This window comes from Lactuca serriola, chromosome 1, assembly GCF_051521515.1.
Source record: "Lactuca serriola cultivar US96UC23 chromosome 1, Lser_US96UC23_V15, whole genome shotgun sequence".
In the NCBI taxonomy this organism is placed as follows: Eukaryota; Viridiplantae; Streptophyta; class Magnoliopsida; order Asterales; family Asteraceae; genus Lactuca; species Lactuca serriola.
The window spans coordinates 110,406,239-110,550,417 of NC_136408.1; the positions used below are offsets into that span (position 1 = coordinate 110,406,239).

Consider the following 144,179-nt stretch of genomic DNA (forward strand, 5'->3'; position numbering starts at 1 on the left):
ACCTTAAAGTCCCTAGAAGTCCTCTATAAAGTTTAAGCAAAAGAGGTTTATCAAATTTAAGATCTTAATAAAATAAGTTGTTTCGGTTAGAAACCACATTATGGCATAATGCCCGCCACGACGTGGTGAAGAGGGATTTCGCGACGGTTTTGTGTAGATGTTGCCATGCTACAGTGACATGTTTGCCACAATGTGGAGTTAGAATTGGTGGCGATTGGGTTAAATAGTTATGACGTGGCCAAGGGTAGGCCACGACGTGGTGGCATTTTGAAGTTGACTGTGGCCATTGACCATTGACTTTTTGACATGCTTGACTTTTGGTTAAGTTGCTAGTTTTAGAAGGTAGACTAAGAGTTTACCTTGTATGATTCATTAGGATGTGTGTATCACCCGATTTTCGACTGTGTTATGAGGTGATTTTTCTGACCATACTATGTAAGATGCTAGATTGTCTTTGTGACTATTACATGTATGTTGGGTGGGGCCCGTAATGTGGGTGGGGCCTGTTCGTTGTGTGGGAGGGCCTGATGTTATGTATGGTATGTGGTTTTTGGGAAACTTACTAAGCTTTGTGCTTACATTTTTATGTTTAAAATGTTTCAGGTACTTTTAGTTCGAAATGGAAGGGCACGACTTGATCACGGTGCATCCCCCAAAGTTTTATGTCACTTTATATTTATGATTTATGTTGATGTTAAGAATATGCTACATTGTGATTATCTTTTAAACAGTTAAATGAATGTTTTGGGTTCTTCAAAAATGAAATTTTTACTTGGTATTTTTGGGACTTTACATAATGTATTTTTAAGAATTTAATACCATAAGGTGTTTTCAAGCCTTTAATTTTTTGAAAAATGTAACCTCTCAATAAGAATGCCATTTGCATAATGTTTTTTTTTCCTTTTGGGTTTCCACTTTATATCATTATCTTAAAGATCTTGTCCGCTTGTGTTTCTTTTGCATCATTTACTTTATAACACTTTTGACGCTTTACATGAATATTTAATTTTGTAACATACGTTTTCTGATTTGTTCAGCTAAAGAATAATGGACTTTGGGAATGAGGTTTTGAGGAAAATGTAACATCATGTTTCGGATCGTCTGTGATTTAGGGTTTGTGGGCTGCAACCCGGGCATGGGGATACCTTGAGGCTGTGACGACTTACTAGAAGCGTAGGGCTTCTCGCCACCTTTCTGTAGATATGAGGTTCGTTGGAAACAGACTTATAACGAAGAAGCTATGATAGTTTGAAGTTTTGGCAAGTTTAGTCCTTATTGAGTAATAGGTGGCAAATGAGTACGCAGGGCGTAAGTATGTGTACGCTCAATGTACTTATGTGCGTAGCATGGATGCGGATACCACCTAGTACGTTAGGCGTACTAGGCAGAATGTAAACCCTAATATTTTGAGGTGACCCTATTTAAGGAACATGATGGCCTCATTTTCAGCCACCATTTCCAGCCTCCAACTCCTCTCAAAACGCTAATCTCGTTTCCATGGCTTGTGTGAGTGTGGTGGCTCATTTGAGTGTTTTTGGTGAAGGTATTGGTGAAGAAGGAGTCTTGAAAGAGTATGGTTTGTGCTTCTAGCTTGTGGATCTGAGTTTTACCCTTGTTGGTGCATCGTCCAGAGGTATAAAGTTCGAAACTTGCTCATTGTTGTGCTAGTTCTTGTTTTCGGTCAATTTTAGGGTTTTATGTCCAAAGATTGGAACTTTGTTAGTTTGGTGAACTCTAGAGCAAATCTCTTGTCCTTTTAAGTGTATTGGGTTGCCTTGATTCATAAAAATGAGAACTTGGTCGTCTAGACTTCTTCATGCATGTGATAAGAGGATTTAAGAGAGTCTTAATGGTTATTTGGAAGTTGGGTCCCATTAAGACATGCAAACTGATAGTCGCCAACTTTATCAGTTAGGAACTTGTAACAAAGCTTCCCTGAGGTTTGGATGATTTGGGCTGAAGTGGTTAGGTCGAAATTGGAGTTTCTGGACCTGAGCATTACACCCCGCGTAAGTCCTAGTACGCCCCGCGTACTGGTCTAGTTTCCCCGATCAGGATTTGTGTGGACGCTGAGCATACCAAGGGAGGTATGCCCCGCATAATCTCGTTGTGGGCTTTTTGGGCCAAATCTCATATTGGGCCTTAAGTATTGGGCATGGATTTTGGGATTTTTGTATTGGAGATTTTGGATCAGAGGAATATATATATATATATATATATATATATATGTGTGTGTGTGTGTGTGTGTGTGTGTGTGTGTCTTGGGCCCTTGTGTTGGGATTGAGTTTAAGGGTCGGGCATTGGGAGGGCCCATTTAGTATTGGGCCTTGGTGGGCCCAATGGGATTGGGTTATTTATGGGCCGGTTAGTGCACTATCGTTAGACCTAATGAGTGAGGGTTTGGTTTTATATCCTAATTGGGTTAATTATGGGTTTAGCTCAATGTCAGAGGCTGGTGTGCAGCAGCGACATTTATAGGAGTTGTTCATCATATGAGGTGAGTCTTCTCACTATACTTACCTGAGTGGTAATACTATGTGAGTGGAGGGTCCTATTTGAGTTATCGACGGAGGGTACTATGTGCTTATACTGAGTTATGTGATATTATGCATTGTCTCTTTGTGATATATGCTATATTATTCTGTGCCTTACTGAGTTAGGACCGGAGGGTCCAAACCGAGTTGTGAGACCAGAGGGTCTTCACTGAGATACAGGACCGTAGGGTCCAACTCGAGTTGTAAGACCGAAGGGTCTTCACTAAGTCACATGACCGGAGGGTCCACACCAAGTCGTGAGACCGGAGGGTCCTCACCGAGACGCATGACCGGAGGGTCCATGCTGAGCTATAGCCATGAGAGGCTTATTATTTGTGTATGAGGTATTTTGGGGAACTCACTAAGCTTCGTGCTTACCGTGTTGTGTGATATGTGTTTCAGGTACTTTTCAGGATCGCGGGAAGGCGCCGACTTGATTGTACACACCAGTTAAAGATCATGATTTTGAGGATTCTGGAATTTTATTAAACATTGTTGACTTGTGTTTTGACAACTCATATATTTTGTGGTTTTGGGAAATGAGATATTGAGTTTATGTGATTTTAAAAATGAAAAAATTTATTTGAAAATTTATAGTGTTACAAAAAAAAATTTAGTCGTGGCATGGGTATTAGGGTACCGCGACGCGACAACATCATTAAGTGGTGGCGCGGTGGTGACTAGATTCAAAAACCTAGACCTCGAGCCTTATTTAAGAGATATGACGCTTAGGGTTCTCCCTTAATTGTCAGCCGCCATCTCTAGAAATGATCCGTCTTCCAAACCCTAACCTCCATAGAGAGTTTTGACCCTTATTCTTGTTCTAGTGAAGAGTAGTAGTGGAAGGAAATCATTTTAGTGCAAGGAAGCTTAACAACAACTTAGATCCAACATTCTCACCTCTCTTCTGAACCACTGTAAGTGTAAACTTCCAAGGCTGATCCTTTATCTTCTAAACATAGATTTTTGTGTGACCTTTGGTGTGTTTTAGTCCCTTTTTGGTGTTCTAGGAGTTTGGAGATCTCCAAAACCTTATGGATACCTTGTTTGGACTTCTAGACTTGCTAGTTGTTCGGAAAATGGGTTTTCATGCATCTCCTTTTAGTCATGCAAGTGCATTGGTTCACTTTGTGAGTTAGGGTTTAAGTTTTCATCTTGGATTGATTGTGTAATGTATAAACTTAGAAATTGTGTCCATTACGCCCCTTAAAAGCTTCAGATCTAAGATTTTGAGCTCTAGATGTTAGGGGTTAAGAACTTAATGGATTAAGCTGTTGGAACGTCAACCGTGGTATGGTGGAGTGTTGGTCTTAGCGGTCGCGATCGCCAGTCGCGACTGTTTTTTCATTTAGTGACCATGACACAGGTGAAGGAGTTGGCCGTGACGCAGTGGTCAGTAATTGTTTGACCGTTGAATTTGACCGTTAACCATTGACTTTTAGACCAGTTGAATTTTGGTTAAACTTGGAGGCTTTAAGCTATAGACTGAGGTTTAGCTTGTGTTTGGTTTAGGCAGATCGTGTAGCTAATTCTTGGATCTTTACGTAATCGATTTCAACCATTTGACCAGGTGAGTCTTATCATTATACTTTGTAGGACACAAGGTGTCATTGTATACATGTTGTCTATATGACTCTTACTAGCATGTTTGTATATTTGATGGGCGGGGCCTAATTATTCAGGGTGGGGCACATTATTCAAGAGGAGGTCCATTATTTAGGGTGGGGCTCATTATTCAGGATGAAGTCCATTATTCATCGGGGGGGGGGGGGTAAGATTTGTGTTGTATGTGGTATTTTTGGGAAATCACTAGGCTTTGTGCTTACAGTTTTAATTTTAAATGTTTAGGTGCTTCTGGTAGCAAAGGGAAGGGCATCGCCTGATGGAATCAGATCCATTGGAAAACTTCTACACTTAATAACTTATATGTCTATACTCTGATTAATGCTTTGAAACAAATGGTTGTGTTCAAAATTTTGAAGTTAGAATTGGAACAAATTCTTTTAATATTAAATGAATTTTTTTGTGGAATTTGAGATGTTACAAATTGAACATACGAACTATAAGGTCTTGCATCAAAGATCCTGTTTACCATCCAATGAAAATTAATACGGCTTTCTTGCTATATAATATTCAATATCGAGTCTGAACAACTTCATATTTCCCATTACCAAATCAAAAAAGATGCATCATTTACAAAAAAGACATGTTTACTCATTCAAAAAGTGATTTCTTTAATTTAATTCAAGCATAATATTATATTGTTGTGGAGATACTAGGCATTTTCATAAAAGGAAACATCAATTTAAATTTGAATGCATAAACAATATACAATATTGATTTTACAAAATTTTAAAACTAACACGAGCTAGCTCACAAATAGCTAAAACTTCTACAAGTTATCAACAATTTTAGAAGGAAAAACATAAGTGTATGGTTAGGTTAAGCTTACATTCCAAAAACAAATTTGACAATTGTAACGTCCCACACTATAGAGTAAATTTTTCGTTTTATACATAAAAGAAACCATACTAATTTCGTTCTCAAAAGAGTAAAACAACAATTTGTTCAAACATCATCAAATCAGATTAAAAAAATCAAAAGTATGGAACATATCAAATCATAAAAGTCGATGCATTGCAATCATGTCGGGACCTTCCATTCGCTACTAGAAGTGCATGAAACATTTAAACTTGAAACCGCAAGCACAAAGCTTAGTGAGTTCCCTAAAATACCACATACCATTTAGATAAGATACCTAACCCAATAATTATGTTTCATTTAAGCGGGCACAACCCAAAATACATACAAATAGGCCCAACCCAACAAACATACAACACACATGAAAGAGTCACAAAGACAACTAGCATAATCTGACACCTAGTGTCATTTTATATAGTAAGAAGACTCACCCGAATCAAAAGCTGAAAATCAAAACTCTAAGTCAAGCAGAGACAACATCATGAACCACCGATAACAATGAGAGGTCACACCTCAGTCGACAACCTAAAAGCATCAACTTTAACCAAAAGTCAAACCGATTAAAGTCAACTGTCAATAGTCAACCCTCACTAACCACCGCCCTGCGACCAACTCCTTAGTCGCGCCTCAGTTACTAAAGGAAAAAATAGTTGCAACTGGGTCTTGCGACCTGCGCCGCGACCAGTGACCCACCGTGCCGAGATGGACTTCCTTCACAACCTAACTCATTAAGGACCTAATCCTTACATCCAACACTGCAACTACCCAGATCTGATCCCAAAAGGAGCTTCATGGATAAAGTTTCCAAGTTTACCCATTCTCATGCCTAGATCTATTGAAAATACAAACCCTAACTTAAGAATGGATCTAACACCTTCATGTCTTAAAAAGAAAGCATGCAAGCATGAGCATCTCTTTCTGTCAACCAATAAGTCTAGAAATGATCAAATTTGAGTACCAAGTTCTGGAGTTCTACAAACTCCAAGAACTCTCAAAATAATGGACCAAAAGGGAATAAAATGCAATAAATAATGAATCTAAGAAACCAAAGATCAAGGTAGACTTTAAACTCACAATAGCTTAGAAATTAGCTTAGAAATATGATTACAAAGCTATAACAAGGCTTAAATAAAGCTTCCTAAACAACACAATGACCTTCCTTCCTCTTCAAGCTACACAAAATGCAAAAAGGAACCTCAAGAACACATGATAGAGGGGATAGGGTTGATATGGTAAGTTTCTGCTGATTGAGGCTCGTGAAATGATGGAACCTTATGGTTTTCTGCCATTAAATATGCCTAAATCCTGAGGCATTTAAGGTTTGGACCATCAGGCCCACCACGCCGTGGCCAACCCCTGATCGCACCATGACTTAAATGACGTGGCCGTGTCGTGATGGATTTGCACCACCGCGCCGCGGTCAATCATAAATCTCAAAACCCCAACTTGAATAATTTAAATGCTAAAAGAGTAGTACCTAAAAACAGATGTTACAACAATATTCATTGGTTAGTATAATATTAATCAATTTTAACGGCACAAAAGTTAAAAGAAAAAAAAAAGAAATAGGTAAATGATTTGTAACCTATTGCATCAAGTCAACTTAGCTTAACGTTTTTAGTAATTCGGTCAAAATAAAGTAAAAGATAATCAACCATATATAACTATACAAATTAAGTTCTTTTCCCATTAAACTTGTTAAATTAAAGGAAAACCGCCTTATAGGTACACTATACTTGAAATGCTCGAATGTTTTCAAATGTAGTCTTGTTTTGGGAGGATTTTTGATAAAAAAAAAATAGTGTTTCTAATCTCTAATGTATTATATTGGACACACAAACGCACACACACACACACACACTCTCTCTCTCTCTCTCTCTATATATATATATATATATATATATATATATATATATATATATATATATGGGTGCTACTATATGTACCCCTCATTCATCTAAATCGTCACATTATGGGGGGAGGGGGGGGTACAAAAACACTATTACACTCTCATGAGGGGGGGGGGGGTACATAGTGCAATCGGGGGGTACATATAGAATCCCCCCACCCCCCCCCCCCCACACACACACTTATATATATATATATATATATATATATATATATATATATATATATATATAATGCGACAAAATTATGTAAATGGTTCCTGTAGTTTACAAAAAATTATAACTTTAGTCCCTTTTATGTATCTTTACTTGGAACATTGTTACAACTTTAATTTATTACATGGTTGATCCATTATCTATGTATAATTTTTTTTTTTTATTCTTATTAGTTTAATTTAATTTAATGTTCTTTTTACTTTGAGAACGGCCCTATCACCCCAATCGGGCATTCATAGCCCATTATCGATTTGGAACTCATCAACATCAGACTCTTCACACACCTATCTATCTACCTATATCATACATACTTATAAAGCTAGCATTTTTTCTTGAATCTCATGCATTTGAAACCTCCTTTTTTTAACTTTCTCAAACCACATTCATTTGGAACCCTTTTTTTTTAACTAATGTCACTCAAAAGTTTTATAACTTATTTTATGTTTAATTATCATTTAGTGAAAAGTTTACTATAAAAGGCCAGTCTTTTGTGTTTTTTGTGTTATATAAAATCTTACATGTAAGAAGCATTTGAAGATATTGTGATTCAAAAGTTTTCATATAGTTGAAGCATTCACGATCCAAATATGACGATTTGAAGAAATGGGTTATGTCGCATCGATGGTAATTGTAATATGATTTTTTCTTTCAACCAAAACAAATGAAGCTTTCTATTCTTTCTTTATATTCAGTTTTTCATTTAATCTTTATATGTGATTTGTTTGTATTACTCAATCTTGAATGTGACTCTCCAAAGATCGATATTTAGCTTGGAATATCTTTCTGACTCTTCTTTTTCAAGAAAAATATTTTGATTGTAGGTTAGTGAAGAATTGTCATCAAGTTTCTATGGTTGAATGGTGTTAAATGAATTGAATCTCATGCATTTGAAACCTCATTTTTTAACTTTCTCAAACCACATTCATTTGAAACCCCCTTTTTTAACTAATACAACTCAAAAGTTTTATAACTTATATTATGTTTAATTATCATTTAGTGAAAAGTTTACTATAAAAAGGTCAATCTTTTGTGTCTTTTGTGTTATATAAAATCTTACATGTAAGAAGCATTTGAAGATATTGTGATTCAAAAGTTTTCATATAGTTGAAGCATTCACAATCCAAATATGATGATTTGAAGAAATGGGTTATGTCGCATCGATGGTAATTGTAATATGATTTTTTCTTTCAATCAAAACAAATGAAGCTTTTCTATTCTTTCTTTATATTCAGTTTCTCATTTAATCTTTATATGTGATTTGTGTGTATTACTCAATCTTGAATGTGACTCTCCAAAGATCATTGTTTTGCTTGGAATATCTTTCTGGCCTCCTAATGTCCATTTTACATGTAAAGTGTCAAGCTTGGTGCACATGCATGGGATCTTTGTCTCAAAAAGCCATAAAAGATGGTCTATAAGATGCATGGGGTGTTTATGGCAACAAAGTTGGCATCTTTATGCCATAAAGACCCCCAATGGCCCCAAATCTGAAGTTATAACTTCGTATTACACTTCACAACCCGAAAATGGCTTATAAAGCCCTAAATATACCAAGATCCAAGCCCTAAAGATGATTATTTACATGGAAGATCAAGATAGGAGCTTTCTACCTTAAATGAGCTGGAAATGGAACACAATCTCTGGATCTCCGAGCTCCCACTTGAACTCCCAAGCTCCTTTCCTCTTCTCAAGCTTCACAAACCACCAAAATGCACAAAATGACCTTAGAACACTCAAACAAAGCTAGGGTTTCGAGTTGTGGTTTTCTCTGGACGATGGGGGCTGAGTTGGGGGGTTATAATGTGTTTAAATAGGGTGCAAACCCTCAATTTAGGGTTTCACTCAAACAACGTCTACTCGCCGAGTCGGTCTCCCGACTCGTCAAGTAGACTACTTAAACTTCCCGCGGATCACGACTCTACTCGACGAGTTGGGCCTTCAACTGGTCGAGTCCCGGAGAAAAACATAATAGATACTTGAACTAAGGACATACCAGGAATCGGGTGTTACAGCCATAGAGCCTTGCAATTAGATATATTCATATTCATTACTAACAATCATATTAATTATTGATTGTTAGTATAGTAACTAGTAAGTTATGAACTTTATTTTGCGTAACCAAACAAGCCAATAAAAGCGTAATTGTATTTAAGCCAATAAAAGCATAATTGTATTGTACAATCTATCTAAAAAGTTAAGCTTCTAAGCACCGAATAAAGCCAGCCAAAAACATTGGAAACAATCTAACAATAAAAACTATTGTGAATCATATGCGAATAAAAGTAAATTTTAGTTAATAACCTCCTCTACCAATTAAAGTAAATGATTGATTCATATACCGACATAATTGAAACCTTAAAAAAATTAAACAACAAAACAAGATCCAAAATACTCGGCCATTAAAAATTGAAAACAATAACAATCCAAACTATTAAAGAATAAACATCTGAAACCAAAAAAAAAAGCACAAGACATTAAGAAATTGAAACCTTTATGATTTCCTTGTTTTTTCTCCACTAATCTTAAAGTGCCGACCAAAAATACGAACTGATTTATCCCCCTTTGTTATTTCTGGTTGAGTATCTAATCACACCATTATCCCCATATCTTTGAAGTCCAACAACAGATAACCTAAAAAAACAAAATTTTGAGCCATCTTTTTTTTGTTCTTGGAAAACGTCACGCCTTAAAAAGACTTTTTTACTTAATTGCAGACTATAACAGAAAACCAATATAAACCACAGATTGAGTTCCTCTTCTTCGCCCTTCACAACAGCTCCTTTTAAAGCCAAAAAACTTATGTGTTTCTTCTATATTACCCCTTGTCTCCTCGTCTTCTACGATTATTCAATTACATCGCCTTCAAATTTTTTTACTTTATTATCTACCGCCTCACAAAGCTGATAATCAATTATCCTGGAACCTAAAATTATGCCCCTACTTTTTTTTTCTGCCCTGGGCCATTGCCCAAGCCGCCCAATACTTGGGCCGACCCTGTATATAAAGGTCGACCCTGTATATAAAATACAATGTAAAAAAATCATACATAAAAATGCTATAATACAGAAGTGATTTAGCGGCGACTTAATTTACAATATATTCAACACATCAAATATATTATAGTCTCAAACTAAAATTCCCTATAAAGATAAAGATTGGAAATATATACAAGTCTTTAACATATAATTTTTTGTTCTCTTAATATTTTAAGCCCAAGCCTTTTGAATGCTCTCCCTTGAGCCCACATAAGTGGATTTCACTTGAGCCCACGTAATAGTTTTATTTTTGGGAAAATGACTTATTAAGGTAACTAACTATTTCAGTTGTCCGTATATAGGTAATGTTCTTTTTTTTGTACACATTAAGGTAACTAACTTTTTTTGTTTGTTCACATTTATGTAATATGACCGGCTATCACCTGTTTTTGCTTATGTGGCATCCACCTGGCATATGAGTTGAATACGTTGCACATATGTGGCATGGTGCATATATGGGAAAATGACTTATTAAGGTAACCAACTATTTCAGTTGTCCATATATAGGAAATGTTCTTTTTTTTTTGTACACATTAAGGTAACTAACTTGTTCTGTTTGTTAACATTTAGGTAATATGACAGGTTATCACCTGTTTTTGCTTATGTGGCATCCACCTGGCATATGACTTGAATACGTTGCACCTACGTGGCATCCACCTGACATATGACTTGTTTTGTTTCTTCTTCTTCATCTTATTCTTCAAAACGACAAGATGAATTTCAAGCTGATCATCCATGTGATTGCGGCTTACCATCTCGTGTGAAGATTTCAAGAACTCCTAACAACCCTGGAAGAAAATTTAGAGTTTGTCAAAACTCGATGGTAAATCAATATTGTTGAATATGTTTCAGGAGTTCTTGAAATCTTCACACGAGATGGTAAACCGCAATCACATGGATGATCAGCTTGAAATTCATCTTGTCGTTTTGAAGAATAAGACGAGGAAGAAGAAGCCATCGTCGATCGATCTAGGGTTTAGAATTAGGGGTGGAATCGTATGAAACAGTTATAGTGTAATCGAATGAAGACAATATATGCACCATGCCACGTAGGTGCAACGTATGCAAGTCATATGCCAGGTGGATGCCACATAAGCAAAAACAGGTGATAGCCGGTCATATTACCTAAATGTGAACAAACAAAACAAGTTAGTTACCTTAATGTGTACAAAAAAAGAACATTACCTATATATGGACAACTGAAATAGTTAGTTACCTTAATAAGTCATTTTCCCATATATGCACCATGCCACGTAAGTGCAACGTATTCAAGTCATATGCCAGGTGGATTCCACATAAGCAAAAACAGGTGATAGCCGGTCATATTACCTAAATGTGAACAAATAAAACAAGTTAGTTACCTTAATGTGTACAAAAAAAAGAACATTACCTATACATGGACAACTGAAATAGTTAGTTACCTTAATAAGTCATTTTCCCTTTATTTTTCTCTTTAGCCAATATGTAACAGACATATTTCGGTTTTCACAAAGACACAAACCATACGTACATCTTAAAATTCAAAAGTTAAAATATTGCTTTTCTTAGAGCCATATTCATGTCAAGCAATATATATATATATATATATATATATATATATATATATATATATATATATATATATATATATACTTAGGTTATTTTGTTTTTACTAATTATTGTGTGTCAGAATGTACAGATCTAGACCACCGGATGAATAGAATCAATGATCATGATATGATGCGCTATGATTATTACAATAGGGTAGCATGTACCATATAATTACAAAATTTCAGCAAAAGGGTATTTTGGTCAATTAACCAATTTTAAAAAAGAAAATTTCCGGATTTTAAGGGATCATTAACACTCCTAATTTTAAAAATATGAATTTTTTAAATTAATTCTAATTAATTCTAAACATAATTTGTAAACATAACCGATTTTATTCCGTCAGAATGGATTTTTGTTTGAATGATGTTCTTTCAAAGTTTCGTTCTATTAGAATATTAATGTAGAATAACAGAATTCTTGAACTCCTAGTTGAAGAATAACAACATTTTAGTATTTTCATATACATTCGAACTTAAATACAAATTCATACATATTCTTACATACTAATAGCCTTATACATTTTAATATATTTATACATATTCTAAAAGAATATCATAAAAAACCAGCATTCTTGAATATACAGTTAATGAATAAATAAAAGTGTAATTCTTAAAAAAATAAGAACATTCTTAAACTATGAGTGTCATCAATCTTTGGTTCATTCTTCAAGTCATTCTTATCAGGTCTTCAAGCCATTCTTTGGACCATTCCTATCACAAATGCAACAAAAACTAATAATGGTTAAAATAAACATGTTGCTTGCAATTCCTATTAATTTATATATGCTGATAGAATACATATAATACATTCTAGTAGAATATATAGAACACAATCTTGCATAATACATAGAATACAATCTCGCAAAATACATAGAATAAAATCTGCTAGTTATAACTTTACATGCCACTATAAAGAATTAAAAGTATGTGATTTGCCATTTGCAATCGTATTTCTCTATATATAAACATTCTAAAGCGTAGAATGTATAAATGTATTCTGTCAGAATTACTAGAATGTTACTTGCAATTCCTAGCATTTTATATATTCTGGAAGAATACATAAAATATGATAGAATACATAGAATACATTCTGACAGAATACATAAAATTTGCTATTAAACTAAGAGTATAAAATATTGAACAGTGGAACATGTTAAGTTTAATATTTTTCAAATATTAGATGGTTAGATTTTGATATTTTCCAGATATTGCTTATTTTATCAGGTGATTACAAATGCTTTTGAGAATAGTTTTCTCATTCATACAATGTTTAAGTTCTAAACTGTCTCAAATTTGTGAAAATCTCTTATAAACTTTTAATCAAATCTTCACCCTAAATTGATTAAAAAAATCAAATACCAATAACAAAGATTGATGCTACTCAGGTAATTAACAAATAAGGAGTTAACAACAACAACAAAAAAACATATCAAAAGGTTTAACGAAGATAATAAAAGAAATACTCTTTCAGGCAATTAACAAATAAACATACCACATGTTAGAACCAAGTAACACAAATAACCAAGTTAGAATTATTTTTGTATTCTTCAAGAATTTGAACATCAAATTCTCTTTGAAGCATTTCTACAAACACCTGGCGTGCAACATAGAAATCAAATTTTCTTTCAGGCCATTTCTACAACAAAGCTGCCAAATGTGAAGAAGTAAAGGTTGGAACAGAAAAAGAAAACACCCAATGTAAATGATGAATGTAATTTACCTGTAGAAGAGGAGAATAGAACGAGATGTCTAGGAAAGTTGATTAACATATACTTTCAGCACCATTTTTTCTCTCTGCCCATAACTTGAGCTGTTAATTTGATCAAACTTTGATTTGGATAATTAAATCCTTGTACTTACAAGTAAATATCGTTTGACAGTGGCATGAAGGAAGCAGAAGTCACCAATGGTGGAGAGGGAGGAAGAAGAAATTGGGTCGCTCATGTGCCTGTTGATCGAAAAAGAAAAGAGCAGAGATTAGGGTTAGTGAGATAAACAATGATTTAAAAAGGATTGTGATACTCATTTAATGATTTTCCAAATATACAACATTTATTTTTGGTTTATAAAGGTAAAATGACTAAGTTACACTTTATTATTTAATTAATGATTTCTTTTTTCCTAAATTCTGATTGGAACATTTAGGCACACAATATTTGCTAAAAACATTTGAATATATATATATATATATATATATATATATATATATATATATATATATAGAGTTAGGTTCAAATATTTTCATTATCTATTGTGTGCATATAAGATTTATACTGGACCAATCGTTTTAGTTATTTTAAAAAAGTAATTAATGCATATTAAATGCTGAAGATGTAATTAATATCCATTATATCTTCAACATGTAATATATATTAATTACTTTCTTAAAATAACTAAAATGATTAGTCCAGAATGAATCATGCATGCACACACAATAGATAGTGAAAACAAAATAACCTAACCCTATATATATATATATATATATATATATATATATATATATATATATATATATATTCCAGCCATTTTAATCGATTTTCCACCATTATAAATTGATATTTTTTTTCAAACCCTCGTAAATTCGTTTTCTATCTCTTGTAAATTGATTTTTTCAAACCTTTATAAATCAATTTTCAGATCTTATAAATTGATTTTTTATTTTTTCTGGTTTGTATATATCGAATTTTCTTTAGCCTTCTTTGGAGGTTATTTAAAGTCATTTTTTCCCATGGTAAAATTCAAATATTAACTTTTGCTTCTAGATCGTAGAAAAAAGTTATTATTATTTTTTTTTGGCAAATGAAGATGATAAATCTTATGGCTTAAGTTGGTTATGATGACGTGTTCAATTATTTTGGAAGGGATAAGTTTGGATTTATCCACAATCAATGATTCTTTTATTGTAAACTAGTTTATAACCCGTGGGAACCACAGTTATACAATTAACTAAAATTTTAAAATAAAAATTAAAAATTATTAAATAAATATGTGAAATTATATCACTTTATAATTTGTATTAAGTTTATTTTAATATTATTAATTTAATGTAATTAGAGTGGGAAATTTAAAATTTAAAATTTGAAATGGAAAATCAATAGGTTACCAATGACATGCATTAATTAGGAGATACATATAATATTGTGACACATGACAAAAGGAGAATAAAATATGCATTAATTAAGAGCCCTAATAAGATGACACATGTCAAAAGGAGAATAAAACTATTCATTTATTAGATAGGAAGACTAGGTGAATGCCCGCGCGTTGCGCGAAAAACACCTATATAGTTGAAGTTTTTATAAATATATGTTTTTGCCCGCGCGTTGCGCAGAAACACCTATATAGTTGAAGTCTTTACAAATATATGTTATTTTAAATATAACGATAATGATGTTGTTAAATTTGATATAATAACTTGTATATACTAAATTGATATAATATATTGACTATTTTGAATTATATGATAATATATACATCTATCATACCTTCAGAATCTCAATCGTTTGAATGATTTCTACATGCAAGTTATACATGAATAAAATTAAATATAATATATTGTTTAATATTATTTATAATTGTTGTTATTGTTAATTAATTTTTTAAAATTTATTTGCTTAATGTTTTCATCTATCATTATTATTTAAAATATCAAACATTACTTTTGATTTTAAAGGTAACAATATAATTATTTATATAGAGTTATTTTTAACTATTGTTATTATAATTTAGGAAATATTTTACTTAAATTGATATTATAATTTAGTTTTTGCATTCATCACTAGCATTTATCACTTTTAACTCTTTACAAAATATTTTTTGGTTTTTTTAATTGGAACTGAAATTTATATTTAAATTCACATTGGAATATGCAGAAACACCAATATAGTTGAAGTTTTTACAAATATATATATTTTAAATATAACAGTAACGTCATTGTTAAATTTGATATAATAATTCGTATACTAAATTGATAAAATATATTGATTATTTTCAATTATAATATATATATATATATATATATATATATATATATATATATATATATATTATAACTTCATGATCTCAATCGTTTGAATGACTTCTACCCGTGGGTTACACATGAATAAAATTAAATATAATATATGGTTTAATGTTATTTATAGTTGTTGTTATTGTTAATTAATTTTTTAAAATTTATTTGCTTAATGTTTTAATTTCTAATTATAACTATTTAAAACATCAAACATTGTTTTTTGATTTTAAAGGTAACAATATAATCATTTATATAGAGGTATTTATAACTATTGTTATTGTAAGTTATTTTAAGCTACTTATTTGAAAACTTTTAATGATTATAAAAATATCTTTAGGAAATATTTTAGTTAAATTGATATTAGAATTTAGTTTTTGCATTTATCACTACAATTTATCACTTTTAACTATTGACAAAATATTCTTTGGTTTTTGAAGTGGAACTGAAATTTATATTTAAGTTGACACTGTAATGGTATATTTAAATTAACAATTTAAATATTTTGTCAAAACTATTCAAAAGTTGTAGCTTTAAACTGATAATGTTTTGCATACAACAACATTTTAAATCTAATAAATTAAATATATTATGTTAAAAGTTAAAGACATAAGTTTATAAGTAGAAGTACAAATATTATTTTAAAACAGAAATTTAGTTTATTAATGATAACACTTTAGGTTTGATATTTATTTAACCTTATTAATCAACTTATAATCATTATTAGAAAGACACTATAATTTATCACTTTTAAGTATGTACAAAATATTATTTGGGTTGTTTAAGTTAAACTAAAACTGATATTTAAGTTGATTCAGTAATGTTATATTTAAATTAATAATTTATTTTTATACAAATTGTTCCAAAATTGTATCATTAAAATGATAATGGTTTACATTCAACAATATATTAAAACTAATAAATTAAATATAATATGTTAAAAGTTAAAAAACATAACTTTATAAGTAGGAGTAAATATATTATTTTAATATTAAAATTTAGTTTATATATGATTAGACTTTAGGCTTCATATTTATTTAACCTAATTAACCAAATTATAATTATTATTAGAAAGAAATTGAAAAGTCATGAGAGTTTCAAATGAATGTGGTGAAAGAAAAAATGTATGGGGGTTTCAAATGAATGTGGTGCTTGGAAAAATGCTTCTGTTATAAGTATATAATGATTGATTTTTTTTTTGGAGTTTCAGGTTATTATTGGTGTTTTCGACAAAACTAGTTGGTAGTGAGTAGTGGGTAACGAATAACTGGTAGCTGATAGTGTTTTGTTAAACGCTACTTAAGGTAACTTTTAGATTTGAAACATTCTGTTTAAACTAAACGTTAAAAGCTTGTAGTGTTAAACGAGGCTTATATGTTATGCTATCGACTTTTAAAGGCTTTCATGTTTATGAGTGTTGGGATCCTGATATAGTTGAAGAAAATTAATTTCAAGAATGTTTAGCGTTTCAAGAATTTAATATCATAAGGTATTTTCAAAACTTTAATACCCTAATCTGTAACACCCGGTTTCAAGTATAATTTTTATAATTTAAGATTGTGAATGTTAGATGGCCACGACGTGGTGATGAGGGTTACCACGACATAGCAGATATTTTGAAATGTGCAACTCATTTAATGACCACGACGTGGTCATGTATTGACCACGACGTGGAGGCTGTAGGATGGAAAACCCTAAATTTTCGGGCTCAAGGCCATATTTAAAGGAAGCGATGTCTAGGGTTTCCTTCCACCCTCAACCTCCATCACCTCCAAAGTGCCCTAGACAAAACTCTAGCCTCTTTGCAAGTTTTGAGCTCATCTTTGGTGTTTTTATGACCTTGAAAGGAAGAAGGAGTCTCTAGTGATTAAATCTAGCAAGCAAGCGACCTCCATCCTTTTGTGTATCTTCTGGAGTATTTGTGAGTCCTCATGTTCCCATTTTTATAATTCCTTTCTTGTAGATCTAGCTTTCTTAGCATGTTTTGGTCTATATATGAAGTTTCAGTGAAGAGATGAGATAATGTTTATAAGTTTATGGCTCACCAAGGTCCCTTGAGCCAAATATCTTCTAGATCTAGAAGTTGGATGAGATTTGTAAGTTTTGCATGAGTTCTAGGTCATTTTCTTACCATTTGACCTAGTTTGAGTAGGAGACATACATGGGTCATTCATGTCCATAAAGTTCAGATTGTTATGAGACCTTAAAGTCCCTAGAAGTCCTCTATAAAGTTTAAGCAAAAGAGGTTTATCAAATTTAAGATCTTAATAAAATAAGTTGTTTCGGTTAGAAACCACATTATGGCATGATGCCCGCCACGACGTGGTGAAGAGGGATTTCGCGACGGTTTTGTGTAGATGTTGCCATGCTACAGTGACATGTTTGCCACAATGTGGAGTTAGAATTGGTGGCGATTGGGTTAAATAGTTATGACGTGGCCAAGGGTAGGCCACGACGTGGTGGCATTTTGAAGTTGACTGTGGCCATTGACCATTGACTTTTTGACATGCTTGACTTTTGGTTAAGTTGCTAGTTTTATAAGGTAGACTAAGTGTTTACCTTGTATGATTCATTAGGATGTGTGTATCACCCGATTTTCGACTGTGTTATGAGGTGATTTTTCTGACCATACTATGTAAGATGCTAGATTGTCTTTGTGACTATTACATGTATGTTGGGTGGGGCCCGTAATGTGGGTGGGGCCTGTTCGTTGTGTGGGAGGGCCTGATGTTATGTATGGTATGTGGTTTTTGGGAAACTTACTAAGCTTTGTGCTTACATTTTTATGTTTAAAATGTTTCAGGTACTTTTAGTTCGAAATGGAAGGGCACGACTTGATCACGGTGCATCCCCCAAAGTTTTATGTCACTTTATATTTATGATTTATGTTGATGTTAAGAATATGCTACATTGTGATTATCTTTTAAACAGTTAAATGAATGTTTTGGGTTCTTCAAAAATGAAATTTTTACTTGGTATTTTTGGGACTTTACATAATGTATTTTTAAGAATTTAATACCATAAGGTGTTTTCAAGCCTTTAATTTTTTGAAAAATGTAACCTCTCAATAAGAATGCCATTTGCATAATGTTTTTTTTTTCCTTTTGGGTTTCCACTTTATATCATTATCTTAAAGATCTTGTCCGCTTGTGTTTCTTTTGCATCATTTACTTTATAACACTTTTGACGCTTTACATGAATATTTAATTTTGTAACATACGTTTTCTGATTTGTTCAGCTAAAGAATAATGGACTTTGGGAATGAGGTTTTGAGGAAAATGTAACATCATGTTTCGGATCGTCTGTGATTTAGGGTTTGTGGGCTGCAACCCGGGCATGGGGATACCTTGAGGCTGTGACGACTTACTAGAAGCGTAGGGCTTCTCGCCACCTTTCTGTAGATATGAGGTTCGTTGGAAACAGACTTATAACGAAGAAGCTATGATAGTTTGAAGTTTTGGCAAGTTTAGTCCTTATTGAGTAATAGGTGGCAAATGAGTACGCAGGGCGTAAGTATGTGTACGCTCAATGTACTTATGTGCGTAGCATGGATGCGGATACCACCTAGTACGTTAGGCGTACTAGGCAGAATGTAAACCCTAATATTTTGAGGTGACCCTATTTAAGGAACATGATGGCCTCATTTTCAGCCACCATTTCCAGCCTCCAACTCCTCTCAAAACGCTAATCTCGTTTCCATGGCTTGTGTGAGTGTGGTGGCTCATTTGAGTGTTTTTGGTGAAGGTATTGGTGAAGAAGGAGTCTTGAAAGAGTATGGTTTGTGCTTCTAGCTTGTGGATCTGAGTTTTACCCTTGTTGGTGCATCGTCCAGAGGTATAAAGTTCGAAACTTGCTCATTGTTGTGCTAGTTCTTGTTTTCGGTCAATTTTAGGGTTTTATGTCCAAAGATTGGAACTTTGTTAGTTTGGTGAACTCTAGAGCAAATCTCTTGTCCTTTTAAGTGTATTGGGTTGCCTTGATTCATAAAAATGAGAACTTGGTCGTCTAGACTTCTTCATGCATGTGATAAGAGGATTTAAGAGAGTCTTAATGGTTATTTGGAAGTTGGGTCCCATTAAGACATGCAAACTGATAGTCGCCAACTTTATCAGTTAGGAACTTGTAACAAAGCTTCCCTGAGGTTTGGATGATTTGGGCTGAAGTGGTTAGGTCGAAATTGGAGTTTCTGGACCTGAGCATTACACCCCGCGTAAGTCCTAGTACGCCCCGCGTACTGGTCTAGTTTCCCCGATCAGGATTTGTGTGGACGCTGAGCATACCAAGGGAGGTATGCCCCGCATAATCTTGTTGTGGGCTTTTTGGGCCAAATCTCATATTGGGCCTTAAGTATTGGGCATGGATTTTGGGATTTTTGTATTGGAGATTTTGGATCAGAGGAATATATATATATATATATATATATATATATGTGTGTGTGTGTGTGTGTGTGTGTGTCTTGGGCCCTTATGTTGGGATTGAGTTTAAGGGTCGGGCATTGGGAGGGCCCATTTAGTATTGGGCCTTGGTGGGCCCAATGGGATTGGGTTATTTATGGGCCGGTTAGTGCACTATCGTTAGACCTAATGAGTGAGGGTTTGGTTTTATATCCTAATTGGGTTAATTGTGGGTTTAGCTCAATGTCAGAGGCTGGTGTGCAGCAGCGACATTTATAGGAGTTGTTCATCATATGAGGTGAGTCTTCTCACTATACTTACCTGAGTGGTAATACTATGTGAGTGGAGGGTCCTATTTGAGTTATCGACGGAGGGTACTATGTGCTTATACTGAGTTATGTGATATTATGCATTGTCTCTTTGTGATATATGCTATATTATTCTGTGCCTTACTGAGTTAGGACCGGAGGGTCCAAACCGAGTTGTGAGACCAGAGGGTCTTCACTGAGATACAGGACCGTAGGGTCCAACTCGAGTTGTAAGACCGAAGGGTCTTCACTAAGTCACATGACCGGAGGGTCCACACCAAGTCGTGAGACCGGAGGGTCCTCACCGAGACGCATGACCGGAGGGTCCATGCTGAGCTATAGCCATGAGAGGCTTATTATTTGTGTATGAGGTATTTTGGGGAACTCACTAAGCTTCGTGCTTACCGTGTTGTGTGATATGTGTTTCAGGTACTTTTCAGGATCGCGGGAAGGCGCCGACTTGATTGTACACACCAGTTAAAGATCATGATTTTGAGGATTCTGGAATTTTATTAAACATTGTTGACTTGTGTTTTGACAACTCATATATTTTGTGGTTTTGGGAAATGAGATATTGAGTTTATGTGATTTTAAAAATGAAAAATTTTATTTGAAAATTTATAGTGTTACAAAAAAAAATTTAGTCGTGGCATGGGTATTAGGGTACCGCGACGCGACAACATCATTAAGTGGTGGCGCGGTGGTGACTAGATTCAAAAACCTAGACCTCGAGCCTTATTTAAGAGATATGACGCTTAGGGTTCTCCCTTAATTGTCAGCCGCCATCTCTAGAAATGATCCGTCTTCCAAACCCTAACCTCCATAGAGAGTTTTGACCCTTATTCTTGTTCTAGTGAAGAGTAGTAGTGGAAGGAAATCATTTTAGTGCAAGGAAGCTTAACAACAACTTAGATCCAACATTCTCACCTCTCTTCTGAACCACTGTAAGTGTAAACTTCCAAGGCTGATCCTTTATCTTCTAAACATAGATTTTTGTGTGACCTTTGGTGTGTTTTAGTCCCTTTTTGGTGTTCTAGGAGTTTGGAGATCTCCAAAACCTTATGGATACCTTGTTTGGACTTCTAGACTTGCTAGTTGTTCGGAAAATGGGTTTTCATGCATCTCCTTTTAGTCATGCAAGTGCATTGGTTCACTTTGTGAGTTAGGGTTTAAGTTTTCATCTTGGATTGATTGTGTAATGTATAAACTTAGAAATTGTGTCCATTACGCCCCTTAAAAGCTTCAGATCTAAGATTTTGAGCTCTAGATGTTAGGGGTTAAGAACTTAATGGATTAAGCTGTTGGAACGTCAACCGTGGTATGGTGGAGTGTTGGTCTTAGCGGTCGCGATCGCCAGTCGCGACTGTTTTTTCATTTAGTGACCATGACACAGGTGAAGGAGTTGGCCGTGACGCAGTGGTCAGTAATTGTTTGACCGTTGAATTTGACCGTTAACCATTGACTTTTAGACCAGTTGAATTTTGGTTAAACTTGGAGGCTTTAAGCTATAGACTGAGGTTTAGCTTGTGTTTGGTTTAGGCAGATCGTGTAGCTAATTCTTGGATCTTTACGTAATCGATTTCAACCATTTGACCAGGTGAGTCTTATCATTATACTTTGTAGGACACAAGGTGTCATTGTATACATGTTGTCTATATGACTCTTACTAGCATGTTTGTATATTTGATGGGCGGGGCCTAATTATTCAGGGTGGGGCACATTATTCAAGAGGAGGTCCATTATTTAGGGTGGGGCTCATTATTCAGGATGAAGTCCATTATTCATCGGGGGGGGGGGGTAAGATTTGTGTTGTATGTGGTATTTTTGGGAAATCACTAGGCTTTGTGCTTACAGTTTTAATTTTAAATGTTTAGGTGCTTCTGGTAGCAAAGGGAAGGGCATCGCCTGATGGAATCAGATCCATTGGAAAACTTCTACACTTAATAACTTATATGTCTATACTCTGATTAATGCTTTGAAACAAATGGTTGTGTTCAAAATTTTGAAGTTAGAATTGGAACAAATTCTTTTAATATTAAATGAATTTTTTTTGTGGAATTTGAGATGTTACAAATTGAACATACGAACTATAAGGTCTTGCATCAAAGATCCTGTTTACCATCCAATGAAAATTAATACGGCTTTCTTGCTATATAATATTCAATATCGAGTCTGAACAACTTCATATCTCCCATTACCAAATCAAAAAAGATGCATCATTTACAAAAAAGACATGTTTACTCATTCAAAAAGTGATTTCTTTAATTTAATTCAAGCATAATATTATATTGTTGTGGAGATACTAGGCATTTTCATAAAAGGAAACATCAATTTAAATTTGAATGCATAAACAATATACAATATTGATTTTACAAAATTTTAAAACTAACACGAGCTAGCTCACAAATAGCTAAAACTTCTACAAGTTATCAACAATTTTAGAAGGAAAAACATAAGTGTATGGTTAGGTTAAGCTTACATTCCAAAAACAAATTTGACAATTGTAACGTCCCACACTATAGAGTAAATTTTTCGTTTTATACATAAAAGAAACCATACTAATTTCGTTCTCAAAAGAGTAAAACAACAATTTGTTCAAACATCATCAAATCAGATTAAAAAAATCAAAAGTATGGAACATATCAAATCATAAAAGTCGATGCATTGCAATCATGTCGGGACCTTCCATTCGCTACTAGAAGTGCATGAAACATTTAAACTTGAAACCGCAAGCACAAAGCTTAGTGAGTTCCCCAAAATACCACATACCATTTAGATAAGATACCTAACCCAATAATTATGTTTCATTTAAGCGGGCACAACCCAAAATACATACAAATAGGCCCAACCCAACAAACATACAACACACATGAAAGAGTCACAAAGACAACTAGCATAATCTGACACCTAGTGTCCTTTTATATAGTAAGAAGACTCACCCGAATCAAAAGCTGAAAATCAAAACTCTAAGTCAAGCAGAGACAACATCATGAACCACCGATAACAATGAGAGGTCACACCTCAGTCGACAACCTAAAAGCATCAACTTTAACCAAAAGTCAAACCGATTAAAGTCAACTGTCAATAGTCAACCCTCACTAACCACCGCCCTGCGACCAACTCCTTAGTCGCGCCTCAGTTACTAAAGGAAAAAATAGTTGCAACTGGGTCTTGCGACCTGCGCCGCGACCAGTGACCCACCGTGCCGAGATGGACTTCCTTCACAACCTAACTCATTAAGGACCTAATCCTTACATCCAACACTGCAACTACCCAGATCTGATCCCAAAAGGAGCTTCATGGATAAAGTTTCCAAGTTTACCCATTCTCATGCCTAGATCTATTGAAAATACAAACCCTAACTTAAGAATGGATCTAACACCTTCATGTCTTAAAAAGAAAGCATGCAAGCATGAGCATCTCTTTCTGTCAACCAATAAGTCTAGAAATGATCAAATTTGAGTACCAAGTTCTGGAGTTCTACAAACTCCAAGAACTCTCAAAATAATGGACCAAAAGGGAATAAAATGCAATAAATAATGAATCTAAGAAACCAAAGATCAAGGTAGACTTTAAACTCACAATAGCTTAGAAATTAGCTTAGAAATATGATTACAAAGCTATAACAAGGCTTAAATAAAGCTTCCTAAACAACACAATGACCTTCCTTCCTCTTCAAGCTACACAAAATGCAAAAAGGAACCTCAAGAACACATGATAGAGGGGATAGGGTTGATATGGTAAGTTTCTGCTGATTGAGGCTCGTGAAATGATGGAACCTTATGGTTTTCTGCCATTAAATATGCCTAAATCCTGAGGCATTTAAGGTTTGGACCATCAGGCCCACCACGCCGTGGCCAACCCCTGATCGCACCATGACTTAAATGACGTGGCCGTGCCGTGATGGATTTGCACCACCGCGCCGCGGTCAATCATAAATCTCAAAACCCCAACTTGAATAATTTAAATGCTAAAAGAGTAGTACCTAAAAACAGATGTTACAACAATATTCATTGGTTAGTATAATATTAATCAATTTTAACGGCACAAAAGTTAAAAGAAAAAAAAAAAGAAATAGGTAAATGATTTGTAACCTATTGCATCAAGTCAACTTAGCTTAACATTTTTAGTAATTCGGTCAAAATAAAGTAAAAGATAATCAACCATATATAACTATACAAATTAAGTTCTTTTCCCATTAAACTTGTTAAATTAAAGGAAAACCGCCTTATAGGTACACTATACTTGAAATGCTCGAATGTTTTCAAATGTAGTCTTGTTTTGGGAGGATTTTTGATAAAAAAAAATAGTGTTTCTAATCTCTAATGTATTATATTGGACACACAAACGCACACACACACACACACACACTCTCTCTCTCTCTCTCTCTCTCTCTCTATATATATATATATATATATATATATATATATATATATATATATGGGTGCTACTATATGTACCCCTCATTCATCTAAATCGTCACATTATGGGGGGAGGGGGGGGGGGGTACAAAAACACTATTACACTCTCATGAGGGGGGGGTACATAGTGCAATCGGGGGGTACATATAGAATCCCCCCACCCCCCCCCCACACACACACACTTATATATATATATATATATATATATATATAATGCGACAAAATTATGTAAATGGTTCCTGTAGTTTACAAAAAATTATAACTTTAGTCCCTTTTATGTATCTTTACTTGGAACATTGTTACAACTTTAATTTATTACATGGTTGATCCATTATCTATGTATAATTTATTTTTTTTATTCTTATTAGTTTAATTTAATTTAATGTTATTTTTACTTTGAGAACGGCCCTATCACCCCAATCGGGCATTCATAGCCCATTATCGATTTGGAACTCATCAACATCAGACTCTTCACACACCTATCTATCTACCTATATCATACATACTTATAAAGCTAGCATTTTTTCTTGAATCTCATGCATTTGAAACCTCCTTTTTTTAACTTTCTCAAACCACATTCATTTGAAACCCTTTTTTTTTAACTAATGTCACTCAAAAGTTTTATAACTTATTTTATGTTTAATTATCATTTAGTGAAAAGTTTACTATAAAAGGCCAGTCTTTTGTGTTTTTTGTGTTATATAAAATCTTACATGTAAGAAGCATTTGAAGATATTGTGATTCAAAAGTTTTCATATAGTTGAAGCATTCACGATCCAAATATGACGATTTGAAGAAATGGGTTATGTCGCATCGATGGTAATTGTAATATGATTTTTTCTTTCAACCAAAACAATTGAAGCTTTCTATTCTTTCTTTATATTCAGTTTTTCATTTAATCTTTATATGTGATTTGTTTGTATTACTCAATCTTGAATGTGACTCTCCAAAGATCGATATTTAGCTTGGAATATCTTTCTGACTCTTCTTTTTCAAGAAAAATATTTTGATTGTAGGTTAGTGAAGAATTGTCATCAAGTTTCTATGGTTGAATGGTGTTAAATGAATTGAATCTCATGCATTTGAAACCTCATTTTTTAACTTTCTCAAACCACATTCATTTGAAACCCCCTTTTTTAACTAATACAACTCAAAAGTTTTATAACTTATATTATGTTTAATTATCATTTAGTGAAAAGTTTACTATAAAAAGGTCAATCTTTTGTGTCTTTTGTGTTATATAAAATCTTACATGTAAGAAGCATTTGAAGATATTGTGATTCAAAAGTTTTCATATAGTTGAAGCATTCACAATCCAAATATGATGATTTGAAGAAATGGGTTATGTCGCATCGATGGTAATTGTAATATGATTTTTTCTTTCAATCAAAACAAATGAAGCTTTTCTATTCTTTCTTTATATTCAGTTTCTCATTTAATCTTTATATGTGATTTGTGTGTATTACTCAATCTTGAATGTGACTCTCCAAAGATCATTGTTTTGCTTGGAATATCTTTCTGATTCTTCTTTTTCAAGAAAAATATTTAGATTGCAGGTTCGTAAAGAATTGTCATCAAATTTCTATGGTTGAATGGTGTTAAATGAAGAAAGAAGATTCATAAAATGGATATAGATTTTTTTTGTTTGATCAAAGTTGACGAATGTTAGTTTTTTCTTTTGATTTAAATGTATGTTTATATAACATCTTTATTTATATATTCAACCACCCAATGCTCTTATTTATTTGATTGTAGTTTTTCTATTTTGATTATGTTTATTTTCTATTATTTTTTTGTTGGGTTATCCAACACACCATATTTAAAAGACAATATTTAAAAGATAACATAATTTTGAACATTTGATATGTAATTATGATAGACTTATCATGATATGTTCTTCATATGAAAGTAATTTATTCATATTACTACTACAAGAATTACATATGACATTTACGAATATATATATATATATATATATATATATATATATATATATATATATGTGATTTGTTTAACATGTATATGCACCTATGTATGTTATAAATTTATAATTAAATATCTTTATGTTTAATAATTGAAGGGATTAAAATGATGCATCAAAACCAATTATTTAGAAGAATATAATAATAATAATAATAATAATAATAATAATAATAATAATAATAATAATAATAATAAATATACATTTCCAAGTACCGCATTCATTTGAAACTCACACTACAACTCAAGAGTTTTCTAATTTATGTATATTTATTAGTTAAAATCAAGAGTTTTTAACTTATGATTATTAACTAGTAATCACTAATAACTTTTTATTTTCCTTTCTTTTATAAGGTTGTAAAGTTTTGCTCATTAAAAACATTAATGTATTTCAAGAGATTTATGATTTAAATATGAAGAGTTAATATAAATGTTATAATAGATGTTTTAGTGTTTTTATGTTATTAAAAGTTATAGTGTTTATTTTTCATCTTTTTTATTATTCGTTGTATATATATCTTTTTTAATACAAATGTTATAATAGATGATTTTCTATTTTTATGTTACTAAAAGTTGCAGTTCATATTTTTGTTTATACGTTTTGTTACCCGTTATATTATCATTCATTTGGTATATAATTTACACAATTTTAAACGGTTTATAAAATTATCAAATAAGTGTGTATACCACAATGACTTAAAAGTTAAACTATAATATTTAATAAAACTAATATTTTAACTATATGTTTGCTTTACTACTAACTTTTTGTTTTAAAGTAGAAATATTAAATAATAATTTGGTAAAAGTTATTATTTTAACTATATAATTCTATTCTCGCGCAACACGCGGGTATTCGCCTAGTATACTTATAAAAAAGACATTTTTACTTGCACCACATGCATTTGAAACCTACATGACTTTTTAATTTCCTTCTAATAATTAGTATAAATTGTTGAATAATATTAAAATAATGCAAAAGCTAAATTCTAATCACAAATTAACTAAACTACAATGTTAAAATATCATATTTTACTTCTACTTATAAAATAATGACTTTAACCTTTTAACATATATAATCAACTTATTAATTTCTATGAGCAATTGTCATTTTAAAGTCACAATTTTTGTCTAATTTATTATTTTATGAAAATTAGTTAAATTATTAATTTCGATGTAATGTTAAACGGTTAACTTAAATCACAATTTCTAGTAAACTTGAAAAAATTTGAGAGACTATTTTATAAATAGTTAAAAGTTTTAAATTATAGTGTTAAACCTAAATTCTATTCCTAAATTAGTAAAAGAAAACCATGCAACTATTTTTTAATTGAGTTTTCAAATAAGTAGCTTAAAAATAACTTACAATAAGAATAGTTAAAAGTAATATTATATAAAAAAAAATTATAATGTTAGCTTTTAAAAACAAAAACAATATTTATTGTTTTAAATAATTAAAATTAAAGAAAATAACAATATTCATCAAATAAATTTTATGAAAGTTAAATTTCTGAAACCAAATTAAAATAATTAAGAGTTTCCAAATACGTTATTTTAAATAACTTACAAAAATAATAGTTAAAATTAACATTATATACAAAAATTATATTGTTACCTTTAAAAACAAAAACAATGTTTCATGTTTAAATAATTACAATAATAGAAATTAAAATCTTAAGCAAATAAACTTTTTAAAATTAATTAATCATAAAAACAACTATAAATATCATTAAACCATATATTATATTTGATTTTATTCATGAGTAACCCGCATGTAGAGGTCATTAAGACAATTGAGATTATAGAATTTTATAAAATGTCTACATTATCATAGAATTCAAAACAAACAATGTCTATACTAACTTATTATAAGATCTATTATATAAGAGCTAACAACAATGTCAATGATATATTTAAAAAACATATATTTTTAAATATTTCAAATATATTGTTGTATTTTGCGAAACGCACAGATATTCATCTTTGTCTTGTACAACAGATAAAATACATCAAATTCCATAACAATTACATAAATGAAGTTTCAAAAACCCAAAACTTTTTGCTATTGACATCTTCAAATTCTCAAAAAATATCAATACAATGAACTTAAATTGGGAACCATATGTATAAATATTTTTATCTTTTTATGTAAATCAAATAGAGACAATGTGAACAGTGACGAATCTAGAACAAAAATATCACGTGGTTCCCAAATTAAGTGAAACTGATAAAAATATCAAATAACACTTGTGAGGGGTCGGGTCGGGTCGGGTACGATTTACTGAAATATAACTGAAAAAACCAATCAGCCATCACCAATTAAAATTTAAAAAAAAAAAAAACCGACTGAAATATAATTGAAAAAACTGAACGATTTAATGAAAAATTAGTTGATTATTAATGTATTGATACCTTATTGTTTGATAAAAACTATATCTTATATTTAACTCTGTATATTTAGCAGCACAAATGTCTCATATAACTTATTTTTTGCCCCTTTTAAAATGGTTTTTCTAAGACATATTCTAGAAAAACAAACTCAAGGTAGGTCCTTTATTTTTTCTAAGATAGTTCTTAATTTTTATGGTATATATATTATAAATGAAATTTAAATTTTAAGTAGGTCCTAGGAACTACCTTGTTATAAGCTAGATACGCCCATGAATGTGAATGAAATTTGTAATAAAAAATCAAATAGTAGGTTTTCTTTATGGGGGAATGGAGATAAGGAGATGTCCATATTTTTGGCTTTTCCCTCATTAGTTATAGAAACATGAAGAAAAAGCCTCAAGATTACACTCTAACAGATACATAAAGATGTCTACTTCTAGTAGAAAAAAAGAAGAAGCCAAGATTTAGGATACAGACCCTCGTCAACATATGAGTGATATTTCCTTTTGTAGTTTCCCTCTTGTTTTCCTTATATATGCCTCAAAATACAAAAAAATAAAAATTCTACGTCTTCTTTGACAAATTGAATTTTATGTATATATAAGCAGATGCTCATCTGTCTGTCCTACGATTTCCCTCTTCCATGCGCAAGCTCAACAAGAATCTTGATGCAGACCTTGACCTTGAAACCTCCATTATGATGCAGACCTCCACCTTGAAACAAAAAATTCTTTCCCACGTCCAACAAGCAATTTGATGTCGACCTTCATTAAATCAAGGGACATAATGAGCAAGGGTTTCGATATAATGATTTAGGGATTCATAATATGAAATAGAGGGATGAAATGAACAAGTAATTCGATGTTGACCTTCGACAAGCAGTTTGATATAGTGACATTGGGCTTCATAACAAGAAGTTTGATATAGCAAAGGAAAGGGTGGAATTTAGGGGAATTTTTCTTTTCAAAAATATTAGTACTCCCTCCGTCTCAAAATTATAGTCCATCTTTCTTCTTTGGTTTGTCCCAAAATAATAGTCTACTTTTAAAAATAAATAACATTTTTACCAAAATACCCCTTCATAATTACTTAACCAAATAAACATTTAATGGAACATTAAATGCAAACTAAGGACAAACTGTCATTTTATTATATAAAGTTACCGGTAATTAATGCTTCCTTAATCTGTGTGTTTTGTCTGTGGACAATAATTTTGGGACGAAGAGAGTATATCTTCAAAAAATAAATAATTAGAATTGAAAAACAATTTATTTTAAATAAGGGCAAAATAGTAATTTTAGAGCAAATGTGAAACAAGATACACTATCAGACCAACCATGCAAAACTTTCAAACCACAAGAATTGTCTATTTAGAGAAATCCAAACATGAAATGAAATTATTATTTCCTGTTAACCACAAAGGTCATTTATGCAATTTAACCACAAAGGTCATTTATGCAATTTAGTATGATAATAGTTTTATTTTGTTGCAGTTAATGAAAAGGTGGAGTAGTTGTATTGTATGTCAACATTATAACTTTTTGTGCACTTGACAATTATGGAAAGCTAGTCACTTCCATTCTACGTAGCATACTCTATTATATCCCTTCATGTTACGTTCTTTTCTTTGTATAATTTAGACCAAACTGCACAAATGGTCCTTGTGGTTAGCTGAAAATTGTCACTTTGGTCCAAAAGAGTTTGGACTAGCACCACATGTCCAAACTTTTCATTTTGTTGCAAGTTTGATCCAATTTGCTTTAAACTATTTTATAATGAAGATTTTACCCTTATCTTTTACTTTTTCAGTTTTATTTATTTATTTAAATATTTGATTGATTAAAAAAATAAAAAAGAATAGAAATCTCTCTCTCTCTCTCTCTCTCTCTCTCTCTCTCTCTCCTAAACGCCCACTTCGTTTTTTTTGTGAAACCCAAAAGGAGGAAGCGACCTCAATCACCCAGTCATCGGAGAAACACCATCCAATCACCCCTCGTTGCTGCTTCATTCCCTAACCACCGGCGACACCAAGAAATACCCCAACACCACCGAGGACCACCTTGCTCCACCACGTCACTACCGCAGCTGCCCACCACCCTCTATTCCTCCACTGCCTTTATCGATTAAATTCTCAATGACTGATTTCAGTTAAGCTTCTGATTTAAATCATAAATTTCACAACGAAACGAAAATCACATTTCAAGACACCCATATAATTTCCCTTGTCTGGTTTGCAGATCTGGGTATACAACTTCAAGATCTCTTTTAATCATTTCATCTAGGGAATTGTGAAGACTGAGGAAGCTGGAGAACTTTTAACAACCACTTTATGAAGACGATGTCAAGCTTTGTTGTTACAAAAGAAGATTTCCCAATTGAATCCTTCAGAAGACGAAGAACACCACCCACTTCCTCTTCATCTGTCTACATCTCTCTCCTTCTCTTCCTGCCCCCTTCTATTTTCCTGAAACCCTAACACCACCTCCTTCTCCTTTCAAGATCTGTAAGAACGAGTCTAGATTAGGGTTTCATTTTGGTTTCAAGATCTGAAACCCTATCACCACCATTATCCTGGTGAAGGTTTACGAAACCCTAACAATGGCGTCGGAGGTGAAGAAGGTTTAGATGACGATGTATTTATGCAGATGGCAGACCTTCGATCTTCTTGTTTGTTTTCAATCTTTTGATTCGTCTAACCACCTCCCCAGTATCGGATCTGTAGGAGAGATGGAGAGAAAGGTAGTGTTTCACCTCAGATGAGAGAAGAAGAAGAAAAGAAGAAGAAGAAAAATGGTGTTACTGTTGGATCTATGATGACAATGTTGTTTTACAGATGTAGGTGTTGACCGGTGGTGTCGTGGTGGTGGAGGTTGTTGTGTTGGCCGGTGTTGGTGGTTGTATTGTTGACTAATGATGGTGGCGTTGATGAAGGGGGTATAAGGTGGAGAGAGAGAGAGAGAGTATTTTTTTTTTTCTTTTTTGTTCTTTTTATTTGCATAATAAATAAATTTACAAAAAAAATATACAAGGGCAAAATCGTCATTATAAAAGAGTTCAAAGCAAAGTGGACCAAACTCGCAACAAAATGAAAAGTTTGGACCTCCAGTGCTAGTCGAAACTTTTTTGGACCAAAGTGTCAATTTTCAGCTAACCACAGGGACCATTTGTGCAGTTTAGTCTATAATTTATAAGTTTAAAGTTTAAAGTAACTCACAATAAGTTATTTATTTATTTATTTTTAAAGAATAGATGTCACATTTTTGGTCCCTAGCTAATAACCTTACACAAAATAAAATCCTAATATCTTCAGATACAAAAATAATAATATCTAAATGTGAACGTCATATGATGATGGATAATGATATCCTTAAAAGTTGTAGTCTCAAACTCACAAAATCTTCAACGGCTTGGGTTTTAAACATTTATTCGTCTCCAAATTTATTAATTCTAAATCCACAGCAATTTAATTTTAATATCTTTACATCTTTACCTTAAAAAAATCAATAAAGATATTAATATGAAAAGTAAAAATCATAAAAGCTTAAAAGTTTAAATATGAGTTTCTCATGATAAAAGAAAAGAATTTTAAAATATGTGCAGGGAAAGCACTGAAGAGCCCAGAACCTGTTTGCTGGAAAAGGAGAAACACATTATATACCCACCCACCATCGTATACATTCTTATTAGCATGCATGCCAACATCTGCAGTTATTTTATTCTTCCAAAAAAGAAAAAACATCATTGCATTTATGATCCAAGTGTATTATGTTGTTTATAGCCCCGTAAAATCACTTTTATTAAAAATAACTGTACTAAGGATTAAATATTAGTTTATACAATAATATTAAGCTATTTATTTTTTTTATTTTTTTGGAAAAAGAAAATAATCATATCCTAAAAGGAAAAACTGCAAAAAAAAATCCTTAAATATTAGTCTCAAAATCGATTTAGTTCATATATATTTCATTTATTCAATTAAATCCTAAAAACTGGTAATCGTATTTAATTTAACTTTTTTATCCGGTCAACAGGTGATCTAACTTGTCAAAATTATAATTTTGATCCAGATTTCAAATTTTATTAAAAATTTGGTCGAAAATTTTACACTTTTGACCTGGATTTTAAATTTTATTACAAATTTAGTCCAAAATTTACACTTTTGGTCCGTATTTCAAAATTTGGTTATCAATCCATCCTAACTTTAGTTTGTTTTTTCAACTTTTTTTCTCAAAAAAAAAAAAAATTTGACTATGTTTTTTATTTATAAAAAAATATTATATTTTGTATATAAAAGCTTTTTTTTTAAATTGTCTACGAAATACCTATTTATAAAGATATGTATTTATTAACTACATAAATATATATACAAATCCATTATTATAAAAAAAAAATATACAAACACATATTTTACAAAAAAAATATATACGAATATCTATTTTATTATAAATATATTTTGTAAAAAACATATTTATACATACCCAAACAAGTGGTTGTATACATTTTTTTTTGTAAAAATATTTTTTTTATAAACACCTATTTTATAATAAATGCATTTGTATTAAAACACGTTTATTTATAAAATTTATACAAACACGTATTTTATAAAAATATATTCAAACACATTTTATAAACAAATGTATACAAACATGTTTTTATATAAAAAAAATATATAGAAAATGCTTTTGTTTCAAACCTAAAATAATCTATCAAATTGGGTAAATTTCCAAGTTATAAGTTACCATATTCAAAAGCAAATTAGATTTCACTGTTAGGATTTACATTTTCATTACCTTTGTGTCAAAGTTGAGTGTTCAACCATACTTGTTACAAAATAGAAATACTACCGAAAGAAACTATTCGCACCAATCGCTTGACACGGGTAGAAGGCTAGTGTGTAGGTATATACACCTACACACACATTTACTTTGAAAAAGGTGTTTGTATACATTTTTTTATAAGTATGTGTTTGTATACAAATGTATTTATAACAAAATAGGTGTTTGTATAGATTTTTTTTTTTGTAAAATATGTGTTTGTATACATTTTTTTTTTATAAAAATGGACTTGTATATATTTATGTGCTTAATAAATATCTATTTTTATAAATAGGTATTTCGTATACAAAAAAGTTTTTTTTTTAAAAAAGTTTTTATATAAAAAATATAAGATTTTTTTTTGTGAAATAATGTTTTTTTTGTATAATTATGATTTTTTAAAGAAAAAACATATTCAATTTTTTTTAGAATTTTTTTTTGTAAAAAACTAAAGTTGGGATGAATTCATAACAAAATTCTGCAATCTAGGCCAAATGAGTCAATTTTAGACGAAATTTGTAATAAAATTTAAAATCTTGGCCAAAAATATAAATTTTGGACCAAATTTGTATTAAAATTTGAAATCTGGGCCAAAAGTGTAATTTTTGAAAGTTAGATGACACATTGACCCGAGAAAATGGTTAAATTGAATACGATTACCGGTTTTGGAATTTAATTGAATAAAAAAAAAAGATATAAGGACTAAATCGATTATGAAACAAATATGTAAGGATTTTTTGTAGTTTTCCCTCTCCTAGACAACATTTAATTTTACATATGTCTCATATGCAAATTGAACCATTGACCTCCAGAAGGGATAGCAACACCTGAAAACATTAGATTAGAAGCCTTTTGGTGTATTATGTATATTAATTACCTGTAGTGTTGACAAATCAGTTACACCTAAAAGAGTTACATGCATGACATAAATTTATATCGACAAAGTGTCCGGTTCATTTATTTGTTGGTTTGTTGAAACTAATAGTTATACAACAAACCAATATTTAAGTGATTACCAAGTTAGCAAAATAATAAGGTATTTTAAGAGTAGCCAGTCGCATAGCAGTAAAGTAAAACATAGGGAAAAAAGTTATAATTAAGACAATAATGCTAATAATTAAACTAAAAGAAATACTTAAAATAGGGGTTTTGTATCTGATTTGTTCAAGTTTAGAAAAACTTAATTAAAACAATCTCAAACTAAAGCAAACAATTAGAAAAACGAGATTTGATCAAGAATTAAAATATACTTCCGTTTAACTTCGAATCTCCCTTTTTCCTATGGTTAATTTCAAACAATGGATTAATATATGTTGGATACCAAATTAAAAGTCACTAATTATCATGATCAGACTAACTAGCATATATCAATTCATGAAACTTAACCACAATGATCATGCAAATTAAGAACACTAAATTGATTTTTAAGATCTATTTGGGCTATAAATGAACAAGCCTATGAATTATTTACCCATAATCAAGATTAGACAATCAAGTAATTATTATGATCAAATAATGCTCTTTAACACAATTAAGGAACTAACTTTACCACTGATACTAGGGTATGATCAACCTCTAGCCCTAACAATTTAATGATCATAAACAACTAGGTAGAACAAGTTCATGTAATCAACAACCATATAACTTCACAAAACTTGAGGCAAAGTGATAAAGATAGGAACTTTTAACATGCTATGATGATGATCTATTAAACACAAGCTAGATCCAACTTCATTAATCCATAAAAGCAGAAATTAACACATTGTATTAGGGTTCTTCTAGTTTAAACGAAAGTAAATTGTTATTAGACCATGATTACTACAGAAAAATACTTAATCAAAGAGTAAGCTAAATTAAACATGATAAAACTTACGCAAAACGAATTCTTATATGCAGATCTTTACTCCAATCTATATAATATTTCCAATTGAAATTGGATCTCCAAGGGTTTCTCAGAGGGTTTTGGTTGCTTTTCTCGAAAAGCCCAACACCTCTCTATACATGCCTCATAAAATCTGACTTAAAAACCGATATTTATACTCTCCAAATTATCGATTCCATGCCATGGCTAGATAGTCGCCACGCCGTGGAATCCATTCAAAATGTCTATGCCGCAAGTCATCATCAATTCCATCGAGAACCTTCTATATCGCCACGGTGTGGACCATAATTTACCACACCGTGGAATGTTCATAATTTCCACATATTTCTTCTTATTTCATGCTTAATTGTAACACCCATAAAATTTGAGCCAAATTAAAGCATTTTATCTCATTCAAAAACCATTAAGTTCATACATCTTGTTTTCAAAATAGTTTAAACATTAGAGTATTCCCCAGAACCATATCACATAAATCACAAAACATGAGGAGTGGTACGATCACGCCTTCGCCTTGCCACGATCTCCAGAAGTACCTGAAACAATACACTGAACTATAAGCCCGAAGCTTACTGCGTTACCCCCAAAATACCAACCACATATAAACATACTCATAACATATCACAAATAGAACAACCATGCACATCAGGTCTACTGTGTAACTGGTCTGCCCGCACCGGGCCTTCATTCCACCTGGTCCACCCTCCGGGTCTAGCCATATACATCGAGTCTACAATGTGATTGGTCCGCCCGCACCGGGCCTTCAATCCACCTGGTCCACCCTCCGAGTCTAGCCATGTACATCGAGTCTACAGTGTGATTGGTCCGCCCGCACCGGGCCTTCAATCCACCTGGTCCACTCTCTGAGTCTACAGTATGACTAGTCCGCCCACATCGGGCCTTCAGTCGGCCTGGTCCACTCTCTGAGCATCGGCACATCTGGTCCGCCCTCTTGGGACCTTTAGCCTATCCGGACCGCTCGCTGGGCCTTCGGAATATCCGGTCCGCCCTGGGTATGTTTGCCTACAACACAAAGCAGGACCCGCCTTAACCCAAAACCCGTCAAACAACCATGTGCATATACAACAATTAATCACATAACAAATCCTTAACTAGAAAAACAGTCTAACGGATCACATAGCATATCAACATCCTAACCAGGATTCCGACCTAACCGGTCACTAGCATAACATTACCCTATATACCGGGTACCGACCTTAACCAGGTCACTAACATAGCATTACCCTAAATACCGGGTACCGACCTTAACCACGTCACTAACATAACATTACCCTAAATATCAGGTACCGACCTTAACCACATCACTAACATAATACCATCCTAAATACCAGGATGAAGATCTAGCAAAGCAATAACATAACAACAATACCCGAATTTCCATCCGATAAAGGGTCGGCCATGGTGCCGTAGACCTTGTCAACATAGTGAGGATAACTCACCTGCAATTGCCGACTGAAGAGATAAGACAAAGCTACTCCGACCACCGACACAAACTTCACCACATAACACTACCAAAGAACTAATTCCATAAATACCAGAATTACCAAAATACCCTTGGAAGTCAAACTGGTCAACTCATGGTCAAAGTCAAAGTCCTCAGTCAAAGTCAACCTTCCTGGTTGACATCTACTCGTTGAGTCAACCCGTCGACTCGCCGAGTTCCCATACCCAGAAAACTCTCATATCACAACTTAACTCGCCAAGTCGCCCCAAGACTCATCGAGTCCAACAATCTTTGAGTCCCTTCCTGCCAACTCACCGAGTCGCCAACCGACTCACTAATCCAAAGCTTTAACCCAAAAGAGATTGGATTCTGCGACCAGACTCGTCGAGCCCAAGAACAGACTAGCCGAGTCCAAGGTAATCTTCAACAGACTTGTCGAGTTGTTCTTCCAACTCACCGTGTCCATGCGCATGTTCATACAACTCGTCGAGTACACCCATGTGACTCGCCGAGTCTCTCCAGTTCTCAATCCATTCAGAGGCTTTTCGAGCCATGCAGGGGCTCCAATCCATAGATCCACCCTTCTACAATCTAACTCTCATATATAGTTGCAAACTTTACGTGAAACCAAGGAGATATATGCCCAAAAGACACTAGGTCTTGGGTTTTATACAAAGGGGCTTCACCAACAACTCAAAGACTGAAACTTTATGACATTATGGACCATCACAAGCCTAGATCTGAAGTAGTAACCTCATATCTAAGCCTCTAACTCGAAATAGCTCTTAATCATACCAAAAATGCCCCAAATCTCACATGATAATAGACCTAGATGCAAAAGAGCCCAAGCAACAAATTATTACCTCCAATATATGCTCCAACTAAAGTAGATCCCGGATCTACACCACTCCTTTGCATCAAACCTTTAATTTATCAAGCTCTTTCCACCAATTTCGTCTTCCAAGCTCCAATCTCCTCAATAATGAAGTCTCACACGAAGATTAGGGTTTCTAGAACTCTCAGGGGGATTAGGAGGCTGGGAGAAGGACATAAAGACCTTTAAATAGGGTGCAAACCCTAAGATTAGGGTTTTCTCATTCCAGCACCAACTCGGCGAATCCAGCTTCCGACTCGGTGAGTTGGTCACTTAATTCGCGACCCAAACCCGCTCTGACTCGGCGAGTAAGCGTACCTACGCGTCGAGTCCTTCCTTTATTTTAACTTAGCACCCTTCACTTCTTGTTCCGAACTTGGGATGTTACAATTCTCCCCCACTTAAATTAGGCTTCGTCCTCGAAGCCTGCGGCAACACAAACTTCCGGATGATACTCCCACAATGCATCCACTGATCTTAACCGACCCAGATTCCTTCAAACAATGCTATCGAATCCTTAAAATTCATCTCTTCCCTTGCAGGTTCTTGATAACCGCTTCAAGCTGGCCACCGGCTTCCTTTCCCTAATAACAACACTCATCTACTAAATGCCACCAGAAGACATTACCTTACTTCTGACTTACGCATTCGTTTGCCACCTGCGAAACTGGATACCATTCTAAACTACCGGGTCTTGACCCAGTATTAGTTCACTATCTTCACCCAAGTGGCGCTATCTTTATCAACTTGCACCAATGGAAACTCATCCCGTTTCCTCCCTAAATCAAATCCTTTACCATGCTGTCATGATGAAACAATTCACAGCTTCCGAGCAACCCTCCCGAACACCCAACTATAATGTTCATACACATCGTACCTGGACCAAACAACCTCGGGCTGGACAACCCGGAACGCCTACGATGGTCCAGCCATCCCTAGGATGGAACACCACTACATCCAGAGCTCATGACCACAACCATACTCGGAACCAAAGACCCTGTCGTTGCGTCACCCTCGAACCGTTCAGTTCGATACAACAGAGTGCAACCCACTCACACTTTCATATCACAATCTCTAGGTCCTTGACCTCCGACTGTAATATCCTTATACACTCCTGTGCACCGGTCCAGACTACTCCCGAGTCTGTTATACTGCTGTCTCATCTTCCTCTGTCTTAATCTCCATTCTGGAACCACTAACCTCCTCCTTTTCCAAGGAGACTGAAAACATGCCTGCGCATCATCCAACATTGCCATAACCTCAACGGGCATCCAACCCGTATGTGTTTCCATATATCTGGTACAATCCCAGTGCTTACTACCAATAACTAAAGCACTTCGGTCATCCATCTACTCTACTGCCTCCCTTTCGGAGGACCCACACTCCTTCCAGAGCTACATACCTTTCCCTTCCAGGAAATCCACTCAACAACCCTTACCGCACCTATAAGTGCCACTTAACCAACTCCACTCTACACTAACCATGTAGAGCAACTATTGTTCTCGAGCTCCAATATACTCCGAATTCGATCACATAACTAACTAGGCCCACACACGGCCTCCATCCAACTCCATCATCATGATCAATACTCGGGGCCAGACCATATCGACTACCATTGCATGGCGACATAATCACTCATTCACTTCATACCGATCCACTAACACATACAGAGTCTTCAGCATGACTGGACCGCCTTTCCAGGCCTTCAGCCTATCTGGACCACTCTCAGAACCTTCAGCATGCCTGGACCGCCCTCCTGGGCCTTCAGCCTGTCTGGACCGTTCCCTAATCCTTCGGCCTGACTGGTACACCTCCCGACTTTTAGTCTATCCAGACCGCTCAAAACTGATGTATGTCGCCCTGAACCGTTCTTCCCAGGAGTCTCTCCCATGCAGTCTGTTCTAGACCTCTTGGGGTTTCGAACTCCAGTTCAGTTCCCGGAATCCTTTCCGTGGCCTAAACCCAGGCCTCACATCGACCAACTACCTTACCTGAATCCATGGTCTATTCCTTACCCCACTCGTCTACCACTTGCGACAAAAATGCCACACTCTCGGCTAACAACACTGATAAATCTAAACAGCTAACCAACCCTAGACACTTGCTGTTTTACCGGAGAATTTCCAATTCTCCCCACTTAGTGTACCCACTACTAACTTCCGCTGACAAACCGGCATAACATGATCGACCTTACTTGAATAAGTTCCCCCCTCTTCTCCCGGAACTAAATCCCTCCGGAGTGAGTAATCTCCACAGAACACTCTCCTGACATCGCACATCCCGAACTCCAAGGAAGTTCGAATCTCAACTGAACACTTCTCGCAACGCAGTTGCTATTCCAAGCAACGAGATCATATACCTTATCTTCCGATCACCCATCTTCTTGGATGCTAACTGATTACAACCCATAACTACTAAGATCCTCAATCATACCATGAATCATGCAAAAAAGGAGAACGGATTTACAATACCACATAATCAACAAGATAACAAGACATCAAATTGGAAACATACCCGCAGCTGCATCTGACTCTGCCCTGACCTCCTCTGCTGTAAGCTGGAAAACGCGTCCCAGAGCCCTCGGAGGCTCCGCTCCACCCTGACCTCCACCCGTAATCCTCAAAGTGGCCGGTGCTGGAGCCTGCACCGGTCTTGGAACAAGCTGTGGACAGTTGACCCTCAAGTGTCCAACCTAATGACAATGATAACATATCCTTATATCCTGAGTCAGGAGCGACTGACGGCAATCCCTGGCATAATGCCCTTCTTTCCCACACTTGCGACACGCACCACCGGACCTACAAACTTCGGCATGACCCTTCCCACACTTCTCACAAGTGCGGCTGATCTGACCTCCAACCCTAGAGTCAACGGTTTTGGACCGTTTCGGCGCCGGATGCGACTGCACCGGGGCCTGCCTCTGCTCTCGCAACTGCAACTCCATCTCTAACTACCGTCGCCTGGCGGCCTCCTACAGCTCTAACATGGTATCACACCTTTGCGTGGACACAAACTGCTTGATGTCCCTCTTGAGCATACTCAGATATCGGGACATCTAAGCCTGCTCCGAAGTAAACTCCGGGCAAAACATCGCCCTCTTAGTGAACATCCTGGTGATCACTGTCGCCGACTCTGAATCTTGCTTCAGCTCCAGGAACTCCTGAGCCAACTTCTCTCTCTCTCTCTCTCTCTCAACTCGTGGAACATAACAATTGCTGAACATCTCCCATAACTCATCCCAAGTAACCGCAGCCTGCTGCGCATCCGAATATGATCCCGTAGTCAACCTCCACCAATCCTTTGCCCCGAGCCTCAAAAGGTTCAGAGCACATATCACCCTCTGATCCGCAGGTCATGAACACGTGAAGAAACAACCCTCCACGTCTGACAACCACCTCATAGTAACGATCAGATCCTGAACTCCATCAAAAGTAGGGGCTTCATATTGTCGAAGTCCCGATACTGAAAACCTCGATCGGTTCCTCCCCTGCCGCTGTTACAGCCGCTGTAGCTGTCGCGGCAGCCGCCTCCGCAAGAGCTGCATAGCGCTCAGCAAAGTACTCAACCATGGTGGTCCTGATCGACCCAAACATCTCCGGAAACTCATCCCAGAACATAACAGCAACCTCATCATGCATGATTTCATGAATCCTGGCATCCAACTCATCCGTACTCATCTGACCAATGACCTTGAGTGGTACTGGTCCATCCTAACCACCCTCTCCTGATCCCGATCCCAAACCGAATACTGCCCCGAGACGTCTCGTAATCGCCATACTGCAATACACGACAAGATATTAGGCATTCCTCATAATAACCCCGCGAACTAGCTCCCAACAAAACCCTAGGGGTTGTGACTTCCTTGATACACATATGGGTCCTGTGCTTTCAGTAGTACAGACCCATACTACCTTCCACACCTACCTATATTTGTATCAAGTATCACCACAATACCCTAATAATAGCATATACATAACGGACACTCGATCCCCACTCCTAGAGGAGCATCACTATCCCATAACCGACCTACCGGTCTCACGCAACCCTGCAACATTATTGTATGCTAGTCATACATAACGCTGGACTCTATATACTTTCGAATATACAATCCTATCCTAAGCTCCCATTCATACAAGAACAGAACATAAGGCCAAATCAAACATTCCGAGGCTATAAGATCTTAATTATGTATAACCATGTTGCATACACTAAATAACTACAGTAATGATGTCAATTTCATACAAAGGAAACCCTAGGCTAGCAGGCATCATATAATCAAGAAATTTTATCATGCATTCCTGAAGATCCCTAGCCTAGTACTAGCATGTTGTTCTAACATATCACATAATTAATAACTTGTATGGTATTTTGGGGTCTACTTATTGGCTCTGGCTGATCGTTCCCTCTGCATCCTCCTTTACTTATTTCGAAAAACCTTTTGAAAACCATTTTGAAAAATCTCTCCTTGATTTGAGACTGGATTCACACGAATGTTCCTCCAATTCACTCAAACCAAGGCTCTGATACCAACTTGTAACACCCATCAAATTTGAGCCAAATTAAAACATTTTATCTCATTCAAAAACCATTAAGTTCATACATCTTGTTTTCAAAATAGTTTAGACATTAGAGTATTCCCTAGAACCATATCACATAAATCACAAAACATGAGGAGTGGTATGATTACACCTTCGCCTTGCCACGATCTCCAGAAGTACCTGAAACAATACACTGAACTCTAAGCCCGAAGCTTAGTGAGTTACCCCAAAAATACCAACCACACATAAACATACTCATAACATATCACAAATAGAACAACCATGTACATTGGGTCTATTGTGTAACTGGTCCGCCCGCACCGGGCCTTCAGTCCACCTCATCTACCCTCCGAGTCTAGCCATGTACATCGAGTCTATAGTGTGATTGGTCTGCCCACACCGGGCCTTCAATCCACCTGGTCCACCCTCTGAGTCTAGCAATGTACATCAAGTCTACAGTGTGATTGGTCCGCCCGTACCGGGCCTTTAAGCCACCTGGTCCACTCTCTGAGTTTACAATATGACTGGTCCGCCCACACCGGGCCTTCAGTCGGCCTGGTCCACTCTTCGAGCCTCGGCATGTCTTGTTTGCTCTCTTGGGACCTTTAGCCTACCCGGACCACTCGTTGGGCCTTCAGAATATCCGGTCCGCCCTGGATATGTTCGCCTACAGCACAAAGCAGGACCCGCCTCAACCCAACACCCGTCAAACAACCATGTGCACATACAACAATTAATCACATAACAAATCCTTAACCAGAAAAACGGTCTAACAGATCACATAGCATATCATAACCAGGATTCCGACCTAACCGGTCACTAGCATAACATTACCCTATATACCGGGTACCGACCTTAACCAGGTCACTAACATAGCATTACCCTAAATACCGGGTACCGACCTTAACCAGGTCACTAACATAGCATTACCCTAAATACCGGGTACCGACCTTAACTAGGTCACTAACATAATACCATCCTAAATACCAGGATGCAGATCTAGCAAAGCAATAACATAACAACAATACCTAAATTTCCATCCGATAAAGGGTCGGCCATGGTGCCGTAGACCCTGTCGATATAGTGAGGATAACTCACCTGCAATTGCTGACTGAAGAGATAAGACCAAGCTACTCCGACCACTGACAAGAAATTCACCACAGAACACTACCGAAGAACCAATTCCATAAATACCAAAATTACCAAAATACCCTTGGAAGTCAAACTGGTCAACTCATGGTCAAAGCCAAAGTCCTCAATCAAAGTCAGCCTTCTTGGTTGACTTCTACTCGCCGAGTCAACCCGTCGAATCGCCGAGTTCCCATACCCAGAAAACTCTCATATCACAGCTTAACTCGCCGAGTCGCCCCAAGACTCGCCGAGTCCAACGATCTCTGAGTCCCTTCCTGCCAACTCACCGAGTCGCCAACTGAGTCACTAATCCAAAGATTTTATCCAAAAGAGATTGGGTTCTGCGACCAGACTCGCCGAGTCCAAGACAATCTTCAACAGACTCGTCCAGTTGTTCTTCCAACTCGCCGTGTCCATGCACATGTTCATACAACTCGTCGAGTACACCCATGTGACTCGCTGAGTCTCTCCAGTTCTCAATCCATTCAGAGGCTTTTCGAGCCATGCAGGGGCTCCAATCCATAGATCCACCCTTCTACAATCTAAACCTCACATAAAGTTGCAAACTTTACGTGAAACCAAGGAGATATAGGCCCAAAACACACTAGGGCTCGGGTTTTAGACAAAGGGGCTTCACCAACAACTCAAAGACTGAAACTTTATGACATTATGGACCATCAAAAGCCTAGATCTGAAGTAGCAACCTCAGATCTAAGCCTCTAACTCGAAATAGATCTTAATCATACCAAAAATGCCCCAAGTCTGACATGATAATAGATCTAGATGCAAAAGATCCCAAGCAACATATTATTACCTCCAATATATGCTCTAACTGAAGTAGATCCCGGATCTACACCACTCCTTTGCAGCAAGCCTTTAATTTCTCAAGCTCTTTCCACCAATTTCCTCTTCCAAGCTCCAATCTCCTCAATAATGAAGTCTCACATGAAGATTAGGGTTTCTAGAACTCTCAGGGGGATTAGGAGGCTGGGAAAAGGACATAAAGTCCTTTAAATAGGGTGCAAACCCTAAGATTAGGGTTTTCTCATTCCACCACCAACTTGTCGAGTCCAGCTTCCGACTCGGTGAGTTGGTGTCACACCGTAAAACTGAGAACGGCGGAAACGTTCTGGGGCGGAGGAGGTCATGTAATGTATCACAACAAATGTAAAGTAGTAAACAAGCAACAACATCATCCATTTCATTAATAGAATAATTCTGTTTACAAGTATGTTCTTTCATAGTATAAAACAACATAATGAATACTCAAAATAAAAGACGAGTCTTGACTGCTCTGTCTTCTCTAAACCTTGCATCGGTACCTGTCTATTTGTAACCTGAGAATACAAGTTATTTTGAAAGCGAGTATCAGCAATAAAGCTGGTGAATTCATAAGTATTTTAATGTTATTGCTTTGAGAAGTTGTTATGAAAGACTGGTGAATGTTTGATGAAACATTTAGTATAAGTGTGAAAACCCTAGAAAATTCCATATCTCCTACTAGTATAAAAAGTAGTCTTCTACCAAGACCTGAATGTTTTGAAAGTAGTCTTCTACCAAGACCTGGCTGTTTTGAAAGTAGTCTTCTACCAAGACCTGAATGTTTTGAAAGTACGCATCAGTGTTAATGTGATGGTTTTTCCTTTGTTTAAGTATTATTATAAAACTATAAAAGTAATAATATAATAACTTATGTTGTATCCTTTGATACTAAGATATTCTAGACTCAACCAATTCATATTGATTATGACGTCTTCGCTAGAAAGACGTTTACGGAGAAGGAGACATACGCACGAAACTGGTATTGTGCGGATCGAATTGACTCAAGTTGTATGATAAAATCAGAATCACTTGGAAATAAAGGCACTAGATTTGATCATAAAGGCGTTACAGACAAAACACAACAGTGCAACTTTTTAACAGAGTTACAGTACTTTAGAGTAACTATAGGAATACTGCAGCGAACAAGGTATACTACAAAAGGCAAGTATACGCAACACGAGGGTCCCTTAACTGACGGGATCTCGCAAAAGATAAGACTCGAGTTGCACTAGTTTTATGTTTTAAAAACATACATAATACTGACTATTGGAAGTGAACCTATACTATAGTAGGGTCCTTCGTTGCCTCTTTCCATTATGAGGTCAAACTCCTCCGGATTCGCCGTCGTTCTCCTCTATTGGACAGTCCTTTTTGAAGTGTCCCATTACGCCACATAGATGGCATATTCGAGAGATTTCGACATTGGTGGTTGAAGTAATGTGTTGGATCCGAGTCTTGCAGTAACGGACGGTGTGTCCCTTTTTATTGTAGTTTAAGCACTGCATTTTCCGACAATGTCCATGATGGTGATAGTTGCATTTGTTGCACTTTGGGAGATTGCCAACATACTGTCTGTCCGGGTTAGGGATAACTGGGATACTAGAAGGGATGGTAGTAGGAGGTATAGAAGTCGTAGTTTCGAAGGTTGCTACAGGTTGTTGTCTTTTGCTCGCCCCTTGGGGTGATTTGCCTTTAGCTTTAGCCCAGAACTTTCATTTGTTATTCTTGGGCTTGGGATTCGGGGTGTCGTGGTAGTTTGTTGCTTGATGAGGTACTTGATTGTTACTTGGTTTGGAATTATTGTTAACAATCCCGCTAACATTCGCGTTGTTAGCGTTAAGGTGGGTCAGAACCGATGACACGACAGCCGAGACTACAGCTTGAAAGGTAGCTGCATCAATCTGAAGAGTTGGTGTTTGGTTGATGGGTTGATCATTTTTCTTCGGCGACATGATTCTGTTACACGGAAAGAGAATGAATTTTCGAGTGAGTATGGTTGAACCTAGACGTAGTTCGATCGTTCATGTAAAGAGTAAAAATGTGCTCTTGAGGGTTTGACCTACATCCCTATGATGTAGTCCTAGTACAGAGCAAAAGTAAGTTCATAGAATGGTCTCAAGACGTTTGACGTTCAAACCAGGGTACCATCGGTTGGTAAATAACATGATCCAACCTTTGAAAGAGAATTGGGATCGATCCCTGAGCTAAATTACCCTAGTCCAATAACTTGACTAGAGTGGGTTTCAGATAGACTCCAATGAAAGCATGATGAAAGCATTTGAACAAAGATTGACACGGAAGTTAGCCGACTGTCGATATCATTGATGTTTAAGATGTAATAGGTTTGGGGAAATTGACCTTGTTGTAGGTCTTACATCATATTCTGAGTAGAAAAGTCTTTGACAGCATAAAGACTTAACTAAAAGTACTTATAGTAGAAAGTAGTCACATACAAAGTACTACGCAGAACATAGACAGGAACACGGTTCTTTAAAACAAAGAAGGAAGTAAGGTATCTCTTATTGGAACATAGACAGAACATACCCCTATGGTGAACCCTTAGTTCGGTTAGTTGACATTCCATATCAAGCAGGTATCTTTCGTACACCTTCTGGCGTACTTGGAGCTCTATGACTTCGGCTCGGGTTTCAGCTAGTGCTTGTAGCAGGGGCTCATGGTTTCTCTCAGATTTCTCACTTGTGTGTTACAGGCGATTGGTGCGGATGGTATGCATTCTTGCATCGGCATTAACCTCTTCGATAATATGGAGATTCGTCCTGCCTTGAATTTCATTTTGGGCGACTCCACGAATCAGGATCGATAGGACTCTATCTGTTGAGCTCCCTTCGCTTGAGTGGTAGAAGGTTAGGTCTACTTTTAAAAGACATAGGTTGATCTTGCTCTTCGCTCCATGTTTCCAAGTATTCTACCCAAGGAGGCGTCGGGCCATGAAAAGCCGGACGAGGGTTAGGATTTGGAACAAGAGCCATCAGGGTAGGTTCTCTACTTTAGGTTCGGAGTCAGACCCTTCAGCAAAGCCTTCAACTTGGTGACCATCCATTGGGATTTGGTGATCAACCATTGGCTCCTCTCCGAGCCATCCAACATTGTCGTGGTTAGGGTAGTACGGGTTTCCGTGGGGATGGAATCCAACCATGATATATACGCGAGAAAAGGGATAATAAGAACTAACTAAATAGATGAACTAACTAAGATAATTATAAGATGATCTTTATCGGTTTCTTCAATACTTGTTTAGTGCATACCAGTTATATGTATTTAGGATAGGATAGAACTTCGAATAAGTGACCCTAACCCTATGCCCCCAACCCAACGAGGACAGGACATAAAGCAAAGATTCATAGATTCTAAGTCTATGACATCCTAGTACATATAACCTTAGTGTATCTACTAAACAACTATTGACATACTGATAAAAATCTATTTAGTTCTCAGATAAGCAATTACAGTAACACTAAATACCCCTATGGTATTTCATTGTGGTCGTGTTGGTAAGTTTTTAGACTTGTTGCCACATCACAACCATTATGGGGCATATGCTAATCACTCCTTGGACCAACATAGTTGATCAGGCTATGCCATTCCCAGGACTGACCATACATCCCCAAGCTTACTTGTGATATTCAACAATCGTAATACTTTTGTTCTTGTCATTGTGACACTGATTTTTGTATGAATGCAGGCACGTATACTTAATTAAATATTTCATTATTTAAAAGTATAAACTCTTGGTCAAAGTATGTTAATCCCATTGTATTTTATAGTTCGTGTATCTTTTATGGGTTGATATACTCAATTCACTATAAACAATGCTCTGATACCAATATGTCACACCCCAAAACCGAGAACGGCGGAAACGTTCTGGGGTGGACGACGTCATGTAATGTATCACAACAAATGTAAAGTAGTAAACAAGCAACAACATCATCCATTTCATTAATAGAATAATTCTGTTTACAAGTGTGTTCTTTCATAGTATAAAACAACATAATGAATACTCAAAATAAGAGACGAGTCTTGACTGCTCCGTCTTCTTTAAACCTTGCATCGGTACCTGTCTATTTGTAACCTGAGAATACAAGTTATTTTGAAAGCGAGTATCAGCAATAAAGTCGGTGAATTCATAAGTATTTTAATGTTATTTCTTTGAAAAGTTGTTATGAAAGACTGGTAAATGTTTGATGAAACATTTAGTATAAGTATGAAAACCCTAGAAAATCCCATATTTCCTACTAGTATAAAAAGTAGTCTTCTACCAAGACCTGAATGTTTTGAAAGTAGTCCTCTACCAAGACCTGACTGTTTTGAAAGTAGTCTTCTACCAAGACCTGAATGTTTTGAAAGTACGCATCACTGTTAATGTGACGGTTTTTCCCTTGTTTAAGTATTATTATAAAACTATAAAAGTAATAATATAATAACTTATGTTGTATCCTTTGATACTAAGATATTCTAGTATAATCTACCTCGCCGGTTATGTGAACGTGACACAAAATAAAGGTAACAATATAATTATATATAGGTATTAGTCTACCCCCTCGTTATGTGAATGTATCACAAAATAAAGGTAATGAGCTAATAACTTAAGTATTATCCTTTGGTACTAGAATAAACACGGCGTGGAAACTCGCCGTAAATGGATTCAATGTAGACATTCGTAGATGTGCATTTACCTCTGTTGCTAACATCCGGGTGTAGGAATAGTTAGTCCCTTAAGTATACCTGTAATGGTATCAACCACAGACATCCGTAGATGTGCATTTACCTCTGTTGCTAACAGCCGGGTGTAGGAATAGTTAGTCCCTTATAGTATCCTTTGGTACTAGGATAGACAGATCTAATCTAATAATATCTACGCATATAATATGTAATAGTATCTTATCATATAGTATCTATGTAAAAGTACCCCTGTAAGAGTATCCATATAAGTGTATCCATGTAAGAGGAATCTATGTAAGAGTATCCCTTCATATAGCATGTAGTATAGACTCATGAATGAACTGACTCTGGTGGAATTTCTTGTAATAGGAATAATGTTTTGTATCCCCTAAACTATTCCTATAATAGTTTATTGGAACGTAATTGATGAGTGTCCAAGTAGGTTTATACACCCTTGCTACCCAAGAGTGTCGGAATTGAACTAACGGATGGAACATTTATGTCTATATAGGTATACATGATATATATATATATATATATATATATATATATATATATATATAACTAATATTTAGACGACATTCGGACGAATAACTGATACCCTAAGGCCACATCCCAACGAGAACAGAAAAAGAAATAAGGCAAGCTAGCCGTTCTAAGTCTTTTATACCTTTCTTATTTAACTATACATATATAGGCAAGCATTTAACAATATAAAAGTATAAAAGAAGTTTTGTAAAACCTTTGTAAAGGTTAATAAATAAGAATTTATGACTTGATGTCAGTTTATAAAACGATTCGAAAACCGTTGACAAGACAGTTTAAGTGTGAGAAAACCTTTGTTTGAAGCACAACTATAAGAGATTCAAAAAGGAAACATACAGTTTGTAAGACAGTTTCTAAAAGTGTTTTAACATGTAAAAACGTTTGAGAAAGCTATTTGAAGTACTCTGTTTGGTGAAACGGCTAAAAGTGTAGTAAGTCCAATTGTATGTTAGTTATAAATCACATGTGATTGATTACATAACCAAAAAGTATAACAAAGATTTATGTCTTTCACACGGGCATAACCGTGTGTTTACTTGTATTCCCCCCTTAAAAGTGAATAAAAAGCATTTATAAAGCATTTGAAGGTGTATATTATAGGGGTATGAACTCACTTGATTGAAGTGGTTGATTTGTAGTAGTCGGGAGAAGAATCGAGCGGAACTTCGACAGGAAAAGTTAAAAACGTGGGAAAATCTCGGGATTCTCGGGACTCTTGAGAGTGTAGAACTTCCTTCGGGACTTGAGTGAGAAAACCGGGGCTTCAGGATGGTTTATCGAGGTAATTTCGCAGAGTATCAACACTTAGATGGAAAGAGATGAGCACCTAACTCGGAAAACCCTTGAAATCTATTTATAGGCCAACTTCTGGGGTCCCACGTCGTCGCCATAAGGTTACCATGTCATGGGGTCGATCCTTATCTTCTTCCATGGACGAGACATCTTCTGCCAAGCCTGAAAACCCCATCAGTCACTATGCCACGTCGTGGCCAGCCTGACAGACTCGAATTTTGTGTCTCGAACTTGTAAAATTTGTAACTTCTGCGTACGAGCTCCGTTTTCGACGTTCTTTATATGCACGCGTAGCTGAAAATATGCTCTACAACTTTCGTTTAGACTTCATCGGAAAATTTTGAATTTATTTTTAATTATTTATTTTTAACGGGCCGGGATACGAAATATCCATTAAAAATCCATAACTTCTTCATCCGATGTCCGTTTTCGTCAGACTTTTTACCGTTGCACTAATATTGATGAGACCTTCAATTCTCATTTAGGTTGTTTCGGAAAAAGATCTCTCAATCTCTATTTCGAGTTTTTAGCTGTCTGCTGCTATATCCAGATCTTGGAAAAATCATAACTTTCTCATATGAAGTCAGATTTGGACGTTCTTTTTACGTACTTTTACAGTTTAATGTTATCTACAACTTTCATTTAGATACTTAAGGCTAAAAACTATTGTATTGAAACTTCGCGTTTTTCGTTTAATCAGTGTTGCTGGTTTTGCCGAGAATCTTCGGTTGGTCATAACTTCTTCGTTATAACTCGGATTTTAGGGTTCTTTATATGTAAGAAAACCTTGATACGATTCCTATTACTTTATTGAACCCAAATAAGATTTTAGGAAAGTTATATTTTGACCTAAATTTGACTGGTGTTACATTTTATTGTCTCAAAATATCGGGTTGTCACAGTTGGTCACTTAATTCGCGACCCAAACACACTCCGTCTCGGCGGGTAAGCATACCTACTCGTCGAGTCCCTTCCTTTATTTACACTTAGCACCCTTCACTTCTTGTTCCGAAATTGGGATGTTACATTAATCCTTCAAATTTCCACCTCCTTCCAGTTTTGATCATTTTCTTTGAGATTGTTCTTATTTGTCTACAAAATAGAATTTATGCTTATAAGTATCCAAAATCTTTGTATTTAACAAAAATAAAGCTAAATTGTATTGAAATAACACACACACACATAGACACACGCACACACACACACACACACACACACATATATATATATATATATATATATATATATATATATATATACTAACCTAACATATCATGACACATGTGTCCTACTCTACACATGCATAACTAGTAGTTAACCTAATCAACTAGCATACCATACTCTAATAATATGTCCATCCTTCCATGCAAAGGATATACAATGAGATACGTGACATAGTGAGAAACTCACCTCAACTGAAGAATTGTAGAAGCACATCAACACTCTCACACCTTGCACTGCTTAATTCCACGAACCAACTACCATCAAAAGAGAAAAATCCTCAATCAGTAACCTAAGTTCTCTAATTTTGACCCCAACAAATTGGTCAAAAGTCAACAGTCGACAAAGTCAACAACCACCATGACGTTGAGACCCCTTGGCCACGTCGTGGGCATAACAGGACAAAATAGACGACATGTAGGACATTTCCACTTCGTGGGCCCTCTTTGGTCTCGTCGTAGGAATGTAAGGACAACACAATCACGAATCAGCATGCCCCCACGTCATGGGCCCTCATTGGCCATGTCGTAGTTGCTGGTAGAACTCTTTTTTCTTCATTAAGAGCTTAATCCTTACAGATCTTAGCCTAAAAACTTTAGATCTAGTCCTTCTTATTGAGTTAATGGATAAAGTTTCCAACTTTATCCATTAGGACCTCACCCCAACAAAATGACATAAATCCCTCCCAAAAAAAAAGCATGGTTTCAAAGACAAGATCAAGCTACCAACTTTTCAACAAGAAAAGGTCCAAAAAACAATCCTTAGTTCTTAGAAGGGGCTAGAGTCACCTCAACCCCAAGAACACCACCAAAAGGGATCCAAAGCATACAAATGGACCAGAATCTAGTTTTAATAATAATAGAAGTAAAGTGTGACAACCCGAAATTTTCATTTGTATAATTTCCACATCCAAACACTCCAAATATTAGTCAAAAATATTTTATTACATTTTTGGCCGGATTTAAGTCAATTTGGTGTTTTATTATTTTTATTTTATTACGTGAAACGACTAAATAAGTGTCGTCGTTAGTAAAGTGTACCCGGGCAAAACAACCCAACACCTTAGTTAGGTGTTCACGGCCAAACAAGAGGTGTTTGGACTGTGAACACCCTTTTCCCCAAGACTCATGCATATAACATGAGTTTACTGCTTTTTCCCTCATTCTTACACTTCCCACTCAAGAACACAAGACTTTTCTCTCAACTATCATAAATTCATCCTTCCAAATCCGCCAAAATGTAAGTGTTTCTTCTCTAAATTCATTCATACAACACTAAATCTAGTGTTTATACATCATTTTCATCTATGGAATTTGATTTTTTACTTAGATCTTCAAGCGTCTTCAAATCATCAAGAACACACTAGTGTTTTTGGGCCCTAAAACACCCTTGCAAGCTTCCTCTAAGTATACCATTCCTAGCTAGTTATCTTCTTATTGTGCTTACAAATCCATGGAATAAACCCAAGAACATGTGTTTACGGCTTGGGAATATCCCAAAACCGTAAACACCCCAAAAAGGGGTTTTGATGCCCCAAACTCCTTCCAATGCTTACCTAATGAACTAGGGACTTGTATGAATGATCACAGGACCCTAAAAAACGAAATGGATGGGGGTAACCATGAGTTTACTACCATAAAATCATGGGTTTACGGTAGTAAACTCGCAAATGAATGTTCAAAAACCGTAAACTGCAAAAAGAGTACCATTTCGAGCCCTAACCACTTCCTAAGCCCTTGAATCAACCCTAGAACATTTCCTTGTGAAGCATGAAGCCTTAAAAAACACAAACACACCATCACCATGAGTTTACGGTCGTAAACTCATGGGGGAAATGGTCCCTCAACCGTAAACTCACATAGGGTGGGTATTTGAGGAGTAAACTCCATAGTGAGGTCATACACTCCTTAGATGCAACCCTTAGCACTCCTAGCACCTAAAACAAAGTGTTTTCATGTATTAGGGGTGCATTTACTTACTTATTTAGTGATTAAATAACTAATTAGATACCCTTATGTGCCACTGCATTTTACATAGGATCCGTGGGTGTGTTCAACTCCTCACTTGACACCTAGCATGCTACCCGACATTCCATCCACTCCACTCACTGCAGGTGAGTTCATACCCCTTAATTAACCTTTTAAATGCTTTTAAATGCATTTAGGGGGTAATACAAGTTAAATCGAACAAGTTATGGTATCAATCACATGTGATTTATAACTTGTTACAAAAAGGATTATCTATACTTTCAAATTACCTTGCCAACAAAGTTGTTTTAAATGTTTGTCGAACTCATATTCATGTTTAATTGTTCTAAAACTATTTTTCAAGGCTTTTAAACTTATTTTATTTGCAAATCATATCTATACCAATATATTTATATAAGTAAGGATTGAAGGACTTAGAACTGGTAGCTCACCTTATTTCCTGTTCTTGTTTGATTGTGTATTAGGGTACTCTGTTATCTATTCGACTATCGTTGAATTCTTAGTTATATACCTTATATATTCGTGTTGGATATAAAGGTATTCACTTCAGTTCAACACCTTTGTGTATCAAAGGCATTCAACTAACATCTCTATTTTAACTATAATAGGTATAGTTAAGGATTACCACTCATTACTAATGTTACTAAGATACTCACTATAGTAAGTACAATTATGAGCTTTTACATACTAAATACTATACGAAGAGAACCCTATACACTATACGAAGAGAATACTGTATACTATACAAGAGAACAAACACTCAATACATTATCTAAGAAGTACATTATACTCTAATTATGAGACAACATAATAAAATAGAATGTGATACACTACTTCTCGATACAACACTCCACTATGAGATCACCGTGTAACCAGAGCCTCTTGGAGGGAGAGCGAACACTATGTGTATAGATCTATACGGGACGGACACTCCCACATCCCGACTGCTAGCTACAGTCCGAGCCGACTAGGCCCAGGGGTGACAAAACATCACTACACTATGTGTGACCTGGAGGGTCAACTGTCACTCTACTATCACTTAGCAAGGTTACATACGAGTTCACATTTAGACCTTAAGTAACACTGTAACGACCCAAAAATCACAACTACAAATTTCTTTAAAAACATTACTAAATTATATTTATAAAAACTGCAACATAAGTAATAACATAATTTTCGAGTATTAATTCAAAACATATTATCATTATCAGAGTCAAACTTTCCCAGGTTAACTTACTATGGTGTGTGCACTGCAATCTTCCCAAGCTCCTCCTTTGAAAACTGAGTACCTGAAACCAAAACTGAAAAACCGTAAGCACGAAGCTTAGTGAGCTCCCCCAATCTACCACATACCATACAATAACATATAAAGCACATACTGGGCCTTGCCCACTACATCGGACCGAAGTCCGAGCTAACTGGGGCCTTGCCCCCTGCATCGGACCGAAGTCCGGACTAACTGGGACCTTGTCCCCTACATCGGACGGAAGTCCGGGCTAACTGGGGCCTTGCCCCTGCATCGGACCGAAGTCTGGACTAACTGGGGCCTTGCCCCCTGCATCGGACCGAAGTCCGGACTAACTGGGACGTTGTCCCCTGCATCGGACCGAAGTCCGGGCTAACTGGGGCCTTGCCCCCAGCATCGGACCGAAGTCCGGACTAACTGGGGCCTTGCACCCTGCATCGGACCGAAGTCCGGACTAACTGGGACCTTGTCCCCTGCATCGGACCGAAGTCCAGGCTAACTAGGGACTTGCCCCCTACATCGGACCGAAGTCCGGACTAACTGGGACCTTGTCCCCTACATCGGACCGAAGTCCGGCTAACTGAACAGAACATAGCATAAACATATCAACTAGCATGAACACACATATACTGCATACTACATCGGGCCGTGGCCCGGAACACATAACACATAATTCATGTCCGAGCCACGAAGGCTTCAAACATACTAAATACTACATCAGATCAAAATCCGGAAACTGCTACTAGCCAAACGGGTCGGCATTGTGGCCTTAGACCCGTTCCTACTGGAAGGAAACTCACCTGAGACTGCTGAACTGATGCTGCTAATCCTTTTGACTGCTACCTGACCTCTGACTCCGAACTGCTGCTCCACTAGCTCCTCGAGCTACCAATGTCAATATAACACTTAGTCCAACTGACCTCCAAAGGTCAACTAGGTCAACTCTAGTCAAGGTCAAAATCCTGGTCAAAGTCAACCTTCCAGGTCAACCCTACTCGTCGAGTCCACCTAATAACTCGTCGAGTTCATATGCTCAGGATCTTTCTATTCGCGATTCGACTCGCTGAGTCAGTCCATGACTCGCCGGGTCAACTATTCCCGAGTCCTGACCTGTCCAACTCGCTGAGTCTCCATCCGACTCACTGATTCGAGTTTCAACTCGAAGGGTTTGGGGGGTTTCGCGACCTGACTCGCCGAGTCCAAGAATAGACTCGCCGAGCCCAAGGCAATCATCAACCAACTCGTCGAGTTGTTCTTCCAACTCGCCGAGTTCATGCCTAACTTCATCTGACTCGACGAGATGTTCATCCCACTCGTCGAGTTCCTCCTCATCTTCAAGCTACTCGCCGAGTCCACTCGAAGGACTCGCCGAGTCTATTCAGTCCTTAATCCATGCGGTGACTTTTCGAGCCAAACAGGGCTTCCAACTCATAGATCCATACTTCTAAGGCCTATCCCCCACATAAAGTGGCAAACTTTACGTGTAGATCAAGAGATCTAGGCTTAAAACAATCCAAACTAGGGTTTAAGACAAAGAGGCTTCACTATCAACCCAAGAACAGATGCTTCATGACTTTCTAGGCCAAGATACACTCAGATCTGAAGTAGCAACTTCAGATCTAGGCTTCTAACTCGAAATAGTTCTTAAGCATAGCATAAAATCCCCAAATCACATAGCCAAGGTTGATCTATTAAACAAAAGAGGGGAGGTAACGATTTATTACCTTTAAATGCTCAGAAATGTTCCACCAACTCTGGATCCAAGGCTCCCCTCTTGCTCCACAAAGACTAACTTCTCTCTCAAGCTCCAAAAGCTTCACTAAAGGTAGATCTTGCTCCAAAACGATTATGGAGGCTAGGGTTTAGTGATATGTGCTAGAGAGGCAATAAAGGAACCCTAGGGGAGAGAATGAGACGTTTAAATAAGCTCCAAGTCCCGGATTTAGGGTTTTCCTTGCTCAGACTTTACCCGCCGAGTCACCTTGGCCGACTCGCCGAGTCGGTCGCTTACACCTCAACCCGGATCCCGCTCGGACTCGCCGAGTCCCTCCTTGGACTCGCCGAGTCTCCCCTTAAAATTGGGGTTTTCTTTCTTTTCTTGTCTTTCCAAACTTTGGGTGTTACAACTCTCCCCCACTTAAATTAAACTTCGTCCTCGAAGTTTGCTATGACCAACTGTCCTGCGAACTGCCTCCAACTCTCTGCTTGGGAATCTAACACCCCCTTTTTTCCATCACTCTAGCCACTTACAGTGCCGGTCACTACTGTTGGTACATACTGAATCCTTCCCTTTTCCATAATTTTCTTAACTTTACTTCCTCCGACTTAGAATTCTGTTACCCCTCATCCGCCTACCGGATGCACTGAGACCTCCCTGGTCCAACTATTCTGTCAATATCTGAGTTACCGGACTCCTACCGGTCACTACACTCCATCGCAATCTCCTAGTCACTCCCAGCGACTTCGCAAGATTCCTTGACTATTTATAATTGTTCTATCCACTCTGATACTCATATCGGAACTATCTGAAACGCTGAGCTGCCTGCAATACTGAACTGCTTGGAACACTAAACTACCGAAACACTGAACTGGCTGAAACACACTGAACTGACTGAAACACTGAACTGACTGAAACACCGAACTGACTGAATCATTGAACTGGCTGAACCACTGAACTGACTGAATCACTGAACTGGCTGAACCACTGAACCGACTGAATCACTGAACTAGCTGCTTCCCATAACTTCTAAACGAAATCTTCCTCTGGAACTAGTTTCCACCCGTCATCCTGACACTGCAACTTTAACAACCTCCCGATCCACCGATCAGGTCCTTACGTCACATCCTGACATCATCAAATCCACGACTAACAATATGATGGCTCCCAGACTGACGGTAGCCCTTAACATACCCGAACCCCAACGGTCCACTACTACTCTGATCTCATAATTGAGGTGATGATCTACTGACAAATTGCCGACTTAACCATAACTGAAATACTTGGAAATCCGAAGTCTAACCCGTGGATTCCCATATCCTCACTACTGCACCCGAACTGGTGGGTACTACTGCTTTCCCGCGTCCAACAACGCGCTCATGCTACCTACCAATCTGATAAAGGCTGCGGCTACGCTCGCAGACTGACAACTCTCTAATACTATCTGGCTGCTAGTGAATGCTACGGCTACCCCCCGCAGACTTACAACACCACTACTACTACCTGACTGCTAGTCAATGCTACGGCTACCCCCGTAGACTTACAACACTACTACTACTATCTGACTGCTAGTGAATGCTACGACTACCCCCGCAGACTTACAACACTACTACTACTATCCCGAGGACATCCTGACTATCCCTAGTCCTGCTAGTGATTCCTCATCCTGATTTCTCAAAACCAGCCCTCAGTCTTTGAATACTGCATCATCCTCGACATCATATATCCTTGATATACTTAGCGCTTCGTCGAGGAACTCTTCGGCTTGGTTCCCAAACCAACCGTATACTAATCCGGATACAAGAAGCTATTGTTGGGAAGTTTCCAAACTCCCAACTCCTGAATCTACACAATCCTGCATGCTGACTCTGTCACTAGCTGCTAATACGAAAGCATCTCTTGCTGACCGTTCTCAGGATCCTCATTCCGACTCACTTGAGCCCTACAGGTGGTCCTCCAATCCTGGATTCCCAACCAGCTTCTAACCATCTCGATTACATGAACTAACTGCTGGGAAGGTCCTCGAACTCCCAATTCTGAACTTCTCGATCCATCGATCAATGTGCTACTATCATTTCCTCTCAGAGACCGCGCACTCATTCTGAGTCTACGTGGCTCTTATCCTTGTATACTCGGCGGGTTCTCCCCCACTTGGATTTGGCTAGATCCTTACTGGTTGAAAGGATTTCCAACCTTCCTCCATTAAAAGGGTGATATGCTGTCCGCTGACGTTTACCCTTGCCAGCGCTCCAATTAACTCTTACCAGATCCGCACCCTTCTTGCTATCTGACTGAGCACCCTTCGATCCTTAACTATATTTGCTTTAGGGACTACATTCCGAGAACCTGCATTTGGGGTGCACATCCCCAAACCACTTCCTTACTGACCGCTAGCTGCTCTACTAAAAACTCTGGGTTATCACTACTGAAAATATAACTGATCATTACCCGACTAACGCCTTCCGCAAGTAGTAAGACACTACTGCATCTTACACATACATGCTACAGTTACTGTATCCGAAGTAACCTGATCTGGAGGGGACGACCTCCAATTCACCATTCTAATTCCAAGGTATGCAGATGACATAACACTCAGTCACAAGTAGGTAATATAATACCCCAATACTTAAGCTTATTGATAACAATGCAGCAACATAACAATAATATCACAAATAATAGCGGACAGAAAAGCAAAAGATACATACCTCCATCACTCAGTGCTGCTCGAATCTATGCTGAAATCTACCGGAAAACTCGGCTCCGAGCCGTAGGCGCCCTTGCCCGGCCCTGATGTCCATTGGTGGCTCTCGAAGTCCCAGGGGCAGGAGCTGAAACCTTCCCTGTTGTATACAAATTCGGATAGTAGGCCTTCTTGTGGCCCCTCTGATTGCAATGGAAACATAACGGATCAAGTCCCTGGGCGATGGTAACAACACAGTCTCTGCTAAAATGACCAATCTGGCTGCACTTGAAACATCCAGCATCGCCACCACTTCTGCGCCTGCACACACCCATGTGCGTCCTTCCGCACTTCCCGCATCGACTGCGGTTCTGATAGTTCCTCGTCCTCAAATCCGAACCCTTGGGCCTCTTACCCGAACCTGAGGCTACCTGAGTCTCATCCGTTTTCCTCTTCCTTTCCGACTCCCTGCCCGCCGACTGCACAACAACTGTCTGATCCTGGAGCCTCTCAATCAATCTATCAGTGATCCTCAGGACCATGACGGGCAGATCCTCGCGAATGGCTCGCGAAACTTCCTCAACTATCCAATCATACAGAGGTCTCTCTTGGAGACAGGATGCCCCACTCACTCCTGTCCCCTAATGGCAAAAACTAGAAATGGGGTCTCCCTCCCTGATGGATCCCCGAACTCCATAAGAATCAGGATCTAGACGAGCCCCAATCTGTCCTGAAACTATCCCGACCTTAAAGGCCTCAAGATTACTGTCCATGAGCTCCACAATGGCCTCTCTAACCGAATCGAAAATCACTGGAGTCTGATCAATGATGTTGCGCATGATCTCTGCGGAAATGAAATCCCTCATCTGATCATCAAGCTGCCCGGCTCCAAAGCCCTAGCCAGATCCCTCCTCGACGCCTGAACTGCTAACTGGTAGCTCACGCAATGTCACCATGCTGAGAATATAACAATTCCTGATCAATTTACTCACTACTGCTGAGGGATCTCTCACACACTCTACTAGTTCCCTGGTTTTTGCCTTGGCCCCCCTTGAATCGAGTACGGATCCTCTACTTTCAGTAGTACGGGCCCATACTACCTTCCACATCTATCCGTACTTTCCTCAAGAGTTACCTTAACTCCACCAAGTCCCCTTTTCCCTTCTACTGACCTCTGCTACTCTCATCCTAAGCTTTCCCTAGGGAACCTCTGACTCTACCCAAAAAGTCCTCAGCTACTGAAGGCCTCCTTGTAATGCCAATTAGCCACCACCTGAATACCATCACATGTGACGAGGCTCAGATAATCCTTCAAGTAAAAGACTCGTCCCTATAACGGTTGGACTCAAACAAGAGCTGCGCAATAGGGCCAAATCCAGCACTATGAGATTATTCAACCCTGATCACATGTGGTGTGACGTATTCACCTAATGGCTAACTCCCATCACTCAGAGTCCCACAAAGCACAAAGCAAGCAGAATTCGGATAATGGAAACATACTCAGGCAAAACTATTCTTATAACAAGAAACTGTACTAGCATACAATGATAAGCTCATACTATCAGGCACAACCTACACAGGCTATCCTACTACTGTCTACTCATTACTAGCATGAAATTCTTATCAAGCTGAAACACATAAAACAGACACATAAGGCATCATCCTAGATCCTTACTCCTAATCTAGCATGCTGTTCTACTGAAACTGAAGCTGAAACTGAAATTGAAACTGGAACTGATAATCATAACATAACTTGTATGGGTAATTTGGGCGTACTTACTTGAGCTCGGCTGATTGCATGCTCCACACCCTTTTCTCTTTTCAAAACTCTTTTTGCTTTTTCTAAAACTCTTTTCTTTATACTTTTCTAAAATTGTTTTCTTTTCTCAAAATCCTTTTGTAACCATGGTTTTTCTTTTGAAAACTTTATACCACTCCTTAGTTTGAGTTCATACACACTCGGGAGTGCACCCGAATCCCTCAAACCAAGGCTCTGATACCAACTTGTAACGACCCAAAAATCACAACTAAAAATTTCTTTAAAAACATTACTAAATTATATTTATAAAAACTGCATCATAAGTCATAACATAATTTTCGAGTATTAATTCAAAACATATTATCATCATCAGAGTCAAACTTTCCCAGGTTAACTGACTATGGTGTGTGCACTGCAATCTTCCCGAGCTCCTCCTTTGAAAACTGAGTACCTAAAACCAAAACTGAAAAACCGTAAGCACGAAGCTTAGTGAGCTCCCCCAATCTACCACATACCATACAATAACATATAAAGAATATACTGGGCCTTGCCCACTGCATCGGACCGAAGTCCGGGCTAACTGGGGCCTTGCCCCCTGCATCGGACCGAAGTCCGGACTAACTGGGACCTTGTCCCCTACATCGGACGGAAGTCCAGGCTAACTGGGGCCTTGCCCCCTGCATCGGACCGAAGTCCGGACTAACTGGGGCCTTGCCCCCTGCATCGGACCGAAGTCCGGACTAACTGAGACCTTGTCCCCTGCATCGGACCGAAATCCGGGCTAACTGGGGCCTTGCCCCAGCATCGGACCGAAGTCCGGACTAACTGGGGCCTTGCACCCTGCATCGGACCGAAGTCCGGACTAACTGGGACCTTGTCCCCTGCATCAGACCGAAGTCCGGGCTAACTAGGGACTTGCCCCCTACATCGGACCGAAGTCCGGACTAACTGGGACCTTGTCCCCTACATCGGACCGAAGTCCGGCTAACTGAACAGAACATAGCATAAACATATCAACTAGCATGAACACACATATACTGCATACTACATCGGGACGTGGCCCGGAACACATAACACATAATTCATGTCCGAGCCACGAAGGCTTCAAACATACTAAATACTACATCAGATCAAAATCCGAAAACTGCTACTAGCCAAACGGGTCGGCATTGTGGCCTTAGACCCGTTCCTACTGGAAGGAAACTCACCTGAGACTGCTGAACTGATGCTGCTAATCCTTTTGACTGCTACCTGACCTCTGACTCCGAACTGCTGCTCCACTAGCTCCTCGAGCTACCAATGTCAATATAACACTTAGTCCAACTGACCTCCAAAGGTCAACTAGGTCAACTCTAGTCAAGGTCAAAATCCTGGTCAAAGTCAACCTTCCAGGTCAACCCTACTCGTCGAGTCCACCTAATAACTCGTCGAGTTCATATGCTCAGGATCTTTCTATTCGCGATTCGACTCGCCGAGTCAGTCCATGACTCGCCGGGTCAACTATTCCCGAGTTCTGACCTGTCCAACTCGCTGAGTCTCCATCCGACTCACTGATTCGAGTTTCAACTCGAAGGGTTTGGGGGGTTTCGCGACCTGACTCGCCGAGTCCAAGAATAGACTCGCCGAGCCCAAGGCAATCATCAACCAACTCGTCGAGTTGTTCTTCCAACTCGCCGAGTTCATGCCTAACTTCATCCGACTCGACGAGCTGTTCATCCCACTCGTCGAGTTCCTCCTCATCTTCAAGCTACTCGTCGAGTCCACTCGAAGGACTCGTCGAGTCTATTCAGTCCTTAATCCATGCGGTGACTTTTCGAGCCAAACAGGGCTTCTAACTTATAGATCCATACTTCTAAGGCCTATCCCCCACGTAAAGTGGCAAACTTTACGTGTAGATCAAGAGATCTAGGCTTAAAACAATCCAAACTAGGGTTTAAGACAAAGAGGCTTCACTATCAACCCAAGAACAGATGCTTCATGACTTTCTAGGCCAAGATACACTCAGATCTGAAGTAGCAACTTCAGATCTAGGCTTCTAACTCGAAATAGTTCTTAAGCATAGCATAAAATCCCCAAATCACATAGCCAAGGTTGATCTATTAAACAAAAGAGGGAAGGTAATGATTTATTACCTTTAAATGCTCAGAAATGTTCCACCAACTCTGGATCCAAGGCTCCCCTCTTGCTCCACAAAGACTAACTTCTCTCTCAAGCTCCAAAAGCTTCACTAAAGGTAGATCTTGCTCTAAAACGATTATGGAGGCTACGGTTTAGTGATATGTGCTAGAGAGGCAATAAAGGAACCCTAGGGGAGAGAATGAGATGTTTAAATAAGCTCCAAGTCCAGGATTTAGGGTTTTCGTTGCTCAGACCTGACTCGCCGAGTCACCTTGGCCGACTCGCCGAGTCGGTCGCTTACACCTCAACCCGGATCCCGCTCGGACTCGCCGAGTCCCTCCTTTGACTCGCCGAGTCTCCCCTTAAAATTGGGGTTTTCTTTCTTTTCTTGGCTTTCCAAACTTTGGGTGTTACAAACACATTAAGAATTAAAGGTAAAACAGACTCCGCGAAGTGTACATATGTATATTTAATACTATCTGGAGTTTGCATCTCTACTATATTCAGCCGACGGTGACATTGCTGGGGTAAAACTCTATTTTTCCCAATTTCTTTATATGAACGAAATTTAAAACTATATTTTCACACTGATAGTTCCACTGGGAAAACTTTTACATTTTCAGAAAATCAAACTTATAAATAACCGAGTCTTGGTAGAAGACTACTTTTACTGGAAAATATAGGATTTTCTAAGGATCATACTATTTTCAAAAAATTGAGAACTACTATTATATTACATGATTGTAAACACTTTTATACAAGCAATGACACTAAAGACTTATGAACTCACCAGCTTTATGTTGATACTCGTTTTCAAAATAACTTGTATTCTCAGGTCCTTAGTAGACAGGTACAGATGCAACTTTTGAGAAAATGGAGCATATACGAGACTCATCTTTTATTTTGATTATATTTTTGGTGTCTATCAAACTGTACAGAACACGCTTGTATTATAATTGTTATACTAATGCAATGGATGTTGTTGCTTGTCTTTACTATTATGCATTGTTATGATATTGTACATGACGTCCTCCAACCCAAAACGTATTCCGCCGTTCTTGGTTTTGGGGTGTGACAGATTGGTATCAGAGCATTGTTTATAGTGAATCAAGTATATCAACCCATAAAAGATATACGAACTATAAACACTTTGGGATTAAAACACTCTGACCAAGAATATATACTTTTAAGTAATAAAATATTTAACTAAGTATATATAAACGCTCACCCAATACACAGAGTCAATATCATACTAGGACAGAACAAAAGTATTAAGATTGTTGAACAACACAATTAGACTTAGAGACATATAGTCAAATCTGGGTGGATGTAGCCTGATCAACTACATTTTCCTAGGAGTGAATATCATGTGCCTAAGAATGGTTGTGGTGTTGCAACAAGTCTAAAAATATACCAACACTACCACAAGAACATTAGAAAAAGAATACTATAGGAGTATTCTGCATTTCTGTAAATTACATATGTGAAAACTAAAAGGTCGTTACTAGTAGAGAAATAGTTGCTAAGTGGATACTTTTCGGTTTCATGTGACTAAGGCGCTATAGACTTAGAATCTGTGATCTTTGCTTTATTTCCTATTCCTAGTTTGGTTGTGGATTTAGAGTAAGGGTCACTTATTCGAAGGTCTATTTTGTTTCGGTTGCATGAAATTAGTATGCACTATGCAAGTATTGGCCTACTCATAGCGATCATCTTATAAGTATCTTAGATTGGAACGCCTATTAACTATTCTTTCCCCATTCTCGCGTAGATAGCATGGCTGGTTTCCACCTTCCCGGCAATCCGTACTATCCGAACCAAGGCAACGGAGGATGGCTCGATGAGCAATCAGAAGATGATCACCCGATCCCTTTAGATGATCAACGTGCAAAAGGCTTTTCGGATAGCTCCGAATCCGAACCAGAAGTCAACAACCTACCCCCAGTGGCTCCAAACCCCAACCCCCGTCCAACATTTCAAGGTCCCACTCCCATGTGGGCAACAACCTTCAATCGATGGAGCAATGAACATGGTCAGCCTTTACCTTTCAACGGAGACCGAAGCTTCTACAACATAAGCGAGGGTGGTTCAGCTGATCGAGCCTTACCCGTCATGGTCCGAAGGATTGCTAGGAACGTCGAGCAAGGCCATGAAGTTATTGGCAGAGTTGTGGAAATTGATGCCAACTCTAACCTTAACACTGTCTCTATCCGCCAACTGGAAGAAGCCATGGATAGGACTAGGAGGACCAATGAGGCTCTGCAGAAACAACTAGCTGCATCCCGAGCCGAAGTCAGGGAACTCCGAGCGCGTCAGAGAGCATAGGAACGACATCTTCAAGAAGTTGTATGCCAACTAGTTGATCTTAGGGTTCGCCCAAGGGATACCCGTCACTAGTAGAAGATGTCAACTTATCTTCCTCTTTTGTTTAAGGAATAGCCTTTTCTTTTCTATGCTCGGTAGAGCACTTTTCTGTAAACATTCCTAAACTTGAAAGTACCCCAACTAGACTTCTCAACAGTCAATCATTTCCCCTCATATGGTTTGATGTAAGGTCTATTGTTAGACCGCTTTTCCCGAACTTATTTACCTCATTAATACCAGTAGTATTGACAGTTATCTAATCTAGTGGAGAAAGTCTATACTCTTATGCTTCCCTACTCTGTATATGACTCTGTCTGGCAATTTATCTATGGTGATTTAATCCATGAAACACTCTCATCATACTCACAATTGTTTCTCCCAAATGTCATCATCTTTAAAAACTTTCAGTAAAAGATGCCTCCCCGCAAGCATCCGAACATAGGCAGACCTGCAACTCAGACTCCACCTCCGCCACCTCCTCCTCCGCAGTTCGATCCGGTGATGTTTCAGACAGTTGTAACCGTATCTGTGACTGCAGTTATGGCCCAAATGAATTCTAGCGATGCAAGTGGAGCCTGAATAGGCACCAACTCTAGACATGGTGAAATCCATGCACGTACGCAATGGTGCACCTATAAGGATTTCATGAGCTGCAAACCAACATTATTCAATGGAACCAGAGGGATCATTGCACTTTCCCAATAGATCGAAAGAACCGAAGCCGTCTTTGAGATGTGATCGTGCCCCAAGGAAAGCAAGATTAAGTTCGCCGCTTGCACCTTCACTGAAAGGGCCCTGACATGGTGGAATGGCCATGTCAAATCACTCTCCTTGGAAACAGCCAATGCCATGGGCTGGGACACATTGAAAGACCTTCTGACAAGGGAGTACTGCCCTAGGGGCGAAGTTCAGAAACTTATGGAGGAACTCTGGAATCTCAAGATGAAAGGGACCGACGTGGTGGCTTATACAGCCAGGTTCTGTGACCTGGTAGCTATGTGCCCTAACATGATCCCCATAGAGGGCAATAAAATTGAACGATACATCTGGGGTTTAGTACCCCCGTATCGAGGGAACGTTTTAGCATCACACCCTATGACCTTTGACAGCGCCAAGGAGTTGGCCAAAAGGTTGATTGATTATGAAGCTCATTCCCCTCCATCAACAACCACGACGACTGCCATTGTACCGCCCAAAACGACCGACAACAAGAGGAAGTGTTGGGACCGAAAGAAGGGCAAGTCAACTCAATCCTCTTCCAAAAACCAACAGATTGTGGCTGTCCATGCTGCCACTACTCCTGCTGCCCCTGCACCGGCCAAAACATATGCAGGGAACCTACCCAAGTGCACTAAGTGCCCTTTCCATCATAACGGCCCCTGTCGTGAATTGCACTTCATTAACTGCGACCGGAAGGGCCATACCGCCCGGTTTTGCAAAGCTCCACCTAAACCCATTTCTCGGGTCCCGAGCTCGGGAGTAAGTCAGGCCTGCTTTGGCTGGGGCGAGGTAGGGCATTTCAAAAGAAACTGTCCGAAGGCTGGGAACATGGGAGGAACAGGAAGACTACTTGCTATTGGCCATAATGAAACAGTAGCAGACCCCACAGTAGTCACAGGTACATTCCTTCTTGATAACTCTTATACTTGTATCCTATTCGATAGTGGGGCAGATAGAAGCTTCGTAAACCAAAACTTTAAACACTTACTTAAACAATCCCCGCAACCATTAAAAGAAATCTTCGTCGTAGAAATGGCTAACGGAAAGACAGAGAGTTCTAACGAGATCTACATGGGTTGTACCCTCATACTAGATAATCACTCATTCCCAATCGACCTCATACATGTATCGATCAAGAGTTTTGATGTCGTCGTAGGCATGGACTGGTTGAGTCTCCATCGTGCCGATATCCTGTGTTTCGACAAAGCCATCCGCTTAAACCTACCGAATAACAAAACCTTGCTGATCTACGGAGACAAACCCAGTACGAGCCTTCGTATCATCTCAAGTATCCAGGCCCAAAAGTACTTGCGTAAGGAATATCGTGCATTCCTTGCACACATCGTCGATACGAGCCGAAAAACAAAACACCTAAAAGACTTCCCTGACGTCTTTCCAGAAGAGCGACCAGGTCTACCTCCCCAACGTCAGGTCGAGTTCAGGATCGACTTAATTCCAGGAGCTACCCCTGTAGCCAAATCGCCCTATAATTTAGCGACGACTGAGATGCAAGAACTGTCCGGTCAACTTAACGAGCTGCTCAGCAAGGGCTTTATAAGACCAAGCTTCTCACCCTGGGGTGCACCGGTCTTGTTCGTAAAGAAGAAAGACGGATCCTTCCATATGTGCATCGATTACAGAGAACTCAACAAGCTGATGGTCAAAAATCGTTACCCTCTTCCTCGTATAGACGATCTTTTTGACCAACTGCAAGGGGCAAGTTACTTTTCGAAGATTGATCTGAGGTCCGGGTATCACCAGTCACGAGTGCTTGAGGAAGATGTCCCGAAAATAGCCTTCCGAACTCGTTACAGACACTACGAGTTCATAGTGATGCCGTTCGGACTGACCAACGCACCCGCAGTGTTCATGGACTTAATGAATAGGGTGTGCCACCCTTACTTGGATCAGTTCGTCATCGTCTTCATTGATCACATACTTATCGACTCTCGAAGTGAGGAGGAGCATAGTGCTCATCTACGACAAGTCCTGGAAACCCTACGATCGGAGAAGCTATACACGAAGTTCTCTAAGTGCGAATTTTGGATTCGAAGAGTCAAATTCTTAGGACACGTGGTTAGCGAAGAAGGAATCGACGTGAACCCATCCAAGAGTAAATCTATTGAGAACTGGTCAGCACCAAAGACGCCTATAGAAATTCGCCAATTTCTAGGCCTTGCTGGCTACTACCGTAGATTCATACAGAACTTCTCCCGAGTCGCGAAACCCCTTACAACATTGACCCAGAAAGGCGTGGCCTTTAACTAGGGAGAGAAACAAGAAAAGGCATTCCAAACCCTGAAACGAGCCTTATGCACCGCACCGATACTATCCGTCCCCATAGGGACAGATGATTTCGTAGTGTACTGCGATTCATCCAATCAAGGGCTCGGTTGTGTTCTAATGCAACGAGGTAAGGTCATCACCTATGCCTCAAGACAATTGAAGACACACGAGGTCAACTACACCACACACGACCTCGAATTAGGAGCGGTTGTGTTCGCCCTAAAGATCTGGAGACACTACCTGTATGGTATGAAGAGCACAATATACACTGACCACAAAAGCCTACAACACATATTCAACTAGAATTGAGACAACGACGGTGGGTCGAGCTACTCAATGATTACGAATGCAGAATTCATTATCATCCGGGTAAAGCCAATGTGGTAGTAGACGCCCTAAGTCGGAAAGAATATTCTGGTCGAAGTGTCAAATCATTAACAATGACTATCCATTCGCATCTATCCGCATAGATTAAGGAGGCTCAGCTCGAAGCCTTGAAACCTGAAAATGTGGTGGAAGAATCCCTGCGAGGAATGGATAAGAATTTGGAAGTCAAGGGCGACGGAGCCTTATATCTCATGGACCGAATCTGGACACCGCGACACGGTGGTTTCAGAGACTTGGTCATGAAGGAAGCCCACAACACTTGATACTCCATCCACCCAGGTTCAGATAAGATGTATTTGGATCTTAAAAAGTCATACTGGTGGCCTAACATGAAAGCAGAGATCGCTACCTTCGTGAGTAAATGCCTTACTTGCACCAAGGTCAAGGTCGAATACCAGAAACCATCAGGTCTACTATAACAATCGGAGATACCTAAATAGAAGTGAGAGCGGATCACTATGGACTTCATAACCAAATTACCCAAGACAATGGGTGGGCTTGATACATTGACCAAGTCCGCACACTTCCTACCCATCAAGGAAACAGACAAGATGGAGAAGCTCACGAGAACATACATTAAGGAGATTGTATGGCTGCATGGTGTTCCAATATCTATTATCTCCGATAGGGATAGCCGATTAACTTCGAGATTCTGGCAGTCATTGCAAAGCTCCTTAGGAACGAGGCTAGACATGTGTACAGCCTACCATCTGCAGACCGACGGACAAAGTGAGAGAACTATCCAAACATTGGAAGATATGCTGCGAGCCTGTGTGATCGACTTTGGTAAGGTGTGGGATACCCACTTACCCCTTGTCGAGTTTTCCTACAACAACAGTTATCACACGAGCATCAAAGCAGCTCCATTCGAAGCCCTCTATGGCCGAAAGTGCAAGTCCCCTTTGTGCTGGGCTGAGGTGGGTGACACATAGTTGGCTAAAGGACGAGTTCCCGACAGCGCTCTCACAAGTCTGGAGATCATTCGAGAAACGAGCGAGAAGATCGTGCAGATTCATGAACGATCGAAAGTCGCTAGGGACCAACAGAAAAGCTATGCAGACAAACGGAGAAAACCCTTGGAGTTCCAGGTGGGAGACCGGGTCCTTTTGAAAGTCTCACCCTGGAAAGGCACGATACGCTTTAGGAAGCGTGGAAGCGAGGACCAGAGTTCACTTAGGAACGCGAGGATCAAATGAAACTTAAATATCCCCATCTTTTTGCTTAGTTTTTGTGTAATAACATAGTTGTTGAACTCTAATTTCAGGACGAAATTCCCTCTAACGGGGGAATGATGTGACAACCCGAAATTTTCATTTGTATAATTTCCACATCCAAACACTCCAAATATTAGTCAAAAATATTTTATTACATTTTTGGGCGGATTTAAGTCAATTTGGTGTTTAATTATTTTTATTTTATTACGTGAAACGACTAAATAAGTGTCGTCGTTAGTAAAGTGTACCCGGGCAAAACAACCCAACACCTTAGTTAGGTGTTCACGGCCAAACAAGAGGTGTTTGGACCATGAACACCCTTTTCCCCAAGACTCATGCATATGGCATGAGTTTACTCCTTTTGCCCTCATTCTTACACTTCCCACTCAAGAACACAAGGATTTTCTCTCAACTATCATAAATTCATCCTTCCAAATCCGCCAAAATGTAAGTGTTTCCTCTCTAAATTCGTTCATACAACACTAAATCTAGTGTTTATACATCATTTTCATCTATGGAATTTGATTTTTTACTTAGATCTTCAAGCATCTTCAAATCACCAAGAACATACTAGTGTTTTTGGGTACTAAAACACCCTTGCAAGCTTCCTCTAAGTAAGTATACCATTCCTTGCTAGTTATCTTCTTATTGTGCTTATAAATCCATGGAATAAACCCAAGAACATGTGTTTACGGCTTGGGAATATCCCAAAACCGTAAACACCCCAAAAAGGGGTTTTGATGCCCCAAACTCCTTCCAATGCTTGCCTAATGAACTAGGGACTTGTATGAATGATCTAAGGACCCTGAAACACGAAATGGATGGGGTAACCATGAGTTTACTACCGTAAACTCATGGGTTTACGGTAGTAAACTCCCAAATGAATGTTCAAAAACCGTAAACTCCAAAAAGAGTACCATTTCGAGCCCTAACCACTTCCTAAGCCCTTGAATCAGCCCTAGAACCTTTCCTTGTGAAGCATGAAGCCTTAAAACACACGAACACACCATCCCCATGAGTTTACGGCTGTAAACTCATGGGGGAAATGGTCCCTCAACCGTAAACTCACATAGGGTGGGTATTTAGGGAGTAAACTCCATAGTGAGGTCATACACTCCTTAGATGCAACCCTTAGCACTCCTAGCACCTAAAACAAAGTGTTTTTATGCATTAGGGTGTCTTTACTTACTTATTTAGTGATTGAATAGCTAATTAGATACCCTTATGTGTCACTGCATCTTACATAGGATCCGTGGGTGTGTTCAAGTCCTCACTTGACACCTAGCATCCTATCCGACATTCCATCCACTCCACTCACTGCAGGTGAGTTCATACCCCTTAATTAACCTTTTAAATGCTTTTAGGGGGGGGGGGGATACAAGTTGAATCGAACAAGTTATGGTATCAATCACATGTGATTTATAACTTGTTACCAAAAGGAGTTTCTATACTTTCAAATTACCTTGCCAACAAAGTTGTTTTAAATGTTTATCGAACTCATATTCATGTTTAATTGTTCTAAAATTATTTTTCAAGGCTTTTAAACTTATTTTATTTAGAAATCATATCTACACCAATGTATTTATATAAGTAAGGATTGAAGGACTTAGAACTGATAGCTCACCTTATTTCCTGTTCTTGTTTGATTGTGGACTTAGGGTACTCTGTTATCTGTTCGACTGTCGTTGAATTCTTAGTTATATAACATATATATATATATATATATATATATATATATATTCGTGTTGGATATAAAGGTCTTCACTTCAGTTCAACACCTTTGTGTATCAAAGGCATTCAACTAACATCTTTATTTTAACTATAATAGGTATAGTTAAGGATTACCACTCATCACTATTGTTACTATGATACTCACTATAGTTAGTACAGTTATGAGATTATACATACTAAATACTATACGAAGAGAACCCTATACACTATACGAAGAGAATACTATATACTATCCAAGAGAACAAACACTCAATACATTATCTAAGAAGTACATTATACTCTAATTGTGAGACAACATACTAAAATAGAATGTGATACACTACTTCTCGATATGACACTCCACTATGCGATCACCGTGTAACCAGAGCCTCCTGGAGGGAGAGCGAACACTATGTGTATAGATCTATACTGGACGGACACTCCCACATCCTGACTGCTAGCTACGGTCCGAGCCGACTAGGCCCAGGGGTGACAAAACATCACTACACTATGTGTGACCTGGAGGGTCAACTGTCACTCTACTATCACTTAGCATGGTTACATACGAGTTCACATTTTGACCTTAAGTAACACATTAAGAATTAAAGGTAAAACGGACTCCCAGAAGTGTACATATATATATATATATATATATATATATATATAATACTATCTGGAGTTTGCATCTCTACTATATTCAGCCGGCAGTGACATTGCTGGGGTAAAACTCTATTTTTCCCAATTTCTTTATATGAACGAAATTTAAAACTATATTTTCACACTAATAGTTCCACTGGGAAAACTTTTACATTTTCAGAAAATCAGACTTATAAATAACCGAGTCTTGGTAGAAGACTACTTTTATTGGAAAATATAGGATTTTCTAAGGATCATACTATTTTCAAAAAATTGAGAACTGATATTATATTACATGATTGTAAACACTTTTATACAAGCAATGACACTAAAGACTTATGAACTCACCAGCTTTATGCTGATACTCGTTTTCAAAATAACATGTATTCTCAGGTCCTCAGTAGACATGTACAGATGCAACTTTTGAGAAGATGGAGCTTATACGAGACTCATCTTTTATTTTGATTATATTTTTGGTGTCTATCAAACTGTACAGAACACGCTTGTATTACAATTATTATACTAATGCAATGGATGTTGTTGCTTGTCTTTACTATTATGCATTGTTATGATACTATACATGCCGTCCTCCACCCCAGAACGTATTCCGCCGTTCTCGTTTTTGGGGTGTGAGATAAAGGTTGTAGCTTTATAATCAAAATGATCCAGAAATGAAGTCACTTTGCTAGATCTACACTTGAGCTCCTCACCAAAACACTTTCCCTGACTTTGTCCGTGTCAACAAACAATTCGAAATATCTCGACTTTTTAGAACAGGTCTGAGTAAAATAGCAATGATTTGAAGCACTTAGCAAGCAACTTGATCTTCAAGCTTCACATCAAAACATGAGAAATGAGCCTTCAAGTGGATAAGAACACCGAGAATACCTCAAGAACACTCAATGGGGCTAGGGTTTCGAGATATGAGGATGGAGGCTGGAGAGATTGACCTAACCCTAATGTTAAAGGTACTTAAATATGGAGGGAAACACTAAAACTAATGGGCTTAGGCTACAATAGCTGCAACGCCATGGCCATCCACTTGCCACGTAGTGGCAACCATGCCAGACGTGATCTCCATTAAAATGTCACGCTCGTGGCCATCCATGAACCATAAGGTAGCATAGGGTTTTTATCCAAAAAACCCATCTTTGCTCCCATTAAGTCTTTAGTTGATCCATTATGGAAAATGAGTGTTACTATATAGTCTAGTAGATCCCATAACCAAAATGGATGAGACTGAAACTATACCAAGATGAGCATGCTCCAGGTGCTATCCTTCCTATCTACTATCCTCTTATTCGACCAACAACACTTGTAATGTTATTCCCAGGTATTTGTGTCATGGTCCGAACTTGCGATCACAATGGAAACACAAACCCTTGGCTCTTTTGTAGCTATTTCTACTTCTGTTAATTGTTTAAAAGATGCTTTAGTGACCAGGGTTACCTTCTACTCAGGCCCTTCGATCTGAGTTGGAGTCTTGATAAAACTAGCCTGAGGTCCAGTGGTGGATCTCCTGGCTATCCCCTTCTCAGTTATCGAAACCATACTTGAATGACTCTCATCTATCGACAATGCATTTTTTATTGTTTGACCGAGACCTACTGCTTGCAACATACATATTGATTTTCTTAACTCGTGTTTCAGACCTTTAATGAAATTTTCCTATAGAATTTGTTCGGGTAAACCAACTCGTTGGGCTGCCAACTCTTTGAACATGTTGACACACACTTGTATAGTACCTTCTTAAGTAAGGGCCAGTAATTGTTCATGAAAACTCCCATCTTGCGAAGGATGAAACTGGCCAAGTAGTCTAATTTTAAGTTTGTCCCAACTACAACATGGTGGACACTACTCACTTCAACGATACCAAGCCAACACTGGTCCCTCCAAACACACTACTGCGGCCTCGAGTTTTTTTATGGACGAAACCTAACCATGGATCTAAAAATAACGTTCACCCTTGTATATCCATCATAATGCATCTTCACCCTGAAACAATGACATCTTCGACTTTTCGTAGGAACAAATTTGTTCTTGGTAGCCCCCCTCCGCCATTGTTGTGGCCACCATAGGATCGTGGTTGAATACATGACCCCCGTTATATCCCCTGGGTTCATCTTGGTCTCCCCCACCTCGTGTCCAAGTAGGTAACCTCGTCCATTACATGAACCCGATACGTCCCCATATGTGAATGGTGTGGGTTGGACCCTTTGATCCTCCCTTCCAAACTCAGCAACGTGAGGATAGTGTTGGAACCACCCGTTTGACAGGTGTGTGCTAAAATTCGGTCTGGTATGCATAAGGATGGATATTGGTATCACCATAGGAGTTAATGACTGCATTTGGCTGAGAAGAATATGCCGAGAAAGGTTATGTGGTTCTCACCAACTGGAACAACGTTGGTGGTGGTATGAGAGGTGGTGGTGGTAGTTTTGATGATGCCAACGGTCAAGGTGTTAACTTGTTGATGAAGAAATCGGTGGTGGTAGGCTAGAGGGTTGTGAAACCTTCTAGAGCAATTCTATCAGTTCCACATGCCTTTGATTGGCAATCTCTTGTCTATTTTCTACATCCGCCTTGATCGAATTAATCTACCACTTCATATGTTCCAATCGGTCATGATCACCATAGGAGGTTGAATCTTTAGTGTTGTCGGAACGATTAACTAGGTTTGTCATTGTGAATAGTGCTCAATGAACAGTACGTGGACAATAAGAACATGAAAATCACTCGATGAACAATAAAACGTAAACAATAATTCCGGTGAACAACAACGTGAACTGTCATCCGATAAATAATGTTCATACCATAATCATTGCTCTGATACCAATTTGATAAAGACTAAACAAAAACTATTAGGTTATTTTAGTTGGAAAACAATAAATTCATCTCCATATTACATATAACTGACAATATTGTGAATATCTTCTTTCGTACACACGATTACCATTGACGAACATCACATTAACCTGATAAGCTAAATATATTTGTAAAAATTAGTAATCTATTTTTATTTTAATACGTATTACATTAATTATATATTTTTTTGAAGAAGTTTGGGCGTGAGCCTAAATGGGGAAAACTTTATAAGGAAGCGCACATCATATAGTTCAAAGGTGGCATTGGAGTATGGAGAGATGGATGGGACCAAGTATGTTGAGTGGATTGCAAATAGGGTCTTTGGAGATATATGTAACTTTATCCTTTTTAGATATTTTGTGTGATGTATTCGTTTATTTTTTCAAATTTGTTTATAATAACACAATCTTTTTTTTGGTAAATTGTAGGCGTTGTATGAGCATGCCATGAATGAAAAGCATGGCGATGGACAACTTTTTTGGAAAGGATCCTCATATCTCCACTTGAACTAACGGGGACAACACCTTACGGGTGTAGCTTGTCCTTTCATGAGTACTCCCAATATCAGCAATATGTATACTTGTTTATTAAATGCATTTTTTATTTACATAAAAAAGAAATTATGGTGTTTGTTTTGGATAAAAATGTAAATACGTTGCATATTTGACACTTGTACACGATATCCTTGTCTCCTAGTTTTACATACATGCAATGAATATGCTTATACCTTGAGAAAAAGTAAAACGTTCTGATCTTCAGTTGTACAAAAATTCGAAGCCTGGATACTTGGCAAGCCCAATGGCAGGATTAACATTTGCAAAATCTTCTACTTGCAAGGAATCAGCGAGGTCATCAACAGAGAAATGTATGCTGGATTTTATAAGAACAATGTTAATTTGTTACATGCATTTAATTTGTAGTATTTTAATTTATTATTTAGAGATAAGTCACATATCCTGAAAAGGAGAATTTATCAAGTTAAATAACCACTCTATTCCCCATCTTCCAATAGCATTTAATTTGTTATTCATCTTTTCTATAAAAATCCAGTTTTTAATGTTTCTGTCGTAAAGAAAGAGACTCATTATAAATTTAACGGATGTTTAAAAGATTTATCTTTAATATGTTCTCTTGTACGAGGAATTTAAAGAAGATTAATGTGATCATGAGTGACTCCTATTTAAATTCTTAATTTTGGTCGCATTTAACATAACACTCCTAAAAGAAAACACCAAGCTTTATACCTGGAACTGTCTTTCAATAAAAGGGAATCACTTGAAGCATTATTATGATCTTCAGCCTGTATGGCAAGGCTTGCAATAACCTGCAGTTTTAAGATAATATAATGGACAGGGTAATTTATGGACCATATCACAAAAATAAAAATAAAAAAATCTTTTTAGTTCCATAATTAAATATGAAATTTCATATATTGCACTTACTTCATCAAATCCACCACCTAAGTAATTCTTGTCTTGGAAACACGCAGTTGTACATATTTTATGCAACTGCGAGACACTTAGAATCTGGAATTAATAGAGAATCAGAGTGGGAGTTAGAAACCACATATGTATATGCACCCAATCATATGTATCATTTCAGTAAAATGAATTGAAGTATCCAACTCATATTTTTCCTTTAAGAACTACTACCCCTTTGAAAAGTTCAGTACTAGACATCCAATATAATTCCTAAACAACACTTTATTCCTTCGTGAATTGTTTTAATCAGAAGTCGAAAGTGGGTTGTTAATTGCACTTGTGGAGTTGGTAGTCTAATCTCCAGATTTCGATTGCTAAGTGAGTTTTTTTAGCTTGTTTTTTTTGCTGATTTTTGTAATCGGGATTGATTTCTGCTTGCATGTGATGCTGATTTTTATAATTGTACTTGATTATTGAAATTGTTGTTGAGTTTTGCTACACTATAACACTATTTTGTTTCTGATATTTGTTATTCTTGTTTTAGATTCTTGTAATTGACTAATTGTTGCTGGTTTTTACATTGTTTCCGATTTTGTTACACTATAAAACTTTACCCTATATACTGTACTATTTCTGAATTTTGTTAATTGCTATACAATATATACTTGTTTATGATTTTTTTATTTGTTGACGACTTGATTTCTTTCTAATTTTTGCTAATTGCTAATTACCATAACACTATACACTATTTCTGATTTATTCCGTCACTTTTGGAACTACTTATTGTTTTGATATTCAAGATTCACCGGACTTGTTATGGCTTTAATGTTTGTTTTGGAACTACTTCTGGTTAAAGATAAATGTTTTTTTATTATTATTAAGTATTTAGAAGGTAAAATATGTTTTGTGGAATTAAATTGCAAGTATTTTGACAATAATCGATGCCTCGAGTGTGTGATGCAAGCACAACATGCATCACACATCTTGCCTTGACTTTTGGCCTCTTAATGCGTGATTTAAGATTCCCTATGACTCTTCTCGCTGCCAAAGCATCTCAACCTCTGCGTCACGCCTCCAACACCTCTCCTTAGTTCTTCTCCTAATTTGGCTTCTCAAATCACAACTCTAAATGTGGTCTTGGAGGCCGCCAACAGCAAGGTTGTCGCGGTGGGCGGGGTGGACATTCCAACAGAGGAAACGACAATTCTTAATGCTTGTGACATCTCCAATGACACTCGCATTTGACTAGACATCATGTTGCTTCGCTCCCCGTCGACCTAACTAAGTGACATCTTAGACCCAAAATTGATGTTGCATTTAAACCATTATCCTTAAACAATCCTTATGATGAGTATTATATGGAGTCGGGCACAAGTTTACATATACCATCTAACCAAGGTACGCTCTAAATCTTTTTAACTTATGCAATACTCATCATAAATGGTTGGATTGACCATTCCTAGTATTGCTTTTGGTGAAAGTTGACTCTTCACTCCTTATCCTCCTTTTTCTTTTAACAATGTTTTTCTTGTTTGAAACTTAGTCAAAAATCCTATTTTGGTGATAGTTTTTCTCAAAAGAATTTATCTCTTTAGTATATGTGAAGTATTTCTAGATAGTGATCAAACTAACGGGATGTTGTTAGGGAGACATGTTATGGAGACAGACGATACTTGTCAAGACTAGGAACAAATCTGATGTCACTTGCCAAATTATGATAACTCTTGTTAGGAAGTAATGCGGATAACAAGAAAAACCAAAAGTACACAAAGACAGTATTTATATGGTCCGGTCGAGTTGACCTACGTCTACGGGTAGGAGGCCTAGTTCCTATGTTTTAGAAAAGAAAATAAAATAAGGAGAAGGAAATTAAGAATGGAAAAAGAAGAAAAAGGAAAGGGAAATAAAATTGTATTTTGTGTTCCCGAGTTGGAGAAAAATGAAACGAAAAATTAAACATTTTGTTCATTTTTCTCCAAATCATTCCAAATTGGAAGGAAAGTTAGGATAAAAAGTTTTCCATCCATTCCCTTTAACTTTCTTTTCACTTACTTTCTTTAATGAAACTCAGGAACACTAATTTCTTCATTTCTTTAATAAAACTCGGGAACACCAATTTCTTCATTTCTTTAATGAAACTCGGGAACACCAATTTCTTTTACTTTCTTCTTATTTCCATCAATTTCCCTCTTTTTCCTCGTTAAGTTGAACTCGGAAACATAGTGGAAATTGGAAAAGCAAACGTACACTCCGTACCTTAATCCAATATGTCTCACACCCTTCCTTTTTACGCTCACCTTTATCATCAATTTTTCCATATTCAATCCATATGGCTACTTATTTAGACAATACTATTTTTCTAAAATCCTTAAACTTTCATCTCCTACATCACATATCTATCTAAAAATACCATCATGTGCTAATCTTAGAGTCTTTGGTTTCCTTTGTTTTCTTCATAATTCCTTTCCCCGGCACAAATTGTTTCTTATGTCTTAGACGTTGTGTCTTTTTTGGTTACTCTAGCCTTCTCATAATTGGGGTTATTGATGCTATACCATGGTCGTAAACATTTCCTTATCTCCATCCATTTCATATAAGAAAAAACATTCTTCTTTTTTGCCATCCAAAACTTGACACACCTCAAACAAGGAGGATAATCCGGTCACGCCTTCAAATCATTTCCCTGACCTTCCTCCTCTATCACATGATGCTTCCCATGAATACTATTATATGGCCCCTTCTTTGGTCTATAAAATGCCACCTCATAGTATCATAAAATAAGTGTCTTGCTAGAAATAAAGTCCCACATCTCCTAAAATCCAACAATGACACAACTTGTCCTTTCGCCTTAAGATGTCAATGTTACTCCCTATATATGGAATTTTACACACAAAATTTAAACTAACAAGTCTCTTCAGAGATACAAAGCACGAGTGGTTTCTAATGACATTACTAACATGTTGGCCTCGGTTTCATGGAGACTTTTATTGCAATGGTTAAGAATTGCTCTTAGAATAGGTCTCCTTAGCGTTTAGGATCTAGATTAACCATATATGTTAAGAATGCCTTCTTGCATGGGTATTTTTGTGAAACAATCTATATCCATCAACAAGGGTTTAATGATGATTAGGTCTTAAGCCATGTATGTTGACCGAAGCATTCTCTCTATGGATTGAAGCAAGCTCCATGAGCTTGGTAACAACATTCTACGATATTTATTGCATATATTGGTTTCACTCAAAGAAAATAGAGCAATAATTTGTTTATTTTTTAATACGAACCGAGCATTGCATATTAAAATTGTATGTCGACTTTATAATTCCCATCTCTTTATCCATTCATATTACAAACGACTATCACCATAGAACTTGGGATGTGAATGTGCAATGAAAGTTTGGGCCTTCATTATTTTTGGGAAGTTCAGTTTCACAAAAACCTTACAGTTTATTTTTCTTACAAGAAAAATATGATTAAAAAATTTTAGCACATGTCAACAAGCCATCATGTAACGCCATCCATACTCCGGTTGATACCTATTGGAAACTGGAAACTGAGTGCCACTTTCAAATCTCCTGATCCTATGGTACATAGAAGGCTTGTTGGAGCTCTTCAAGAACATACTTCTAGGAGACCAAAAATCAAATATAGGGCTCAAGAAATTAGTTCATTTAAGCATGATCACTAAGAAGAACATATTCAATCCCTTAAATTGATTACCATTATGTCAAATGTACTTTTTATTTTCAATAACAACTATGTACAAGAATTTCCCACTCATAATGTATACTGGGACACGAATTTGGGGGATGTTCGGTTACTTGGTGATCGAATTCTGAGTATTGTATCTTTTTTGGAGATAGCCTCGCCTCGAGGTATTCCAAACGAAAAGCAATTTTTTCCTAGTCTAGTTCCTATGACGAATATCAAGGAATAACAAGTGTAGTGTCTGAAACATTCTCGTTATGTAATTTTTTGTTTGAACTTTCAAACCCTCTTGGCAAAGAAATGTTGTGTATTGTAACAATGTGAGTGCTATTTATATGCCCAATAATTTGATCCGACACCAAAGTACTAAACATGAGTTGGATACTTTTTTTGACCGAGAAGGTTGCATGTGGTCAATGTTGAGTTTTACATCTTGGTTTAGAGAATGAGGCATGGGAGATTACCCACACAACCAAACTAGTGGAACATTGCATGGTGTCAACATTAATTCAATACTCTTTCCTTTATGCCATACCATCCCCGAAACAAAAGAACATCTTTTTATTTGTTGCTTCACGATTAAGGAACTTAGGTCATTGCTCGGATGGTGGTGACATGACTTTTCTATTATTGTTGATTATTTTTAACATGGTGATATTGGTGATGTTACGAGCATGCCTAATTAACCGAGTAAAATTTTGTGCCCAGGTGATCAATATTGCTCTTGTATGGACAATTTTGAAACAAAGAAATGAAGGTTTGTTCAACAACAAAACCCGAAGTAGCAAAGACCTTGGCGAGTGATATTAAGATTTTGGTATTAAACAGGATTAAATTAGAACTAGGAGAGTTTTGTTTTAGACTGATAGATGGTGTACCAACTCGAAGTTTAAATGTTGTAACCTTGTATATTTTGTTGAAATGTAATCTAGACTACTTGAAGGTTAGTTTGATAATTATCAATAATTAGTTATAGTTGGTAGTTAATTATTGGGTAGTTATAATTAGTTATTAAGGAAGTTAATTCTAGACGGAGATAGTTATTTCAACAGCCATAAGTTGAAGGGGGGTGCAATGTTGTATATAGATGTGTCTATATGTGCCTTTGTAATGTTGTTGATATTGTGTTCAATAAAAGTTCTGTTTTGATTGCACTCTCTTTCTCTCTTCATGTTTCAATGCCTTTCTCCATCGTATTTCACTAGCTCATCACTAGCTTATTTCGATGTTAAAAGTGTTTGAGTTTTACGTATTAAGGTACTAATGTCCATATATTTTCGACAAATGGATTTCAGTGTAAGATTGAGGAACTTACAGAGCATGTTATCATGTATGTGTATGAGAGTGAGAAACTTACAGAGCATAGATTGTTGATCCTTTTGTATGATATCTCCCATTTGCTGCGTATAATCTGACAATCATAAAAAATTTTAGTACTGTTGTTACATAGAACAATGAACCATTTGAAATAATTGATTTTGGAGAAAAGCAAACAATACTAGAACCTCTAATATTCAACTTAGAAAAAAATATACCAAGAATTGAGTAGCCTGTCTAACATGATTAAGTTCATCGAACAATGACCCTGCATACTGTAATACACAAAAAAAAATTAATACACAAAAAAAAAAAAAATTAGATCCTACAATAACCAAACGCTGGTGTAAGTGTTAAAAGTTAAGCTAGAACTCATGTGTAGCATATAACATATAGTAAGTACCTGTTTGAATCTTTATATTTTGAACCATTGTATTATTAAGAAATACAATGTTATTATTGTCATAAATTTAGGCACACAATGAAATTTTACAAGAAAAGGCAAGAAGATGAAAGTAACGATGCAAAGTTTATGAATGAGAATGAGTCCAAGGAGGTCGAAACAATATTTGGTCATTTTTTAGAGTGATACACTTGTGATGGATGACGTGCGGAACAATTTGACAGAAAATAAGGATATGTTTGTTGCTATGGACGACGCTTTCTATAACAATTTTGGAATTGTATGATGAAATAATGCATCGAAGAAAGGAGAATTCAAGAACTTGAATTCTAAACCCTTACAAGTTGGTGTCGGTTAAAAGAAAAGGTTAGAATGGATTGAGTTTAGCTTAAGTGAAATTGCTAAAGTTAAGCTAAACCTACTATGTAGAATATTGTAAGTATCATATAGTAAGTACTAGTGTCACGTTATATCTTGAACCATTGTACTGAGAACTAGGGCATCCACAATATATTGAACTCTATAGAGTTTAACAGATTGACACATCATTTTTTTTTTATATTTCATACAATGCTATCATTTTTTACAATGCATTGAACTACAAAGTTCAATAGAAAATTACAAAAAGCTAATTTATAGTATATATATTTAAGAATTAAAAACTTTCATTTATACGCATTGAAGAGTTCAATGTTCAAATCCATTGAATGTCAAGTTGGCATCTCACTATGATAGAGTTTAATCTATTAAATGACAAATAGACTTGCTACCTCATTCAACTTTCCGATTGAACTTATCATTGTGGATGCTCTTAGTAACTATCAAATTCATGATTGTCAACTGACAGTTATCAAATATATATATATATATATATATATATATATATATATATACACACTACGGATGAGTGTAGAATTATGAATAATCAAGTTTGTAATTACTGCATAAGAAATGTAGGGGATGAAGCTTCTTCCTTTGAATAAAAAAAACTCTTCAAATAAGGAAAAAAAGTGAAGTGTGATGTTCAAGAAAGAAAGAAAAGAAAAAAAAATATATGGAAAGACTGCAGGTTGCTTTATTAATTCATCATCCAAAAGTGCCTTATATAGGCTAACATCGACCAACGTACATAAGAATAAGTCACCAGACACTCTATATATTTCCTAAGGACTGGCAAAAGGAAAAATAAACAATTGACCACAACTTTAAATCTAATTAATATGCTGAAAATAAATAAACCCGTGATCCATTTACACATGTCAAGATTACCCAACAAAAACATCATTCTTTGTTTTTCAAATGTTCATCTATTCTTTGTTTGATCCAATGATAAGTTGCTTTCATAAAAGAAGTGACACATGAGCAACATTGCAAGGAACTGGATACACATTTATGTTTACTGTCACATTTTCCTTAGTTTGGTATAAAAAATGTAGTTGATAATGCTTGATAATATTTAACAATTTATTATGTTCCATAGTTTTTCGGAGCTCGAAGAAAATACCTCGGTTTCCATGAAATATGATGTTGCACGAAGCATAAATATACTAAACATGAGGAATGTCAAGAAAAATATATAGAATTACCTTTTCTATTGCCTCACGACACCACAGCTTTAACTCTGCTAAACCTTCATTCACATAGCGCCCATTGGCAATGGAACAACACTCTGGGTAAAGAAGAAAACTGCAAAATGAAGATAAAAAAAAATATATTTATAACAGGAAACCAAGAAAACGACTGGAGAAATAAGCAAAAGTTGAGTAAGCAAACACCTATTAAAGAGTTGCACGTTGATATATGAGAAAATTTCAGTGAGTATCTTCTTAACAATTGTGGTAGGCACCTGAAAGGAAACTATATGAGAAAGTTTGGCAAAATAATATCTTTTGAACAATTGCAACCCAATAAAATATTAAAAATTTAATCCAATGTTTTTATTCCAGTGAGGATTGGAAATGGAACTTCAACTGTTGTAAGTATATCCTAACATTTATCTAATGAACATGAGGCCATGGAAAATGCACATACAAAATTTTCTTCGAATGTTTTGAGAAGAGTGTTGAGATAGTCAACAATGCCATGCCAGTGATTTTTAGAACTATGATGTCCTTGTATTCCCGATTTTGAAGCCTGGAATTTCACAATTATAATACAGATAAGGTCATCATAGGTACTTTGGGAAGTCAATGAAAGGTAGAAAGGTATATATTAAATTGTTAATACAACAAGATTATAGTTGTGGCTGAATCAAATCAAAGTTCATATACCTGAATACTTGACGAAAGGAATGATCCCACCTCCTTCTTCGAGTTGTCACTAATAATGCCACACATTTTCTCTATGTATTCTGTTAGTAGGAGCTCGAAAAGCAAAGCTGGGTATTTGGCCTCAACATGTTGTACTTCTATAGGTGTAGCCTCAGTTTCAGCCTTAGGGGATGTGGATGAACGAAACTGATAAATATAAGTTGAAAAAAAACGTTATTTATTGAAAAGATTAAATAACAGATGACAAGAGTAAAGATCAATCCCATTATCATACACTTACAAAAGTTGGTGACATTGGTTTCTGAATTGAAGGTGCACCATCAAGTTTTAGACTTTTCCGGATTAAAAATACGAAAGTAGATGCACATGATAACCAGCATGCCATCTGATTATCAATTTGATCCTGCAATAAGGTTAAGTGTCATCACGATTGAAATAACATGATGAACTTCATTTTTAATTTATGTTAAGAAGATATAAAATAAGGTTTAAGTCAATTGAAGAAATATCAATTTAGTGGTCATTATGCTCCTTTATCACGGAGAAAAAATCCACTAAATCACCCAGAAACACAAGCACAACAAGATGGCATACGGAAAATATGTTGCAGATATGCACTCACGTCCTTCATGTTTTAGTTTGATAACAATTCCCCCACGTTTTTTTATCCCGATAAATCAATTTACTCTACCAAGTCGTTCGTATATTGCTTATAGTCAAGTAGACTAGATTAATGTAGATGGTAAATGAATAACTAATGTTATGTATTAACTTGATTTCTGACAATGAATAGCTTCACTTTGTTGTACTACCTGAAGTTCAGGGTCATGCTCAGCCTCAGCAAGATCATCCTCAGGAGATTGGGATGAATGAAATCCCTTAATAAAGAAATAGAAAACCATGTCATGGGACATAAATATATATATGCAAGTTAAAAAGATATAGCAAATGATAAGATAAAATATAATACCGTTGGTGGCAAAGTTAGAGGTTGATGAGTCTTATGGAGTAAGAATAACAAAGTAGATGCATTTGATAACCAATACGCCATTAGATCATTATTATCTTCATCCTGCATTGAGGTGAACCATCATTACAATAGAAATATATCTCAAATATATGTTGTTATTTAATTACAGAGACCAATTTTTATTTTGTTGTTTAATTAGAGAGGTCAAGTTTTAGGAAAATATGGTTCTGCTAGGTATCTAGCCATTAATCCTTTCTTACTAAGGTATCTTACATTCTCTCTCCTCCACCACTATGCCGATCATCATTTCCATAACACTATGATCGGAAAACAATGTCTGGTGGCCCCTCCTCCTCCTCTAGTCGATCGAGACACCCTGCAGCATCACCAACATGAAATCTTGCATACCCCTTATTCTTGATCTCGATTGTCACATTTTGATACATGCACACCCAAAATGTAATACAAGGGTCCTAAATCCTATATAGCAAATTTAGAGGACAGTCTAGTACTTATGCGTGGAACTTCTATAGAGTTAGTGATGCTAATGGCATCAACACAGATAAACATGTATAAGAGCCAAGGACGGTTTTGACTTGGTGACCGGTGTGGCACTGGCAACACCTAGTTGCCGTCTATGTAGTGGAAAAGTTTTCGATTTTTTTTACTTATTGTGCAACTACATAAAAAAAATCGGTAGCTACATAAAAAAACTGGCAACTACGTAAAAAAAATTTGCCATTCTATTGGATCAACCAAGCCTAAAAATTTACAATTTAAACTTATTAATTAATAGTCCAAAGATTCTTTTAGTTTTAGCCCAACAAAAACTAAAATAGCCCAATGGCATTTGGATAATTGGATATTTTCATCCAATTAGGAGAATTGGAGTTTGGATTGACAGAAGCAAAAGGAAAAAAAAAAGATCGAGACTAACTGTGTTCGACAATCTACGACTTTTGATATTACAAGAGAATCATACAGTTTTTTATGTACATTGTTTTGTACATCAACTTCAATTAGTGGTTGTAGCTGTAGCAAAGAAGCATGATGGTGTTAATGACTTTTTTGAGCAAATTTCGTTGGTGGTTAATGTTATTTGTGCCTCGTGTAAAAGAAAAGACTTACTACGGGAACAAGCAACAAAAACGGTGCAAAAAGTCTTGTGTAGTAGTGAACTTGAAACGGAAGAGGCTTAAATCAAGAGACTACACTTGTTCGAACGGAGATACAAAATGGGGTTCACATTTCGACACACTCTGAAGTTTGATGAAATTGTTTACGGATGTTCTTGTAGTCTTAGAATTTGTGAAAGTAGATGGAGGGTCATTGGCAAACCTTCAACAAGCGTCCGAAATCTTAGCATATTTTAAATCTTATGAGTTCATGTCTTACTTATATATGATGTATGACATTTTACGCCTCATGGATACACTATCAAAGCAACTTCAAAAAAAGATCTAGACATTTTAGAAGCAACTTCAATGGTTAGAGGGACAATGGACGCATTGCAATCTTTAAGAGACATGGGGTTTGCTAGCATTTTGCCAAAGGTATCATTTTCTTTTTGTCAAACACATAATATTGTTACTTTGGAAATGGAGGATTTTTTTGTTGGTGCGTGAAACTGCACGACCATAAAGACCGACGGATTTCATATTGAGGTTGAAATCTTCAACACGGTGGTGGATATGAAACTTATACATGGGTGCTTTGAGCCCTTGTGATTCGTTAGCACAATTTGACAAATCAAAGTTGTTGAAGTTGGCTAAATTGTACAAGTATGACTTTGATGATTTGGATTTCATAGATCTTGAAGGACGACTTGAGATATTTTATTACTCTTGCATCAAAGATCAGCGTTTTACCACATTTAAACAAAGTTCCGAGCTTTCTCGTTTGATGGTTAGTACGGGGAAACATTTGTCTTATCCTTTGATTTATAAGTTTTTAAAGTTGGCTTTGATATTACCCGTAGCAACCGCAAGTGTAGAAAGATGTTTTTTAAAAATGAAAATATTGAAGACCGACTTACGCAACAAGATTGGCGATGAGTTTTTTAATGATGCGTTGTTTTGCTATGTTGAGACCGAAGCACTTGTGAACGTTGAGAATGAAAAGGTAATGGAACAGTTTCAAAAGACGTCCGCATGAAGAGGACAAATTTAAATTGTAATAGATGATAGATTGTTGTTAGTTTTTAACTTGTATGTAATGGATCGCTTATTTATATTAGACGTAATGAATTATTTTTTGGTTTTATATTATGTTTATACGAAAAAATTCGGCCACACCTACTGTCGATTCCTATGTCCGTCCCTGATAAGAGCACATTACCATGGTCTTCATGAACAAAGAAGTGTCAATGTTTGAGCCGATAAATCAAAGAGAAAGTAAAGCATGTAAGAATCGATGGAACTAGGAAAGAGATGCACCTTTAAGTCCATGGAGAGGGTGGTGAAGGAGGTAAACAAGATATGAACAAGACTTGTCAACAAAGATGTGAGTTTTTACATCTAAATTGTCTTAGTGAAGTCACCATACAAGAATCCTTTCGAATATCTAATTGGCGAAAAGAACCTTGAGAAAAGAATATATAGAGAACATTTTGTATGGTGGTAGGCTTCGTAAAAGGACTAAAGGTCTATTTAGTCCTTTTACTGGTGGGAAGGATTAGAAATCGAAAACATTCAAACCAACATAATAAGGAACCAAATACCATGTACTATTCTTAAAAAGAGCATCGTAGTCATTAGTCATAGCCCTGTGTTGCTCAACAAATTTACCTAAAACATGTTTGTTTATCTATGTCAGTGGTAAAAGAGGTGTGTAAGGCAACAAGATATTATGGTATTTTTGCATTTTAGATTTGGGTAAAGAGATATAAGTTGGGAATAATCTTGTGGGAAGGACTAGATGAGATACTATCATCGGTTGTGGTCACATGTAGAGAGGGTTCCACAAAGGTCGTTAGGTTACTATCGAGATTGGAAGGAAGGAAAACAGTAGTGGTGAACAGTGTTGCTAGAGATTCTAGGGATCACATTTTGGGACCGACTGACGAAGGAGTAGCAATCATAGGATGTTATGAAATATACGAGACTTGAGGATGAAGGTGTTTCCGGAGGAGTGTGTAAATGGAATATGGACTTGTCAAACTAAACAATCTAAAATATATAAGCACAAGAAATATGAGGGTCAAGACACTGGTAACCATAAGGAGTGCAACAGGAATCCATTTTGTGAGAATTTTAGGGTCTCAAATGTGGAATGTATCCGAAGACCAGAAGGATTAAAGAGGCACTCAAATAGTGCATGATTTTGAGAACCATGGAGGGAAGTCATTTTATGATGTAGACTGCACTTTTGAAGGAAAAGTATGAGAAACACCATAGAACACCAAACTAAGCTAGTAGAGCGAGACCGGTCTCTACTACATGTTTTGTTAGAATGGTTAAATATACAAATCATTGTAATTGGTATTTATCATAATTAGAATATTGTGATTGATAACTATATCATAGTTAGTGATCAAATGTCAGTCTAGTCTAGTGTGTGTGTGTGTCTATATATATATATATATATATATATATATATGGCATTCTCATTTATCATATAATGTAACAAACACCAATTGCTTATCATCCAATTCTCAGTCTTAACTTAACTTGGTATCAAAGCCTAGTTTTCTCGGCCAACCTACTGCTGCCAACTGAAACCTAGCAATTCTTCCATTAATTTTTCTTCTGATCAACATCCTATCCCACAAACAACCAACTGAATCATGGATACTGTCTAAGCATTCACATTTGCAGAAAATATTTCTCACAATTCTCAAAATTCACTTTCACCCCATCACCTACAAATTATTGGTACTAGAAGGCAATGATTCTACCATTCTAAATTACTAACAATCTCTATGGCTATGTTGATGGTAGGGTTCAGGCTCTATCACCGAAAATTCCAAGAGATAATTCCACTGTAGATTACCCTAGTTGTCTAAATTGGACTTCTAATGATGCCCACTTTAGAATGTTTCTTACATACACCATCTTAGGAGCAGAAAACTCCACTATAGATAACCCTAGTTACCTAAACTGAACTTCTAATGATTCCCACGTTAGAATGGTTCTTACATCCACCATATCTGAAGCCTATTTTCAACATGTACAAGGTAAAACATCGAATGACTTATGGCTTGCACTTGAACGAGCATGTGCACCAAATAAATTTGATAGTAATACATTTTGAAGAAACAACTCATGAAGACTGAGAAGAAAGGAAACCAAAATCAAATTGCCGATCTGAGTCGCGCCCAAGAGTATGTAAATGCCCTAGCTAATATTGGGGAGCCAATTAAAGACAAGGATTTTGTAATGCTTGTTATATTCAGACTTAGAGAAGAATACAATGGACTGAAATCCTATTCTATAGCTTGTTCTCCACATATTGCTTTCAATGAGTTACAAGGTCTCCTTCATGATCAACAAAGTCACACTAACAATCACAACAATCCCTCAAGCCTTTACTGCATCAACTGGGGACTCTAACCGCAATTTAACAATTACAAAAAATAGCACACAACTTGGTTTTCAATTACACCCAACTTCTCCACAAAAGTTTTTCCTTTCTCAAGCTCCACCTCCAACATACTATGCAGCACAATCATCTAACAATTATTGTGGCAATCGTCGTGGAAATTCACGTGTAAACTACAAGGGTCATGAAGAGAACCGTGGTAACAACAATAATGGAAGGTCTGCCTATTCTCAGTTTGCATGGGCTTCAACTTAGTTATAAATTTTTTAAAGAACTTAGTTATAAGTTTGCATGGGCTTCAACTCAGAAAATGGTTTGCGGGCACTGCAATAGATGTGGTATTGGACATCTTTCGTCTCAATGTCCAAATCACTACACTAATCGCTCATCAGTCCATGCAAATTATGCAGTTAGTTTAGAAAGTGGATCTAAATTTGTTGCAAGCAACCTGGTTTCCAGGGCTAACAATCATGTTATACCAAACTTATCAAACATAGGCAACTTCAAAGCATAGTACGGTAATGATTAAATACGTGTTAGAAAAGGTAAGGCGCTCCCTATCTTTCGTATTGGTTCTTCCAAAATCCCTTTCACCACATAAAAGCTTTAACTTATCCCATATCCTTCATGTTCTTGAAATTAAAAAGAACCTATTATCTATTCAATAATTTTGTCAAGATAATAGTGTTTTCTTTGAATTTCATTCTTCATCCTTTGTTACGAAGGATGCCTTTACACACACTATCATATTCATAGGCCTGAGTGATAATGGTCTCTATTCCATTCGCCTTCCACAACTCAAGTCCATCTGCAAGATGCTTTTACAACCACCGGAGCGTCTTCTGTTATTTGGCACTAACGACTTGGTTATCCACACTAACACACTTTTAACTCTATTGTTACAAATTGTTCCTTACCTATTTCAAATAAATGTTTTCTATCATTATGTTCATCCTATCAACTAGAAAAGTCTTCCAAACTTTCTTTACGTGATTTAAATTTTCACAGTAATAATCTTCTTGATTTGATTTAGTGTGGTGTTTGGGTCCCACACCACAAGTATCCTTTGATGGCTTTAGATACTTTAAGTTATGGATCATTCATAGAATCCTGCCCACATACCAGTGAACAAAACGGTATAGTTGAGTGTCGCCATCATCACATTATGGAAATTGGTCTTAAAATTATTGCTAAATCCCACGTTCCTCAATGCTTTTGCCAGATTGCATTTGAAACAACAGTTTACCTAATAAACCGTTTGCCCTACCACGTCTCCTAACATAAGTCCCCATTTGAAATTGTAATCTAAAGACGACCCGATTACCCTTTTCTACGCATCTTTGACTGCCAATGCTTCCCTTATCTTCGACCTTATAACAACCATAAAATGGACCTCTGTTCCATAGAGTGAACATTGCATGACTAGATTAATGACTAGATTAACATAAACACTTATTGAATAGTTTGATTTTTGCAAGTGATGTCCATCCTAGCTAGATTGATGCACTAGGTTTGATACCCATGTGGGTTTGACGTCAAGAGTTTGAATCCTCAAACTTAATAAATTTGTCTCTTGCAATTATGACCCATATATGAGAAGTTTTCCCTGGAAATCCCCTTGAGGGTTGAGCTTGCCCCCATTAAAATATTGTGGTGAGGCTTCGACTAATTTGTTTGTCGTATAAAAAAAACAATTGATTTATCAATAGTTCTTTGTTTATCTATTTCTAAAGGACGGAAGGACATACCTCAATTGCTGAAATAATAATCTGAATAATTCTATCAAACACAATGGTTTTTTTAGCTTCAACACAATTCCAATGGAGTAGGCATTTGTATATAGTCCACGCTGCAACAGGTTTACCATAACTAAATCCAATGTCTCCCTCTACACATTCAATAAAAGCAGCAATCTCCTGCAGCAAAATTCAAACTCATGTCAACAATATATATATATATATATATATATATATATATATATATATATATATATATATATATATATATATATATATATATACAGCGAAAAGTGAATATACCCTTAAGGGTATATAAGCTTAGGTACCCAAACTCATCATATTACGTCGTTTTACATCATATATATATATATATATATATATATATATATATATATATATATACTTACAATTTAACTTCTAACTTAATTTACGTCTAATATTTTTATAAATTTCAATCTTCCTCTACATAATTTTCATTTTCAACTATAATATATATAACCTAGTAGGTGTTCAGCAAAAAGATGCGATTTAAGAGAAAGATAATAGTGAAAATTTGAAAATCTTGAAATTAAATCAAGTTAGGAATTAAAGTTTAAGAACTTTATAATGAATATATCAAACAAAGCGATGTATTACGGTGGGTTTGGGTACTTAAGCTTATATACCCTTAAGGGTATATTCACTTTTCCTATATATATATATATATATATATATATATATATATATATATATATATATATATATATATATATATATATATATATGTTTTGGATTAATCGGGTTTGTTGTAATCCAAACATGCAGCAAAAGATTTGGTCTTTATCTTTGACCATGTTTTATGGAAGATAAAAGTAAGTGGCTACATTTTAGCATAATATCGTGGGCTAGATGATAGCTATTAATCAGCTGTTTATTTAGTATAATTAAATAGAAGTATTTTGTTTTTGTTTAACATATAGGAAGATGTAGACATTTGTAATTAGACCTGGCAAAACATGACACGACATGAAAACCTAATACGAACCCGCCACGAAATTATTGGGTTAGGGTTAGAGATTTTGACACGTTTATGTAAACGGGTTGACACGACACGATAATTAAAAGGGTAAGGTTAGGGTCAAGACATTCAACATGAAGATGACTTGAATATGAACCGTTTAATTATATATTATTTATTATAAATTTCATATTTTTATAAATATGTTATATGTTATAGACTTGTAGTGGGTCAAACTCAAGAATTAGAAATAATATTCAAATTTTCAAAGTTACTGAATTTTATTCATACCCACCACTTATCCCCTTTGCTCCCCAACTTCAACTCTTTTCATTTTACCTTTTAAACTTACTAAATTTTTTTCATTCTATCTCCTAACTCCAGTGCTTAACTTTTTCATTTTTGCATCTATAACTCCTAGTTTCCATCCTTTAAAATTTTTCAAGCAGACATGACACAACATATTTACAAGGTCTAGATCTTAACCCGAAACTGTAACACCCAGGATTTTGAAAGCCAAGAAAGTAAAGGAAACCCTAAATTTAAGAGGGACTCGACGAGTCAAAGGAAGGACTCGGCGAGTCGGAGCGGGATCCGGGTCGATAAGAAAGTGACCAACTCGACGAGTCGGTCAAGTGGACTCGGCGAGTCTGTTCTGTGCGAGGAAAACCCTAAATCCGGGGCTTGGAACCTATTTAAACGTCTCAATCTTCTTCCTAGGGCTCCTTTACAGCCTCTCACACCCAGAACGCCGCACCTTAAGCCCCCATTGTGTTCATTCAAGTCTTTAGCCATTTTTGAGTGGTTTTAAGGAAGAAGAAGGAGTGGAAATCTTTGAAGCATTAGGGCGTGGCTTTGGATCTGAAGTTTGGGAAGCATTTCAGAGCATTGGAAGGTATCAATTCGTTTCCCTTCTTTAGATTTTCTTTGGTTATGAGTTTTGGGGCTTTTAAGCCATGTTTAAGACCAATCTTGAGCTTGAGGTCCAGATTTGAGGTTGCTACCTCAGATCCATGCTTGTTTTGGTATGGAATCCCATAAAGTATCAGCCATTGGGTGGAAATTGGAGTCTCTTGGTCCTAAACCCTAGCTATGGGTGTATTTTGCCTAGATCTCACTCTCTACGCGTAAAGTTTGCAACTTTACGTGGGAAATAGGCTTGGGGAGGGTAGATCTACAGTTTGGAGCTCATGCATGACTCGGAAGTCCTCTACATGTAAGTGGATCTTAGTGGACTCGACGAGTCCTTCGAGTGGACTCGGCGAGTAGCTTGAAGATGAGGAGGAACTCGACGAGTTGGATGAACAGCTCGTCGAGTCGGATGAAGATAGGCATGAACTCGGCGAGTTGGATGAACAACTCGGCGAGTTGGGTGAAGATTGTCGTGTGCTCGACGAGTCTGTTCTTAGACTCGACGAGTCAGGTCGAGTGGTCCCAAACCCTTCGAGTTAAGACTCGAGTCAGCGAGTCGAGCCAGGACTCAGTGAGTTGGACAGGATACGAATCGGGAATCAGTAAACTCGGCGAGTCAGGGGCTGACTCGGCGAGTAGAGTCGCGAGTGGAAGGACTCTGGATTTATGAACTCGGCGAGTCAGTAGGGTGACTCGGCGAGTAGGGTTGACCTGGAAGGTTGACTTTGACCAGGACATTGACTTTGACCAGAGTTGACTTGGTTGACCTTTGGAGGTCAGTTAGACTAAGTGTTGGGTTGTTATTGGTAGCTCGGGGAGCTAGCGGAGCAGCAGTTCAGAGTTAGCGGTCAGGTAGCGGTCAAAGGGGTTAGCAGCAGCAGTTCAGCAGTATCAGGTGAGTTTCCCTTTGTATAAATGGGTCTACGGCCACAATGCCGGCCCATGTAGTTATGAGTAGAAGACCCGGGGGTTAGCCCTAGGCACCGTATGCTAGTATGATATTCGGACGAGGTCCAATGATAGACGGCGGGTGCCCAAGGAGCGGTTTATGTGGTAGCTTATACTTGTTGTCTGTGTGATACTTGTATGTGCCTGGTAGGGAGGTGAGTGAGGGTGAGGTCCCGTATCTCACCAATAACAGAGTGTGGATGGTGTTCCACATCTCAGTAGCAGCAGAGCAGGGGCGAGGCCCAAGTCAGGAAATGAGTGAGGGTGGGCTGGGCCCGTATCTCACTATCAATAGGAGTATGGACGAGGTTCCATGACTCATCAGTAGCAGGACACGGGCGGGGCCCAGAGATAAGCGAGGCCTTAGAGCAAGAGTTGTTAGTATATGTTTAGCTATGTAATGTTATGTGATATGTTATGTGCTATTATATGTTAATGGGCGAGGCCCCATGACAGGCGAGGCCTAAGTGAAACAGATCTGTATCCGAGCGGGGCTCGAAGCCAGGCGGGGCCTGGAGCGGCGGGGCCGTTGTAGCGGGCGAGGCCCGAGGTAGAGGGCGGGGCCCAGGATAGCGGGCGTGGCCCAGTAATTGCAGTATGTGTTAGTTGCAGCTAGTTAGAGGGTGTGGCCCGGTATATGCAGTGCGCAGTTGTGCGCATGGTATGTGGTAGGGTGGGGAACTCACTATGCTTCGTGCTTACGGTTTTCAGTTTTGTTTTCAGGTACTTCCGGTAGCGGAGGGAGGAGCTCGGGGTGATCGCATGGCACACACCATAGATTAGTCAGCCTGGGAATGTTCACTCTGATAATAAACAAGTGTTTTGAAAACTTATACTCAGATTATGTTTTGGAATGACGTCTTTGTTTAAAGTAATGTTTTATTAAAAAGAAATTTTTGGTCTTGAATTTTGGGATGTTACAGAAACCCGACACGAAACCGGCACGAAAATAAACAGGTTGACAAGACACGGCACGATAATTAAACAGGTCGCGTTAGGGTCAAGCCCTTTCAACCCGTTTAATGTCTTGACACCACACGAACACAATACGACACGACACGTTTGCCAGGTCTATTTGTAATCAAGTTTTATTTTGCAAGTTTACTTTCAAATACATATTTATGTGACTAGTGTGTTGTGTGTGCGTGTGTGTGTGTGTTTTCAAGGGCATGTACCAACAATATATATATATATATATATATATATATATATATATATATATATATATATATATATATAACTCGGTATAAATCATTATCTAAATATAGATTGTACTAGCTAGTTTACCTCATATGGCGGTGTTTGAGGATTCCTGTCGAATTCTGTCTGCAAACTCCTAGCAGGCGTTTGGGGTTCCTGCAGAAAATTGTACCAAAATTTCGAAGTTTGAGATAATTATTCTAATTTTAACTATTTGCTTAAAAGCAAAAAATGCCATCTATGAAAAATGTTGGGGCAATTCATCTTGCTGAACACTTTATGATCGTTCTCATTCTTATAAAGTAAACTAGATTTCCTTTAAAAAGGTCAAACTATAAAAACTTACTTGAATATTCAATGCTTTCTCAAGCTTCTCAACAACCTTCCCCATAGTAGGGCGTTCCTTTAGATTGAAACTAATGCACTCATATGCAATTTCTTTAAACATATCGAAAGAACGACTATCAATTTGATCTTTAATAGCCGGATCAATTAACCTTTCTAGTTCATTGTCATAGTATCGTCGGACCAGATTTATAAGAGGTTGTGGGCTTTCACCTCCAATGCTCCTAGCATAATAAGCCAACATCCCACAAAGCATTTCAAACATTACAACCCCAAATGAGTATACGTCTGACGCTTTATTGAGGATACCGCTTTCATGGTAAGTGGGATCCAAGTAAAAGTGGGTACCCGCAACCTTTGTGTAGAGTTGGCCATTTGGCTGATTTTTGGGACCAAATTTGGACAAACCAAAATCACAAATTTTTGCTACCATTTTGTCATCTAACAATATGTTGGCACTCTTAATGTCTCTGTGTATTACTCTGTCGCTCTCCCCAAGACCCAAGTGTAGGTAATGGAGTCCTCTTGCTGCCCCTATACAAATCTTTAGACGTTGTCTCCATGTTATGAAACACCTCCTATTCAAATCTTGGAGATGCCAATCAAGGCTTCCATTACTAGCATACTCATAAACAATAATCATCTCATTGGCTTCATCACAATAACCAATGAAAGATATAATGTTTTCGTGGCAAAATCTAGCAATCATCTCAAGCTCGTTGCGGAAGTCCTCTTGTACTTGGTAGCTACCCGGTTTTAGGCGTTTGAAAGCTGCTGTGCGTTCAGAGAGTATTCCTTTGTAAACATCACCAAATCCACCGCTTCCAATACGTCTTTGGGGATTGAAGTTGTCTGTGGCATGGTTGATCTCTTCAAGAGGAATTAGATGGTTTTTAAGGTTTACCACTGAAGAAGACATTGCCTTTTGATATTGATCGTGATGAATGCGGAAGCACCCAAGTTGCTGTGAATTAAAGATTTCGATGAATGAGTGAAATGAATATTACAAGATGTGACGAATTTATATTTGTACATCAATGGACATATAGCTATATATATGTAGTATATACTAACATGTTGAGAGTCACAGCATGACATCCAAGCTGCTCTGAGTCACCCTCAATCGCTTTGTCAACTAACGGATTAAAGCGAATACTATAATTCCTAATAAATGACCAAATTAACCTTGTCTAGCTTAAACCATAAAAACAGAAATATAAAGAAAATGTCAAACGGAGTGACCTTGTCGCATGCTTGTATTCACTCTATCTCTAAAATAAATATCTACATTAAACTATTTTATATACGAGTTCTTGGGTAATGTAATTTTAAAGTATTTGCAAAAAATCATTGTAATTATATATTAACGCATGTGTTTTGTTTTCAGATATATATTTTCAGATTCGGGTTCTTACCATTAACAAGGACAACTTCTTCATCCAAGTTTATATAACAACAAAGTAAGTGCCAGAGAATTTGTTAAGATTTTTCATGAATGAGATTTTCTTGATTTATCCGATAGTAAAAAAAGGTCAACGAAAGGTGCTTGCAAACAAATCACCAAATTAGTTCTGAATTATCTACGCAGCCTGTTTCCTGAATCCAAGGCGTTGACTTTAGTCACCAGTTCAATCAAGATTGATCACATGTAAAGATTCTTTTTGTTTTGGTTCAGAAAAGCAGGAGCTTTATCTACGGGTGCTGTAAAACGATTGATATCACAAATATAGGAAAGGGATTTGTATATAGAAGTTGTGCCCAAAATTTTGAATATCCAAAAAGAATCGGATCCCCAACTAAAAATAAACTTAATTATCAGAAAGAATAGCAAATAATATTCACAACTCAAACGCCACTTTGTTTATACACTTTCCCAAATGCAGAAAATAAAAGGGAAACAATCAGATTTTAATGGGGTTCTTATTCACAGTTTAGAAAGCAAGGTGGTCGATGCACTCATATCAAGAAAAGAGGTACTAGAAGATAAAAGAAAGATCAATAAAAAAAGAATACCAGTTAGGCTTCGGTCACAACACACAGCAGTGAAGCAATGGGAGGACAGTAATCGCCAATGAGTAGTCGTCGAGTACTGTAAAGGAGGAGAAGGAGGAGGAGGAGTGTAGTGCGGAAATCGGAAATGTCAATCGTGTAGTGAATCAGAATACAAATTGGAAATTGAAAGGCAGAGTCTATATATAGAGCCCTTTCCTCTTAAGTTGTTAATAATTTTATTTTATTTACTTTTGTATTTTCACTTTTTTTTATTTAATACATTTGATTAATTTAAAATATAATAATTATATTAAATACAAATTGTCCTCTCGTCCATGGTATATGGAAAATTGTAGGTTTCGACAACTTTGTTCTTTGTTAGGCAGTTGTACGGGTGGTTGCGATTTTTGTTTCTTTTTGCATCTTTATTAACCTTCGTTAGGGTTGTCTAAGATGGTGGGCAACATGATCGATCGCCTAGGCCTATCTTTTAAAATCTAATAATTATATTAAACATAGATGTAACATCCATAAAATTTACGTCAAATTTAAACTTTTAATACTAACAAAAGAGTCAAATAGTAATTGTTATTACAAAACATTTCCAATTCATTTATCATCAGAGTGTCCCAAAATAGATCATGAGGATGAGGAGCGGTACGGTCACGCCTTCGCCTTCCCTCATTCTCCTGAAGTACCTGAAACAATAAACTAAAAATTGTAAGCCCGATGGCTTAGTGAGCTACCCCCAAAATACCAATACAACGCTGGCAGAAACCATTGCCATAACGATCAATCAAACATCATATATACTGGGTCATTGGCCGGACTGGTCCGCCTTACTGGGCCTACAGTCTATCTGAATCTATCCTGAGCCTTCGGCATGACTAGTCCGCCGTGTGGGCCTAGAGTCTCCCCGGACCGCTCAGAGGGTGTGTTTGCCTTCAGCACAAAGCAGGACCACCTCAACCCAGCCCACAAACAAATAACCATGTATGCATACTATCATATACTGGCACATGCAAATAGCAAACATATCTATCTCACTGACCATCAATCATAGAGTTTCACTCGTAACTAGAGCATCGACCTAACAGGTCACTAACATACCAATCTTTACGGATATTGAAAGCATAACATACTATCTATCCTAATTTTGATCTAACAGATCAGAATCATATGTATCATACCATGACAACCGATCTAACTGATCTCTAGCATAGCAACCATCCCTAACAGGATGAATTCTATCATAGCAATAACATAACACCCATCCTAAAGCAGGATGAAATCTAACATGGCAATAACAAAGCAACCATCCTAACCCATGATGTAAATCATAAAGGGTCGGCCTTGGTGTCGTAGACCCTATCGATATAGTGAGGATAAATCACCTCGCAGATGTCGATTCGAAAGGTAAACTCCAACTATCGGATCACTTGACACCGGCTCCAGCACCTATAACCATAGCACAATATACTCATAAGTTCTTACTCTTATGAGACACCCCATAACCTCCTAGTAAATTCCTGATCAAGGTCAAAGTCCTCGGTCAAGGTCAACAGTCCATGTTGACCTCAACTCGCCGAGTACACTCGGCCACTCGCCAAGTCCATGGAGCACATTCCAACTCGCCGAGTCATCGGAGTGACTCGTTGAGTACCCTCGAATCCCGATCAATCCTTAAGGCCACCCGTCGAGTTTCCTCCTTGCAACTCGACGGGTACACACACAACCATATCCTTGGTTAAACTCATCCGACTCGCCGAGTTGTTCTTCAACTCGTCGAGTTTCATGGCCATCTTCATCTAACTCGCCGATTTGTTCAAACAACTCGTCGAGTTCACGGCTTCTTTCATCTGACTCGCCGAGTTGTTCGTCCAACTGATCGAGTTCAATGCACATCTTCATATGACTCGCCGAGTCGGATATGCGACTCGTCGAGTCTTTACGGTCATTTTAACATGCAGACGTCTTTAAGCCATGGGAAGGCCCCAAATTGCAGATCCAACTTCCTTAGGCCTACTTATCACGTAAAGTTGCAAACTTTACGTGCATGCATTGCTTCACAAGCTCCTAATGCCAAAACCAAACTTTTAATGGGTGTTTATGTACCAAAGGAACCTTAATCTTGTCTAAAGCTGGAACTTTATGCTTGAATGCTCCAAAGAGGGTCCAGATCTGAAGTTACAACTTTAGATCTAGCCCATAGATTGCCATACCAACTTGATACCCTCTTAAAACCCCTAAACTCATTCAAAGATAAGGTCTAGACTGAAATAACTGAGGGTAATGGTTTAATACCTTCCCAAGAGATGTCCACAGCAGAAGAATTCGGATCTCCTCCCAGCTCCTTGCCCCAAACACTTGTTTTCCCCAAACTTTTACACCAAAATCTTCTCTCAAAGCTTCAACACACAAGGCATACACACACACATGAGTTAGAGATGCAAAGGGGGCTGCTAAGGAACTGAAAGAGGCTTGAGCTTCTTTAAATAGGGGTGCAACCCCGGGAATTAGGGTTTCACTTTCCAGCTCCTACTCGCCGAGTCCCACAAGGACTCGCCGAGTAGATCACTTAACTCGCGATCCAACCCGCTACTACTCGACGAGTAGGGCAACCAACTCGTCGAGTAGGGACAAAACCCAAAAATATTATATTTAAAGTACTACCTAAGAGTCAGGGCGCTACAACTCTCCCCCACTTGAACTAGACTTCGCCCTCGAAGTCAGCTGAGGTAAACAATGTCGGGTAATGCTCGCGCATCTCCGCTTCCGGCTCCCACGTCCACTTGGATCCCTTCCGGTGTTCCCATTGTACCTTTACCAAAGGTATTTCCTTGTTTCGCAGAATCTTCTTCTTCCTTTCCAAAATTGCCACAGGCCTCTCCACATAGTTCAAGCGCTCGTCGACCTGAATGTCATCCAATGATACCACTGCCTCCTGGTCCAGAACGCACTTTCACAATTGTGAAACATGAAATGTGTTGTGGATCTGGCTAAGCTCTTCCGGAAGCTCTAGCCTATAAGCCACCTTGCCCACCCTAGCAACAATCCTGAACGGCCCAATATAACGGGGACCCAGTTTTCCCCTCTTCCTGAAACGGATCACACCCTTCCAGGGTGAGACCTTCAGGAGAACCATGTCACCCTCCTGAAATTCCAACTCAGATCGGCGTCGATCAGCATAACTCTTCTGTCGACTCTGAGCGGTCTGCAGCCGCTGTCTAATCTGTTGTATCATCTCGGTAGTTTGCAGAACTACCTATGTCCGACCCATCACCCTGTGCCCAACCTCGCCCCAACAGATTGGGGTCCTAGACTTCCGCCCATACAACAGCTCGAAAGGCGGGGAGCCAATACTAGAATGATAGTTGTTGTTGTAGGAGAACTCTACAAGCGGTAGGTGGGAATCCCAACTCCCACCAAAATCAATGATGCACGCCGTCAGCATATCTTCGAGGGTCTGAATGGTCCGCTCGCTCTGCCCATCAGTCTGCGGATGGAACGTTGTACTGAAATGCAGCCTCGTACCTAGTTCCTCGTGGAAATTCTGCCAAAAATAAGAAGTAAATCAAACATCCCGATCGGAAACTATGGAAACTGGAACCCCATGGCGAGAGACAATCTCGCGGACGTATAGATCGGCCAACTTCTCCGCCGACGAACTCTCCTGTATAACTAGGAAATAGGCTCTCTTGGTCAATCGATCCACGATGACCCATATAGCGTCGAATCCATTTGCCGTTCTTGGCAATTTCGTGATGAAATCCATTGCGATTCGTTCCCATTTCCACATGGGAATCTCCAGAGGCTGCAGCTTACCATGCGGCCTCTGGTGCTCGGCCTTGACCATCCTGCAGGTCAAGCACCTCTCAACGTACCAAGCGATATCTCGCTTCATACCAGGCCACCAATAACTCAAACTCAAATCACGGTACATCTTGGTAGCCCCCGGGTGACTAGAAAAACGAGACTTATGAGCCTCCTCCATCACTGTCTGCCTAACTCCTTCGGTCATCGGAACCCAAACCCGACCATATCGGGTCAATAGCCCGCGGCTATCCTGAACAAACCGGGCGCTCTTGCCCTTAATCCTTTCCAATTTCCAGTTCTCCGGTTTCATACCCTCCATCTGAGCATCTCTGACCAAACCCACCAGCGGGGAATCCACCGTTATCCTCATACATCTGGCTGGGGTAAAAGACCCAGCTGACTTGCGGCTCAGAGCATCTGCAACCACATTCGCTTTACCATGATGGTAAAGGATCTCACAATCATAGTCCTTGACTACATCCAGCCACCTGCGCTGCCTCATATTCAGGTTCAGCTGAACCATAATGTGCCTCAAACTCTTGTGATCTGTGTGTATGGTACAACGGACCCCGCACAGATAGTGCCTCCAAATCTTGAGAGCGAAGACCACCGCTCCCAATCAAGATCGTGCATGGGGTATCTCATCTCATGCGGCTTCAACTGCCGCGATGCATAAGCTATCACTCGTCCCTTCTGCATGAGGACTGCCCCTAAGCTTATGATGGACGCATCACAATATACCACGAAATCCGCCACTCCCTCAGGGAGTGTCAACACTGGTGCCTCGCATAACCGCTGCCGGAGGGTCTCAAATGCCCTCTACTGCTCCGGGCCCCACCGAAAATCCACAACCTTCCTCGTTAGACGAGTGAGGGGTACGAAAACCTTGGAGAAATCACGAATGAATCTCCGATAATACCCTGCTAAGCTTAGGAAACTCCTGATGTCTGAGGGATATCTCGGAGTCTCCCACTGCATAACCGCCTCCACCTTGGAAGGATCGACCAAAATCCCATCCTGATTAACGATATGTCCAAGGAAGTGAACCTCTCGCAACCAGAACTCACACTTCGAGAACTTGGCATAAAGCCGTTCTCGTCGCAGCACCTCCAACAACTCCCTGGGATGCTCCTCATGCTGCTCTCGGGTCTTGGAATACACCAAGATATCATCTATATACTCAATGACCGAGCAATCGAGCATCGGTCTACAGACTCGGTTCATCAGATCCATGAATACTGCTGGCGCGTTGGTGAGTCCAAACGGCATCACCACGAACTCGTAATGACCATAATGAGTCTGGAACGCGGTCTTCTCCTCGTCTTCCTCCCTCACCCTGACCTGGTGGTATCCTGATCTCAAATCGATCTTGGAAAACCAAGATGCACCCTATAGCTGGTTGAAAAGATCATCTATCCTCGGGAGCGGATAACAGTTCTTCACCGTTAACTTATTCAGCTCCCTATAGTCAATGCATATCCTGTACGAACCATCCTTCTTCCTGACGAAGAGGATCAGTGCTCCTCAGGGTGAGCTACTCGGATGAATAAACTGCTTACCTAGTAGTTCCTGCAACTAAGATGATAGCTCCTGCATCTCTGGCGGTGCCAAATGGTACGCCGCCTTGGCGAGTTGTTCATCCAACTCGTCGAGTTCAATGCACATGTTCATATGACTCGTCGAGTCTGATATGCGAATCGCCGAGTCTTTATAGTTATTTTAACATGCAGACGTCTTTAAGTCATGGCAAGGCCCTAAATTGCAGATCCAACTTCCTAAGGCCTGCTTATCACGCAAACTTTACGTGCATGCATTGCTTCACAAGCTCCTAATGCCAAAACCAAACTTTTTAATGGGTGTTTATGGACCAAGGGAACCTTAATCTTGTCTAAAGTTGGAACTTTATGCTTGAATGCTCCTAAGAGGGTCCAGATCTGAAGTTACAACTTCAGATCTAGCCCATAGATTGCCATACCAACTTGATACCCTCTTAAATCCCCTAAACCCATTCAAAGATAAGGTCTAGACTGAAATAACTGAGGGTAATGGTTTAATACCTTCCCAAGAGATGTCCACAGCAGAAGAATTCGAATATCCTCCCAGCTCCTTGCCCCAAACACTTGTTTTCCCCAAACTTTTACACGAAAATCTTCTCTCAAAGCTTCAACACACAAGGCACACACACACATACGAGTTAGAGATGAAAAGGGGGCTGCCAATGAACTGAAAGAGGCTTGAGCTTCTTTAAATAGGGGTGCAACCCTGGGAATTAGGGTTTCACTTTCCAGCTCCTACTCGCCGAGTTCCACAAGGACTCGCCGAGTAGATCACTTAAATCGCGATCCAACCCGCTGCTACTCGACGAGTAGGGCAACCAACTCGTCGAATAGGGCCAAAACCCAAAAATATTAGATTTAAAGTACTACCTGAGATTCGGGGCGCTACAACAGATTGTCCTCTCGACCGTCGTATAGAGAAAATTATATGTTTCGTCCAACTTTGTTTTTTGTTATGGGTTGCAATTTTTTTTCTTTTTGCAATTTTGATCATTGATCTCGGTGGAAAACTCGGGCGTCGATCTAAAGTCCATCTTTTCAAGGGGCCTATATATTTTGGTTTGATGAATGAATAAGGAAATTACTGGAAGTATAAAAATAAAAATGAAGACAGGAACGACGCCAAAATCGGGGAATCAAAAGAAATTGCAAATCGAATCATGTATATGACCCTATAGAAGCAAGAGATTATTGAGTGTTGTCCAAAAGCTGCTTACGAAAATTATAAATCAATGTTTTTAGTTCTTAAAGGTTGCTCTGAAATTTTTACATCTCGATCTTGAATTAATAGATTATCTAAGGTTCAAAACAAATAACTTTCATGCTGATCAAACCATTCCAGGGAACTTGTTTATCAAATTAAAAGATTGGAAATGTGTGGTAAACATGCATGTTTTTAACGGAAATGATTAGTTTTGAGTTTCTTCTATAATCATAGGTTTTGTTTAAAGTTTGGTAGACCATTAGTTTAAAAGGATAAACTGTTGTGAATATTAACATCAAGTACACTATCTAAAAGCAGCGAAAACAAGCAAGAGATTTGTCTAAGTGCACATGCATCCTATAATCTAGGTTTTAATAGTTTTAGAAACATACTTCAAAAATCAACAAAAGAAATAACTACTGACCTCTTTATTGTTTGATTGTGATCTCGTAGCTACTAGTTCGCTATGGACGAAGGATCCAACATAGCAACATACAAATGGAATCGGACCCAAAATACCAAAAGCAAAAGGATTAAACCCAAACTAGGGCATACAAGAACTTATCCAACCCTTAGGAGAGAGGTTGAGAATTCGATTATGGATGGAGAGAGAGGGGGGGGGAAAGAGAGACAGACAGACAAACATACAGAGTATAGACGAGTTTAGAGAGGGAAATTAGTTCTCTAAGGTATTACCCCTAGCAGTCTATTTCTAGGTTGTAGATAGAATCCTAGGAGGATTGAAACTCTTAAGGTTAATCCTTATTTGATTCAAACCTACCTTATCCCTATCAGGAATCCTACCAAAACCGTTCATATCAGTGTCTCCAAGAGCTTATGGCATATTCCAATAAATCTTATGGATTAAAGTGATGGGTTTTGTAGGTTACAAAACAAAAGATTTACACAGCGGAATCATAAAACTATTTTATGGGCACATGCAACCTATAGATCTATGGCATTTTCTCATTATAGCAACATACTATGAAACCTAATCTAACATATGTGTTATCAAAAATCAAAAAGATAAGAATGCACGCCTTTAAGTATTATCGAAAATACTTAACCTTTGAACCACAAGTGTTTCTTGGAAAGCTAGAAGTAATAGTATGGACATCTCTAATGGCTCACACCCAATACTCTAGAAACCATATCAGGATTTGGAGAAAGAATGGAAGAAGAGTTTTTAATTTCTTTCTTGTAACATGTAATAACTGTCGAATTTCGATCAAAGGCGATCGATCAATCCCTGTGAACATTGCTAGGGAATAGCAATATTTTCAATAGTCGTGCACAACTTATATATACCCCTATGTATAAATATGTATATGGGTTAGAAGCGAATTTAGAAAATCCAAATTTATTAATTATCAAAGTCGATACACCCTAATATTATGAAATTCAATATATATATATATATATATATATATATATATATATATATATATATATATATATATATATCAAGGTTGTAGAAATCGCTCGACGTAGGCTAATCGGTGGACTGAGGTCAAGGGATTAATCAGCTAGGCGGGGATTAATCGGGGACCATTAGTTATTAAAAAAATTAATAAATATATCATTAATCCTAAGAATATAACATTAAATATAACATTAATAAATATAACATTATAGATTTAAAATAAAATATTAAAGATTTAATAAATATAACATTTGTAACATGAAACTATGATTAGAAAAAAATCCCTTTGATTCTTAATACAATACATCTAAATAACCAACCACTGCATTGTAAATGTTGAGGGAATAGGAACATTTGCAGAAGCTTTCTTTCTTGGTCTCCCTCTTGGCTTCTTTGGTTGATTTGTTTCTCCATTCCTTTTTGCTTTGATTCCTTTTTCTTTGACTTTGAAGACTGTAATGAATGAGCAGCAACAACAAGGAACTAGAATGCAATTCAGATGGTATGGAATTATATTCTTGAATTCAATGGAGCACATGGTATGTAAAGAACTAGAATGCAAGTCAGATGGTATGCAATTCAGATTTTTTATTTCAATGGTATGCAAAGAAAGCAAATCCAACAAAATCGTGATTCTCAGTGACCAAACAACCATTTGATTTCAATGGTATGCAAAGAAAGCAAAAAGGAACAAGCATTTACACAAACAATTGGCATGCTAGTTATCAAACAACCATATCAACAATATCACTTCAAAATCATTGAAATTGTGATTCTTAGTGACCAAACAACCATTTACACAAACATAGTAACAACATAAATCTGCCTTCAATCGAGTGTATGGGTTTGTCTAAATTTGTTTTAACATCGAATCAAGTGTATATGAAGAACAAACCTTCGTATAGATTGAAGAACACTAAGCTGATTTTACCAATTTGAGCCGAGAGAGAATCGATTTTACCAACAAAAAACACCCTAGCAACTCATCTAAGTATAGATTGAAGAACAAACCTTCGTAGATGATAAGGACTGGGTCAGAGGGCTTCCGGAGGGGGATGACAAACCATAGAAAAAGGCGATAGCATGAATGTAGGAAGAAGATTTCAACTTTTCGATTTTTTACTTCTTTTGTCTTTGAGTCGTGAGAGAATCGACTTTACCAATTGTTGCGTTCGATCTAGCAGAAAACGGAATCACAGATCGAGTGAGTTTTAATTGTATCGATGGAGTTGTGAATCAATAGACAACCATGAACAGAGATGTATAGAACTGTTACAAGTTCAGCATCCCACATCGCTGGTGGGAAAATAAACAAAGGCACTCATATCTTATAAAAGGAGACTTAGGTTCCCTTAGAAAATCAAACCCAAGTTCTCGGTGTGTTAACTGGTTCTTTTAAGCCTGGTTAGCTGGTCCGATTTGGCCCAATTTTGAGTCCGAGTTGGTCCGATTTAGTCCGATTTGGACTGAGTTGGACCGATTTTGACCGATATTGACCAAGGCTGATTATTTTACCCTCTAGCCCTTATTCGTGGGCGGATGGAGGTCGCCAAGCATCTTGGCGCCGATTAATCGGCCGCCTAGACCGATTTTTACAACCATGATATATATATATATATATATATATATATATATATATATATATATATATATATATATAATTCAAATAATATGAAGTTACTACATATGTGTATAACTAGATTTTGAATTGATATTATGTGTTATGTCTTGTGATTTATGTGCTTACCTGTGTAACGTGATATTATGTGTTATGTCTTGTGATTTATGCTGAGTATTATTATTATGAGCTTGTTGAGTTGGACCGGAGGGTTTACCTGAGTTATGGAGGCAGAGGGTCTCCACTGAGACACATTGACCAGAGGGTTGTATTGAGTAGCCTCGAGTGGCTAATGTGATGTGTATGGTATTTTGGGGAACTCACTAAGATTCGTGCTTACCGTGTTATGTGTTATGTGTTATGTGTTTCAGGTACCTCTTAGGATCACGCGAAGGCACCGACTTGATTTTACACACACACACACACTTGAGTTGAAGGTCCGTTTTGGGAGGATCCTGGATTTGTAAATAATTTGGAATATGTGTTGATAATTTGTTACCTGCAGGATTTTGATGATTTGAAATCTGGGATAACTATGTTATTTTCAAAATGATTTTTTTTTTGAAAAATTAAGGTGTTACAATTTGGTATTAGAGCCTTGGTTTGAGGGATTCGAATGCACCCCCATGTGTGTTTGGACTCTAACTGAGGATTTGAGAAAAAAAATTCAAAAGAAATGATATTTCTAAGAAGAGAAAGAGTTTTAAGAAAAAACAAGTTGGAGTAGTGTGTACAATCAGCCAGAGCCCGAACAGTGATTTCCCAAAATAACCTTACTTATTTGTGTTTTGAGATATTAGAAATGCATGCTAGAGAATAGGCTAGGTATTTCGTATTCTAGGGCTAGAGTTGCCTGATTTGTGATGCCTTAGCCTAGGAGATGCTACTGATCAGTGTTATCTGTTATTTTCCCTGAATACATGCTGAGTTATGAGTCGAGAAATAATCTAGGAGAGCTATCTAGATGATTCTATGAGGAGTTTACTGAGGAAATAGTGTATCATTATGAGAAATAGAGTACTTATGAATCGGGATCCTGGGAGGAGGACTTGGGGTGGCTACAGGATGGTGTGGAAGGTAGTATTTTGCTCGTACTGCTGAAAGCACCAGTTCTATATGCAACCCAACTAAGAATCTTTAGGATGCTAAGGATCAAGTAGGGGCGAGTGATCGAGTGTGAGTATATTCGAGCAAGTCTCCGATGATTTTGCATTTTGTTTCAAAGACATCATGGTGAGTACACGCCACAACCCAGGGAGCAGTGGGACTAACGATGATGAGATTTGTAGAATGATTCATGATAACGTGGCCACAACCATCCGAGAGGCGATTCCTGAGAAGTTTGGGTCTATTAAGACCACCCTGATCGAGACATTTGATGAGCGATATGCTATTGTTTCTGAGGCGGCTGCTGCTGCAGCCACTGTAGCTGTCGCTGCTGCCAGGCCACAGGGAGGTGACTCGTTGATGTTTCAAGAATTCAGCAACACAATGCCACAATATTTTGATGGGAATCAGGATCTGATCGCTGCTATGAGATGGATCTCTGATATTGAGGGATGTTTTTAGACTTGTTCATGCCCAGAGCATTTGAGAGTTCGCTTCGCGCTGAACCAGCTTCGCTTGGGAGCGAAGGACTGGTGGAAGTCTGTGACAGTCAGCTTTACTCATGTAGAGCTTACTGCAGTGACATGGGAGAGGTTTACGCTGATGTTCCATGATGAGTATGTTCCCCGGTGGAGAGGGAACGATTGGCCCAGGAGTTTCTGTCTCTCAAGTAGAAGACAGAGCCGATGACAAAGATTACGAGGATGTTTCACGAGAGGGAGATATTTTGCCCTGAGCATGTCGTTACTGAGTAGGCACGTATGAGCCGGTATTTGAGCATTCTAAGGAGGGATATTTGAGAGTTCGTGGCGAACTCGTCTTATTGGACACTTGTCGAGCTTCAGGAAAATGCCAGGAGGAGGGAGATCGAGCTGGAGACTCAGGTTAGGGAGGAGGCAGAGTCTTAGGAGAGAGACTAGAGGCCGGCATAGTCGTAGCCGGTAGCGAAGCATACTAAGATTGCTGATTCGAGATCAGGAGGCCAGAAGGGTTGCACTTGTGGTAAGTGCGGCAAGAGTCATGAGGAATCTTCCCGGGTGGGGATTTGCTACAAGTGTGGCAAGGAGGGGCATATGGCGAAGGATTGCCCCAAGGGATTTGTAGTCTGCTTTCAGTGCAATAAGACCGGCCATCAGAAGGTTGAATGCCCTCTGCTTGCTCAGGGATCAGCCCAAGGTTCCACTCCTGCTGCTTTGCGTGCTAATGATAGTCGGCCGGTGAAGGCCGAGGCTTCGAGGGCTCGTGGGAGAGCTTTTCAGCTGACAGCGGAGGAGATCCGCGCAACACCGAATGTCGTGGCTGATACGTATTTCCTTATTTATTTATTTTGAGATTTATTATGCTTATTCTGTGCTGTATGTAGGTACATTTCTTGTGAGTTCTGTACCTGCTTTTGTGTTATTTGACTCGGGTGCAAGTCGGTCCTTTGTGTCTTTAGCTTTCAGTCATCACATCAGTATCCAATGTGAGGCATTGAGTCGACCTCTTTCCATAGCTTACGAGCATGCTGTTTTTGCTACTGATGTATTCCGAGGATGTGTGCTGGAGATTTTTGGTGTCGAGTTTCCGATAGATCTGGTGTCGATAACGATGGGTGATGTATGCATCATCATGGGCATGGATTGGTTGAGCCACTTTGGAGTAGTGATCGACTACAAGCGTCAGTTCGTGACTATACGAGACCCTAGTGGGGGAGTGCTTACAGTGTATGGAGAGGGTACCAGATCTGGGTCCGCTTTCTACTCTGCTGCCAGGGCGAGGCAGAGTCTACAACAGGGTTGTATTGGCTTTTTGACGTATGTGATGGATTCATGGGTTGCCACAGAGAGGTCGAGTTTTATCGTCGAGGTTTCGATAGTGTGCGACTTTCCTGATGTTTTTCCCGAGGAGTTGCCCGGTGTACCTCCCAAGAGGCAGGTGTCGTTTCGGATTGATTTGGTTTCGAGAGCGGCACCTATTTCCAAGGCACCTTATCGCCTTGCGCCACCAGAGATGCAAGAGTTATCCACACAGCTCCAGGAGCTGCTGGGGAAGGGTTTCATCAGACCGAGTAGCTCCCCTTAGGGAGTGCCGATCCTTTTTGCCAAGAAAAAGGATGGTTCACACCGAATGTATATTGACTATCAGGAGTTGCACAAGCTAACAGACAAGAACTGTTATCCACTTCTGAGGATCAACGATTTATTCGATCAGTTGCAGGGGGAATCTTGGTTTTCCAAGATTGATTTGAGGTCTGGATATCATCAGATGAGAGTATGCGAGGAGGATATTTAGAAGACAGCCTTTAGAACTCGTTATGGGCATTACGAGTTTGTGGTGATGCCTTTCAGGCTCACCAACGCACCGACGACGTTCATGGATCTCACGAACAGGGTGTGCAGGCCTATGTTGGACCAGTCCGTGATCATTTTCATCGATGACATCTTGGTGTATTTGAGGTCCAAAGAGCAGCATGAGGATCATCTGCGAGTGGTTCTTGGGGTTTTGAGGTTGGAGAGGCTATATGCCAAATTCTCCAAGTGTGATTTCTGGATACGAGAGGTCCAATTCCTGGGACATCTCATTAATCAGAATGGGATATTGGTCGATCCAGCCAAGATTTAGGCAGTTATGCGATGGGAGGTGCCGAGATCCCCATCCGATATCAGGATTTTTCTGGGATTGGCCAGCTACTATCGAAGATTTATCAAGGATTTCTCCAGGATTGCAGTTCCTCTCACCAGATTGACCCGGAAGAGCGTCACTTTTGTTTGGGAGCCTGAGTAGCAGCCATCATTCGAGACTCTTCACCGTAGATTGTGCGGAGCTCTAGTGTTATCCCTTCCAGAGGGAGTGGAGGACTTCATGGTCTATTGTGATGCGTCCATTTCAAGGATGGGTGCAGTGTTGATGCAGCGGGGTCATGTGATAGCATACGCGTCGAGGCAGCTGAAGCCTTATGAGACGAGGTATCCCACCCATGTTTTGGAGTTGGGGGCGGTGGTGTTTGCCCTCAAGATTTGGCGCCACTATCTTTATGGTGTCTGGTGTACCATATACACAGACCATAAGAGTGTGAAGTACCTGATGGACCAGCCCAACCTGAATATGAGACAGAGGAGATGGTTGAATGTAGTGAAAGACTATGACTATGAGATCTTGTATCACCCGGGCAAGGATAATCTGCTAGCTGACGCCTTGAGTTGCAGAGCCGAGAGCGCTCCGATCCAGGATGTATGTATGAGGATGACAGTGATAACTCCAGTCCTAGATACCATCCGAGAGGCTCAGGTGGAGGCTGTGAGACCGGTGAACTGCAAGAGAGCGTGTGACCGGGCAGGTTTCTGCGTTTGTGACGGACAGTCATGGGCTTATGACTTTCCATGGGCAGATTTGGGTGCCTTATACAAGTGGAGCTCTCCATGTATTAATAGTGGAGGCGCATAGATCGAGATTGTCGATCCACCCAGGGGCCACTAAGATGTATTTGGACTTGAAGAGAGATTATTGGTGGCCATGTATGAAGAGAGATATGGCATGGGTAGTTGAGAGGTGCTTGACCTGCCGTCGGGTTAAGGCGGAGCACCAACATCCACATGGTCCATTGCAGCCTCTATAGATTCCTTCTAAAGGTATCCCCTTGAAAGGGGTGATCCGATTTAGGAAACGGGGCAAGTTGGGGCCCTGATACATCAGTCCTTTCAGAGTAACCGCCAGAGTGGGTAAGGTAGAATACCGGTTGGAGCTACCTGCAGAGTTGAGCCAGATTCATAACACCTTCCACGTGTCCCAATTGAGGAAGTGTGTAGCCGATGAGACGGCAGTGGTACCCCTTGAGAACATTCTGGTGGACGCAAGCCTGAACTACATTGAGAGACCGATTGCTATCGTGGATGGAAAGGTGAAAGTTCTGAGAAACAAAAAGGTGCCCCTGGTTCAGGTTCAGTGGCAACATCGGAGAAGGTCCGAGTTGACTTCAGAGCCGGAGTCTAAGATGCAATAGTAGCATCCAGAGTAATTTTCAAAGCATGACTGTGCGAGTAATGTCTGATTCTAGTGGGTGGAGAATTGTAACATCCCAAGTCCAGGTATTGCTTTTAATCCCTTGATCTTTTGGTGAATTTTCAAGTTTAGCCCTTATTGAGAAAAGGTGGTAAATGAGTACGCGGAGTGTACGCAACTGTACGCTCATCGTACTCATATGTGTGTTTGTGACGCGGAAGCCAACTAGTACACTGGGTGTACTAGACCGAGAGTGAAAATGCTAATTTACGGTGAGTCCCCTATATAAAGGATATTATGGCCTCATTCCTGGCCACCATTATCAGACAACAAACCCTCTTAAACCCTAAACCTTCGTTCATAGAGCTTGTGAGTGCATTTGAGAGCCTTTGAGTGATTGTGTGTGTTCTTAGAGTGAAGAAGAAGCTTTGGAGAAGAAGGAGTGAGAGTCCAGGCCCTTGGATCTGAGCATATCTGAGTTGGGAGCTTCATATAGAGGTATAAAGCTTCAAGCTTTCTCACTCTTTTGATTTATGCATCATAGTAGAGTATTTTAGGGTTTTGTCCTAAAATTTAGAGACTTTATGAGATATTGAGCTCCAGAGACTATGATCAACCCCCTTTGAGTGTATTTAGTGGTTTAGTGTCATAAAAATCAAGACTTGGACGTTGGAATCAAGCCATGCATGAGATATGAGCATTGTGAGTTAAGAGAGTGAGATTTTTGTGTGTTTGTGACCTTATCCACCATGAAAAGGCTTAAAGTTACTGACTTTATGGAGTAAGAGCTATTAGGGAGTCCAGATCTGTGATATGAGCCAAGGTCTTAACTGATTAAGACCAAACGAGTAGGAAGAGTGAAACCGGAACGTACGTTGGGCATAATCCTAGTACGCGTAGTGTAGGGGTCGAGCATCCCCGATACCTGCATGGCAACTGTGTACACCCAGCTTAGAGAGCTGGTATGTGCAGCGTACGCCCGAGTTGTGGAACTAGAGGGTCTCTACTGAGACACATTGACCAGAGGGTTGTATTGAGTAGCCTTGAGTGGCTAATGTGATGTGTATGGTATTTTGGGGAACTCACTAAGCTTCATGCTTACTGTGTTATGTGTTATTTGTTTCAGGTACCTCTTAGGATCGCAGGAAGGCATTGGCTTGATTGTACACACACACCCGAGTTGAAGATTTGTTTTGGGAGGATCCTGGATTTGTAAACAATTTGGAATATGTGTTGATAATGTCTTACTTGTGGTATTTTGGGAATCTGAAATTTGGGATAATTATGTAGTTTTTAAAATGAAAAAAATTGTTTGAAAAATTAAGGTGTTACAGGTACCTTCAAGTCTCCAAAATAGTTCTCAAAGGTACGATAATATTCACTTTACAACATTTCTTGTATAGAAATTGGTCATAAATATACCTCCCACTCCCTAATTGTCAACTGATACTTCTCATACACACACAACGTATACATACAAACATGGGGCATGGAGGTAGTACACTCAAAATCTAATCTTAACTACTCAAATGTACCATTTCTCGAACAATGAATTTCCCAAAGATATGCATAAGTGAGGAAGGGTGCTAAACACATACCTGTCAAAGCCCTCCACCCTTCCTCACGATATCACTCTTCATACACACATACGTCACACACGAAAATATTTAAGGAAGTATTTCATAGTACACTTATATCTTCCTTTGATTCAATTATACAATGAAATCATAAAGAAAATATGGCTTTATATCTATCTTCTACTTCAATCTTTCAAACTACAAACCTCATTCCTTTCACCTCCCATTGGACCTATCTTTCTCCCTATCTCTCTCTCTCTCTCTCTCTTGTTGTTTATGTGATCGTTGGAGAACCCAAAATAGAGGCCGGAGGCTGTTAGGGTATAAATGTTGTAATATGTCGAAGTGTTAGTTATGTTGTTACGAAGGATCTTTAGTCTTTGTAAGAAGGGTCTTCGGATGTAATTTTATATTTACTAAGGCATTTTAATGAATAGTCTTAATGTCTAGTCCTTAGTATTTTGTTATGCTTTTGTACTCCTATAAATAGGAGTCTGTACTGAGTGAGAACTTAACTTTTTCACACACTTTTTACAGAGAATTCCTTTGTACTCTGTAAAATTGAAAGCATAATACGAGCTGAACAAATATTATATTTACTCTCGTGTTCATCATTTTTCTTCTTTCTGAATTCTTAATTGAATTGATCTGAAACTCGATTGCAAATCTCATCAATTGGTATCAGAGCAGGCATCCTTTCTGTGATCTGATTTTCATACGTTCAAAAAGGTTTTTGAATCTACTGTTTGATTCAAAAAGTTTCCGTCCTTTTTGAAATTGAAAAATTCTTCTTGATCTCAATCTAGGATTTGATTCTGCAAAAATAGTTGTTAATCGAGTGTTCGTTGTGTAATTCTGAATTGAATTATACAATTTGATTTTCAAAATTCTCAAAAGTTTTGTATCATCTTGAAGTTTTTGTCCGTACAACAATGGCGTCATTCAATCTGAATTCAATGACATCATTTTCTCATTTGCTTGGATCATCCACAAAAATTCCAATGCTTATTCCAGAATATTATGATCAGTGGGCAGATCGTATGGAAGATTACTTGAACGGATTGGATGAAGAATTATGGAAATGCATCTCAGGAGAAATCAATCAACCTGCACAAGTTCAACCAATCGGAATGTCTTCAAGTAGTTCAGAAGTTGATAATTAAACTGATCGTTTAAAACGGCTGGAGAAGACATGCATGAGGGAATTAAGAGGTGCGTTGCCTCCTGGTGTGTACAATTATGTCAGAACATGCAAAACAGCTAAAGAAATCTGGAATAATCTCAAAGACAAATTTCAAGGGAGTGAAAAGACGAAAATCACCTGTGTGAAACAATGTCTGGTGGAACTTAAAGAGTTCAGACAAAAAGAAAATGAGTCTATTGAAGCATACTATGATAGGTTCAACGAGTTAATCTATCGTTGTAATCGTTATAGTATAATAAGGTCACCAATGGAGTACAATTTGATATTTGTAATGGGACTTCAAAAGGAGTGGAGAAGTGTGAGTATAATGGTGAAAAATCAACAGAGTTTTGATACTTCGACTTTGAATGACTTGTACAATCAATTAAAATCTCATGAAAATGAAGTTAATGAAATACCTGAAGAAGCTATAGCAAGTCTTGGTGGTCCTTTGGCTCTAGTTTCGAAGGATTCAGAAAGAGAGAATGAAAAATCAAAGTCTGATGAAGAAGAAGGTTTTTTGATGCATTCTAATGATGAAGCTATTACATTTTACTCAAGCAATAGAGTAAAGAAATTTTTTAAGAAACCTTTTAATCCAAAGAAGTCATCAGATTCGAAGGGTAGTTTTGAGAACAAAAACAAACTGGATGAAAAGAAGAAAGAAATGAAGACAGATTCGAAGAATGAGATGGAGAAAATGAAGATGTTATTGAAAGGTGATACAGGAATTAATTGCCATTATTGCTATGGAGCAAATCATTTGGCAGTAGATTGTTTGTTGAGGAAGAAAGAGGAAAAGAAAAATAAAACAAAGGATGAAGCTTACTACACTGAGAAACTGGAAGAAGTAAAAAAGAAAGCAAAGAATTTGTCATTGGTGGCTCATGGAGAAACTGAATCGGATGGAAAATATCAAATATGGTCTTCAGGTTCAGATGATGAAGAGATGAAAAATCCAACTCATGGAGCCATGTATGCAAAGATGGAAGAGGATTCAGATGATGAACAGACTGACGAAGTGTGTGGGCAATGCTTCGTTTCGAAGTCTACTGACAAGTCGCCCATGACTACCAAGGTACGTAACATTCTTGAATCTTTTAACATTCCAGTTTCTGCATATAATTCTGAGTTAGTATCTTTTGATGAAACTGTTACTTACTTTGATTCAATCGTTGTGTCTGCTAGCAATGAAGCGAAAAAGTTAAGTGATCAATTACTAGAGACGAGAAAAATGTTGGATTCAAAAGTCACTAGGATTGATTACTTAGAATTGCAAGTTTCAAATATCATGGAGGATAGAGAAAAATTAGCAAAAGAAATAAACTTGTTGTTAGTACAAAGAAGTATTTTCTGTAATTCTGCAAAGAGATTGTGTCACACCCCAAAACCAGCGGAAACGTTCTGGGGCGGAGGACGTCATGTATAATATCAACAACAATGTAAAGTAGTAAACAAGAAACAACATCATCCATTGCATTAATAAAATAATTATTATACAATTGTATTCTGTCATATTTTGATAAACACTAAAGCATAAATCAAAATGAAAGATAAGTCTTGAATAAGCTCCATCTTCCTTTCTTCTTGCATCGGTACCTATCTAAGATGACCTGAGGATACAAGAAATTTTGAAAACGAGTATCAGCTATAAAGCTGGTGAGATCATAAGTATTAATGTGTCTTAATTTGTAAAAACTTATAATTTTTAAGACATGACATTGTTTTGAAAGAAAGCTCATAAAAGTGTGAAAATGTTTGTAGATCAGCTGTAAATGTTTGAAAACCCTAGAATCCCTATGATTCCTATTAGTAACAAAAGGAGTCTTCTACCAAGACTTAACTGTGCTCTTTGTAGTCTTCTACCAAGACCTAATTGTTTTACTATTATTAACATTATAAGAAATTTTATCCTTTGGTACAAGGATACCTAAATATAATTTTACCTCCTTGGTTATGTGAATGAGTCACAATTATGGGTAATAATATAACAACCTGAATCATACCCTTTGGTACTGTAAACGTTAACTTTAAGCCATCCGTAGACGTGCTCTTTACCTCTGTTGCTAACAGCTGGGTATAGGAATAGTTAATCCCTTAATCGTGCACCTGAAAAGGTACCAACCGTTTGACATCCGTAGATGTACTTTTACCTCTGTAGCTAACAGAGATTCTAGGAATGGTCAATCCCCCAACTCGCATCCTCTGGTACTAGGATAATAATCTATTCTATCTCGTCGATTATGTGATCTTATCACAAGGAAAAGGTAAGAACACGGATTTAATAACGGAGTCGTTACATATAAAATGTAATAGGACTCCTACTGATGTATCTATGCACAAGTACTCCTATAAGTATAGTAATGTAAATATTATAGTAGTACAGTAAGGTTCTACGTGCTGCTAGCTGTAATGTGTGTTCTCTCTATCTAGCAAGTATAGTAATATAACCGTTCTAGTATAGATGTATATGTTCTCGTCCTAGTATAGTTTGTACATGTAATGTATAGTAATGTTTTAGAAAGTATTGACTCATGAATGAACTGACTCATTGTATGATATCGCATTCTAGTAATGGTTCTGGTATCTTCCTGAACTACCCATATGGTAGCTTACTAGTAATCTAAGTGGTATGTATGGACGTGGATGTATACCCTTGTTACCCAAGGGCATAAGATGAACTGGAAGGACCTTTTATGACTTTATATGTACACATGATGTATAACTAATATTTAAACGACCTTCGGACGAGTATCCAATATCCCACCAGACCACATCTCAAGGCGCGAAAAGGAAATAGGGTGGATAGCCTTCCTAAGTCTTTTAAACATTTCTTATATAACTATACATATAGAGGCATGCAATTTATAATATAAAAGCATAAATAAGTTTGGTAAAACATTTGAAACATAAATATTAGTTGAAGGAAAGATCGACTTGATGTCAATCTATAAAACAATTTGAAGGCATAAGTTTGATAAAACAATATAAGTATAAGGAACATTTGTTTGAAACACAGTTGTAAATGAGTTTGAAATATGATAAACAGAGTAAGAGGTACAGTGTAATAAGGAGTTTAAAACATATAAAATGTTTATAAAAATCATTTGAAGGAAACTGTATGGTACAACGGCTAATGAGTAGCCAAATCTTTTGAATGTTGTATATTAATCACATGTGATTGATGTAATACTAGCATGATTCTACTTGTATCCCCCCCCCTCATAAAACATTTAAAAGTAGTTTAAAACATTATTTAAGGGGTATGAACTCACTTGATTGAAGTGGTTGATTTGAAATAGTTGAGAGAAGAATCGAGCATAACTTCGACAGGAAGAGTTGAAAACGCGGGAAAATCTCAGGATTCTCGGGAATCTCGGGAATCTCGAGAACACAAAACCTTCCTTCGGGACTTGAAGGTGAAAACCGAGGCTTGGGGAGGGTCTCGGGGGCTTAAACGCAGAGTTTCGGCGCGAGAAAGAAAGGAACTGAGCAATGGAACTCGGAGCCCTTGAAATCTACTTATAGGGGCATTTTATGGGTGTGCCACGTCGTGGCAACCTTTTTCCATGTCGTGGGCTTGGTCGTCACTGCATGCGTCATCCCAAGTTGCATCTGGGGGCCTCCCGGAGGTGTCAGGAGATTTGCCACGTCGTGGCACTGCTTGCCACGTCGTGGTCTCTGACAGCCTCGAATATCGGGTCTCGAACTTGTAAAATCCGTAACTTTCGCATACGAGCTCCGTTTTCGACGTTCTTTATATGCACGCGTAGCTAAAAATATGATCTACAACTCTCGTTTAGACTTCATTGGCAAATTTTGACTTTATTTTTAATTATTTACTTCTAACGGGCCGGGACACGAAAAGTCCGTATAAAATCCATAACTTCTTCATCCGATGTCCGTTTTCGTCAGACTTTTCGCCGTTGTGCTACTATTAGATTCTCATTTAGGTTGTTTTGGTCAAAAGTCTCTCGAGCTCTATTTCGAGTTTTTTAGCTGTCTACTGCTATATCCAAATCTTGGAAAAATCATAACTTCCTCATACGAAGTCAGATTTGGACGTTCTTTTTATGTACGCTCACGGTTTGAGGTTATCTATAACTTTCATTTAGATACTTAAGGCTATAAACTATTGTATTGAAACTTCGCGTTTTTCGTTTAATTGGTGTTGCCGGTTTTGCCGAGAATCTTCAGTTGGTCATAACTTCTTCGTTATAACTCGGATTTTAGGGTTCTTTATATGTACGAAAACCTTGATACGATTCCTACTACTTTATATAACCCAAATAAGATTTTAGGAAAGTTATATTTTGACCTAAATTTGATTGGTTTTACATTACATTGTCTCGAAATATCGGGTTGTCACATCATCCCCCCGTTAGAGGGAATTTCGTCCCGAAATTAGAATTTAAGCAAGGAAGTATGCACGAATGATCGAGTCGTGAGGAGGAAACTTCCTAATCGATTGGTTCTAGCGCACCTAAGTGATAACGGGTTCTCGGTTGGCATTCCAACGAACCTTCACTAACTGGCGATGGCGTTTCTTCGTCCGCTTGACCTCTCGGTCGAGGGTCACTATGGTTCTAATACGAAGTTGAGGATCTCGAAGAGTGGACTTGCAAGAGTACTAACGGAAAGGTATGGCTTCACGATCGAGATGCGGAGAGTAGAAAGTACATTACTGAGTTCGCGGAGTAGGTCTAGTTTGTGTGAGGCACAGGACCGATTCTGATAAGAATCTCGGAGGTCCTGTCTAACTTGGATTTAGCTTCCCAGGCTTTACGAAGCGTATTAAGCCATTCCCAGAGTGAGTTACCCTAAAGAACTTGGTCACTCACTTGGAATCTCAAAGGTTCCTTTTCTTGCGTAACTTCCCAGTCAAAGGTCACCCCTTGCTGGGTCAAAGTCGTACGAGTTTCTGTATCTTGCGAGGAGTTCTGAATGAACTAAGGCAGTAGGTCGGTAATACCTAGAATCTGGCGAAAACTGTCGGCGTCTCTGGTGTCGATAAATGCTCAACGGTTTTGACAAATTGAAAGAGTACTCAAAATTTCTCACATTACTATCAGTGTGTCCTAGAAATTTGACTCTTCAATTTCAAAACTCGTGCCTAGAGAACTTTCTTAAAAGTTCCTCTGTAGGAATGTTACCATGGGCTTTCTTCTTACTACGAGGGTAGATAAGTAAGTCATTACATGGAGAAATGATGACTGATCCCAGTAAGAAAGACGTAACTCTATTTATTTAGCTCATGAGAACTATGGGCGTATTGGTCCTATCCGAAACGTATCACTATGAACTCGAAGTGTCCGTATCGGGTTCGGAAGATAGTCTTCCAGACATCCTTCCCTAACACATCGAACTGGTGATATTTGGATCTCAGGTCCATTTCTGAAAGTAGATTCTTTCCTTACGTCTGCTCAACCATTTAGTCTATGTGAGGCAGAGATAACGATTTCTATGAAAATCTTGACGGATTCCTTGATAACCGAGGCACATACGATGCGATCCATCGATCTCTGGAAGAATTGGACCGAGGTTCTCTAGGGTGAGAAACCTAGTCTTCTAATTCTATTTCTGTGTGGTTCGCCAAGTTGCTCGTGCTATTCTTGTATCTCCGTGGGTGTTTAAACTATAGGGTGATCTGTTTCGGGAGTTGTGCTGGGTTCTAAGTCTATTCACATGACGATGTGATTACTCGTATACTTAGGCAGTTTCTCCGTCCTGAAGTCCATTTTAGAATTCATACAGGGCTTCACGATCACAATTTCGTGTATACGAGTCGTATATAATTAAGATTGAAAAGGTAGTCGAATAACTGATTCTTCCTTACCCTCACATCCCAAGGAGGAAAAGAGTTAAGGCGGAATCATCAATTCTAAACCTGTAGAACCTTGATTATATAACACTCTTATGTATACCTTCCTCAGTGACAGATCATCTGCATGAATCCCTGGATTGAACTTGACGTACTGCACGAGTGGTACTTCGGGATTTCTTTGGGAAGAAAAATAACTAAGAGGTACTCCTGGAATGAGTACTTCGGTGTTCTGATATGACGGCTTCGCTGGATAAACGATCCAGAAGAAAGAGATGTACGCATGAAGCTGTTTTAGCGTCGATCAAATTGAATAAGATTGTATGCTAATGTCTGAATCATACAGAAACTTTAAAGACATTAGAATTAAACATAGACGATTACAGACAAAACACAACTGTGCAACCATGAACAGAGTTACAGTACTTTAGATTTACCACAAGACTATTGCTGCGAATAGGGTATACTACAAAAGACAAGTATACGCAGCACGAGCATCCCTATACTGACAGGATCTCGCAAAAGGTAAGACTCTAGTTGCACTAATTCTAGATAGTTTATAAGTCTGTTACAACGAACGCCCTTTAACGTGGTTCCGGAGTAGGCTCTCCTGCAGCTGTGATCCTGAGAATCTTCCCATCTGTGCCAGAATTCTGCGTTATCGGGCAATCCTTCTGGAGGTGTCCAATTTCACCGCATTGGTGACATATATGGACAGCACCCACATTGGTGGTGGTAGTGAAACGTCGAGTAGGAGTTATGGGGACGCGGGTTCTTTCCTTTTTCGGGAATTCTCTTTTATAGTGACCAAACTCACCACAGTGATGACAAGTCTGGTTTCCCTCGGCGTTGGGTGAGTTATTGGTCAGTCCTGATAAGCTCTTGCGGTATCGTTTGGTGTGCCTCTTTTTGTTGCAGTTTCAGCACTGCTTCCCCCGACACGGTCCAAGGTGGTGATAATTACATTTGATGCAATTTGGGAGATTTCCAGCATATTGTCGGGCTGGGTTTGGGACAACTGGTGTTTCCGAAGGGATGGTAGTAGGAGGTATAGATGTCGTAGTTGTGAAGGTCGTTACCCGTGGTTGTTTCTTGTTCGTCCCTTTACGCGATTTGTCCTTCTTTCTATCCCAAAACTTCCTTTTGTTACTCTTCGTCTTGGAACTCGGGGTGTCGTGGTAGTTTGCTGCTCGTTGCGGTATTTGATTGTTACTCGGATTGGAATTGTTGCAAACAATCCCGCTAACATTCGCATTGTTAGCGTTAAGGTGCGTCAGAAAAGCTGACACGACAGCCGAGACTGCAGCTTGAATGGTAGCTGCATCAATCTGGAGGGTTGGTGCTTGGTTGATGGGTTGCTCGTCCTTCTTTGGCGACATGATTCTGTTTTACGGAAAGAAAATGAATTTGTGAGAGAGCATGGTTGAACCTAGACTTAATTTGACTGTTTAAGAAAAGAATAGAAGTATGTTCTCGAGAGTTTGACCTACATCCCTATGATGCAGTCCTAGAACAGATTGGAGGTATGATTACGAAGGTTTGACCTACATCCCTATGATGCAGTCCTAGAAATGAGTAAAAGTAAGTTTGTAGAATGGTCTCAAGACGTTTGATGTTCGAGCTGAGGTATCGGGGTTAGTGAATAACAAGATCCAACCACTGAAAGAGACTTGGAAATGTCTCCGGAGATAAATCACCATAGTCCAATGACTTGACTAAAGCATGATTTAGATAGACTCCAATGAAAGTAAGATAAAAGTACTTGCATGAAGAATGACACAGAAGTTAGCCGGCTGTCAATATCTTTGATATTCACGATGTAAGGATTCTGGAAAATGACCTTTTAAGGTTTCACATCATATCCACTGAAGATAGTTCCTGACAGCTTAAAGACCTAAGTAAAGTAGTTACGGTACACGATAATTTCATAGAAAATGCCACATCGGGCATAGACAGAAAACGATTTCTTTTTATAAGGGAAATAAAGTAAAGCGTCTACTATTGGCGACGGTCATTCCTCTAGTGAACTCTTAGCTCAACCAATTGACGTTCCATTGTCAAGTAGGTGTCTTTCGCACACCATCTGGCGTACTCGGAGCTCTATGACCTCGGCTCGTGATTCAGCCAGTGCTTGCAGCAGGTTCTCATGGTTTTACTTTGATCTCTCGTGAGCATCTTCTAGATGAATGGTGCGGAGGGTATGCATTCTTGCATCTGCGACAACTTCGGCGATCTGATGTAGGGCTGTCCTGCCTTGAATCTCAATTCGGGCCTCTCTGCGGACCAAGATTGGCAAGACTATATCTGCTAAGCCCTCATTGCTCAAGTCATAAAAGCTTCGGTCGCTATTAAATGGCATAGGCTGATCTTGTCCTTGGCTCCATATTTCCAAGCACTCCACTCACTCAGGGTCGGGCCATGAAAAGCCGGACGAGGGTTAGGAATCGGATAGGAGCTGCTTGGGGTAGGTTCTCAACCTCTGGTTCGGAGTTAGCATCATACGAAAGGTCTTCATCATGGTGATCATCCAAGGGGATAGTGTGATCATTCTCTGGTTCTTCTCCAAACCAACCAGCTATGACTTCATTCGGAAGATACTGGTTGTCAAGGGGCTGGAGTCCAACTATGATTTCTATGCGAGAATTTAGGGTAAGAGAATAATTATTAGACGAACTATCTAGATAATTATTTAGAGAACCCTCATTAGTTACATCGCTATTTGTGAAGTGCATACCCGCTATGTGTAATCTAAACAGGATAGACCTTCGAATAAGTGACCTTATTTCCAAATTCACACAGAATAGGGGTAAGGCAAAATTATCACTGATTCTAAGTCTATAACATCCTAATTACATGTAGCCTTAGTGTATCCACTTAGCAACTATCAACTTAGTAATGAGGATCCCGTTTTAATTCTCAAGTATAAAGTACTCATAGTAACACCAAATACTCCTATAGTATTTTAATTTTAATGTTATGTTCTATTGTTCTCATTGTGGTAGGGTTGGTAAGATTTTAGCATTGTTGCGACTACACACTTAAACTTAGGCACATGCTAGTCAACCCTCGGATAATATAGGCGATCAGGCTATATCTTCCCAGTTTTGACCATATGTCTCTAAGCCCACTTGTGTTGCCCAACAATCGTAATTCTTTTGTACTGTCCTAGTGACACTGATTTTAGTATGAATACAGGCACGTATACTTACTTAAATATTTTATTATTTAAAGTATAAACACTAAATCAGAGTATTTTTAATCCCATTGTATTTATAGTTAGTATATCTTTTATGGGTTGATATACTCAATTCACTATAAACAATGCTCTGATACCAATCTGTCACACCCCAAAACCACGAACGGCGGAAACGTTCTGGGGCGGAGGACGTCATGTATAATATCAACAACAATGTAAAGTAGTAAACAAGAAACAACATCATCCATTGCATTAATAAAATAATTATTATACAATTGTATTTTGTCAAATTTTGATAAACACTAAAGCATAAATCAAAATGAAAGATAAGTCTTGAATAAGCTCCATCTTCCTTTCTTCTTGCATCGGTACCTATCTAAGATGACCTGAGGATACAAGAAATTTTGAAAGCGAGTATCAGCTATAAAGTTGGTGAGATCATAAGTATTAATGTGTCTTAATTTGTAAAAACTTATAATTTTTAAGACTTGACATTGTTTTGAAAGAAAGCTCATAAAAGTGTGAAAATGTTTGTAGATCAGCTGTAAATGTTTGAAAACCCTAGAATCCATATGACTCCTATTAGTAACAAAAGGAGTCTTCTACCAAGACTTAATTGTGCTCTTTGTAGTCTTCTACCAAGACCTAATTGTGTTACTATTATTATCATTATAAGAAATTTTATCCTTTGGTACAAGGATACCTAAATATAATTTTACCTCCTTGGTTATGTGAATGAGTCACAATTATGGGTAATAATATAACAACCTGAATCATACCCTTTGGTACTGTAAACGTTAACTTTAAGCCATCCGTAGACGTGCTCTTTACCTCTATTGCTAACAGCTGGGTATAGGAATAGTTAATCCCTTAATCGTGCACCTGAAAAGGTACCAACCGTTTGACATCCGTAGATGTACTTTTACCTCTGTAGCTAACAGAGATTCTAGGAATGGTCAATCCCCCAACTCGCATCCTCTGGTACTAGGATAATAATCTATTCTATCTCGTCGATTATGTGATCTTATCACAAGGAAAAGGTAAGAACACGGATTTAATAACAGAGTTGTTACATATAAAATGTAATAGGACTCCTACTGATGTATCTATGCACAAGTACTCCTATAAGTATAGTAATGTAAATATTATAGTAGTACGGTAAGGTTCTACGTGCTGCTAGCTGTAATGTGTGTTCTCTCTATCTAGCAAGTATAGTAATATAACCGTTCTAGTATAGATGTATATGTTCTCGTCCTAGTATAGTTTGTACATGTAATGTATAGTAATGTTTTAGAAAGTATTGACTCATGAATGAACTGACTCATTGTATGATATCGCATTCTAGTAATGGTTCTGGTATCTTCCTGAACTACCCATATGGTAGCTTACTAGTAATCTAAGTGGTATGTATGGACGTGGATGTATACCCTTGTTACCCAAGGGCATAAGATGAACTGGAAGGACCTTTTATGACTTTATATGTACACATGATGTATAACTAATATTTAAACGACCTTCGGACGAGTATCCAATATCCCACCAGACCACATCTCAAGGCGCGAAAAGGAAATAGGGTGGATAGCCTTCCTAAGTCTTTTAAACATTTCTTATATAACTATACATATAGAGGCATGCAATTTATAATATAAAAGCATAAATAAGTTTGGTAAAACATTTGAAACATAAATATTAGTTGAAGGAAAGATCGACTTGATGTCAATCTATAAAACAATTTGAAGGCATAAGTTTGATAAAACAATATAAGTATAAGGAACATTTGTTTGAAACACAGTTGTAAATGAGTTTGAAATATGATAAACAGAGTAAGAGGTACAGTGTAATAAGGAGTTTAAAACATATAAAATGTTTATAAAAATCATTTGAAGGAAACTGTATGGTACAACGGCTAATGAGTAGCCAAATCTTTTGAATGTTGTATATTAATCACATGTGATTGATGTAATACTAGCATGATTCTACTTGTATCCCCCCCCCCTCATAAAACATTTAAAAGTAGTTTAAAACATTATTTAAGGGGTATGAACTCACTTGATTGAAGTGGTTGATTTGAAATAGTTGAGAGAAGAATCGAGCATAACTTCGACAGGAAGAGTTGAAAACGCGGGAAAATCTCAGGATTCTCGGGAATCTCGGGAATCTCGAGAACACAAAACCTTCCTTCGGGACTTGAAGGTGAAAACCGAGGCTTGGGGAGGGTCTCGGGGGCTTAAACGCAGAGTTTCGGCGCGAGAAAGAAAGGAACTGAGCAATGGAACTCGGAGCCCTTGAAATCTACTTATAGGGGCATTTTATGGGTGTGCCACGTCGTGGCAACCTTTTTCCATGTCGTGGGCTTGGTCGTCACTGCATGCGTCATCCCAAGTTGCATCTGGGGGCCTCCCGGAGGTGTCAGGAGATTTGCCACGTCGTGGCACTGCTTGCCACGTCGTGGTCTCTGACAGCCTCGAATATCGGGTCTCGAACTTGTAAAATCCGTAACTTTCGCATACGAGCTCCGTTTTCGACGTTCTTTATATGCACGCGTAGCTAAAAATATGATCTACAACTCTCGTTTAGACTTCATTGGCAAATTTTGACTTTATTTTTAATTATTTACTTCTAACGGGCCGGGACACGAAAAGTCCGTATAAAATCCATAACTTCTTCATCCGATGTCCGTTTTCGTCAGACTTTTCGCCGTTGTGCTACTATTAGATTCTCATTTAGGTTGTTTTGGTCAAAAGTCTCTCGAGCTCTATTTCGAGTTTTTTAGCTGTCTACTGCTATATCCAAATCTTGGAAAAATCATAACTTCCTCATACGAAGTCAGATTTGGACGTTCTTTTTATGTACGCTCACGGTTTGAGGTTATCTATAACTTTCATTTAGATACTTAAGGCTATAAACTATTGTATTGAAACTTCGCGTTTTTCGTTTAATTGGTGTTGCCGGTTTTGCCGAGAATCTTCAGTTGGTCATAACTTCTTCGTTATAACTCGGATTTTAGGGTTCTTTATATGTACGAAAACCTTGATACGATTCCTACTACTTTATATAACCCAAATAAGATTTTAGGAAAGTTATATTTTGACCTAAATTTGATTGGTTTTACATTACATTGTCTCGAAATATCGGGTTGTCACATCATCCCCCCGTTAGAGGGAATTTCGTCCCGAAATTAGAATTTAAGCAAGGAAGTATGCACGAATGATCGAGTCGTGAGGAGGAAACTTCCTAATCGATTGGTTCTAGCGCACCTAAGTGATAACGGGTTCTCGGTTGGCATTCCAACGAACCTTCACTAACTGGCGATGGCGTTTCTTCGTCCGCTTGACCTCTCGGTCGAGGGTCACTATGGTTCTAATACGAAGTTGAGGATCTCGAAGAGTGGACTTGCAAGAGTACTAACGGAAAGGTATGGCTTCACGATCGAGATGCGGAGAGTAGAAAGTACATTACTGAGTTCGCGGAGTAGGTCTAGTTCGCGGAGAGTAGAAAGTACAGTTGAAAACAATCTTACAAAGAATACATATAAATTTCAACATCAAAAACCAAAAATAGTATGGATTGAAAAGTCAAAAGTTGAGAAGAAAGAAGTTGTCCCAACTGTAAATGTGTTTACAAAGCACGAAGGTGTTAAAACTGATGTTAAAACAATTGACAAAGCAGTAAAATTAAATTCAAAAGAATTTAAAGCTCAAGTTGAAAATTTTTCAAAGAAAAATAATATTTCGAAACGTCAAGCGAGAAAAACAAAATTTTCAAATAGAAGAAAAGTTTTTAAAGAAAAATCAAAGTCTCAAATTTTTGAAAAGAAAAGTGCTTCGTTTTCAAATAATAAATCAAAAGTTTCAAATGAAATAAAAACTACAATACCAAGAAATTTTTTTCAGAAAAAGGTTGGAACACAAACTTCAAAGTTTCAAAACAAGACATCTTATCATGAATCATATCTTTCAAAACCAAAAATTGATTATGTTCCAAATTCAGCAAAATGTTATAATCCTTTGAAGAAACAAGCTGACAAAGTCTCATATGCAAACGGAATAACAACAAAGAGAAATATTGATCATTGGTTGGAAGGAAAAGGAAAGATATACCAATTAAGTAAGTTTTCAAAAGAAGAGATACATGAGGCGTATGACAAATATGCTAATCGTTCAACGAATGGTAGTTCGTCATCCAAAGAGTCAAATATATCAGTTAAAGTTTGGCAGCCGGTCACAAGTGCAAAAAGTGAAAAATCACAAACTCAAGAGGTGAAGGGTGTAATTAGTGAAAATTTGAAAAATAATAAACACTCATATATCTGACCCTTCGAATGAAAATGTTAGATTTATTGACAGTTTCAAAACAAAAGTATGTGATTGGGTTAATGGTTGTACTTTACAATTGAATCACAAACCTAATATGAATGGACCCAACAAAGATTGGGTACCTAAATTTTTCCAATAATCGCAGGTACTTTGTGACGAGCAATATGATAACAAGTGGTATATTGATAGTGGTTGCTCACGTCACATGACTGGGAAGAAGGAAAACTTGCGTGATTTTCGAAGCCTAGAAAATGGAGGAGTGGTTAAGTTTGGTAATAATCACAAATGCAAAGTCAAGGGTTATGGAAAGATAACGAATGGAAATTTCACTATCAACAGAGTTGCATTTGTTGAAGGTTTACAACACAACTTGATAAGTGTTTCACAACTTGTTGTGGGCACTGGCAATCAAGTTCTTTTTAATGAAGAAGGAAGTGTCATTTCAAATGTTAAGACTAAGGAAGTTTTACTTAAGTCAAAACGAAAAGGTGATATGTTTACATTGGATATTGTTCCTATTGTAGGCAAACCTGCTGTGTGTCTACTTTCGAAGGCTGCTGCTGATGTTAGCTGGTTATGGCATAGGAGATTATCACATATCAATTTTCGAAACATCAACACAATTGTCATACAAGATCTGGTAAGAGGTTTACCCATTCTTAAATATGATAATGACAGTTTGTGTGCAGCTTGTGAAGTAGGAAAACAATACAAACAAGGTCATCCTATCACAATAGATTCGAAGATTGTTGAACCCCTTGAACTCTTACATATTGATTTATGTGGTCCTTCAACAGTTGCTAGTCTTAACAAGAAAAGGTACATTTTGGTAATTGTAGATGATTTTTCAAGATTCACGTGGGTTTATTTTCTCAGGTTAAAATCCGAAGTTCCACAAATGATGATTGATTTTATCAAGAAGATGGAAGTTTCATTGAAGAAGTCAGTTCGAAAAATTAAAAGTGATCATGGAACTGAATTCAAAAATCGTGTCTTCGATTCATTTCTGGTGGAAAAAGAAATTTCGCATAATTTTTCATCTCCTTATACACCACAGCAAAATGGTGTAGTTGAGAGAAGAAATCGATCATTATGTGAAGCTGCAAGAACAATGTTGGCTTATTCGAATTTACCTCAATATCTTTGGGCTGAAGCTGTTTCAACTGCTTGTTTTACTCAAAATCAATCATTCATTCATAGACGGTTTAATGTTAGTCCTTATGAAATCATCAATAATCGAAAACCTAATGTCAAATTTTTCCATGTTTTTGGATGCAGGTGTTTCATAATGAATCTTAAGGATAATATTTCGAAGTTTAAAACAAAAGCAGATGAAGGAATTTTCTTGGGATACTCACACAATTCAGTTGCTTATAGAGTGATAAATAAGCGAACTCGTAAAGTGGAAGAAACTTTTAATTTGACATTTGATGATCAATACATTAAAAAGTCTAATCATAAATTTGCGAATTATCCTATTTTGCAAAATTCTTCAAATATAGATGATTCAATTGAAATGGATGATGTTGATTATGATTCGATTTTTGGTATTTTAGATCAAGCAATTGATGCAGAAAGAAATGCAACTGATAATCAAACATCAGAAACTTCGAAGTATAACAATGATTCAACTTCGAATTTGAATCAAAACCCAAATGAACAAGCTAATGATCCAGTGGAGGGGGAGCACTTGGATTCAAATACTTTTGTTGAGGGGGAGAGTTATAGTGAAAGAGATAACTTGTCAACAAATGTTAATGTCGAAGAGGAGCAAATTCTTGATGGAGAGCCGATTAGTGAATCAGATCAAAATATCGAAACGGAGTCAATCATCGAGGGGGAGCCCATACTTGAGAATGATCCAATTCTTGAAGAAGAACATTTTGATGATGCTGATGATTCAATTTCCATAAATGGATTAGAAACAGATATTATGTTCGAAGATGCACTTTTGGATTTTGATCCTAATTATCCACCATTGGATAAATGGACAAGAAATCATCCAAAAGATCAAATTCTTGGTGATCCACAAGCAGGAATAATGACAAGAGCACAACTTCAAGTACGAAATGAGGTACTGAATAATCATCAAGAGTTATGCATGTTTAATGTTTTTATTTCCAAAATCGAACCAAAGACAGTTAAGGTTGCAATGGAACACTCTGATTGGGTTGTTGCTATGCAAGCTGAATTGTCTGAATTCGAAAGAAACAAGGTTTGGAGATTAATTCCAAAACCTGCTGATGTGTCAATTGTTGGACTCAAATGGATTTATAAAAACAAAATTGACAAAGATGGAAACATTATTCGAAAGAAAGCTAGACATGTTGTTAAAGGATATTCTCAACAAGAAGGAATTGATTACGAAGAAACATTTGCCCCTGTTGCAAGACTCCAGGCTGTTCGTATTTTTCTGGCTTTTGCAGCTCATAAAGATTTTGATGTCTATCAAATGGATGTCAAATGTGCATTCTTAAATGGAGAACTCAATGAAACGGTATATGTAGAACAACCTCCAGGTTTTATAAACATGAAACATCCTGATCATGTTTATATTCTAGATAAAGCTGTATATGGGTTAAAACAAGCACCAAGAGCATCGTATGCAACTCTAACATCATTTTTGAAACAATCTAAATTTAAACAAGGCTCAGTTGATCCTACTTTATTTCGAAAGAAAATTGGAAATCATCTGATGCTTGTTCAAATTTATGTTGATGATATAATTTTTGGCTCAACTGACCCTGCTTTATCTAAAAAATTCGAAGATCTGATGAAAAGCAAATTTGAAATGAGTATGATGGGCAAAATTAATAACTTTTTAGGTTTGAATATTCGTCAAAACAGGGAAGGCATCTTCATTAATCAAGAGAAATATACGAAGAATTTGTTGGAATAGTTTGGAATGACGAATAGCACAAGGTTACGAATACCAATGGCAACGGGCATAAAGCTAATTCCTTCGTTAGATAAATCTGCTGTTGATATTACTTTGTATCGAAGCATGATTGGTTCTTTATTGTATTTTAACTGCAAGTAGACCTGATATTATGTATTCTATTTGTAATTGTGCAAGGTATCAATCAAATCCACGTGAACCACATCTCACAACAGTAAAGAATATTTTCCGATATTTGAAAGGCACTACTTCGTTAGGATTGTGGTATCCTTCGAAAACAGGTTTCTTTGTACAAGCTTATTCGGATGCGGATCTTAGAGGATGCAATCTTGATCGTAAAAGCACAACTGGTGGGTGTCAATTGCTAGATGGAAAGTTGGTCAGCTGGCAATCGAAGAAGCAAACATGTGTGTCAATATCAACCGCTGAAGCTGAATATGTTGCTGCAGCTGCGTGTACATCGCAAATAATTTAGATTCAAAGTCAATTAAGAGATTATGCAATTAATATGAAAAAGATTCCTTTATATTGTGATTCACAAAGTGCAATAAGAATTTTTCATAATCCTGTGTAGCATTCAAAGACCAAGCACATTGCTCTTCGATATCATTTCATCAAAGATCATGTTGAAGAAGGAAATATTGAAGTTCATTTTGTAAAAACAACGGAACAATTGGCAGATATTTTTACAAAGGCTTTGGATGAAAAATCGTTTCTTCGGATCTTAGATGGATTGGGAATGATTAATGGAAATTCTCTTCAAACTGATAAAAGCGAAGAGTGATGGGTCTGAATCATTTGGAGTACGAACGAACATGATGATTCAGTGTTCAGAGGTTACTGTTCATGGTCAACGCTTCGAACGTTTCGCATTCGAAAGTTTTTGAAATAAACTATCAGAGGTTACTGTTCAAGTCAACGGTTCTTCGTATTTGTAAACATTTCAACTAAGGTTAGATTTGTAGTTTGTTTAATTTTTTTTTATGAAAAACCTGAAAAATCAAAAATATTTTCTTTTCTTGAAAAATTAAAAATCCAAAAAGATTTTGTTTCAGTTTGTCTTTAATTTTTTTTTGAAAAATTACAAAAATACCAAAAATATTTTTCATTTTTTAGTTTTAACATGTGTATTGTGAGTTTTGTCAAGTTTCAAATACGAAGGATTCATGCGTTTGGATTTGAAGGAAAGGTATGATCTCTATACATTTTCGATTAGTTAGGATGTCCCTAGAAGCATGCTGATGCATGTTGTCTCAAGCCTCGTATGATTCTATGTATGGGAAATGAAAGCCTTGATGAAATTATCTCATGAAAATTTCTTCCCAACAAGGCTTGTATTTGCATAAATCAACAAGAGCTACCTTACTCTTCTCAAATGAGTTAAGAGTTTTCTGTTTTGTCCAAAATAACAGAGGTACCCTTCGATTCTTATCCAATCTTTTTAAACCAAACAATTCTTACATTCCAAATATTCGAAGAAATTTGTCCTTGAGGTTTTTGATCAAACCAATCAAAACCTAGATTAATTACAAATCTGTGTTTGTGATCTAATATCATGAGTCCATGATAGAAGTGAAACCCAAAATATCATAAACCTTAAGGAATTGACGGGGAACCATGTTCCAGATCTTACGAAGCTTTTGCTTCAGTACCTTTTATACTCCAAATCATATTCATTTCTTTTGAGTGATCTTAATCAAACAATCGAAAACTACGATGTTTGTTCCCAACAAGATCCAGCATAAATGTTTTTATGAATATGATTTCCGTGTGAGTATATTTTCAAAATTCTAGTTACTTTGAATATCATTCACAACCAAGTTGTCACTAACTAAATTGGTTATACAACTAATTTTGTTTACAATTTCTCACCTTATTTTAAGGTTGATATGTAACGAAATTTTCGAAGCCACCCATTTGACCTATAAAAGAAACCCTTCAAAACTTCTTAACAAGTTATCGATTGTAATTCACGGGAAACCACACAAGCTGTTAATTATCTCTCTTGATAATTTTCGAAGATATCTTTGCCTGGGATAATATTGTTTTTGTGTCAAAAGAAATTGTTGACATCACAAGTTTTCAAAAAAAAAATTTCCTTGTTTCTCATCTAATTCTTTTGGAACACAGCACACACGAAATCCTTGAGGTTTGAGTAACACCAACTTAAACTGACGATTTCAAAATTCTGGCAAATGACTTCGCTTTTTAAACCTCAAAGTGAAAGAGCCTAACCTCTATTCCGAAGGCATCTGACGGTTACAATTCTTTTGGGGAATACCAAACAGTCCTATCTCTTGATGACGCATGGTGTATGATAAGCGTGTAAGGCGTGTTGACAGTTACGATTGTTACTTTTTGATGAGTACATTCTGGTTTTCAAGGTGCCATGTCAGCAAGCATTTAATGCATCCAGCTTCAAATTCAAAATTGTAGGGTTACATATAAAAGGGCAAATCAGAACTCAATTACACTTTACGCGATCAAACTCTCTGAAACACAAAGTTCTCTATGCAATTCATCTTCTTCATACGTTCTTTGCTCAAATCATCTTCAATGGCGACTACTTCATCACCAACTACAGATGAAATCATCAGTGGTCCAATTCTGAAGATCCAGGGTTCCAACTACCATGTTGAATCGGATTTGTCAAAATATCTGGAAGAACTTCACATGCTTGTGGTAGCTTTACAGAATTCTGTTCTGTCTAAAGCAATGTTTGATTCATTTGCTGCCCCGATGTCCTGGTTATCAAAGGCAGGTTCTACTGCATCATACAACAAGGAGACTGGGTGTGTGGAATTCACAATGGTTACAGATACAAGAATTAGGGTCTCCAAGCGGTTGTTTTGCAAGATTTTGGGAATTCCAAATTCTGGCCCGTATGATGAACTTACTTCTTCACAAGTGGTGTATATGTTCAATGAGATGGATCACCAACCTCCATTGACACGTATCAGTGATTTCAAGAAGTCAGAGTTACCAACAATTTGGAACTTTTTGTTTGGCATCTTTCTTAGATGTCTTACTGGAAGAACTGTGGGGCTGGATAAAGGAAGGATGGAAGTTTATGCAATGGTAGCTGGGTTATACTACGATTTGCAAGTTGATTATCTTGAGCAATTATGGACAGAGTTCATAACATGTATTTCGAAGACAAGTGCTAAGCAGGAGATTTCTTGTGCAAGATATTGGAGTCTGATAGTCCAATATTTCTATCAGAAGGAGAAAATCAAAGTTCCAGATTACGAAGAGAAATCCGTTTTCCACATGTATGGTAGTCCGAAGGAGGTACATGATGATCCGGATATTTTTACCACAGTTGCTCGCATTCCAGATGCAATGCTCAAGAAGGTGGATCCCACGAATAATGTGTTGGTGTTATATTTACAATCTATTGACACAACCGTTGTTACTGGGATATTACAACAAGAAGAGAAGAAGAAGTCGAAGAAATCCAAGAAGACAGAGGGTGAGTCTTCAGAAAAAGGGGTGAAAGCAGAACAAAAGAATCAGGAGCTAATCATTACATCTCGAACTATCGAAGAGGTGTCTCCTGTTTTAACTTGAGTGGCTGGTACACCTGTTATTAAAGCCTCTCCATCAAAAGAAACGATTCCTTCGAAGACGGGGTTTTTTCGAAGAATAAAAATCAAGAGAAAATCTCAATTGGTGAAGAAAACACAGGTTACTCATCAAGGGGTCACAGTTAGAGAAATTCTAGCTCCGGTGTCTCCATCTTCTAAGAAGCGAAGGGCTGAAGATATGGCTAAGTTTTTAAAGAAAACCCAACGTGTCGACGAAGTGGATCAAGTTCCTGAGACTCCCGAAGATGAAATTCCAAAAGAAGTAGAAATACGTCAGTCTACTGAAATTTCGAAGCCTGCTGACATAAAGATCATTGAACCAACGTCTTTACCTCAGGTTACTTCAACAACTGATTCTCCGACATTCCAATCTATTATGGATCAACCTTTCACCACTATCTTCTCAACACAATCAACCGATCCACTAAATCCATCATCACCTGTTGCTGAAACCATGGCTATGATGAGGAAACTGATAACGAAGGGTTTGGAGGAACATTCGAAGCTCTTTCCTTTGATAAAGCTGAACAAGATTTTCCTGACCATATGCTGTTGATGATGAAGCAGTTCAAGATATTGAATTCAAAATTGAATTCTATCTTGCAATCTCAAGCGGATGCGGGAAGTGCTGGAATCAATATCATAGAAGTTGATTCCATAATGAAGGAAATGGAAAGCATGATGATTTTGAAGGCATCAGGGTTAATACGTGATTCTGAAAGCCGCATTCTTGAGAAGACTGATCGGACTGATAGTTCTACAAAGAATATAATCAATTCTCTGAGATCTGATTTTATGAAGGAAGTGAAGGAATTGAAGACTGTTACGAAGGAGCGTCATGTGCTCTTCGTACAGGAAGTTAAGAAGGTTCGAGAAGACGTTAATATGCAGATTCGTGAACTTCGTGAAGAAATGACAAAGGAGGTTCGACATATTCAACAAGGGTATGAATCAGCACATCAGAAGATCGACATTATTTGTCATGCCGTTGTTGAGTGTGTTAAGATGTTCGAACAAGTCAATCCTCAGACGATCTCTCTTTTAGCCAAAGACGAACAACATTTTGTAGAGTTGGTGAAACTGCTGAAAGAAATCCAAGAAATATCTTCGAAATCATCTTCTCCAATTATTTCTCAAGAATTTCTTTCTCAGAAATTCATTCATTTTGAAGCCATCCTACAAAAACACCTTGCTCCATTACTTAGAATTTCAAGCGTTTTGCCAAATGTATCAGATGCCCCACCTGCTGTCACAGGGGTGCAAGGGGGAGAAAAGGTTGGTCAAGCAAAGGCTGGAGAACATGAGAGGACAACTGAAGATTCGAAGGTGGTAGGAAAGGTTTATCCTTCGAAAGTTGTTGTTAAGCCAACAATTGTTTCAGCTGCTCCAGTCATTTCGACTGTGACTACAACTGTTCCAATTCCAAGACCTATTACAAAAGGTATTGTAATTGAGAATGTAGCCCCTTTGAATGTATCTTCGTCAAAGAATGCAGCTCCTTCGAATGTTAAAGACAAAGGAAAAGGAGTCTTGGTTGAGAAGACTAACAAAGAGAAGAAAGCTGAGGTGGCAGCTGAAGTTGAAAGAATGAGGCATGTTGAAAGTATAATGCGTCAGAGAGCTCTTGAAGGTTCGAATGTTGATAAGGTAGATCCTTCGAAAGTATTCAATTACGAAACAATAGAATCCAGGGTGATGTTCGATCACATGTATTCGTTTGAAAAGATTTCGAAGAAGAGCTTTGTGGTGACAAATACTGATTATGGTCAACTTGATTTTCCTATCAACGAGATGATGTTCGTCATGCCACAGTTCAAAGCAGAGACAAAGTCTATGGATGTCGAAGAGGGAAAGAAGATGAAGATACGATTTCATGCTGTGTTAGCAAAGGCTCAAGAAGAAGTTTGGTTCTTGGAGAAGATTAAGAAGGTGATTTCCATAAAAAGGGATGTCATTTTCGAAGGAAAGTTTCAGAATTTGAAATATGTTGTGAGAAGAGCAAGTGGAAAGATACAAGAGTTCACTGTGGCTGACTTTCCATTGATGAACACTTACGATCTCATCAATGTTGCTCTGATACTTAAAGACAAGTCCTTCTCTTTTCTCCAAGAAAAGGAACAAGATGTTTTCAGTCTTGGGTGTAGGCACATAAAAAATTTCTTGGAGAATTATTTCGAGTGCTTAGCTCAAACTGATGTCGAACTTGCTACTGTTAAAGGCATCGACATTACTGCACCAATGGCACCTACGAAGAAGCAGGTTGAGTTGAAAAAGTTCGAAGACGGTGAAATATGTTTAAAGCTATTGGGGATAGTCTTTGCAGGAAAAGATAAAGCTGGAAGAGCTAAAAGATTCTTGTTTCAAACTTCTGAAGTGGAGAGATATACAAATTCACAATATACGAACTTAATTGTTCGTATGAATCATTGCAAGAAGAATTCAGAAGGAGACAAGCAGGAGATAAAGAAAGTTATCTCTTAGTACATGGAAATCCGAAGAGTGCTGATGTATGCCGTTCAACTACTAACTTCATGAAGACTTCGACCTTTATTACAAAGGGGGAGATTGTTAGGGTATAAATGTTGTAATATGTCGAAGTGTTAGTTATGTTGTTACGAAGGATCTTTAGTCTTCGTAAGAAGGGTCTTCGGATGTAATTTTATATTTACTAAGGCATTTTAATGAATAGTCTTAATGTCTAGTCCTTAGTATTTTGTTATGCTTTTGTACTCCTATAAATAGGAGTCTGTACCGAGTGAGAACTTAACTTTTTCACACACTTTTTACAGAGAATTCCTTTGTACTCTGTAAAATTGAAAGCATAATATGAGCTGAACAAATATTATATTTACTCTCGTGTTCATCGTTTTTCTTCTTTCTGAATTCTTAATTGAATTGATCTGAAACTCGATTGCAAATCTCATCAGAGGCTGCTGCCTCCAATCAAACCATCCAGCCCCTCCACTAGTGTGTCGACTAGCGAACTGAAACACCCTCTGATCATGCTCGATCTCTGCTGAAACATCACCAATCACTAGCAACTCTGTTTCTTTGTTCATCGGAGAAGAAAGGTAGTCTAGTGTCTTTGGAATTCCCTCCTGTCTCTCATGTTTCGATTCCAAGAAGCTCCTTCTTTATCTCCTACTTCATCAATCTAGTTACAAGTGAGATTTATATTCCCTCTCATTAATTTCAGCATATAAACCCACCAAGAATAGGCACCACCCGCCACCATGGCCGACAGAGTGTGCAGCTCTGACGAGATGGTCCTGGTAATGATTTTCGGTCCTAAACAGACTCATATATTTCCTTATTCTGTTATATATCTTTTTTGAGGTGTTTAGATTGACTCCCAGGATTTCGTTGCAAGACCCGCTTAGAACTTGGTCCCGTGAATTCCCAACACTTCCCGACTCTCGCATTAAATGTGAGTTTCTATGGCCCCTCTTTCCGAACATTAAACCTTTGGGGGAGGATACATGCATACTTGTTGCTAAATTGATAAATTTTGAAGTATGATTAAGTTATAATGTATCTTATGAACCTAATATAAGTTCTAAAAACTTGCAGATTAACTAAATTTGAAACTATAGTTTACAAAACAATTATATAAGAATAAGTAAGATGCATGTTTCACAAAACATACTTTGTTAAGTAATGTGCTTATCATGTGTTGTATTTAGGTACATTTCTTGTGAGTTCTGTACCTGCTTTTATGTTATTTGACTCGGGTGCAAGTCGATCCTTTGTGTGTTTAGCTTTCAGTCGTCACATCAGTATCCAACGTGAGGCGTTGAGTCGACCTCTTTCCATAGCTGACGAGCATGCGGTGTTTGCTACTGATGTATTCCGAGGATGTGTGTTGTAGATTTTTGGTGTAGAGTTTCTGATAGATCTGGTGTCGATAATAATGGGTGATGTCTGCGTCATCGTGGGCATGGAATTGTTGAGCCGCTTTGGAGCAGTTATCGACTACGAGCGTCAGTTGGGGACTATACGAGACCCCAAGGGGGGAGTGCTTACAGTGTATGGTAAGGGTACCAGATCCGGGTCAGCTTTCTGCTCTGCTGCCAGGGCGAGCCAGAGTCTACAGCAAGGTTGTATTGGCTTTTTGGCGTATGTGATGGATTCATGGGTTGCCACAAAGAGGTCGAGTTCTATCATCGAGGTTCCGATAGTGTGCGAGTTTCTTGATGTTTTTCCCGAGGAGTTGCCGGGTGTACCTCCCGAGAGGCAGGTGGAGTTTAAGATTGATTTGGTTCTGGGAGTGGCACCTATTGCCAAGTCACCTTATCGCCTTGTGCCACCAGAGATGCAAGAGTTATCCACACAGCTCCAGGAACTACTGGGGAAGGGTTTCATCAGACCGAGTTGCTCGCCTTAGGGAGTGCCGATCCTTTTTGTCAAGAAAAAGGATGGTTCACATCGAATGTATATTGACTATCGGGAGTTGCACAAGCTAACGGACAAGAACCGTTATCCACTTCCGAGGATCGACGATTTATTCGATTAGTTGCAGGGGGCATCTTGGTTTTCCAAGATTGATTTGAGGTCTGGATATCATCAGATGAGAGTATACGAGGAGGATATTTAGAAGACGGCCTTTAGAACTCGTTATGGGCATTAGGAGTTTGTGGTGATGCCTTTCAAGCTCACCAACACACCGACGACATTCATGGATCTCATGAACTGGGTGTGCAGGCCTATGTTGGACCAGTCGGTAATCATGTTCATCAATGACATTTTGGTGCATTCTAGGTCCAAAGAGCAGCATGAGGAGCATCTGCGAGTGGGTCTTGGGGTTTTAAGGTCGGAGAGGCTGTATACCAAATTCTCCAAGTGTGATTTCTGGTTACGAGAGGTCTAGTTCCTCGGACATCTCGTTAATCAGAATGGGATATTGGTCGATCCGACCAAGATTAAGGCATTATGCGATGGGAGGTGTCGACATCCCCATCTGAGATCAGGAGTTTTCTGGGGTTGGCTGGCTACTATCGAAGATTTATCAATGATTTCTCTAGGATTGTGGTTCCTCTCACCAGATTGACCGGAAGAGCGTCACTTTTGAGCAGCAGGCATCATTCGAGACTCTTCGCCAGAGATTATGCGAAGCTCCAGTGTTAGCCCTTTAGAAGGGAGTGGAGGACTTCGTGGTCAATTGTGATGCGTCCATTTCAGGGATGGGTGCAATGTTGATGCAGCGGGGTCACATGATAGCATACACGTCGAGGTAGCTAAAGCCTCATGAGACGAGGTATCCCACCCATGATTTGGAGTTGGGGGCGGTGGTGTTTGCTCTCAGGATTTGGTGCCACTATCTTTATGGTGTCCGATGTACCATATACACGGACCATAAGAGCCTGAAGTACGTGATGGATTAGCCCAACCTGATTATGAGACAGAGGAGATGGTTGGATGTAGTGAATGACTATGACTATGAGATCTTGTATCACCCAGGCAAGGCTAATGTGTTAGCTGACGCCTTGAGTCGCAGAGCCAAGAGCGCTCCGATCCGGGATGTGTGTATGAGGATGATGGTGATGACTCCAGTCCTAGATATCATCCGAGAGGCTCGGGTGGAGGCTGTGAGACCGGAGAACCCAAAGAGAGAGTGTGTGATCGGGCAGGTTTCTAAGTTTGTGACGGACAGTCATGGGCTTATGACTTTCCATGGGCAGATTTGGGTGCCTTATACAGGTGGAGTTCGCCATGTATTGATAGAGGAGACGCATAGATCGAGATTGTCGATCCACCTGGGGTCCACTAAGATGTATTTGGACTTGAAGAGAGATTATTTGTGGCCCTGTATGAAGAGGGATGTCACATGGGTAGTTGAGAGGTGCTTGACCTGCCGTCGGGTTAAGGCGGAGCACCAATATCCACATGGTCCATTGCAGCCTCTGGAGATTCCTCAATGGAAGTGGGAACAGATCTCTTAAGACTATATCACCAAGTTATCGAGGTCTACGCGTGGAGTTGATGCGATTGGGGTGATTGTGGATCGGCTGACGAAGAGTGCTCACTTCCTCGCTATTAGTGAAAGCTCTTCTGCAGAGAGACTGGCTGAGATTTATGTGAGAGAGGTGGTAGCACGGCATGGAGTGCCGAAATCGATAGTGTCAGATGGAGACGTGCATTTTAATTCCAGTTTTGGAAGAAATTTCATGAGGAGTTGGGCACGCGTTTGTATTTCAGTACCGCCTACCACCTGCAGATGGACGGACAGATCGAGCGGACAATTTAGACGCTTGAGGACATGTTGTGTGCATGTGATATGGACTTCGGAGGAAGTTGGGACACTTATCTACCCCTGGCTGAGTTTTCTTACAACAATAGCCATCATTCGAGTATTTGTATGCCTTCCTTCGAGCTTTTATATGGGAGGAGGTGTCGGAAACCCATTTGTTGGGGAGAAGTGGGCAGAGAGTTATGGGTGGCACTGAGATAATGCTGAAGATGACTAAGCAAATTCAGCAGGTCAGACAGAGGTTATTGACGGCCCAAAGTTGATAGAAGAGTTATGCATACAGGCGACGATCTGAGCTAGTGTTCCAGGTCGGAGATTTTTTCCTTCTAAAGGTATCCCCTTGGAAAGGGGTGATCCGATTTAGGAAACGGGGCAAGCTAGGGCCCCGATACATCAGTCCTTTCAGAGTAATCGCCAGAGTGGATAAGGTAGAATATCGGTTGGAGCTACCTGCAGAGTTGAGCCAGATTCATAACACCTTCCACGTGTCCCAATTGAGGAAGTGTGTAGCCAATGAGACGGCAGTGGTACCCCTTGAGAACATTCAGGTGGACGCAAGCCTGAACTACATTGAGAGACCGATTGCTATCGTGGATGGAAAGGTGAAAGTTCTGAGAAACAAAAAGGTGCCCCTGGTTCAGGTTCAGTGGCAACATCGGAGAGGGTCCGAATTGACTTCAGAGCCGGAGTCTGAGATGCGACAGTAGCATCCAGAGTTATTTGCGAAGCATGACTTTGCGAGTGATTTCAGATTCTAGTGGGGGGAGAATTATAACATCCCAAGTCCAGGTATTGCTTTTAATCCCTTGATCTTTTGGTGAATTTTCAAGTTTAGCCCTTATTAAGAAAAGGTGGTAAATGAGTACGCGGGGCGTACGCAACTGTACGCTCAGCGTACTCATATGTGTGTTTGTGACGCGGAAGCCAACTAGTACACTAGGTGTACTAGACCGAGAGTGAAAATGCTAATTTACGGTGAGTCCCCTATATAAAGGATATTATGGCCTCGTTCCTGGCCACCATTATCAGACAACAAACCCTCTTAAACCCTAAACCTTCGTTCATAGAGCTTGTGAGTGCATTTTAGAGCCTTTGATTGATTTTGTGTGTTCTTGGAGTGAAGAAGAAGCTTTGGAGAAGAAGGAGTGAGAGTCCAGGCCCTTGGATCTGAGGATATTTGATTTGGGAGCTTCATATAAAGGCATAAAGCTTTAAGCTTTCTCACTCTTTTGGTTTATGCATCATAGTAGAGTATAATACTGACAGCGTGAGCTTCAAGTCAATCGGAACACAAAAATTATTATAATTTGTCATTACCCTAATACGACATTTGAATATGACAAGTATAATAAATCCAAGAAGTTATTAATATAGTCACATAATTCGCAGTACGCTTTGGTACGGGTACGCAATTCGCTAGTTCCTTGAAATTCGGTACCGGGGGGGGGGGGGGGGTAGGCTCATTTTGGTACGCTTCGGGACACTCTGGTACGATGTACCAACATTCAAAACATATTAGATGAACTTAAAACTTGCAATCAAACAAACATCAAAAATTCAAAATAGATTACATCAAATCCAACAAACATCAAAAGTCAAAAGTCAAAACAGAAAACATAAACTTAAAACTTAAAACACAAACATGTAACTTAATCCACTACTCCACCCTTTGTTTTTTCCCTTGGCCATTATCTTCGTCTTCCTCGAGATCTTCCCATTTTATGTCCTCTAGCCTTGATCCTTCCAAGTTTGTAGATTCGGGATCCATATCCGACTTTTTGTGTGGCCCTTTTTTATATTCTTTGGTAAACATTGAACTCAAACGAATATTTGAATGTACAAAAACAAGTTTGTCAACCCTTTTACAGCTTAGTCGGTTTATCTTCACTTTGTGAATATAGGAATAAGTGCTCCAGTTTCTTTCAGCTGAAGAGCTACTTATAGGTTGTGACACACCTTTTTTGCCACATCAGCTAACTCCGGTGTTTCCGTACCATAAGTAGACCACCGGTCAATTGCTTCCATAGTAACCACATCCATTTGAGCTGACGGTAGAGAATAAAGACCCTTCTTCATGTTAAATGTGGCAAATTGTTCTTGCAACAATCGTTCTTTGTCTCGATTTTCAGAAATGCGTTTAAATACTTCCATTACACCTTGTATAACTTCTTTATCA

General features: G+C 38.0%; 1 protein-coding gene across 1 annotated transcript; it reads right to left on the minus strand.

Moving 5' to 3' along the window:
* Window positions 1–76,294: 76,294 nt before the first annotated feature.
* On the minus strand, window positions 76,295–98,632 carry LOC145097294 (myosin-8-like). Its single transcript, XM_079034833.1, has 16 exons — window positions 98,494–98,632; window positions 96,482–97,444; window positions 96,223–96,291; window positions 92,088–92,255; window positions 85,801–85,902; window positions 85,643–85,708; window positions 85,111–85,233; window positions 84,831–85,016; window positions 84,592–84,693; window positions 84,336–84,406; window positions 84,147–84,246; window positions 82,376–82,432; window positions 82,198–82,251; window positions 77,157–77,240; window positions 76,959–77,038; window positions 76,295–76,584 (listed from the first exon to the last, which is right to left on the minus strand). Exons 2-16 carry the CDS (start codon window positions 97,397–97,399, stop codon window positions 76,470–76,472), a joined length of 2,295 nt encoding a protein of 764 aa, XP_078890959.1. The 5' UTR covers window positions 97,400–97,444; window positions 98,494–98,632; the 3' UTR covers window positions 76,295–76,469.
* Window positions 98,633–144,179: the final 45,547 nt, after the last annotated feature.

Excerpts from the sequence above, each read along its gene's own strand:
- LOC145097294 (XM_079034833.1), bottom strand. The coding sequence starts at position 97,399 with ATGTCTTCTTCAGTGGTAAACCTTAAAAACCATCTAATTCCTCTTGAA. Across the intron at positions 82,433-84,146 it reads GTCGTGAGGCAATAGAAAAG|TATGCAGGGTCATTGTTCGA; the intron begins GTAATTCTATAT and ends TGTGTATTACAG. Across the intron at positions 82,252-82,375 it reads GACAGGCTACTCAATTCTTG|ATTATACGCAGCAAATGGGA; the intron begins GTATATTTTTTT and ends TATGATTGTCAG.